Raw genomic sequence first — 142,622 nt, forward strand, 5'->3', positions numbered from 1 at the left:
AGGGCCCTGACCCGGGCACAGCAGAGGGGCCACCACCAGCTGTCCCAGCACCAGAGTCGGCAGGGTCATCCAGGGATGCCATACCAGGTAAGTGCCAGCACTGTCCCCTACCCAGGGGGGAGGCAGAGAGAGAGACCAGGGACTGCGTGTGTAGGCCATGCCTCCCATGGATCACACAGCTGCTTGTGCACATGTGAGCATGTGCCATGCCACCCTTGGGCAGGTGGCTCCAGCTGCGTGACACCCAGGGGCCGTGGCCCAATAGGCACATGCATGTGTGAAGAGACCTGACACGCTGCCGACCCCGGGGTGGGACCCAGCAGGACACTCTCCCTTCACACACCCCCTCTACACAGAGGCAGGGGACATCTCCCTCCCGCCCCCACCTCGGCCACACTATGCACGGTACAGGGGCAGAAAGTGGGGGCACGCCTCCAGGTCGGCCCCTGGCAGGCAGGCCCAGGAGTAGGACTGCCGCAGATCCTTGCTTTTCCAGATCACCTGCTCCCGGCTGCGCTGGTGGCCCCTGGAGGCCAGGCTGGCAGCCATGCTGCCGTAGACTTCTGCGTTCCTGTGGCTAGTGCGGAGATCGTGGACATTGGAGGCTTCCCCCTAAACCTCGATGAGGTCCACGATCTCCGCACTAGACCACGCGGGCGCCTGCCTCTTGTGGCCCCGGGCAGGGTCCTGGGAGCCGCCAGGCTGGTCCCGGGAAGAGGGGGAGGGCTGGGTGTCATCGGGTGGCTGGCTCATGGGGTGTCAGCTGCTGGGTGTGCTGGCATGGATGCTGGCAGCCTTGCAACTGGCACAAACTGTGTAGCCAGCCCATGGCCCTTTAAGGGCTCCGGGGCCGGGAAGGGGGCAGTAGAGTTTGCCTGGTGTTGGCCAGAGTGGCCACCAGGGAAACCCGGGAAGGGCTAACCTCCCACTAGTTCGAATTAAGGGTCTACACAGCCCTTAATTCGAACTAGTAATTTCGAACTAGGCTTAATCCTCGTGGAATGAGGATTACCTAGTTCGAACTAAGCGCTCCGTTAGTTCGAATTAAATTCATACTAACGCAGCGCTAGTGTAGCGCCTATGAAAGTTAGTTTGAACTAACGTCCATTAGTTCGAACTAACTTTGTAGTGTAGACATACCCTAACAGATTTATTAGGGCATTAGCTTTTGTGGTTAAAACCACTTTATCAGATGAACTGGAGTGGAAGGTACAGAAGCAGGGGCATATATTCACCAAATGCTGTGAATGACCCGCTTCTACCCTGATTTGATTAGCTTCATTAACACAAGCAACTTCTTCCTTATATATGCCCCTGCTACTGTAACACCCACTCCAATTCATCTGATGAAGTGGGTTGTAGCCACAAAAGCTTATTCCCTAATAAATCTGTTAGTCTCTAAGGCTATGTCTACACAGCAGAGTTATTTCGGAATAACTGACAATAAATATTGTCGAGCTGGAGGACTGCTTACTCCAACTCCTGTAACCCTCATGGTACGAGGAGTAAGGGTACTTCTACACTAGCCCCCTAGATCTATCTAGGGAGGCTAATGAGGGTGACCAGAATTGCAAATCAAGCCCGGGATTTAAATATCCCGCTCTTGATTTGCGTGTTCCTGGCCGGTCGCCATTTTAGAAATTGACTAGCCTGAAGTAACTGCCCATGTCTATATGTGGCAGTGAAACGGGATTCCGATTTAAAGCCTTAACTCGAATTAGCTGGTATTCCTCCTGCAATGAGGTTTACCAGCTAATTCGAATTAGGGGCTTTAAATCGGAATCCTGTTTCACTGCCGCGTATAGACGCAGGCAGTTACTTCAGGCTAGTCAATTTCTAAAATGGCGACTGGCCAGGAACATGCAAATCAAATCCCGGGCTTGATTTGCAATTCCAGTCACCCTCATTAGCCTCCCTAGATCGATCTAGAGGGCTAGTGTAGACGTACCCTAAGGAAAGTGGAAGGAAAAGTGCTCTCCCTCAGAATAACTGCTGTGTAGACAACATCAAAAGTCAAAATAAGCTGTTTCAACATAAGCTATACAATTAGTGTGGCTCAAGTTGAGTAGCTTATTTTGAGGTTAGCCCTGCTGTGTAAATGTGCGTTAAGGTGCCACAGGACTCATTGTTTTTGCAAATACGGACTAACATGGATACCCCTTTGAGGTTATTTCTTTTTTGTCATTCAATTGGATTTTGGGTCATGGCTGACATCCCAGCCATCTAGTAAAACACTTCCCTGTGGCCTTCTGACATGCACACAGAGCGGTCTCACTGCCACCTCCCTACCCCAGCAGGAGCAGAAGGCTGCAGTGTGATCTCCCACTTTCATGCTGCCAGCAGCCTATGCTGGTCACTGCCAAACTGGAGCCTCCACATTTTTATTTTATTGTATTGACAAATACAATTTACAGAATTTTATAGACTTTCAAGATACTGTGCACAGAATTTTTAATGTTTTGGTGCAGAATCTCCTCTGGAGTATGAGGTGCCGGGCAGTCAGAGGTGTTGGGCTGTGGGTGGGAGGGTGCTGGGCACAGGGATCTGTGGAGGAGGTCTCTGGGAGAGGGGGCACTGAGCAGGGAAGTGGGGTGGTAGGCACATTGGCAGTGTAGGGGTGGGGTTGGAGGCTCAGGAGGGAGGGAAATGCAGGGGTGGGGGTGAAGGAGACACTGCAGATGTAGGGGTAAAGGGGTTGGAGCACAGGGGCACAGTGTAGGGGTTATGGAGTAGGAGGGAGCAGGAGTTAATGGCAAAGAGAGAACAGGATGGGGGTGCAGGGATTGTGGAGCCCATGGGGACCAAGGGAAATAGGGGGTCATCATACCCGGAGTGGGGGCGGATGTATCAAAATACAAGTTCACTCAGACCACCATTTTCCCAAAAGCCGGCCCTGGATTGACTCCTGTTTGAATTCAGACACTAAAGTGCACAGCAGAGGGGCTGAAGTTCTCCTTTAAGTGATTTTCTCAGCGCTCGAGTCCTCCCTAAGTTTACATTAGGACTGCGACGTTCTCTTTGTTCTCTTTCCCACACACAGACCTGCGACTGTATTTGCAAACAAAAGCAACATTTTTCTTCCTTAAGGTTTAAATACAAGACATTTAGAATCTCTTCCTAAAGCTACAACTGATTTAGTTCAATTGAAATACAATGCACTGCAATATGGGCTTACCTTGAGTCTCTGGAGAGACCTGGTTGAGGTTGAATTGGGCTTTCAAAATGCACCCTGAGAAGGAAGCTTGTGGCTCTCAAGTGTTGCAATAGAAAACACGTTCACACGTACAAACGTTCTGCTGTTTCCTGTCCGCTTCCTTGGCTTGAAATAAACAAACTTTGTTCTTATCAATAACCTGTGAGAGAGAAGCAGTGTTTACAGGGCTGTTCCTCTTCTGAGTTTTCTACATGGGCCCCGCCCCCTGCAGAACAATGGTATGGATTTCACTGATAAAAGCCTTTAGGACTGGGAAAGTGCCAGAAAACTATGGGAGGAAGGTGGGTAATTACCTTGCGATACAGGCTGAGTCTGCACTTCAGCTGGGAACATGCTGCAAGCCCTCATCTGCTTTTGCGGAAAAACTTGCCAGCTATCTATACTGGCCGCCTGAATTTCCGGAAAAGCACTGACGATCTCATGTAAGATCGTCAGTGTTTTTCCAGAAATACTATGCTGCTCCCATTCGGGCAAAAGTCTTTTTCCAAAATACTTTTGCGCAAAAGGGCCAGTGTAGACAGCACAGTACTGTTTTCCGCAAAAAGCCCCGATCGCGAAAATGGTGATCTGGGCCTTTTTGCGGAAAACCACGTCTAGATTGGCCACGGACGCTTTTCTGCAAAAAGTGCTTTTGCGGAAAAGCATCCTGCCAATCTAGACGTACTTTTCCGAAAATGCTTTTAGTGGAAAACTTTTCCGTTAAAAGCATTTTCGGAAAATCATGCCAGTGTAGACATAGCCTAAATGAAAACAATAATTGTTCAAAAGATTGCTACAAATTTAACCCTACAACGCTTCTTCCTCATGATCTTGTTCTTTTTGGTGCTGGAAGCTGACTTAGTTCAATTTAAAACCATAGATCATTCATATGTTATATGGGTTCCACAGCTACTTACAAAGTATAAAATTAGAGCACACATGTAAGTCTTTGCAGAACCGGGTCTAAGAGAGCTAAGTTCTACAAGTGCCTCCTAAGATGTTTTTCCAAATTAAGGAGAGTAATTGGATGAGGCATTTAAAAACAAATAACAGAATTATTCAAACCAAAAGGCCTGGTAGTAACAGGAGACTTTACTACTGGGACATCTCTTGGAAAATGGATATGGAAAAACACAAAAGTTCCAGTTAATTTCTTCAGATCTATTGGGGATAACTTTTTATTTCAGAAAGTAACAAATTTGAAAGTGGAAGGCATTTTAGGGAACATGAGCATGAAATGACAAATATTGTGTTCCCAAGGAAAGGAAGGAGCAACAGCTGCAGAATAAAGAGAACAGACTTCCAAAAAGTAACTTTAACCAACTCAGGGAACTGGTAGCTGAGGTCTTATGGGTAGACAATCTAAGGGAAAAAGATTTTTCCAAGAGAGCTGTCAATTTGTCAAAGAGACAATATTAGGGGCAACGAGGAGTCTTGTGGCACCTTATACTCTTAGGGTATGTCTACACTACCCTCCTAGTTCGAACTAGGAGGGTAATGTAGGCATACCGCACTTGCAAATGAAGCCCGGGATTTGAATTTCCCGGGCTTCATTTGCATAAGCGGGGAGCCGCCATTTTTAAATCCCCGCTGCTTCGAACCCCGTGTAGCGCGGCTACACGGGGCTCGAACTAGGTAGTTCGGACTAGGTAGTTCGGATGAGGTGTACCGGTAGTTCGGAATAGGAATCCTAGTCCGAACTACCTAGTTCGAGCCCCGTGTAGCCGCGCTACACGGGGTTCGAACCAGCGGGGATTTAAAAATGGCGGCTCCCCGCTTATGCAAATGAAGCCCGGGAAATTCAAATCCCGGGCTTCATTTGCAAGTGCGGTATGCCTACATTACCCCACTAGTTCGAACTAGCGGGGTAGTGTAGACATACCCTAACAGATTTATTGGAGCATAAGCTTTCATGGGCAAAGACCCACTTTGTCAGATGCCTAATATTAGGAGCATGATTGCATATTATCCCCTTGTGAAGGATAGACAGGAAGATGAGGAAGAACCCAATATGGCTCCATCAGGAGCTGTTTAATAACCTAAAAATCAAAAAGGAATCCTACAAACAGTGGGAAGATGGACACATTTCTACAGAGGAATTCAGACACATAATACACACATTTAGGGTGCATCTAGACTTCATGGCTCCATCGATGGAGCCATGTAAAGTCGTTTAGTCCGCATAGTCAAAGAAGCAGAGATTTAAATAATCCCCGCTTAATTAAAATAAAAATGGCCGCCGTGCTGTGCCGACAATCAGCTGATCCAGGACAGCGCGGCAGTCTAGATGCGCTGTGGTCAACAAAGGAAGCCTTTGTCGACCGCTCCATTATGCCTCGTGAAACGAGGCGGCCATTTTTATTTTTATGAAGCGGGCATTATTTAAATCCTTGCTTCTTTGACTATGCCGACTAAACTACTTTACATGGCTCCTTCAACGGAGCCATGTAGTCTAGACGCACTCTTAGGGACAACATTGGAAAGGCTAAGGCATAAGAGGAATTACACCTAGCAAGGGATATAAAAGACAATAAGAAGTGATTCTATTAAAACATTAGGGCTGTGCCTACACTGGCCCCTTCTTCGGAATAGCCATGCTAATTTAGAACTTTGGAATAGGGAAATGCGCGGGGGATTTAAATATCCGCCGCGGGATTTAAATAAACTCCTACTTGAAAGTAGGAGTAAGAGACCCTCCGGAATAGGGCTTTATTCCGGAGGATTGCGCCAGTCTGGATGCTCTTTTCCGGCTTTTCCCCAAGCCGGAAAAAAAGCGGCGGCCATGTTTATTTAAATCCTGCGGGGGATATTTAAATCCCCCGCGCATTTCCCTATTCCAAAGTTCTAAATTAGCATGGCTATTCCGAAGAAGGGGCCAGTATAGACGAGCCTAGGAGGAAGAGAAAGCTGAAGGAAAGTACAAGAGCTCTACTTAGTGGGGGAAAAGAGCTAATAACCAGCGACACTAAGAAGGCTGAGGTGCTTCATGTCTATTTCGCTTCAGTCTTCACTAAAAAGGTGAACAGTGACCGAATACTCAGCATAATTAATATTAACAACAAAGAGGAAGGAACCCAAACCAAAATAGGAAGAGAACAAGTTCAAGAATGTTTAGATCTCTTAGATGCATTCAAGTGGGCAGGACCTGAGGAAATCCATTGCAGTGTACTTAATGTAAGGGGACTGTTACCCCTTACTAAAACTCTGTGGGAGTTTTTTGGTTTACCAGCTTCAGAAGGGGAAGGGTTCATGAGACTGACAGACCCCAGAGACAATGGAAAGCAGTCAACACTCCAGCTCAGCCTGACTGACAGGTTGTAAGTGGGGATTGTTCTGGCTCTGTCTCTGAGCAAACAGGGAGCTGAAAGAGCAGAGCGAGCTGTGTGCAGGAGAGGTCCTGCAAAGACAGAGATCTGAAAGAGGAGTACAAGAAGAAGTCCTGCAGCGACAGAACCAGACACAGACAGGCCAAGCAGTGCAGACCCTGTGTTGAGCAGCAGACTGGCAGTGCTCAGAAAGCCAAAAGGAACAGAGAAGCAACACAAGGAGCTGGAACAGCCAAGCAGCACAGCCTGCAGCTGGATGTGGTGAGCTACTGGGACCTGCAAAGTGTGGGGAAAGGCTCTGGACTGGGAGAGGGGTCTGGCCACTTAGAGACTGAGGCTGTGTGGTCACTGCCAGTGCAAGCGTGTCCAGCCTGCAGCCCCTTGCAGCACTTCCAGGGCTTCTAAGGAAGAGACTGTGAACTGTCCTTACACTCTGCAGACTGCTGTGTTGATGTCCCTGTGCTACAGAGCAGGGCTGTGTGTTCTCATTTAACCATTCTCATTGTTTCTTATTCTATTCTCTTTAATCAGTTGATGTTTAATAAATTGTATTTGCTTTGAACCTTATGAAGTGATCACTGGGCCAAGAAGGCCTGCAGTGTAAAGAGAGCACCTCGGAGTGGGGACACCCTAACTCCTGCCCCTAGTGACTACAAGGTCAGGGATTAAGCCCCAGGAAACCTGGGCCCAGCCTTGTTGGGGTTTCAAGGGCTCTGCTACTCAGGAGAGTGGAGGGGGAGCCCTCAGGATCAGGGAGCCGTGGGGTAAAGGAAGTGGGAGCGGGGACTCAGATCCTTTCGCTGGTTCATTTCACCGGGGTGTATAGAAGCCAGGAAAGTTCCCCACAAGAGCGGGACCATTCCCCCGCTTACATTAAGCTGCCTGACCCAAACTCAAAACAGCAATTCTCTTCTCATGGAGGACTGGTGAGGTCTCAGAGGATAGAAACAGAACTAAGATGATCCAGGAAATTATAGACCATTCAGCCTAATTTCAGTATCTGAAAAGATACTGGAACAAACTATTGAGCAATCAATATGTAAGCACCTGAATGATAATACCGTAATAACTAGCAAGCATGGGTTTGTCAAGCACAACTATGTCAAGCTAACCCAATTTCCTTCTTTGACTGGCCTAGGAGATGAGGAGAAACAGCCATCATGCTAGAGCTTGAATTCAGTGAGGCTTTGAGCTCAGTCCTACATGACATTCTCATAAGCAAATGACAAAAACATAGTCTAGATGAAATTACTGTAAGGTGGCCACATAACTAATTTAAAGGCTGCATTGAAAGAGTAGTTATCCATGGTTTGTTGTCAAATGGGAAGGTCATTCCGGTCAGGACCCATAGGCATAAGTCCTGAGGTCAGTACTATTTGGTATTTTCAGTCTGATTTTCTAATGGAGTGGAGAATACTGTTATAAAATGCGCAGATGACACCAAGCTAGGTGGGGTTTCCAGCTCACTGGAGCACAGGATTTGGATTCAAAACCACCGTAACAAGTTGGAGAACTGCTCTGAATTGATCAAAATTAAATTCAATAAAGGGACAGCCAAAGGACTTCACTTAGGAAGGAGAAATACCCCAAATGCGCAGCTACAAAATGGGGAATCACTGGCCAGGTGGCAGCACTGCTGAATAGGATCTGGTGGTTGTAGTGTCTCACAAATTGAATATGTGTCAGCAATGGGATGGAGTTATGCAAAAGGTTAATCTCATTCTGGGAGGCATTGACAGCCATATCATAAGCTACACACCAGGGCTGTGTTTAGACTGGCCAGTTTTTCTGGAAAATCAGCCGCTTTTCCGGAAAAACTTGCCAGCTGTCTACACTGGCCACTTGAATTTCCACAAAAGCACTGACTTCCTACTGTAAGAAATCAGTGCTTCTTGCGGAAATACTTTGCTGCTCCCGTGCGGGCAAAAGTCCCTTTTGCGCAAAACTTTTGCGCAAAAGGGCCAGTGTAGACAGCTGAGATTTGTTTTCCGCAAAAAAGCCCCGCTCACGAAAATGGCGATCGGGGCTTTTTTGTGCAAAACCGTGTCTAGATTGGCCATGGATGCTTTTCCGCAAAAAGTGCTTTTACGGAAAAGCGTCCGTGCCAATCTAGACACTCTTTTCCACAAATGCTTTTAACGGAAAACTTTTCCGTTAAAAGCATTTCCGGAAAATCATGCCAGTGTAGACGTAGCCCCAGAGGGAATTGTCCCACTCTACTCAGCACCAGTGAGACATCAGCTAGAGTGTTGGAATGTGATGGGGAGTACCAGCCCCGCATTGGGGAAGCAAGGCTTAACCAGGCTCACCTGGCTGAATAAATCAACCCCTGCAGTCCTGCTGGGCATGCTCAGACTGCAGCCCAGGTATAAATGTCTGCAGAGAGGCTCAGTCCAGACTGGCTGCTGAGGAGGAAGGAGGTATGGCTAGGGCTCCTGGAGGTGAACCACCAGTTGGCCCAGACCTGAAAACCAGCCAGCAAGATACCAAAGACACTGCCGAGGATCTGGGTGAAGGATCCTAGATGTAGTCTGGTAGACACAGGTGTGTAGTAGCCCAGAGCAGGAGATTGGATCCCAAGGAGCTCAGTGTGTTACAGAAAGATTCCCCACCAAGTTTGTGGTGGACCTACCACTGCTGTTAGGACCTGGGGCTGGGATCTGGAACAGTAAGGAGGGCCCGGGTTTCCCCAGCTCCATCCTCAATTCCCAGCCTATGGGACCTGCACCCCCTTATTACTGACTCTGGCTGCTAGGCCACACAGCTCCAGCGAGAGAGGTGTTTGTTACTAACTCTGGCTGCTAGGCCAGGCTGCCTCAGGAAGAGGGGCACCTGTTATGGACTCCAGCTGCTAGGTCACACTTCCTGAGCGGAAGGGCTGTGTGTTTGGTATAGTAGTTGACATACTGCAGGCACAGAGTTGGGATGTGATTTCAAGAGCCTCAGGGACTCGACACCACCCTGCAACGGAAACAGATTGGAGAGAGTCCAGAGGAGAGCAAAAAAAATCACAAAATGTTTAGAAAACTTGAGCTGTGAGGAAAGGTTAAAAGGTTATATTTACAGCAAGATTGCAAGCTGCCTGGTGGCTAACGGCTGATCCCTAGTTTAGTCCTGAGAAAAGAAGATTCCCTGGTTCCTGCGTCTTCTCACATTTTGCTTAGCTCTCCTCTCTAAAGCCTGGTCTACACTAGGACTTTACATCAAATTTAGCCACATAAGGTTGATTTTTTTTGTCAATGCCTCCCAGAATGAGTTCCATACTACCAAGCCCATCACATTGATATTAAGAGCTGCTGAATTTGGTGTTGGTTACTCCTGATTTCACTAGGAGTAATGCTATTCCTGTCCTTGCATGGTCAAACGTACAGTAATGTGGATGCAATGATGAGTGAAATCAAGGCTATTGGCCTTCCCGCTCTGACTGATCTGTCCTGTGTTTGCGCCTCTACTGCTCACCAGGTGAGCAGAAAAAACCCTGGAAAAGTTGAATTGTATTTCCCATGTGGTAAGCATTGTGAGCACATCCCAGCATAAGCTGCACACCACACCACATGTAGACATGACTTTGGCCAAATCGAGTAGCTCTGTGAAGACTTCAAATACTTCTGCTCCCATGGGATCCAGTTCCCAAGGCACAGAAGAGCACCAGCGTGGAGTGTCCAGGAAATCTTGGATGTCATTGAGAGGAATCCATCTTCTCCAAGTTCTGAACCAGCAAGAGGAACACAGACATTTACAGCAAGATTGCAAGCTGGCTAACGGCTGCTCCCTAGATGCCCAGCAGTGCGAAGTCAAAATCAAGGAGTTGAGAAAGTCCTACCATAAGGCAAAGGGGGTGAGCAGATGCTCTGGTGCAGCACCTCACACATGCTACTATCATAAGAAGCTGAACATGCTTTGGAGCAGGACCAGGCCAGTTTCTTTAGTATGACCGTGGAGTCCAGCCAAGACACACCTGGCATCAGCGTGGAGGGCAGCGTGGTGACAGAGGGAGGGAGAGAGGGAGGGAGGAGGAGGAGGAGGATGAGGGGGAGATTAGTCAGCCATTTATGCCTGACAGCCAGGAGTTGGTCATGACACTAGTGCCGCTCCCCTTCCCCCTGGATGTCCCCGAGGTCAGCAACCTGGGGAGGGCACTGCTGGTGATTTCATAAACTTTTTCTAACTACAAGCAGATTAACGAAATGGGGTGTGATGTGAGGTGTGCTCTGTGCCTATACAGCATGGGCGGGGTGCAGAACAACTTGTTAATGAGTCTCCTTATGGAGCAGGAGTCTTGTCTGCACAGCTCCATGAAGCTCTCACATAGGAACTCTTTAATCCTTCTAACAAGGCTTTTACGGAGACCAGTCTTATTCCATCCTCTACAGTAGGATGCTTTCCCATGCCAACCAACCAGTACAAAGCATTGCAGCATAAGGCCGAGGTTTATGGCCACATTCAGTCAGCATAGGCTCCCAATCGCCTGGTGTAATTCAGAGAAGAATGATAACTCTCATGGCAACCTGGTTGAAGGAGGAGAAGAACCTATTAGCACTCTCCACTGGAAGCTGTCTGTACTGGATCCACATCAACCCCTCCCGCATAGGCTGGAAAAAAAGAACTCTTTCTAGGAGGCCACATGTGCTGAATCCAGCATGTGCCAGACACAGTGGGAAGCTGCCCTGCCGTGTACCCCACCTCCCTCCTGAAATTGCCTGCCCTGGCTGGAAAAGAAGCACTATCCTGGGAAGCCACATGTGCTGGATACAGAGGGAAGCTGCCCTCTCCCATCCCCACACTCCTGCTCTGGTTGGCCCTTTACCATGCCTGCCTGCTTCTGAACTGAGTGCATCCCGATGCTTACCTGAGAACTCTGTGCACCTGTTGTAAGGTGCCCATTTTAAAGCAAACATTTGGTGTTGCATGGAACATGTCTCCACTATCTTTAGAAAGCCTTTTGGTGTAGGCTGACTCAGTAGGGTTAGCTTAGCCCAATCTATCTCCTGTAATGTCTGACTTGGTAACTTTTCATTGCAGCTGAGACAGTAGTCACCTTGTAGTGTATTCCCCCTCTGACAGCATCTACCCACCTGGCTCAGATCTGCAGCTGAAAGCAGACAAGGGAGGACATGTTCTGGAAGCAGATGGACTGCATAAACTCCCTCATGAAGGAGATGCAGGCAGAGCACCTGAATTGGATTGCAGAATGCCAGGAGAGAAGAGCTGCTAGGGAGCAGCAGGCCAGATAGCAAGGAGACCATGTTTAGCTCCCTGACTGTTATGGAATGATTGGCTTCATGTCTGGAGAGGGCCTCCTCCCAGCACCCATCCTTCCTGATAACAACCCCAGTTTCTCCTCCTCCATTCCTATTTCTTCCACCTTTAGGCCCCAGAGTCTGTTAGGGCCCCATGACATGGTTGGGGACCTCAAGGGTAGCTATACTCTCCAAGACCTCTGGAGGCAAAAGGAAATCCCACTTTAGGTTCCCAGTTCTTCCATTTCCCATCTCTTTTCCCTCAGCTAAACCTTCTGTTCTTTGAACAACAGATCTCTCTAGTGCTTGAACTCCAGGGGGTGGGTGGGAGATTAACAGCAAACACAGGGAATTCAGGGACAACTTGTTGAGAGCCACATGGCAGAGTCTCAGAACTGCCATGCATTCAAGGCGTCTCTGATTTGTTCTGCCCTGGTGCTGGGCATCCGGCTGCTCAAAGTCTCTGGCCAGGCGTTCTGCCTGGGCTCCTCACCTTGCCAGATAAGTTTCTCCCCCTTGCTCTCACACAGATTATGGAGCACACAATAGGCTGCCCCCACAGGGAATGTTGCATTTGCTGAGGTTCAACCTAGTCAGGAGTCTCCTAAACCTTCCCCTTAAACATCCAAAAGCACATTGAACCACCATTCTACACTTGCTCAGCCTGGTGTTGAACTCCTCCTTGCTGGAGTCCAGGCTGCTCATGTATGGTTTCATCAGCCACAGGAGCAAGGGGTAGACTGGGTCACCAGGGATTACCATGGGTATTTTTACCTCTCTGAGTCTAATTTTCCTGTTTGGTAAAAAAGCCATGGTGTACTTAAACTGCAAGGACACTTCCCCATGGTGCTGCAGGTGCTGGTGGATCATATGGGCTGTTTCACTGACACCAGTATGGGATGGTCAAGAAAGATGCATATGTGCATATTTAGGAACTCCTCCCTCTTCAGAAAGATGCATGCCTGAACTTTTTTACCAAACAGGAAAATTAGACTCAGAGAGGTAAAAATACCCATGGTAATCCCTGGTGACCCAGTCTACCCCTTGCTCCTGTGGCTGATGAAACCATACATGAGCAGCCTGGACTCCAGCAAGGAGGAGTTCAACACCAGTTCATCTCCAGCCCAGGAGCATGGCTGCGTAGGCTGTTCAAAAACCTGACCAAAAGCTCTATTCTCTAACTACGTCTCCTCAGCCTTGCTAGCTAAGCCCACCCCTCCCGCATGGTTTCCTGGGCTGTTTCAGTCCCCTCAGAGACTGGAATTCTGGAGGGGAAAGGGAGGGAAAGCTAAAGTCTGCCCCAGTTTGTGGGGGAAAGGAATCTAGCTCACAGTTTGACTCAGGTGAATTAGCTTGGGACTTGGCATGACCTGGCCCCTGGTCTGCCAGGGTATGTCTACACTACAGCACTAATTCGAACTAACTTAATTCGAATTAGTTAATTCAATCTAAGCTAATTCGAACTAGTGCATCTAGACCTAAAAACTAGTTCGAATTAGCATTTTGCTAATTCAAACTAGCATGTTCACATTGAGTGGAATCTGAACCTAAGTTAAGGATGGCCGGAAGCAGTGCCAGCAGGGCATTAGGTTAGGACTTAGAGCATGGAGCTGCTGTCTCAAGCTTGCCAAGGGCTGTGCTTAAAGGGACCCGACCCCCACCCTGGACAGACAGTTCTCAGGGTTCCCAGCTTGCTTGTCTACCTCAATGAGGGACAGCAAAGCAGTCCTGACTTGGAGTGCCCTGAGTGCCCACACTCGGCACATCATAGCACTCGGCCATCAGCCCGGCTGCACTTGCCACAGGCTGCCATCTGGGGGGGTGTCTTTCGGGGGGCTGCAGGAGATCTTCCACCCCGAGGAGCCCACAGAGCCACCCCAGTCCTTCCCATCAGGGGCTCGTACCCCATTCCTCCCTTACCTCCTTCCACTTACCCCTCCCTAGCCCCCCTTCCTGATGTAAAAAATAAAGGACACGTCTGTTCAAAAATAGAAACTCTCTTTATTTAAGAAAACGGGGAGGGGGGATTAAACTCTGGGGAGACTGGGAAAAGGAGGTGGGAGAGGAGATGAAAGAGGGTGGGAGAGGAGAGGAGGAAACCTAGGAGCAGGGAGCTGGAAGGGGGAAACCAGGGGAAGAAGGAGGAGGGGAAGTATAAAACGATGGTACACCATATCTTCAGTACAGTGTACAGACATGGTCTCATCATCTCAAAAAAGATGTTTTGGCCTTTGAAAACACCAAATGAAATGAATGGGTTTCAGGCTTCAAACTAATAAAAGAAAGTTCTTCTTCACAAAGTAAATAGTCAACCTGTGGAACTCCTTGCCACAGGAGGCTATGAAGGCTAGAACTATAACAGAGTTTAAAGAGAAGTTAGATAAAGTCATGGAGGTTAGGTCCATGGAGTGATATTAGCCAGGGGGTAGGAATGGTGTCCCTGGCCTCTGATTGTGGAAGGCTGGAGATGGATGGCACGAGACAAATGGCTTGGTCATTGTCTTCGGTCCATCCCCTCCGGGGTAGCTGGTGTTGGCTGCTGTCGGCAGACAGGCTACTGGGCTAGATGGATCTTTGGTCTGACCCAGTATGGCCGTTCTTATGTTCTAAGCTCAGGGCTCAGGGTCGGGGGGTCTCACTGGACCACCTTGATTTTCATGCAAACCTGCTCCTGGGTTCGCTTGTGGCCTTTGGTGGCCAGGTTGGCAGCTATCCTGCCCTAAACGGCCACTTTCCTGTGTCTAGTGCGGAGGTCGTGGACGTTGGAGGCCTCCCCCCAAACTTGGATGAGGTCCACGATCTCCGCACTAGACCAGGTGGGCGCCCACCTCTTGTAGCCCAGGGCAGGCTCCTGGGAGCCGCTAGCCGGGTCCCAGGAAGAGGCAGAGGTCTGGGTGGCAGCGGGTGGCTGGTTCATGCTGTGCCAGGTGCAGGGTCTGCTGGCTGGGTGCTGGCAGGCTTGCACCTGGCACGGGTACCGTAGCCAGACCATACCCCTTTAAGGGCTCTGGAGCCGGGAGGGGGGCAAACGAGTTTCCCTGGTTTGGTCCAGAGTGGCCACCAGGGCAAGCTGGGAAGGGCTAGCCTCCAACTAGTTCGAATTAAGTGGCTACACAGCCCTTAATTCGAACTTCTTAATTCGAACTAGGCGTTAGTCCTCGTAGAATGAGGTTTACCTAGTTCGAATTAAGCGCTCCGCTAGTTCGAATTAAATTCGATCTAGTGGTTTGCATGTGTAGCGCCTATTTTATTTACTCTTCAGATCTGCAATGAGGAACTTGTTCTTGGCCTCCAGTGCCTGGTAAAGCTGCTCCTTGCAATTGAAGTCCCAGCTCGGCATGAACTCGTACAGCTTCCGCATCTTCTCTGGATTAGTTTTCTCAGCTCGGATGCTCTGGTATTGCTCTTCATCCAGCACAGTGCCATGCAGCATGTCTATGACACTGTCCACCATGCAGACTCGCTGGATCAGTTCTGCTCGGTGCCGGTTCACAAAATGTTCCTCTGTGGAGGACACAACAAAAGAGAATGAACTGACAGAATCTAGAGCTGCTTGTTTCTAAGTATCTTTGAAGCTCTGACCACTGTTCAATTCCTGTCCTCAAAATCTCCTGCTGTGAATCACAGAAGTTTCCCTATCACCATCTCCAGGTTCCGGTGTTCTCATCTTATCTATTCAGTGTAGATTGTGTAACATTTCATTGGCTACTTAATTTAATTCTTAAATAAAACCCACTAGAGTTACAAAAATTAACAAATACAATTATATTTAAAAAATTACAGTGAAAGCTTTTCAATATATGGTCTCAAATAACCTTAACTCTGCCTTCAGTGGGAATCCCAGCCTACTCTTTCACTATCTTGGCAGGTAATCACTGGGTTGATTATTTGTTTCATGCGTACATGTCTTGGATACTAAGCCAGCTGTGTTGTCATTTTTCCTCCTGACAGTAAGTCGTCTGATATCAGAACCTGGGCATATCAGCGTTGTGCATAAAACATGCTATCTATGGGTATGTCTACACTACCACCCTAGTTTGAACTAGGGTGGTTAATGTAGGCATTCGAACTTGCAAATGAAGCCCAGGATTTGAATTTCCCAGGCTTCATTTGCATGTTGCCAGGCGCCGCCATTTTTAAATGTCCGCTAGTTTGGACTCCGTGCCCGCAGCTACATGCGGCACGAACTACGTAGTTCGGAATAGGCTTCCCATTCCGAAGAGGTTTTTAAGAACAGGTTGGACAAACACCTGTCAAAGATGATCTAGAATTACATGGTCCTGCCTCAGCTCAGACAGCTGGACTTGAGGACTTCCCAAGGCTCCTTCCAGACCTATGTTTCTGTACTTCTAACAGCATGGGTATACATTCTTTTAGTCATTTTAATGAGCTTTCTCCTTTTCCATAAGAATAAACATGCTTGCTAAGAAAGATCTGTGAGGTAACTTAACTGTCGGCAATTATGCTGTTTACTATCTGCAAAGAGAAAAGTGAAGGCCATCTTAGACAAGGTGGGTTTGCCAGGGAATTCACATTATAGTCAGGGAACTATGCAGCCTGGTAAACACTCTTTTTAGGAGACACACACATGCTCACACAAAACCCTGCATAAACACAAATAGTCTGTGTGGTGTTTTCATTACTTTTGCCAAGCATCTCTTAATAATTCAGTTAGGACAGTGTTTCCCAATTTTATTTGGCCACGGAACCCTTTTAAACTTGAAAGAATATAATAAGTCTTTTATACAGAGCTGAAAAAATAGACCACAAATAAATAAGAATAATAATAAGCAACTGGTTAGACAGCTGAAGCTTCGACTTTGTCCAATGTGGTGCTAGTATATTTGTATTCAGTCACCCACATGATCCACGCTACCTGAGAGTGAGTACGGGGATTTACGGTGGTATATAACAGGCAATCACACTACTGACTGATTGCGCACGCAGCGCTGAGTAGTGACATCATCGTCCCCACCCTCTGGCTAAACTGGCATTACACAAGGACACTTATCATGGCAAACACAAATGAAAATTGTTTTCAATAAAATTCATAAATGCTTAAATATTAATTATTTTGGAATTTTCTCGCTGAACCCTTATTTTCACTTTGTGGAATCCTGGGGTTCCATAGAACACCATTGGGGAAACACTGAGTTATGGGAATAAAGTACCCTCTGCCCACATCTCAAAAATAAAGACCTACATTATTCATTGTTTGTTTGCTGGTAAGAGCAAAAGCCCCAGTCAGCAGTCAAGGCCCCATACTAGTCACAAAAAAGACTAGTATCACAAAAAGACTCTTCCTGTCTTATGATCTCACAGCCTAAAACAAATCAATGGCCACTGACTGGTGCTCTGGCTGCAGCCCAAATGTGGATTGTGGCACAGTCCTGGGTGGTCCACAGGCAGAGTCAGGGATTGAAGAGGCATGGGGGCAAAGGCACCATTTCAGGAGAATGGGGCGGCAGCAGTAGAAACTACACAGATGTTGTGAACTACTTCTCTGCCTTCTCCCTTCAGCAGCCAAGAGTGAGAGGAAGGAACAGAAGCCCTGTACTTTCCCCTTGCTCCCTGGTAGGGGAATGGGAAGAAAAGCAAGTAGCATCCTGGTATGCATGGCTGCTGCCCCCCTGTTCTCCCAAAATGGTGCCCTTGTATGGGGCAAGTCAGCAGATTGGTGGCTGGCAATGACCCTCACCCAGGGCTGGAGGAGCCCAGGATACTGGGAAGCAGTGGGTGGAGAGCAAGGGGAAGGGACCAGCCCCGAGAAGCAGCAGTTCTCAGGGTGGCTGGAGGAGACTGTGGGCTTGACTGGCCTTATGGGTGAGCGATTGCCTAGAGCACAGCGATCACAGCAGCAGTGGCGCTTTTGGCTCCCCAGGTTACAAAGCAACTGATGGGGTCTAAGGTGAGGAGTGGCAGATGGGGGCTGTCTTGCCTGGTCTGGCTGCTGGGGCTTCAGGAGGTGCAGGGCTGAGGAGCTGCAGTGAGGCTCCCTGTTCCCTCAACTGCTGCCGCTGCTACCTTAAACTCAGCATGCCTGCAGGAGCTGCATGTGGCTGCACATCCTGGCTCCCCTCCAGGACATGCTGCCTCCCTCAGCCCGACTGTGAATAGGAGCCATGAAACCCAGAGCCCAACATAGCAGACATCCCCTGCCCCGCTCATCTCTCACCTGTTCCACTCCGGATAGGAGTAGGGAAGCTGCCTCTGCCTGAGCTGAGATCTGGGCTCCCATGAGATCCTCTGCTCTGACTTCCCCCGCAGAATGGATCCACGATGTGTTTCTGTGCCCACTTACCTAGGGGAAAGGCAATGTTTAGAGGCAGGGTTAAGGTGACGGTTTGGGCACAGCAGGAACAGGAGAGGGAAGAAGAAATGAGAACTCCACTAGAGAGCTAGCTCTGTCCCAACCTGTGTACAGTGGCCCTGCAAACTACGGTCTGCCCCCATGGGGCTGTTGAAACTGTCCATCAACCTCTTCTGTGGGGCGAAGGTGGGGGTTGCTGGGTGGAAGAGCTCAGCCAGATAGCACTGGAGCAGTGACACTCATTTCACAGACAAAAAAGTTTGACCTCATAGGTATAAAGAAAAGGCTACTTTTAAAATTCAATAAATAAGACAAATACATCACACATGGGGCCAGGTATTTGATCCCCCAGTTTTATAAAGGAAATGAATCCCCCTTTAAATCCTCTTACACCAACAAATTCCTTTAAGGGAGTTGTCATGGCTCCTTCCCCACTCTGGCATGATAAATGCAGAAGTGGGGGCCAGCAAGTGTACCCCAAAGCCTTATCTACCAGGCTTTGGTATAAAAATTCCCCCAAAATCTTAAAAAACAAGATCTTGGGAATAAAACTTCCGCTGCCACCACCCAAATGTTGATAAAGAAATCAGGGAAAAGATCATTTGGCAAATCTTACCCCTAAAATAAAAATCAAGGCATACAATTAACCACTGCCAGGTAAATAAAAAGAAAAGAAAGAACTTTTATTATTACAACAATATTCTTGTTGCAAACATAATGACTAGATAGGGAGGTAACAAAATATACTCATGGGCTACGTCTACACTGGCCCCTTTTTCGGAAGGGGCATGTTAATTTCAGAAGCCGTAATAGGGAAATCTGCGGGGGATTTAAATATCCCCCGCGGCATTTAAATAAAAATGTCCGCCGCTTTTTTCCGGCTTTTAAAAAAGCCGGAAAAGAGCATCTACACTGGCCCCGGAAAAAAAGCCGGAGGATCTTATTCCTACTTTAGATATTTCAGACACCTAAATATCTACTGGCCAATGAAGGCAGTATGTAGCAATGCTTAATAACAGCACAAGTCCAATGCCTCCACAGTGCGTCACAAATATGTTCTGCATCATGTCTGCACTTTGAGCTGTTAGTCTGCAGATGGATGCACGACACTGAGACAGAAGACATGCCATCCTCCTTGTCTTTGTACCTGTATTCTGAGCGCTGGGTTCTGTATCATACACAATCGACAAGCCAGGTTTTATTTTTTGCACAGTATCCAACTCCGTGGCTGTTGTGTCATCGATGTGGCTTTCAGACAAGCTGTGAAAACAAAATGAACCATGATAATAACCGATCAATCTAGTGCCAAGTTTGTAAATATTTAGCAATGACTTTGTGGAAATGTAGCCTAAGACAGCATTGCAATTTTAAAAGCACAGATGACAGGAAAGTCAATGTTATAATGAGAAAGTTGCCCTAAGAAAAGATAGTTTCGGAAAGAATAAAAATGTAGAATTATGGTTCCTCAATAACACTAATCCTGTCGTTCCCTGCTCCCAACTCCTGCCATCCTATGCCCTCCAGGTGAGGCAAATATGTGTCTAAAAGCATCAGAAAGTAACGTGTTAAATCTCAGACAACTTGGCAGTTCAACAAGGAATCTTTCAAACCCCACATTACCGTGGAGCTTTGACTGCAGACAAATCCCATCCTACCTATGTCATGTAGCTAAATGTACTTAACCGACCAGCAAGGGAAGAGGAGATGTACAATGCGGGGAGCTGATCACTGTGGAGAGTGAACGGTCAAACAGAGCACAGAACAAATGGACAGCATAGGGTGTGGTCAAAGGTACGGCTGCCCCTTTTGAATTTTCAGAGCCCTCGCAGGACGCCCGTGTTCCCAGACAGGTGCTGTTCTCGTCACAAGAGACAGGGAACTAATGCAGAAAGTGCAAGTTCATGTCACCACTAGTTATTAGACAAGATGCATTGGAGCACCAAGGACAGAAGTACTAGGCAGCTGTAACAGCCTAGCAGCTGACACAACCTCAGCCACAACATTCCACCTTTTGGCGAACTGCTACAAGAAAAATCAGGTAGAATACAAGAGGTACCCCAGGTGTTCTGAAGACTTCCCTGTTGGGTACTCAATCAGATACTCAATCAAACAATCAACAGAACTGAGTATATGCAATTGAGGGTGGGATGCTGTAAGAGAGTCCACAGATGGAGTAGGTGGCTTTCCTAGACCTCCGTGACTTCTGCAGTGGCAGGGCTGCAGTCAGTAGCTGTCAGCTCCAGGGCCTGCTGGAGCTGCAACTCAGGGCTGAAGCGGTAAATTGGGTCAGCATCCTCAGATATGGCAGAGAGCCATACATGCGCTCTGTATTCATTTAGCAATGATTGATTGGTTTGGCATTGGGAAGGAAACAGCCCTGCTACTGTGCACAGTGCTCATTTGAGAGATGGAAGACAGAAAAATCCAACTGCATCTTTTGTTATTTGGAGACGAGTTTACAAATCTAGATACATAGGTTTTTTAGAAGTTTTGTAAAGGGTTCACTCGTAAAATGTTGACCAAAATTCTACCAATAGGCTGGGAACATTTCAATTAGACCTGGCTGGAAAAAGGTTCCCTCCCTCCATCACCTCATCCTCCAAATGTTCACTTTTTAAGTTGGAAGAATCCCTGTAAAATATTTTGGTTTTCAGCTGAAAGGTTTTGAGATTTGAGCATTCTATTATCTGAAGATTGAGAATTGGAGAGTGAAGAAGAAATTTCATGTGACCCTTTTCATTGATTTCTAAACTCAATTTTCTGCCAAATGGGCTTTTCATTCAGGTCTAAATTTAAACCAACTTTGATGCTGACTTTTACTTGTTAAGCTGGAAACTTGCCCCCTGGGCACAGATGCTTGACTAAAATTAAAAACGAATAAGAAAACAACTTTCACAGCGATCAAGCAATGCTTGTCACTGCAATGTAAAAAAATATCATTTCCACCTTTCAGGAAATTCCACTATTTTGATTTTGTTTAGACTCTAAATTGAAGAGGTTGAAATATTGAAACTTCTCACAAACAAAATATTTAAAGAATGATCTGAGGATGTTTAAAAGTTTTGGCCCTACTTCTTCCATCTAAATGAAACATACCAGCATTGCAGCCTCAAAACATTCTGTGTCGGCTCAGGCTGACATTGCTGAATGTGTCTGCCATAGCTACTGGGGTGTCTCTTGAGATCCTTCCTCCCTAACTTTGCTCCACTGATGTGGGTGCCATAGCCTGGCTCTGCCAGGATGCACCCCAGTCTCTTCCAGTATATACCGCCCAAGATGGACCTGCACTGCAGAGTTCAGTAACAGGAAGAGGACCTAGTGTGGGGACATGAAGGACCCAAACTATCATTTCTATGGGGCACTATGGCATTTGATTTTCCTATGCCCCATTAAAAGTTGAAAAACAATTGAAAGAGCTTAAGAAAAATCGACACTTCCCCATACACAATTTAAATTTTAAAGAAACCATAATTTTCTATTGAAAATTTATATCAGTGAGAAATTCCAGACCAGCTCCACAAACTGCTGGACAAACAGTTGGGGAAACATGGTCCCTCCCCTGAAAATCTTGCATTTCATGAGAAACACACACACGGGAGACAATGTTCCATGTGCAGAATAAATTTTGCAATGTGCACACAGGAACATGCAGATGTGCACCACCAATAGAAACCCATGCTGCTGGCTGTGAGTGGCTGTGGGTGCTCTGCTACTCAGCAGGCCTGCACCTAAATCTCTCCTGGGCAGTTGCCTAAGTGCAGAGAACAGTGACAAGGGACAATTCTCCCTCCTTATGCAGCCCCTACACAGTGCTGCTCCTGCATACAGGGCGGTCACAGCGGCTTAGCTGATGGGGAAAAGGGAAATCCCTCAGCGCTAGCATTGTTCCAGTCACAGCCTGCTTTGTGCGAGTCCCAGTTTAGGAGTTGGGGAGGAGGCAGGGTGTCTAAAATTACACTATTTCGGGTCCTTACCTGCCTGGAGTCAGAATTGTGCAAAGGAGGCTTAAAGGTGCTTTAGTGCCCTCCCCCGGGTTGCCCTTGTCTGTGCAGTGCCTCCTAGACCAGTGGTTTTCATACTATGGGTCGCAAACTAATACTGGGCTGTGGAATGTCGAGCGTTGGATCTCGTTGCTTCGGTGGGATCAGGTGACCAGCAGGTGTGCTAAAAGCGCACCACAGACTGCGCTTCACCCCAGAAGCAGCCAGCAGCAGTCCCTGTGCCTAGATGAAGGCAGGTGGCTGAAGACCACACAGGGCTCCATGCACTGCTCCGTACTCCCATTGGCTAGAACCGGCTGCTGGCTGCTTTTGGGGTGCAGCATGGTCTGCAGTGCCAGGACAGGTAGGAAGCTGCCTTAGCAACCTCGCTGTGTCTGGAAGCCTGGCACACACTGCGACGGATTCCTTGGATACAGAAAAGCAGCAGTCACTTACTCCAGCTTCTCTAACTTGCACTTTGGGTGTCTGAGTCCTTCACACAGAAGCTTCACTCCTGAATCAGTCAGGTTATTACCGCTCAGGTTCAGCTCTCGCAGGGACTGGTTGGAGCTGAGCAGAGAGGAGAGATCTCCACAGCAAGCATCAGTGAGACGGCAATCCCAAACCCTGCAGAGACGGAGACAGGCAGAGAGAACAGAAAGCAGAGTAACTAACGGTCCCGATTTTATAGGGACAGTCCCACAGAAAATGGATTTTCATGTGGTTATTATGAATTTATGTACAACCATGAGACCAAGTGTACAAAACCCACATTTACCTGCCGAAATGTCTCCACTTACAATTTAGTAGCTGTATGTCCATTTGCTCCTGCAAATGCAGGTGATTTCATAAATGAAAATAGGACTTCAAAATATTGCCAGTGCAAAATCAGAGAGCACCTCTGAAAGACTGGTTTAACAAGGGAAGTCTGAAGGAACCCAGCAATGACTTACACTAGTTTCCGCAGTTTACATCTGGGATGTTTCAGTCCTTCACACAGAAGTTTGATTCCTGAATCTCCCAGTTTATTCCCACTCAGGTCCAGCTCTGTCAGGGACTGATTTGTCCTGAGGGCAGCAGAGAGATCCTCACAACAACCAGCTCTGAGACTGCACTGCCACAACCTGCAAAGGGAACAGAGAGAAGAATACCAGTCTCCTTCCAGAAAGGTGTCAGTATTCACTTCACTTCCTTCTTTCTGATAACGTGGGAGTTTCAGTGTCTATAAAGTCTGTGTGCCCACCCAAAGCATTTTAATTATTACAGTTAATTACATGATGAATTTCTGACTCTCATTTGATTTGTACACATGGCAAGAAAATTTTCAGAATATTTCAGATAACAACCCACAAAAAAACCAAAATTGGATAATCATCTGATAACGTGACATTTACATTCTGTGCATGTCCTCTCACCTACAATGCCGTTATTGGCTGCTCTGGACATTGAATGTCCAGTTTGGCATGGCTTGTGAAGAGTTCTCCCTTTTGACCTTGCACAGGATAGAAGGGTGTGAAGAAGTGTAGAAAGTCAGAGGGATAGGTGACACTAACCCTGTAAGTCGAGCTAAATTATCCTATTTCAATAATGAAGCTGAAGTTGACATAACATAGGTCGACTTACAGCAGTGTCTGTACCATGCTATGTCGACGGGAGACACTCTTCTGCTAACTGACCTTATGCCTGTTGAAGAGATAGTGGAGTACAGATTTCTATGGGAGAGTGCTCTGCCATCAACTTAGTTTGACTTTGCCAGACCTGCTAAACAGACACTGCTACATTGATCACAGCAGTGCCAATTTAGCCAGAAGTATAGATTAGCTCAAAATCTCCTTGGGAAAGGCAGTTTCAAGTTATTGAACCTTGGCCATGTCTGAGACACCACATCAACATTGGCTGCCTGTCGCAGGGAGCCATAGCCTGTATCGCCCAAAGGCTGGTATAGGGGGCTCTGTCTGTGAGGCAGAGCACTTCCCATATAGGGGCATGTAAATTAATGATCTCCCCCTGCTCGCTCCACCCATTGCAGTAAAAGATCAGCCAATGGGCTGACTCGTGGTCAGGCCTGCTACTCCACCCACTGCGGCAAAAACCAACCTATGGGGTGATAAGACCACAGGCAATAAAACAGGCAGGCAACCCCTCTCTCACTGGGGAATCACATCGAGTGAACGCCTGGCCTGATCACCCAGTCGCCTTGCGCCCCCCCGCTCTCATGTCTCATTGAGCGTATCTCGAGTGGATTGACCCGAGTGGAGACAGTTGGTAAGCATGTGGCTGGTACGCGTGTTCCTGCTGTCTCCAGAACCGGTATAACACCTCTTCCCCACGATTATCCCTATCTTAATTGATTTTTCAGTTTCCCTTATTGTTTATCAAGCAACAGTAGTTCAAGAGTTATTGTGTTAGTTTTAAATTATAGTTGTTAAGGGTTTTAACTGTTCTTTGTGTAATATAGTGTAAATAGTTAGATTTATGGACAATATCAATGTGAGTTCGACTGTTTCTAACCCCTGGGCAGTTATTGGGAATTATTATGATTTAGAAAAGCCAAAGGGTACGTCTACACTACAGCGCTAGTTCGAACTAACTTAGTTCGAATTAGTTAATTCGAACTAAGCTAATTCGAACTAACGCGTCTAGAACTAAAAACTAGTTCGAATTAGCATTTTGCTAATTCGAACTAGCAAGTCCACATTGAGTGGACTCTGAACAGGGCTTAAGGATGGCCGGAAGCAGTGCCGGCAGGGCATAAGAGGAGGACTTAGAGCATGGAGATGCTGTCTCAGGCTAGCCGAGGGCTGCACTTAAAGGTTCCCGACCCCCACCCCGGACACACAGTTCTAAGGGGTGCCCCGCTTGCAAAGAAGTTCTGGCTTGGAGTGCCCGGAGTACCCACACTGGGCACATCACACCACTCGGCCATCAGCCCGGCTGCACTTGTCGCAGGCTGCCATCTGGGGAGAGGGAGCAATTGGGGGGCTGCAGGAGAGCTTCCACCCCCAGAAGCCCGCAGAGCCAGCCCAGTCCTCCCCATCGGGGGTGAGTACCCCATTCCTCCCTCACCTCCTTCCACTTACCCTTCCCTAGCCCCCCTTCTTATTGATGTACAAAATAAAGATAACGTTTCTTCCAACATTGACTCTGTCTTTATTGAACAAAACTGGGGGAGACTGGGAAAAGGAGGTGGGAGAGGGGAAGAGAAAGGCTGGGAGAAGGGAGGGCAACTAACATGATCAGGGGTTGGGAACAGGTCCCAGATGAAGAAAGGCTACAGAGACTGGGACTGTTCAGCTTAGAAAAGAGGAGACGGAGGGGGGACAGGATAGAGGTCTCTAAAAGCAGGGGTTGGGTGGAGACAGTGCATTCAGAAAAGTTCTTCCTGAGTTCCCATAAAGAAGGACTAGAGGACACCAAAGGAAAGGAATGGGTAGCAGGCTTGAAACTAGTAAGAGAAAGTTGTTCTTCTTGACAAAGCAAATAGTTAACCTGCGGAACTCCTTGCTGCAGGAGGCTGTGAAGGCTACAACTAGAACAGAGTTGAAAGGGAAGTGAGATCAAGTCATGGAGGTTGGGTCCATGGAGTAGTCTTAGCCAGGGGGTAGGAGTGGTGTCCCTGCCCAAAGTTTGTGGAAGGCTGGAGAGGGATGGCACGAGACAAATGGCTTGGTCACTGTCTTCGGTCCATCCCCTCCAGGGTCCCTAGGGTTGGCCGCTGTCGGCAGACAGGCTACTGGGCTAGATGGACCTTTGGTCTGACCCAGGACGGCCATTGTAAGCTCAGGGCTCAGGGTCGGGGGGTCTCAGTGGACCCCCTTGATTTTCATGCACACCTGCTCCTGGGTGGCCAGGCTGGCAGCTCTCCTGCCCTAGACGGCCACTTTCCTGTGCCTAGTGCAGAGATCGTGGACGAGGTCCACGATGTCCGCACTAGCCCAGGAAGGTGCCCGCCTCTTGCGGTCCAGGGCAAGCTCCCGGGAGCCGCCAGCCTGGTCCCGGGAAGAGGGGGTGGGCTGGGGGACATCGGGTGGGTGGCTCTGTGCCGTGCCAGGTGCAGGGTCTGCTGGCTGGGTGCTGGCAGGCTTGCACCTGGCACGGGCACCGTAGCCAGCCCGTGCCCCTTTAAGGGATCCGGGGCCGGGAGGGGGGCATAGAGTTTCCCTGGTGTTGGCCAGAGTGGCCACCAGGGAAACCTGGGGAGGGCTAGCCTCCCACTAGTTCGAATTAAGGGGCTACACACCCCTTAATTCGAACTAGCTAGTTCGAACTAGGCTTAATCCTCGTAAAATGAGGTTTTCCTAGTTCGAACTAAGCGCTCCGCTAGTTCGATTCAAATTCGAACTAGCGGAGCGCTAGTGTAGCGGCTATTAAAGTTAGTTCGAACTAACATGCGAACTAACATACATAAAGGTATGTCTAACTTTGTAGTGTAGACATACCCTAAGGGAATTGTTTTATACTGTTTAGTGATTTGTTTGTTTTTCATTCTGATGATTGTCTGGCGACCGCGCATGTGACTAAGTTTACAGTCATTAGGTGCCAGAGTCCTCATCAAAATAAAATCAGTTTTATTTTTGTAACCCCAAGTCGTGGTCTCATTCTTTCCGGCATCCCTTTGAACCCCATGTATTGCGGGGACAGACAGGACACAAGAAAAGGGATGGAAAATATGGAAAACAGATGCTTTAATGCTTAGCTTGGTACCCTGCATAGAATTAACTAGGAGCATCAGGTATTTCAACCTGTAATTCAATTCTAAACATCTGTCTAGATTTATAATGTTACACTGTGCACTACACAGCAGAGACTACAGACAGAGAAGATGCATATTACACTGTACAGTGACCACGGGTAACACGCTGAATTCTTCTCTGAAAGCTTCACTAGATGTCTGGTTCTCAAACTTTTTGGGCTCTGGAGCCCTTTACATGTGTAAAAATGTATGCGGAGCCCCAGCGGTCCACTGATTGTATGTGTTGTACCTATCGATGTTTCCAGTTTCTCAAACTCATGGAGCCCCTGAAGAGTCTTGCAGAGCCCTAGGAGTTCCGGGGAGCACAGTTTGAGAAACACTGCACTAGACTAATGGAATACTCTACCAGTTCCCATGCAGGTTTCTTGCCTACACCCATGATACCTGATTCACTCTCTTATTTTTAAACAAAAGCAAGTTCAACTGATTTTTTAAAAATTGACAAACACAAAGCCATTGCCTTTTGGCAATGAATGAAGTTTAAAGGATTCAAAAAAATTATCACCATGTTTCTTTTAGGAGTTTTTTCCAGTCCGATGGCCAGTCCTGCCACCACTGGAGTGGGTGTGGGTTGTGCACTTGTCCTCTGCTGGCGTGCACTGCTGTGTGATGTTTTAAACAGGGTTGGAGATCCGTAGCTTGCCTGGATCCAGCCTCTGAGGCTCAGGATTCCAGCTCCCTGCTGCCCCTAGTAGGTGAGGGAAATAGTTCTCTGCTTCTCAGTTGGAGGCCACATAAGTGAGGAGGGTTTTTTTTCTTCTTCTTCTCACTCGTGCATGGCCCTACCTGATTTCTCTGTGGGTCAGCAACCCCCCAACCCAAATAGGGTTCCCCACTCTGAAAGGCTGGGGCTCCTCCTGACTCTCCTCAGTTCCTTCTAACCAGAAAGACTCAATACACAGGGATAGGATGGTGGTATGTGGAATGGATACATGCAACACATCTCAAAGAATAACAGATATGGAACAGGTTAGTAACGGTTTCTATGAAAGAAAGTGGAAATCTGATGCGGGACGCACATGTACTGTCAATCAAAGAACCAGCGCTCGGTGATGGAGCCTACTTCCCGAATACCTGTTCCAGCCCCGAACCTCATCCTGCACCCAGCCTTCTGCCCCTGACGTGAGCCTTCAAGCACCCAAACTCCTTCCCATAGCTTGCACCTTGAAACCCATCCTGGACTCCAGTCCCCTGCCCTGGGTCAAGCCTGGAGCACTTCCCACACTGCAAACCTTTTGGCACAGACCAGAGCCTTAACCCCAACACCCTACCCGAGCCTGGGGAAAGTGAGTCAGAATGGGGGAAGGCAGGAGATGGAGTGAGCAGGGTAAGGCCTTGGAGAAGGGGTGGAGGAGGGACAGAGCCTCAGAGAAGGGGCAGGGAGGAAGCGGGGCAAGGGTATCTGGGTTTGAGGTGGATCCTATATTGCACTTAAATTGAAAAAGTGATCTTGTGGTTAAAAAGTCACCTTTTGGAGACCATTGATCTAGTCTGACCTCCTGCATGTGTCAGGCCACTACATAGCACTAGGCTACACCCATGTTAAACCTAAAGAATTTAAAAACAATGAGCCATCCTGTGGCTTTCAGTTGATGAAGTGGGTTTTACCCACAAAAGCTCATGATATATTTGTTAGTCTCTAAGGTGCCACAGGACTGCTTGTCGTTTTTAAAGTTACAGACTAACACAGCTACCCCTCTGAGACTAAAGACTTTAGTTAGCCACAGATATTCAGTCCTTAGGAAATAAAATGGTTGTGCCCCACAGGCAGAGAACAAGAGAGACTGTGATGACACTGATGGCTAGTTGTAGAAGGGAAGAGCATTAACAGAACAATGAGCAGGAGTCCCCCAAGAATTGATCTGAGAATGAACCAATGGTACATTTTTAATGTGCTTCCATATTTGGGGAGAAATCTCTGCAACACAGAAGTCTGTGCCTTGGGTAAGGAGGATTCCTACATCTCGTGCTTCATCCTAACACCTGGACACTTACTAGGTGGGGGCAGAGAAGAGGGTTTGCCATCCAGTTAGTCAAGTAATTTCATGGAGTTTGATTCTTCATCCCCAAATGATTTGCAGATCAGGGGTAGATTTCAAACAGAATTCAGGGTAATGCCAGGAAATGGGCAGAAATGCAGAGCGCTCCTGGCATAGCAGCAAGGGCAAAAGGGCTGTCAGAGAGGGGTTTGCTTACGATATTGTCTTCACTTTACAGTTGGGATCCTTCAGTCCTTGTAGCAATGAGTATGCAGTTGACATTCTCGAATCTTTCATCAGTGGGTTCCTAGAAGAAAATGCAAGCTTTAAATATCATTTCCACCAGGCAGATTCTCTATCCCCTTTCCTGAAGATGGCAGGGCAGGCTTTATTTCACAGCAGACATTTGTTGTAATCAAAGAGAAGCATCTAAAGACACCACGATCCCTTATTCTGATGCCATGTTAGCTATTCATTCCTAACAGCAGTGTAATCCACACTAACCCCATGTAGTGTTTGTCCCTCTTCAAGGGGCTGGGCCATGGGGGAGCTGCTGCTTTCAGTGAAAATCTGCTTCACCTTTTCAGTTTGGGAGAAAGAATAAATCCCAGTGAATGGAAAAGAGGTGTCTAAATCAACTTTGCTTCGAAAGAACATTTAGATGATTTCAACATCTGGCACACGGTTACACTGCTTCCACTCAGAGAAAGTTTTCTGTCAGGTCATCCTAATTAGAATTAATAAAAAGTGTGAATTTGAACCACCTTAAATCTCTGTGTAGATGTTGTTATTCATAATTAAAATGGCCCCTGAAATGAATAAACTAAAGCCAATTTAATTCTGCATAACACTGTCCATACAGGGATTTAATATAGTTTAACTAATCCACTTCCAATCTATGCCTTTAGTTAATTCAGATTAAATTTCTTGGATGTCCTCATGCAGACAAGCCTTGAAAAGCCAAGGATAGCAGGTTTAGAGAGCTGCAAGCTGTTATTTGGCCAAGTAGAACTTCTGTAGATTGTACAATAAAAATAATAAAAGGTAGCTGAAGTAGTCTTGAATTATATGGGTTTTCAAAAGGCATTCGACTGTGTTGATAGGGAATCATGGTAGCAGAGAAAATCATTCAAGTTATTATAAATTTGTGTCAGAATTCTCCATGCATGATATGGACAAACCAAGAGTCAGCAGACTGGTTTAAATGCTATTGCCGGGGTCAGGCAAGGTTGCACTGTACCTTATCTTGCTTGGAGATGCTAGTGACTGTGACGTAGTGGCAATTGTGATCATTGTTTGCTTTGTTATATGTGATTCCTACTGTCCTGTACTGTTCTATTGTAACTCTCTCTCTCTCTGTGCCTCAGTTTCCCTGGGCAATGTATGGGAATCCAGCTAGGGATAGGAATGTTGGGTGTGGCTCTCACTGAGGGGAAGGCTGCCTCATCTTGGCATGTGCCAACAAGAGCTCAGGCTGCCCTGTGATCTGAGCCTGGGTGAGAGAAGCAATGAAGTGACAGGTTGCCTGGGAGTCTGAACAAAGGAGGGGGCAGAGCTGCCTCTAGGCTGGGGCCAGTGGCTGGGGGTGCGAGTTAGTTTTTTGGCTGACTTAGGGAGAGGGGGTCTAGCTGGATGTAGGGCCAGATAGGACCCCAGAGCCCTGGTCCTGGGCTCCCCTTCCCCAAGATGGATTGTATTGACTGATCCTGGTTCCTGTAACAACAAGTCTGGGCTACGCTGTGTCCCTGTCAACAATTAATCAATTAAAGGCAGAAGTTATCAAAATTAATTTATGTACCAATAATTTTTGAGAGATGAAGCCTTGAAAAACTTAATAAATTCACTTATCTGGGCAACCTCATTCCTTTGATCAGTGACTGTGTTTCTTGTAAAGCCCAGGATAGGTGAGGCAAGTGCTGTATTTCAAACACTAACTACAATATGGAAGTCCAATACAATTTGCATAATTATCAGAACTGGAATCCATGACTATGGAAGTCCATTAAATGCACATAAAAGAGTTCACTGTACTCTATGAAAACACCTGCAAAGTAAAAAGGGTCAACAGAATAGGGAACAGGTCCCAGAATGGGCACAATTATCTACAACATCACAAGTGACAGTAGCACCAGCTGAAAAAAAGGACAGAACTTTCTATGAAAAAATTCACTTTTTGAGACAATTGTCTGCCCCAAATCAGGATGAGACAGCAAAACATCTGCAACATGTCTGACTCCCACAGCTACGTGGGAGGTGGATATGCACTGCAGGTCCTCTGCCTTCTAGGGAGTGGCAGAAGAACCCCACACACTGCAAGGCAGCCCTCTGGGAAAGCTTTCATTAATTGTCTGAACAGAAAATGAAACTGACAAGAGCCTTCTAGGCAGCCAGCCATTTCTATTTTCTCAAAATAAAATCTCATTTTTTGGCAAAACTAAAATCCTCATGGCAAAATTCAGTTTTGCACACAGAACATTTTTAATCCAGGAAAAAAAAACCCAAACTTTTCATCCAGACCTGGTTACCAGGACCCAGAGGGCAGGACACACATTCCCATATGCTATACTGATCCTTGTCTGCTGCTTTCTCCTCTTGGGTCTATCAGCAGCTGGGGTAAGTTAGAGCACAATAGGTTAGACCTTGGATCCTCAGATCTCAGAGCATCCCTGGAAGGGACCCTACAGTTATGCAACAGTGGTAGCAGCTGGTGCATTGCTCATTGCTGCCCTTGATTTAGGATCTGGTTCCAGACAGGAGGAGACTATCCCCAAAATGCCCCTTTTACATTATCCCATAACTGAGATGAGAACGGGGGGTGGTCAGGAAACCTCTGGCGGTTGGGTCCTTCACACATTACTACCCAGTAGAGAAGGAACTAAGGATAGTGCCCAGAAGTGCCCATACACAGATAGAGCAACCTCTCTCCTCTCTGGAGGGACAATGCAGTAGCACTGCTTCCACTGGCAGCTAGGTGGTGCTGTATTGTACCATGCTGACTGCTGGCTGGAGAACATCTGTGACATGACCAGTCATTGGGCAGCACAGGAAACTGCCTGGCTTGGACTGCAGCCGTAGGGAGCTGTGAAGGCTGATGGAGAGGGAATACGGGGCGGTTGCTGAAGGGCTTCAGGCAGCTGGCTGAGCCCCAGTGCAGACTGCAGGAGCAGCAGGAGCTGAGCTACACTCAGCTTTCTTTTGAGAGTCCTCTGAATTCTTTATTGCTAATCCTGCTGGAAAAGACTGGGGCATAGCTTATGGGCACTGGGTGAAGGCCCAGCTGGGGAAGGAAAGCCAAAGCCCAGCCCCTTCTTCCTCAAGCCACACCCCTTCCGCTGTGACCATGTCCCTTCAAGAATTCTCCCCCCCCCCCCCCACACACACACTTTCTGGCCATCTAATCCCACTCGACCATGCGGCACAGCCTCAGCCTTTCCGGGCTGCTGCATGATGTGACCCCAGCCCCTCCCAGGCAGCTGGGCAGTGTAGGCAGTTTGGGGAAGGCAATTCCTTCCCTTGCCTACATTAGCTGCTGCCCATGGCATAGCTGATCTGGCCTCTAAGTCACAGCTCAGCTGAGATCTGCTCACTAGGGACAGTCGTTGCCAGGCAGGCACTGCAGGAATCTCAAGAGCCCAGTTCCCTAGCTAAGGGTCAGAGATCAGGTGACCAAGCAAAGATTTGCACTGCAGCAGACCAATGTCTGTGTGGCTCCCCAGACAACCTCCTGGAGCAACCCAGGGGCTAAATAGGGGGCGTCACCAATCAGAGGGCCACCAGGTACCTCACCCCGGGTCTCTTGGCCAGTACTTCCTGCAGCGCCATCTCTGCACAGTGCTTCCTGCAGTGTCTCTGCATGGCTGCCTGTGGCACTGTGGGAATATCAGCTGTCCCCGGCTTTGCAGACTCAGGTTCTTTTCCTTACACCCTTTGCCTGTGGTGCTGGGGAAGTCTAACACATTTGCTCATTCAAGGAAGTGGTAGGACAGCACAGGTCATTCACACAGAGGTCTCTGGAGCTCGATGTAAACACACACAACATGCCTGTTGATAGGGTGAGATGCAAGGAGCAAGGGCCACACTTGTGATATGGGAGTGTATTTTGGAAGGCAGTGACTCTGAAAAGGACTTAAAGTTAAGATGGAGAACCAGATGTTCATGATTTCCTAGTGCAATTCTATGGCTGAAAGGGCTAATGGGACCCTCCGGTTAATAAACAGGAGTGTATTGAGTAGGAGCAGGGAGGTAACATTTCTCCTCTATGCACAACTGGTGAAACTAAAATGTTTCCTCCAGTTCTGGTGTCCAACTTTTCCAATGCTGACTGGTACTTAGCTAGGCAATCACCCCCCGCCCATAGCAGTTAACTTCCTTATACTTCTGTCTGACCCCAGCTAGTTCCTTAGGAAGCTAATGGGCTCCAGCTGTTCCTTCCGATTAACCCTCACTTTCCTGTTCCTGCTAACCCTGGTATCATGAGCGCTTCTGACCCAGCTGCCTAGACCGGACCAGGCCCAGCAGGAGAGTGGAATCCCATCTTACTGAGAAAGACCCAGACAAATCTGCAAATAGCTTATTATGAACCTCTGAAAAGGGGGCATTATAATGGTGGCATGATGAGATGCCATTCTAAGGATTTACTGATTTGTATTAAACTAGAAGATTTACCCTCCATTGCTTGCGTCCTTAGCTCAGTTCATTTTAGTGGTTTTTTAAAATTTAAATCCTTGCTGTGGGGTGGGGCTGAGGATGAGGGGTTTACTATGCAAGCTTCCCTGGGGGCAAAAGACTATTCCAGCCCACTCACACTGCAGCAGCTTGGGACCAAGTGAGAAGCCCTTCTCCACGGCCACTTCTCCAGTGAGTACAGCTGGGGGAGGCGTGTATGTTCCCTGGTTGGGGCAGATCCAGGTTCTTCTGCCCCTTGCACTCCTCCCACCCCAGTCACAGTGAGGAATGCAGCAAACTGTGCACTTTCCCCTTGCTCCCTGAGAAAGAGGAACAGCCAGAGATGTCTCTGTATGGATCAGGGATGGAGCTTCAGGTCCTCTCCCTAAAGGGCCCCTGGGGAGTGGGAGGCTCAGGGCGGGAGCAGTCCTAGATGGTGAGGGGATGTCCCCAACCAGCCCCTTTCACCTGCCTGGTGCCCATTTTGCTGGCACAAGCAAAAACCCTGACCTTGCTGTAAGTTATGATAAGAAGAAGCTGCATATTAAATTTGGTGGCCCTAGCTCTTATCATATAGGAGTAGTCTTGAATAAACAGACGCATGCACAGAGAGACAGACTCACACAGTCAGACAAACTCTCTCAAATATATAATAGATACACTATGATACTTACAGAGGAAATAACCTTTTCCATCCTTCTTCTTGTTCTCCAATCCCAAGAGTACAATTACATAGGTAGAGCGCCTGCTTCCTATGACAGCTCTTTACACAGAATGAAAGAGCAATTTCTTCCATTGTTGTGAGTTTGAGGTGTTCCAGCCTAATTTCTTGGAAATTATCCATTGCACTTCTCGCAATGTCTTCTTCCTGACTCTCATACAAACAGTGAAACAACTCAAGCTGGTCATATAGTTCCTTACAGCTCATAAAGGACAGAGAGGAGATTTTTTTAGCTTCTTCTTCAAACCACTTCAATAAATCCTCTCTTATTCCAGAAGATGTTTTACAATGTAATATTTTCTCCATGTCATTTAGTCTTTCTTTATTTGAGAGACCAAACAAGAAACGCACTGTTAGCATCAAATAATTATTTGTAGATATTCCATAATTTTTTAGCAAGCTTTTCACATCTTTCTTAGGATACATAGATTTTTTCATTCTCTCTTCATCTTCCTCTAGCACATAGAACAAAGCTGCAAAAAACTCTTGGAAACTCAAGTGAATAAAGCTGTAGACATTTTCATAGTCTGTATCTTTCTGAAAAATGTTGTTATTCAGAAAGAGAGACTGAATGTTAGACAAGGACAAATTGTGTTTCTTCAGATCATCTTCTTCAAACAGTATTTTTCGTTCTAAAATTCCATCTGCAGCCAATGAGCAAAGCGCCCAGAGGTTAGTTTTAGACTGTTCTATTGTGTCAGTTAAATGATCAGTTAGCAGGGTTGAGAGAAAGAGCAAATATACTGATGTGGTTGTTTTTGAAGTTTGTGTGAGATCTTCCTTTTTTTCCATTTGTTGTTTCAGAACCGTGCAGATGATCCAACACACAATGGGGACAAAGCACATGGTGAAGAGCATTTCATTTTCTTTGACAAAGTTAAAGGCTTGTGTTGCTTTCTTTTCATCACAAAAGAATTTATGAAAATATTCTTTCCTCTCATCTGCAGAAAATCCCATGATCTCTGCAAAACGTGGAAGTCCCAGTTTCTTCTTTAGTTTTTCCAGAGCTGTTGGTCTCGTAGTGATCAGCAAAAAAGATTTTTGAAGAACCTTCTTTCTCAACAAACTGCACAAGGTGATTTCCACTGGCCTCTTCTCAAATGGGTCAGTGCACAGGCTAACGTCATCAATATCTAGCAAGGAATTTAATTCATCAAAACCATCTATTATAAACAGGAGTTTTTCTGGCTTCTCAAAGATTTCTTTAATTGGTCCTTCTCTATCAGGACAATTGTTCAAAACCAAATATGCAACACTTTGATTTTCGGCGCCACTTTGATTTTTAAGAATATGTTTTATTTCTCTGCAATTTATATAAAAAACATAATCAAACTTTTTCCAGTAGAGTTTTCCAGCTGCCCAGTCCAACATGATCTTTCTCGCTGTCATTGTTTTCCCAATCCCAGCAGCTCCCTGCAGCACAACAATTCTTGTGCTTTGTTGATTTCCATCAGGATCAAATAAAAGACTAATCTGAGTGGTACCGGTTTGTTGAGCCATCAGTTCTGCGTGTCTCCTTCCTCTGGTGATGATTTCATGCTCTTTCTCCTCCTGCCCCCGATGTTCCTTCACAATAAGCAGCTTTGTGTATCTTTTGTCTAGAATCACATTTTCACCCAGGCGAGCATTTCTGTCTTTCATTACTTGGTATTCTTCTTGTATATGTTCTCTATACTTCCTCTGGTAAGCTAATTCAATGACAATGGCATGAAGCATTAGGCATACTATGTACATTCGTTCAAACAAACGTCATGTGAATTGCCACTCATTAGTTAGATCCAGAAATTGGACCAAAGAACATTTTGGTTGCATTCTACTCTCTCTGTTCTGTCCTCGGCCCCCTCCCCTGCTCCTCCATTTCACCCAGTAGCACCACCATCACGTGACTTGACATTTTACTAGGATTTTACATGTTAAAAATAGTCTTTTGTCTTTTACAGTTTAATTACTTTGTTCATTGATCATCTCTCTCCTTGGTTCTCATTCATCAGTGCACTTAAGCACAGATTTAAGTACCATTACAATGAATGAGATTTGAGATATACTTAAAGTTAAGAATTTCTTTTAGTTTCTATCTTACTTCTCTATTTTCCTCCCTTTCCTCACAGTACCTTTTTACTATTTCTGATTGCTTCTCTTCTTGCTTCTTGGTTATATTTTCTCTTCCCTCTTGTTCATCAGCTCTTTTAATCCCTTTCTGTTTTTCCTACCTCTGGATACTCTTCTTTGCTTCCCCCTTCACTCCTATTTCTTGCTTCTGCCTCTCCACATGCTGCAGGATAGGACTGGACACCAGTATTCAGTCAAGGCTCATCTCTAATCATGAGTAGTGCAGTATGGGAAGTGCCACTGATTTAGTGGACAGCTGACTTGCTTATGAAGGCTTGCTCTCCTCTATGGGCTAAGGTCCCTAACTTGACTACATCTTCCCTGCTGCACCATGGTTTTCTCTCTTGTTGTGCCACAAGGTGCATTGTGGGTGATGTAGTCCAGAAAGAAGAAAGGGCCCACGAGGCAAAAATAGGTCATGGGGAATATGAACTATGAATCCCATCCAGAATTCTAGCAGCACTTTGGAATGTTATATTAAAAGTGTTAAAATATCCTTCAAAATTATTTAAACCATGGGCACCATTAAACCAGTCTACAGGCCATGTGCTAATCATATAAAACAAACAAAAAGTGTGTTCTAGCCTGAGTAGAAGCACACAGAACAACCAAAAGGCATCACATGATTCAGTAATATTCACATGTGAAGCATTTCTACAAATAGTCATCACACAATTCCTAACACAGAGTAAATTTATGCAATAAGTGCACAGGAAATGGCTTCTTCATAGCAAGCACCCCTGCATGTGTCTATGTGAAATTCATACCTCTATAAGATTTTAGCCATAACATTTTAGTATATTTGTTCTTTCTTCACAGGTCAATAGGGCAGTCCTCTATTTGTGTTTATTGTTTTTCTCTGAGTTCCCCTCATTTGATATGCAGCTTTTTGGCATAACTGGGCTCAAAGTGGACACAGTATTCTAAGTGCAGACTTACCAGAGCCTTTCAGAGATGGATTATCAGCTCGCAGCTTTTTAGCATGATGTGTCTCTGCGTATGGTCCCTGATCCCATTGTTTGCCATTCCCTCTTGTTTCTTCTTTAACTTGTGCTGTTTTCTTCTTTTCCTTTGACAAAACTAACAAGGGAGATTAACTGCAACAAAAAATGCTATAGACCAGGGGGAAACAATCAGATCATGTAATCTGACATCCCGTATGTAGCAAATGAACAACACCTTCCAGCACCTGCACATGAAACACAACAATCAAAATGAGACCCAAGTATTACAGCCCACAGGAAATTAGACTATTATGTGCCACAGGTGGGACCGAGATGCCCTCCTGTGGCACATAATAGTCTAATCTCATGTGTGTGAGACACCAACAGTGTCAGAGGAGTAAAATACATCCAGATAATCCTGGCAAGCCACCTGCCCCTGCCCCCACACACTGCAGAGGGAGATGGAAAAACCCAAGTCAGAGCCAGTCTGTCCTGCAGTTTTACATGGACTAGGGATGTAATAGTGTAGTTGATTAACTGATTAACCGATAAGCAAAAGCTTATTCGTTAATACTAGAGACTACGTGTATTCCTATCCCCCACCCTTCCCACCAGGAAATTTTTTAGAAGCCTGGCCAGCATCACACCTCAGTCCCAGCTTGCACTAAGGATGTTAAGGACTACTTGACTGTCTGATAAGCAAAAGCTTATCGGATAGTCGAGGTGACTAGTTGCTTCCCTCCCACTTCCTGCCTATATCAGATAGAGGCAGCAAAGCGGGGGGTAGGGAAGGAGACAGGACAGGGAATACTTCCAAACTTCAAAGTGGCAGTGCTGCACAGCTGAGCTGGGGATCAGCTGTGTGGCTGCCTCTTTGAAACCCCAAGGTGATGTTTCAAACGGGCAGCTGCTGCACAGCTAATCCGCGGCTCAGCTGTGTGGCACTACCCCTTTAAAACGCCGACTTGCTGTGGTGCCTGGGGTCAGCTGGGGACTGCCCAGCTAACCCTGGGTTCCACGTGACATTTCCCCAGAACTCGGGGTCAGATGGGGCATTTCTGTGGAATCCAGGATCAGATGGGAACTCCCCAGCTGACCCCAGGCTCCAGTGCACTACCCCTCTGAAATGCCAAGAGGGTATTTCAATGAGGCAGCCACCACTCAGCTGATCCCTGACTCAGCTGTGCAGTACTGCCTCTTTAAAATGCTGCCTTGGTGGTTCAAAGGGTCAGTACCACACAGCTGAGCCCAGGATCAGCTGTGTGGTGGCTACCCCTTTGAAACGCGGCTTTGGCATTTCAAAGGGGGCAGCACAGCAGAGCCCGGGGTCAGCTGGGGACTCCTCAGCTGATCCTGGGCACCACATGAAACCCATGTTTCCCCAGCTGATTCCAGGTTCCACTGAAATGCTGTGCAGAATCGGGGTCATTTGGCATGCAGCGTAGCATGGAGCCCAGAGTCAGCAGGGGACCCCAGACTCCATGGCTTTCATATGCCTAAGAGCCCCCAGTGGGGACTCTTGTACTTTTCAAAGCTGGCACCTGCATGCAGCCCGGAGTGAGCAGGGCTTCCTGCTGGCCCTGGGCTGCACGTGGAGTTCCGTATTCCTCCTTTGAAATGTACAAGAGCTCCCAGCGGGGCTGCTGTACATTTCAATGGAGGAATGTGGAAGTGCCTATCGACTAGTCAAATAGTCGATGGAAATTCCATCGACTACTCAACTAGTCAATTAACCACAATTGAACATTCTTAGGTCTGAAACCTACCCCCGGTGCAGCTCTTCATTTGAAGAGTATTAGGAGTATTAGGAGCAGGATGGGCAACTTAAGAATTTGCTTAAGTGCTTTTCTAAACAAGGATAACGTGGAGCATTCTTTTTTCCCCTTCTGATCATTTCTGTGGGACGAAAGGTGAGGCAGCTGGGTGGAGCAGCTCAGCCAGATAGCACTGGATCAGTGACACTCATTTCACAGAAAAGAAAGTCTTGACTTCATAGGTGTAAAGAAAAGTCTACTTTTAAAATTCAATAAAGAAAAATATAGAATTGAGTACATGATGCAGCAACAAAAATACATCACACATGGGGCCAGGTGTTTGATACCCCAGCTTTATAAAGGCAAACAATCCCCCTTTAAATCCTCTTAAACCAACAAATTCCTTTCAGGGAATCAGAAATCGCCTCAAGATTTATTCACATCCCATGCAGCCTTGCATTTCAGACACGGAAATATGTACCAGCCAATGAAGGCAGTATGTAGCAATGCTTAACAGCAGCACAAGTCCGATGCCCCAGCAGAGCATCACAGTAATGTTCCACATCATGTCTGTACTTTGAGCTGTTAGTCTGCAGATGGATACATGGCACCGAGCTAGAAGACCTGACATCCTCCTTGTCTTTGTACCTGTATTCTGAGTGCTGGATCTTGCATCATGCACAATCGACAAGCCAGGTTTTATTTTTTGCACAGTGTCCAACTCCGTGGCTGTTGTGTCATCGATGTGGCTTTCAGACAAGCTGTGAAAACAAAAATGAACCATGATAAAAACCGATCAACCTAGTGCCAAGTTTGTAAATATTTAGCAATGACTTTGTGGAAATGAAGCCTAAGACAGCATTGCAATTTTAAAAGCACAGATGACAGGAAAGTCAATGTTACAATGACAAAGTTGCCCTAAGAAAAGATAGTTTTGGAAAGAATAAAAATGTAGAATTATGGTTCCTCAATAACACTAATCCTGTCGTTCCCTGCTCCCAACTCTTGCCATCCTATGCCCTCCAGGTGAGGCAAATGTGTGTCTAAAAGCATCAGAAAGTAACGTGTTAAATCTCAGACAACTTGGCAGTTCAACAAGGAATCTTTCAAACCCCACGTTACCATGGAGATTTGACTGCAGACAAATCCCATCCTACCTATGTCATGTAGCTAAATGTACTTAACCGACCAGCAAGGGAAGAGGAGATGTACAATGCGGGGAGCTGATCACTGTGGAGAGTGAACGGTCAAACAGAGCACAGAACAAATGGACAGCATAGGGTGTGGTCAAAGGTACGGCTGCCCCTTTTGAATTTTCAGAGCCCTCGCAGGGCGCCCGTGTTCCCAGACAGGTGCTGTTCTCGTCACAAGAGACAGGGAACTAATGCAGAAAGTGCAAGTTCACGTCACCACGAGTTATTAGACAAGATGCATTGGAGCACCAAGGACAGAAGTACTAGGCAGCTGTAACAGCCTAGCAGCTGACACAACCTCAGCCACAACATTCCGCCTTTTGGCGAACTTCCACAAGAAAAATCAGGTAGAATACAAGAGGTACCCCAGGCGTTCTGAAGACTTCCCTGTTGGGTACTCAATCAGATACTCAATCAAACAGTCAACAGAACTGAGTACATGCAATCGAGGGTGGGATGCTGTAAGAGAGTCCACAGATGGAGTAGGTGGCTTTCCTAGACCTCCGTGACTTCTGCAGTGGCAGGGCTGCAGTCAGTAGCTGTCAGCTCCAGGGCCTGCTGGAGCTGCAACTCAGGGCTGAAGCGGTAAATTGGGACATCATCCTCAGATATGGCAGAGAGCCATACATGCGCTCTGTATTCATTTAGCAATGATTGATTGGTTTGGCATTGGGAAGGAAACAGCCCTGCTACTGTGCACAGTGCTCATTTGAGAGATGGAAGACAGAAAAATCCAACTGCATCTTTTGTTATTTGGAGACGAGTTTACAAATCTAGATACATAGGTTTTTTAGAAGTTTTGTAAAGGGTTCACTAGTAAAATATTGACCAAAATTCTACCAATTGGCTGGGAACATTTTAATTAGACCTGGCTGGAAAAAGGTTCCCTCCCTCCATCTTCGCATCCCCCAAATGATCACTTTTTAATTTTAAGAATCCCTGTAAAAATATTTTGGTTTTCAGCTGAAAGGTTTTGAGAGTTGAGCATTCTATTAGCTGAAGATTGAGAATCGGAGAGTGAAGAAGAAATTTCATGTGACCCTTTTCATTTATTTCTAAACTCAATTTTCTGCCAAATGGGCTTTTGATACAATTTCATCCGGGTCTAAATTTCAACCAACTTTGATGCTGACTTTTACTTGTTAAGCTGGAAACTTGCCCCCTGGGCACAGATGTTTGACTAAAATTAAAAACAAACAAGCAAACAACTTTCACAGTGATCAACTAACACTTGCCAGTGCAATTTAAAAAATATAATTTCCACTTTTCAGGAAATTCCACTATTTTGATTTTGTTTAGACTCTGAATTGGAGAGGTTGAAATATTGAAACTTCTCACAAACAAAATGTTAAAAAAATGATCTGAGGATGTTTAAAAGTTTTGGCCCTATTTCTTCCATCTAAATGAAACATACCAGCACTGCTGCCTCAAAACATTCTGTGTCGGCTCAGGCTGACGTTGCTGAGTGTGCCTGCCATAGCTATTGGGGTGTCTCCTGGGATCCTTCCTCCCTAACTTTGCTCCACTAATGTGGGTGCCATAGCCTGGCTCTCTGCCAGGATGCACCCCAGTTTCTTCCAGTATATACCGCCCAAGATGGACCTGCATTGCAGAGTTCAGTAACAGGAAGAGGACCTAGTGTGGGGACATGAAGGACCCAAACTATCATTTCCGTGGGGCACTATGGCATTTGATTTTCCTATGCCCCATTAAAAGAGCTTAAGAAAAATCGACACTTCCCCATACCCAATTTAAATTCTAAAGAAACCATAATTTTCTATTGAAAATTTATATCAGTGGGAAATTCCAGACCAGCTCCACAAACTGCTGGACAAACAGTTGGGGAGACATGGTCCCTCCCCTGAAAATCTTGCATTTCATGAGAAACACACACACGGGAGACAATGTTCCCTCTAATTTTTTCCCCTCCATGTGCAGAATAAATTTCACAATGTGCACACAGGAACTTGCAGATGTGCACCACCAGTAGAAACCCATGCTGCTGGCTGTGAGTGGCTGTGGGTGCTCTGCTACTCAGAAGGCCTGCACCTAAATCTCTCCTGGGCAGTTGCCCAAGTGCTCAACTTACAGGGAATAGTGACAAGGGACAATTCTCCCTCCTTCAACAGCCTCTGCGTACTGCTGCTCTTGCATACAGGGCAGTCATGGTCCCTTCCCTGATGGGGAGAAGGGAAATCCCTCAGCACTAGCATTGTTCCAGACAGTCACAGCCTGCTTTGTGCAAGTCCCAGTGTAGGAGTTGAGGTGGAGGCAGGGTGCCTAAATTACACTGTTTTGGGTCCTTACCTGCCTGGAGTCAGAATTGTGCAAAGGAGGGCTTAAAGGTGCTTTAGCGCCCTCCCTGGGTTGCCCTTGTGTGTGCAGTGCCTCCTGGAACAGTGGTTTTCATAATATGGGCCGTGGAATGTTGAGCGCTGGGTCTCGTTGCTTCGGGGGGATCAGGTGCTAAAACAGCTGCCTACCTGTCCTGGCACCACAGACTTTGCTATGCCCCAGAAGCAACTGGCAGCAGTCCCTGTGCCTAGGTGAAGGCAGGTGGCTGAAGAGCACACAGGACTCCATGCACTGCCCCTGCCCTGAGCACTAACTCCGTACTCCCATTGGCTAGAACCTGCTGCTGGCTGCTTTTGGGGTGCAGCATGGTCTGCGGTGCCAGGACAGGTAGGAAGCTGCCTTAGCAACCCTGCCGCACGGCTGGCCTGGAGCTGCTTGAGGGAATCCCCTCTTGCCACAACCCTGACCACCCGCAAAGCTGAAGCTCTCATCCTCAGCCCCTCTCTGGAACCCACACTTTAGTCAAAGTATGTTAGGTCGTGGGCATCCACAATTCTCTTCAGCTGGGTCACAAGAAAAACTGTTTGAAACCCCCTGTCCTAGAGACACAGAACACACTCCTGCCTCAGCCTGTACATCTCAGCCCAACTCCCATCATTGGTTCATGCAGCCCAGACACAGCCAGGTGGCCGGAAGCCCGGCACACACTGCGACGGATTCCTTGGATACAGAAAAACAGCAGTCACTTACTCCAGCTTCTCTAACTTGCACTTTGGGTGTCTGAGTCCTTCACACAGAAACTTCACTCCTGAACCAGTCAGGTTATTACCGCTCAGGTTCAGCTCTCTCAGGGACTGGTTGGTGCTGAGCAGAGAGGAGAGATCTCCGCAGCAAGCATCTGTGAGACGGCAATCCCAAACCCTGCAGAGACGGAGATGGGCAGAGTGAAGAGAGAGCAGAGTACCTAAAGGTCCTGATTTTATAGGGACAGTCCCGCAGAAAATGGATTTTCATGTGGTTATTATGAATTTATGTACAACCATGAGACCAAGTGTACAAAACCCACATTTACCTACCCAAATGTCTCCACTTACAATTTAGTAGCTGTATGTCCATTTGCTCCTACAAACGTAGGTGATTTCATAAATGAAAATAGGACTTCAAAATATTGCCAGTGCAAAATCAGAGAGCACCTCTGAAAAGGCTGGTTTAACAAGGGAAGTCTGAAGGAACCCAGCAATGACTTACACTAGTTTCTGCAGTTTACATGTGGCATGTTTCAGTCCTTCACACAGAAGTTTGATTCCTGAATCTCCCAGTTTATTCCCACTCAGGTCCAGCTCTGTCAGGGACTGGTTTGTCCTGAGGGCAGCAGAGAGATCCTCACAGCAAGCAGCTGTGAGATTGCACTGCCACAACCTGCCAAGGGAACAGAGAGAAGAATAACCATCTCCTTCCAGAAAGGTGTCAGTATTCACGTCACTTCCTTCTTCACGTGGGAGTTTCAGTGTCTATAAAATACATGATGAATTTCTGACTCTCATTTGATTTGTACACATGGCAAGAAAATGTTCAGAATATTTCAGATAACATCCCACAAAAAAAACAAAATTGGATAATCATCTGATACCGTGACATTTACATTCTGTGCATGTCCTCTCACCTACAATGCCGTTATTGGCTGCTCTGGACATTGAATATCCAGTTTGGCGTAGTTTGTGGAGAGCTCTCCTTTTTGACCTTGCACAGGATAGAAGTGTGTGAAGAATTGTAGGAAGTCAGAGGGATAGGTGACACTAACCCTGTAAGTCGAGCTAAATTATCCTATTTCAATAATGTAGCTGAAGTTTACGTAACATAGGTCGACTTACAGCAGTGTCTGTACCATGTTATCTCAACGGAAGACACTTTCCAGCTAATTGACCTTCTGCCTGTTCTAGAGATAGTGGAGTAAAGATTTCCATGGGAGAGTGCTCTGCCATCAACTTAGTTTGTCTTTGCTAGACCCGCTAAACAGACACTGCTGCATTGATCACAGCAGTGCCAATTTAGCCAGAAGTATAGATTAGCTCAAAATACTCTATTAGCAGTTTCAAGTTATTGAACCCCTGCCACAAGAAAAGGGATGCAAAATATGGAAATCAGTTGCTTTAATGCTTAGCTTGGTACCCTGCATAGAATTAACTAGGAGCATAAGGTATTTCAACCCGTAATTCAATTCTAAACATCTGTCTAGCTCTATAATGTTGCACTGTGCACTACACAGCAGAGACTACAGACAGGGAAGATGCATATTACACTGTACAGTGACCATGGTTAAGAAGCTAAATTCTTCTCTGAGAGGTTCACTAGATGAGCGGTTCTCAAACTTTTTGGGCTCTGGAGCCCTTTACATGCATACAAATTTATGCTGAGCCCCAGCGGTCCACTGATTGTATGTGCTGTACCTATCAATGTTTCTAGTTTCTCAAACTCACGGAGCCCCTGGAGATGTCTCGAGGAGTCCCAGGGACTCCGGGGAGCACAGTTTGAGAAACACTGCACTAGACTAATGGAATACTCTACCAGTTCCCGTGCAGGTTTCTTGCCTACACCCATGATACCTGATTCACTCTCTTATTTTTAAACAAAAGCAAGTTCAACTGATTTTTAAAAAATTGACAAACACAAAGCCATTGCCTTTCGGCAATGAATGAAGTTTAAAGGAGTCAAAAAAAAATCACCATATTTCTTTCAGGAGTTTTTTCCAGTCCGATGTCCAGTCCTGCCACCACCGGAGTGGGTGTGGGTTGTGCACTTGTCCCCTGCTGGCATGCACTGCTGTGTGATGGTTTAGACAGGGGTGGAGAACCGTAGCTTGCCTAGATCCAGCCTCTGAGGCTCAGGGTTCCAGCTCCCTGCTGCCCCTAGTAGGTGAGGGAAATAGTTCTCTGCTTCTTAGTTGGGGGCCACGTAAGTGAGGAGAGCCCTGCGTGATTTTTCTGTGGGTCAGCAACCCCCTGACCCAAATAGGGTTCCCCACTCTGAAAGGCTGGGGCTCCTCCTGACCCTCCTCAGTTCCTTCTAACCAGAAAGACTCAATACAGAGGGATAGGATGGTGATATGTGGGGGTATGTCTACACTACAAAGTTAGTTCGAACTAACAGCCGTTAGTTTGAATTAACTTTGATAGGCGCTACCCATGCAAACCGCTAGTTCGAACTTAATTCGAACTAGGTAAACCTCATTCTACAAGGACTAACGCCTAGTTTGAATTAACTAGTTCGAATTAAGGGCTGTGTAGCCACTTAATTCGAACTAGTGGGAGGCTAGCCCTCCCCAGCTTGCCCTGGTGGCCACTCTGGCCAAACCAGGGAAACTTGTCTGCCCCCATCCCAGCCCCGGAGCCCTTAAAGGGGAACGGTCTGGCCACGGTGCCCGTGCCAGGTGGAAGCTTACCAGCACCCAGCCAGCAGACCCTGCACCTGGCACAGCATGAACCAGCCACCCGCTGCCACCCCGCCCTCCGCCTTTTCCCGGGACCAGGCTGGCGGCTCCCAGGAGCCTGCCCGGGGCTGCAAGAGGCGGGCGCCCGCCTGGTCTAGTGCGGAGATCATGGACCTCATCCACGACCCCCGCACTAGGCAAGTGGCCATCTAGGGCAGGAGAGCTGCCAGCCTGGCCACCCAGGAGCAGGTTTGCATGAAAATCAAGGTGGTCGAGTGAGGCCCCGACCCTGAGCCCTGAGCTGTCTGCCGACAGTGGCCAACAGTAGGTACTCTGGAGGGGATGGACTGAAGACAATGACCAAGCAATTTGTCTCATGCCATCCATCTCCAGCCTTCCACAAACAGAGGCCAGGGACACCATTTCTACCCCCTGGCTAATACCACTCCATGGACCCAGCCTCCATGAATTTATCTAATTTCTCTTTAAACTCTTTTCTAGTTCTAGCCTTCACAGCCTCCTGCAGCAAGGAGTTCCACAGGTTGACTATTTGCTTTGTGAAGAAGAACTTTCTCTTATTAGTTTGAAGCCTGCTACCCATTCATTTCATTTGGTGTCCTCTAGTCCTTCAATTATGGGAACTAATGAAGAACTTTTCTTTATGCACCCTCTCCACACTACTCATGATTTTATAGACCTCTATCATATCCCCCCTCAGTCTCCTCTTTTCTAAGCTGAAAAATCCCAGTCTCTTTAGCCTCTCTTCATATGGGACTTGTTCCAAACCCCTGATCATTGTAGTTGACCTTTTCTTAACCTTTTCCAAGGCCAAAATATATTTTCTGGGGTGAGGAGATCACATCTGCACACAGTACTGAAGATATGGCGTACCATAGTTTGATAATTCCCCTCCTCCTTCTTCCCCTGGCTTCCCCCTTCCAGCTCCCTCCTCCCAGGTTTCCTCCTCCCCTCTCCCGCCCTCTCTCTTCCCCTCTCCCACCTCCTTTTCCCAGTCTCCCCGAGTTTTGTTCAATAAAGAGAGTTTCTATTTTTGAACACACGTGTCCTTTATTTTGTACATCAGGAAGGGGGGCTAGGGAGGGCTAAGTGGAAGTAGGTGAGGGAGGAATGGGGTACGAGCCCCCGATGGGGAGGACTGGGCTGGCTCTGCGGGCTCCTCAGGGTGGAAGCTCTCCTAAAGCCCCTTGGTTGACCCCCCCTCCAGATGGCAGCCTGCGGCAATTGCAGCCGGGCTGATGGCTGAGTGCTGTGATGTGCCGAGTGTGGGCACTCAGGACACTTCAAGCCAGGACTGCTTTGCTGTCCCTCATCGAGTTAGACAAGCCAGCGGGGAACCCCTGAGAACTGTCTGTCCGGGGTGGGGGTAGGGTCCCTTTAAGCACAGCCCTCAGCTAGCCTGAGACAGCAGCTCCACACTCTACGTCCTAATCTGATGCCCTGCCGGCACTGCTTCCGGCCATTCTTAACCTCGGTTCAGGGTCCACTCAATGTGGACATGCTAGTTCGAATTAGCAAAATGCTAATTCGAACTAGTTTTTAGGTCTAGATGCACTTGTTCGAATTAGCTTAGTTCGAATTAGCTTAGCCATTAGAACGAGGAGTACAGATAGTTCGGAATGGCTACGTAGTTCGAACTATCTAGCCGGTGCCGCGTGTAGCCGCGCGGCACGGGGTTCGCACTAGCCGGCTTTTAAAAATGGCGGCGCCGGCTTTATGCTAATGAAGGCCGGGAAATTCAAATCCCGGGCTTCATTAGCAAGTTCGGTATGCATACATTACCCCGCTAGTTCGAACTAGCAGGGTAGTGTAGACATACCCTCAAAGAACAACAGGGTATGGAACAGGTTAGTAACTGTTTCTTTGAAAGAAAGTGGAAAACTGATGTGGGACGCACATGAACTGTCATTCAAAGAACCAGCGCTCGGTAATGGATTCCAGTCAGGCACTTTCATTGTTTCATAGAGTTTATGGCCAGAAGGGACCACCAGATCATCTAGTCCAGTGGTCACCAACAAGTAGATCGGGATTACTAGTAGATCTTGGAGACTCTGACAGGTGATCCTGAGAGATTTAGCCAGAAATCTATCAAGCGCTGGCACTTCAGTTGCCCCGCCACCCACTGTCATGCTGCTCCTGCCCTCTGCCTTGGAGCTTCCCCTGGGAGCCTCCTGCCTGCAGTGCAGGGTGCAGGAGAGAGAAGATGGGTGTGCTGATGTCAGGGTGTCCCACCTTCTCCCACTCCTGTACCCTGTCTTCACACAGAGAAAAAGGAATGAAAGGAGCTTGGCAATGCAAATCTCTGTCACTCACACACGGTGTGTGTGTCTGTCATTCTCAGAAACACACTCTGTCCTTCACTCTCATCTCCCGACCCAACAGATACATGGAGGGGTGGTTGTTACTTTTTTACTGCTTGCAAAGTGGGTTATTTTTGGGTTTTAACTGGTCTGTGCATTTCATAATTTCAATTTTTCTCTTACGCTTAAATTTAATTATTTGAGTTGTGAGTTCTAAAATGCCTAACTTGGTGTGGCTGAGTAATTGTCCCTGTGGTAATTGCTACTCCTGGAAGTGGCTGACATGTTGTGACGTAGTGGGGGTACTTGCTGGGCTGTGGTGACCCCTGCTGTCTGGAGCAAGACCCAGCAGGGAAAACCTCACTAGGCAGAGGTAATGCCAAACTTGTTGAACCAGTGGCCAGACACCCCCCATGGAGAGGAACAAAGGAAGGTGGAATGCTGCCCTGGCTGGGGGGCAGGGCTGGAAGAGGGTTAGTTAGTTCCTGTCTGGAAGGCAGGGAATAAGGAGCTGGGGAGGGGGCTGGGACTCCCCTATCTCAAGGGGGGGCACTGAGGCCTCTTAGCCCCAGTTCCTGTAACCAGATTACATCTGTGCTGCGCTGTGCTGGAGGAGCAATAAACCACTCTCAATTCCACTGGCTGGTGCAGTCTGTTTGTGCCATTTCGGGGTGCAGGAGACGGGGAACCCCCAACGCGCTGTCACACATGTCCCTGCAATCCTTGAGAGAGGCAGAGCCAGGTGGTCCCCACATGCTGTCCCTGCCTGCAGACACCGCTCCTGCAGCTCCCATTGATCAGTAATGGGGAACCGTGGCCAGGAGAAGCTGTGAGCTCAGTGCCTGTAGAAGAGGGTCAGCACATGGTACCATGGAGCCATTGCTGTACATGCCAGCTGCTTTCTGGAGTGGTGCAGGCCCAGGGCAGGAGTAAGCTGCCTTAACCGCACAGCTCCACCACCCAGAAGCTGTGTCACTTACATGGTGCCCAGCCAGAGCCTGCTTCCTGAAAACTGTTCCATCCCCGAACCTCATCCTGCACCCAGCCTTCTGCCCCAGACGTGAGCCTTCCAGCACCCATACTCCTTCCCATAGCTTGCACCTTGAAACCCAGTCCCCTACCCTGGATCAAGCCTGGAGCACTTCCCACACTGCAAACCTTTTGGCACAGACCAGAGCCTTCACCCCAACCCTCTACCTGAGCCTGGGGAAAGTGAGTCAGAATGGGGGAAGGCAGGAGATGGAGTGAGCAGGGTAAGGCCTTGGAGAAGGGGTGGAGGAGGGACAGGGCCTCAGAGAAGGGGCGGGGAGGAAGCGGGGCAAGGGTATCTGGGTTTGAGGTGGATCTTACATTGCACTTAAATTGAAAAAGTGAACTCGTGGTTAAAAAGTCACCTTTTGGAGACCATTGATCTAGTCTGACCTCCTGAATGTGTCAGGCCACTACATAGCACTAGGCTACACCCATGTTAAACCTAAAGAATTTAAAAACAACGAGCCATCCTGTGGCTTTCAGCTGATGAAGTGGGTTTTACCCACAAAAGCTCATGATATATTTGTTAGTCTCTAAGGTGCCACAGTACTGCTTGTTGTTTTTAAAGTTACAGACTAACACAGCTACCCCTCTGAGACTAAAGACTTTAGATAGCCACAAATATTCAGTCCTTAGAAAATAAAATGGTTGTGCCCCACAGGCAGAGAACAAGAGAGACTGTGATGACACTGATGGCTAGTTGTAGAGGGGAAGAGCATTAACAGAACAATGAGCAGGAGTCCTCCAAGAATTGATCTGAGAATGAACCAATGGTACATTTTCAATGTGCTTCCATATTTGGGGTGAAATCTTTGCAACACAGAAGTCTGTGCCTTGGGTAAGGAGGATTCCTACATCTCGTGTGTCATCCTAACACCTGGACACTTATTAGGTGGGGGCAGAGAAGAGGGTTTGCCACCCAGTTAGTTAAGTAATTTCATGGAGTTTGATTCTTCATCCCCAAATGATTTGCAGATCAGGGGTAGATTTCAAACGGAATTCAGGGTAATGCCAGGAAATGGGCAGAAATGCAGAGCGCTCCTGGCATAGCAGCAAGGGCAAAAGGGCTGTCAGAGAGGGGTTTGCTTACGATATTGTCTTCACTTTACAGTTGGGATCCTTCAGTCCTTGCAGTAACAAGTATGCAGTTGACATTCTCGGATCTTTCATCAGTGGATTCCTAGAAGAAAATGCAAGCTTTAAATATCATTTCCACCAGGCAGATTCTCTATCCCCTTTCCTGAAGATGGCAGGGCAGGCTTTGTTTCACAGCAGACATTTGTTGTAAACAAAGAGAAGCATCTAAAGACACCACGATCCCTTATTCTGATGCCATGTTAGCTATTCATTCCTAACAGCAGTTTAATCCACACTAACCCCATGTAGTGTTTGTCCCCCTTCAAGGGGCTGGGCCATGGGGGAGCTGCTGCTTTCAGTGAAAATCTGCTTCACCTTTTCAGTTTGGGAGAAAGAATAAATCCCAGTGAATGGAAAAGAGGCGTCTAAATCAACCTTGCTTCGAAAGAACATTTAGATGATTTCAACATCTGGCACACGGTTACACTGCTTCCACTAAGAGAAAGTTTTCTGTCAGGTCATCCTAATTAGAATTAATAAAAAGTGTGAATTTGAACCACCTTAAATCTCTGTGTAGATGTTGTTATTCATAATTAAAATGGCCCCTGAAATGAATAAACTAAAGCCAATTTAATTCTGCATAACACTGTCCATGCAGGGATTTAATTTAGTTTAACAAATCCACTTCCAATTTATGCCTTTAGTTAATTCAGATTAAATTTCTTGGATGTCCTCATGCAGACAAGCCTTGAAAAGCCAAGGATAGCAGGTTTAGAGAGCTGCAAGCTGTTATTTGGCCAAGTAGAACTTCTGTAGATTGTACAACAAAAATAATAAAAGGTAGCTGAAGTAATCTTGAATTGTATGGGTTTTCAAAAGGCATTCGACTGGGTGGATAGGGAATCATGGTAGCAGAGAAAATCATCTACGTCGTTATAAATTTGTGCCAGAATTCTCCATGCACGATATGGACAAACCAAGAGTCAGCAGACTGGTTTAAATGTTATTGCCGGGGTCAGGCAAGGTTGCACTGTACCTTAACTGGCTTGGAGTTGCTAGTGACTGTGACCTAGTGGCAATTGTGATCATTGTTTGCTTTGTTATATGTGATTCCTACTGTCCTGTACTGTTCTATTGTAACTCTCTCTCTCTCTCTCTCTCTCTCTCTCTCTCACTGTGTGCCTCAGTTTCCCTGGGCAATGCATGGGAACCCAGCTAGGGATAGGAATGTTGGGTGTGGCTCTCACTGAGGGGAAGGCTGCCCCATCTTGGCATGTGCCAACAAGAGCTCAGGCTGCCCTGTGATCTGAGCCTGGGTGGGAGAAGCAACCAAGTGACAGGTTGCCTGGGAGTCTGAACAAAGGAGGGGGCAGAGCTGCCTCTAGGCTGGGGCCAGTGGCTGGGGGTGTGAGTTAGTTTTTTGGCTGACTTAGGGAGAGAAGGTCTAACTGGATGGGAGGCCAGGTAGGGCCCCAGAACCCTGGCCCTAGGCCCCCCTTTCACCAAGATGGATTGTATTGACCGACCCTGGTTCCTGTAACAAGAAGTCTGGGCTACACTGTGTCCCTGTCAACAAATAAACCTTCTGTTCTACTTGCTGGCTGAGAGTCACATCTGGCTGAAAAAAGGGCAGAACTTTCTATGAAAAAATTCACTTTTTGAGACAATTGTCTGCCCCAAATCAGGATGAGACAGCAAAACAACTGCAACATGTCTGACTCCCACAGCTACGTGGGAGGTGGATATGCACTGCAGGTCCTCTGCCTTCTAGGGAGTGGCAGAAGAACCCCACACACTGCAAGGCAGCCCTCTGGGAAAGCTTTCGTTAATTGTCGGAACAGAAAATGAAACTGACAAGAGCCTTCTAGGCAGCCAGCCATTTCTATTTTCTCAAAATAAAATCTCATTTTTTGGCAAAACTAAAATCCTCGTGGCAAAATTCAGTTTTGCACACAGAGCATTTTTAATCCAGGAAAAAAAAAAAAAAACTTTTCATCCAGACCTTGTTATCAGGACCCAGAGGCTAGGACACACATTCCCATATGCTACATTGATCCGTGTCTGCTGCTTTGTCCTCTTGGGTCTATCAGCAGCTGGGGTAAGTTAGTGCACAATAGATTGGACCTTTAGATCCTCAAACCTCAGCGCATCCCTGGAAGGGACCCTACAGTTATGCAGCAGTGGCAGCAGCTGGTGCATTGCTCATTGCTGCCTTTGATTTAGGATCTGGTTCCAGACAGGAGAAGACTATCCTCAAAATGCCCCTTTTACATTATCCCATAACTGAGCTGAGGACAGCGGGTGGGCAAGAAACCTCTGGCGGTTGGGTCCTTCACACATTACTACCCAGTAGAGAAGGAACTAAGGATAGTGCCCAGAAGTGCCCATACACAGATAGAGCAACCTCTCTCCTTTCTGGAGGGACAATGCAGTAGCACTGCTTCCACTGGCAGCCAGGTGGTGCTGTATTGTACAATGGTGACTGCTGGCTGGAGAACAGCTGTGACATGACCAGTCACTGGGATGTGCAGGAAACAGCATGGCTTGGACTGCAGCAATAGGGAGCTGTGAAGGCTGATGGAGAGGGAATAAGGGGCAGTTGCTGGAGGGCTTCAGGCAGCTGGCTGAGCCCCAGTGCAGATTGCAGGAGCAGCAGGAGCTGAGCTACACTCAGCTTTCTTTTGAGAGTCTTCTGAATTCTTTATTGCTAATCTTGCTGCGAAAGACTGGGGCATAGCTCATGGGTGGTGAGTGAAGGCCCAGCGGGGGAAGGAAAGCCGAAACCCTGAGCCTTCTACCTCAAGCCACACCCCTTCCTCTTTGACCATGTCCCTTCAAGATTCTCTCCCTCCCCCTCCACTTTCTGGCAAGCTAATCTAACTCAACCCCAGCTAAGGACTGGGACTGCCGTGCGGCACAGCTTCAGTTGGGGGAGGGTTGTATGTTCCCTGGTTGGGACAGATCCAGGTTCTTCTGCCCCTTGCACTCCTCCCACCCCAGTCACAGTGAGGAATGCAGCAAACTGTGCACTTTCCCCTTGCTCCCTGAGAGATAGGAACAGCCAGAAATGTCTCTGTATGAATCAGGGATGAAGCCTCAGGCCCTCTCCCTAAGGGGCCCCTGGGGAGTGGGAGGCTCAGGGCAGGAGCAGTCCCAGATGGTGAGGGGATGTCCCCAACCAGCCCCTTTCACCTGCCTGCTGCCCATTTTGCTGGCACAAGCAAAAACCCTGACCTTGCTGTAAGTTATGATGAGAGGAAGCTGCATATTAAATTTGGTGGCCCTCGCTCTTACCTCTTATAGGAGTAGTCTTGAATAAACAGACACATGCACAGAGAGACAGACTCACACAGTCAGACAAACCCTCTCAAATATATAATGGATAAACTATGATACTTACAGAGGAAAAAACCATTTCCATAGCTTTGCTATCCATCCTTCTTGTTCTCCAATCCCAAGAGTACAATTACATAGGTAGAGCGCCTGCTTCCTATGACAGTTTTTTACACAGAATGAAAGAGCAATTTCATCCATTGTTGTGAGTTTGAGGTGTTCCAGCCTAATTTCTTGGAAATTATCCATTGCACTTCTTGCAATGTCTTCTTCCTGACTCTCATACAAGCAGTGAAACAATTCAAGCTGGTCATCCATAACCTCATAGGTCTTATAGGACAGAGAGGAGATTCTTTTAGCTTCTGCTTCAAACCACGTCAATAAATTATCTTTTATTCCAGACGATGTTTTACAATGTAATTTTTTCTCCATGTCATTTAGTCTTTCTTTATTTGAGAGACCAAACAAGAAACGCACTGTTGGCATCAAATAATTATTTGTAGATATTCCATAATTTTTTAGCAAGCTTTTCACATCTTTCTTAGGATACATAGATTTTTTCATTCTCTCTTCATCTTCCTCTAGCACATAGAACAAAGCTGCAAAAAACTCTTGGAAACTCAAGTGAATAAAGCTGTAGACATTTTCATATTCTGTATCTTTCTGAAAAATGTTTTTATTCAGAAAGAGAGACTGAATGTTAGACAAGGACAAATTGTGTTTCTTCAGATCATCTTCTTCAAACAGTATTTTTCGTTCTAAAATTCCATCTGCAGCCAATGAGCAAAGCTCCCAGAGGTTAGATTTAGAGTGTTCTATTGTGTCACTGAAGTGATCAGTTAGCAGGGTGTAGAGAAAGAGCAAATATACTGATGTGGTTGTTTTTGAAGTTTGTGCAAGGTTTTCTCTCCTTTCCATTTGTTGTTTCAGAACCGTGCAGATGATCCAACACACAATGGGGACAAAGCACATGGTGAAGAGCATTTCATTTTCTTTGACAAAGTTAAAGGCTTGTGTTGCTTTCTTTTCATCACAAAAGAATTTATGAAAATATTCTTTCCTCTCATCTGCAGAAAATCCCATGATCTCTGCATATCTTGGAAATCTCAGATTCATCCTTAGTTTTTCCCGAGCTGTTAGTCTCGTAGTGATCAGCAAAAAAGATTTTTGAAGAACCTTCTTTCTCAACAAACTGCACAGGATGGTTTCCACTGGCATCTTCTCAAATGGGTCAGTGCACAGGCTAACGTCATCAATATCTAGCAAGGAATTTAATTCATCAAAACCATCTATTATAAACAGGAGTTTTTCTGGCTTCTCAAAGATTTCTTTAATTGGTCCTTCTCTATCAGGACAATTGTTCAAAACCAAATCAGCAACACTTCGATATTTGGAACCGCTTTGATTTTCAAGAATATGTTTTATTTCTCTGCAATTTATATAGAAAACATAATCAAACTTTTTCCAGTAGAGTTTTCCAGCTGCCCAGTCCAACATGATCTTTCTCGCTGTCATTGTTTTCCCAATCCCAGCAGCTCCCTGCAGCACAACAGTTCTTGAGCTTTGTTGATTTCTATCAGGATCAAATAAAAGACTAATCTGAGTGAGACTGGTTTGTTGAGCCATCAGTTCTGCATGTCTTCTTCCTCTGGTGGTGATTTCATGTTCTTTTTCCTCCCGCCCCCGATGTTCCTTTACAATAAGCAGTTCCGTGTATCTTTTGTTTAGACACACATGTTCACCTCGGCGAGCATTCCTGTCTTTTATGACTTCGTATTCTACTTGTATATGTTCTCTATACTTCCTCTGGTAAGCTAATTCAATGAAAATGGCATAAAGCATTAGACATACTGTGTACATTTGTTCAAACAATGGTCATGTGAACTGCCACTCATTAGTTAGATCCAGTAATTGGATGAGAAAAAATTTTGGTGGCATTCTACTATTCGTGTTCTGTCCCCACTCCCTCCGTTTCACCCAATAGCACCACCATCACGTGACTTGACAGTTTGCTAGGATTTTACATGTTAAAAATAGTCTTTTGTCTTTTACAGTTTAATTACTTTGTTCATTGATCATCTCTCTCCTTGGTTCTCATTCATCAGTGCACTTAAGCACAGATTTAAGTACCATTACAATGAATGAGATTTGAGATGTGCTTAAAGTTAAGAATTTCTTTTAGTTTCTATCTTATTTCTCTTTTCTCCTCCCTTTCCGCACAGTATCTTTTTACTATTTCTGACTGCTTCTCTTCTTACTTCTTGGTTATATTTTCTCTTCCCTCTTGTTCATCAGCTCTTTTAATCTCTTTCTGTTTTTCCTACCTCTGGATACTCTTCTCTGCTTCCCCCTCCACTCCTATTTCTTGCTTCTGCCTCTCCACACGCTGCAGGATAGGACTGGACACTGATATTCAGTCAAGGCTCATCTCTAATCATGAGTAGTGCAGTATGAGAAGTGCCACTGATTCAGTGGACAGCTGACTTGCTTATGAAGGCTTGCTCTCCTCTATGGGCTAAGGTCCCTAACTTGACTACATCTTCCCTGATGCACCATGGTTTTCTCTCTTGTTGAGCCACAAGGTGCATTGTGGGAGATGTAGTCCAGAAAGAAGAAAGGGCCCACAAGGCAAAAAAAAGGTCATGAGGAATATGAACTATGAATCCCATCCAGAATTCTAGGAGCACTTTGGAATGTTACATTAAAAGTGTTAAAATATCCTTCAAAATGATTTAAACCATGGGCACCATTTAACCAGTCTACATGCCATGTGCTAACCATATGAAACAAACAAAAAGTGTGTTCTAGCCTGAGTAGAAGCACACAGAACAACCAAAAGGCATTACATTATTCAGTAATATTCACATGTGAAGCATTTCTACAAATAGTTATCACACAATTCCTAATACAGGATAAATGGATCCAATATGAGCACAGAAATTTACTTCTTCATAGCAAGCAACTCTGCATGTGTCTATCTGGAATTCGTACAGCTATAAGGGCATGTCTACATTGCATTCCTCCTTCGAGAGATGAATGCAAATTCAGACAAATTAAATTGCAAATGAAGCGTGGATTTGAATTTTCCATGCTTCATTTGCATAATGGCATCCAGCCGCTTTTCCGAAGTACCATATTTCGAGAAAAAAAATGGGGTTACAGTAATTCCTCATTTAACGCTATAGATATGTTTCAGAAAATGATCGTGTTAAGTGAAAACTTGTTATGTGGGGTCAATTTTCCCATTGAAAATAATGGAAAAGGTGGGGATTGCATTTCAAGAGGTGGTGTCTGTTGGGACTGGAACATAAGGTTGGGGGAGAAAGGGGACTGGGTTACAGCAGGGAGGGGAGGTGTTTGGCTCTGGTGAAGGGAAAGGGAGGAGAGGGGAGGGGGATTGGGTTGGGAGTATGCCCCTGTGATGGGTCTGCCAGGACCCGCACTGCGTCCGGCGAGGGGAGGTCGCTAGGGAACCCTCTGCCACTTTGCAAGGAGGGAAGGGAAGCCCCGTGCAGCCACTGGCGATGGGCCAGCTGGGAAAACGCAGCCACCGGTCTGCAAACGGGGGCAGAGGAGAGGGGGCAAAGTGTCCAGCAAGGGGGAGTCAGTGGGGAACGGCGCAGCAAGCGGTGAACCCTGCACCACTTTGTAGGGAGACGGGGGAAGCCCTGCACAGCCACCAGTAATAGGCCAGCTGGGGAAATCATGTTATTTCAGGAATGGTCGTGTAATTCAAAAAACGTTCCCTAAAAAAAAATCGTGATATTGTGAAAACGTGTTAAGCGAGCACGTGTTAAATGAGGAATTACTGTATTTTGAAAAGAAACCCTTCCTTCAAAATAACCCTTAAACCTCTTTTTTTAAGGAGTAAGGGTTATTTCAAAGGAAGGGTTTCTTTTAGAAATAACCCCTTTTTTTCCTCGAAATATGGTATTTTGGAAAAGCATCCGGATGCCATTATGGAAATGAAGCGCAGGAAATTCAAATCTGCACTTCATTTGCAATTTCATTTGTCTGCATTTGCATTCCTCTCTCAAAGGAGGAATGCAATGTAGACATACCCTAAGATTTTGGCCCTAACATTTTAGAATATTTGTTCTTTCTTCACAGGTCAATAGGGCAGTCCTCTATTTGTATTTATTGTTTTTCTCTGAGTTCCCCGCATTTGATATGCAGCTTTTTGGCATAACTGCTCAGAAGTGGACACAGTATGCTAAGCACACTCTTACCAGAGGCTTTCAGAGATGGATTATCAACTTGCAACTCCTTAGCATGATGTGTCTCTGCGTATGGTCCCTGATTCCATTGTCTGTCGTTCCCTCTTGTTTCTTCTTTAACTTGTGCTGTTTTCTTCTTTTCCTTTGACAAAACTAACAAGGGAGATTAACTGCAACAACTACAGACTAAGGGGAAACCATCCGCTATTGTAGTCTTACATCTCGTATGTAACAAGTGATCAACGCTCCCCAGCACCTGCTTATGAAATGCAACAATCAAAATGAGACCCAAGTATTACAGTCCACAGGAAATTAGACTATTATGTGCCACAGGTGGGATTGGGCTGCCTGCCTGTGGCACATAATAGGCTAATTTCCTGTGCCTGAGAAACCAGCAATGCAGGGGAGTAAGATACATGCAGATAATCCTGGAAAGCCACCTGCTCCCACACACTGCAGAGGGAGAGGGAAAAAACCCAGAGTCAATGCCAGTCTGCCCTGAAGTTTTACATGCACTAGGGATGTATTAGTGTAGTTGATAAACTGCTTAATCACACCTTCCCCACCAATATATTTTTTAGCAGGCTAACCGGTCGCCCAGCTCAGTCCTGGGTGATGGGTCCAGGACCTACCCCTGCTGCGACTGCCTTTAAAATAAATTAGGAGCTAGGCAGGCAGGCAGCCCGGCTTAGTGCTGGCTCATGCCAGGTCCAGGAGCTCAGACCCCCACCCCCAGACAGTGGCTACTGCCCCCTGTACTGCTGCTTCTGTATCAGAGGCAACACCGCAGTGCAACAGGCAGCGGGTCTCTGAAGGGAGCTGGTTTTTAAATTGGCTCCCTTCGTGGACCAGCTCTTGCCTGGCACCCCACACTGTTGCCTCTGATATAGAGACAGCAACGTGGAGTGGCAGGGGGTTCTCAGGAGTGGAGTTGGAGTGTGCCCCCACCCCTTGGGACTACAGAATAGTCAAGTAACAGATAAGAATTCATGGGGTTACTCGACTATTCGATTAAGTAATATCTAACGTCCCTAACCAATATCTAGCATTAGAAAATCCTATCCTGGGTTTTAAGATGGCATTGCCACCTCACCCATAACTACAGTGTCATGGACTCTATTGCTAGAATAGAGCTAGATTGGACCCGATGTTTGTGCTGATGTGGAAGGAGAAGGCCTGGTCCTAATCATATGATTAGGGTTGGTGTGGCCCATGAAAGCTCATAACCTATTAAACCATCTTGTTAGTCTTTAAAGTGCTACATAGTTTTTCCTTTTGTTTTAGCAAGATCAGATGAATACGGCTACCTCTGTATTACTGGTCCTAATCATACACCCTTGTAATTCCCACACAAGAACTAGGGGTCATTGCAATACCTGCTCTGTGGGCAGCAAAGGACGTGTATCTTTGGGGGAACCCAGCACCCTGAAGTGACAGTGAGAAGCAAAGAGGAGATAAAGCCCTGACCCTCTTCCCCTCCACCTCCCACAGCTGAGCGGTAGCAGCACATGTGGGAGACTATTGGAGCTGGATAGAATTTATTTCTCTCCTCCCCTCCTTCCCCCTCTCCCTCCATGGAAAATTTTGAGTTTTGGGTAGAAAAGGCAAAACAAGCAAGCAAGCAAACAAACAAAAACCCTTAAAAGCTACAAAGTTTGGGCTGAAAACATCATTCTTGTCATCAGCCTGTTTCTTGTTCTACTCTCTTTGCTGCTGCCCCAGGGAACATTCTTGGATTTTATGATAACTTTGGGTTTCTTACCTTTCTCACTTCCTGCTCTGAGTTGTGCAGCGGACTCTTGGAGGTTGATCTGAGTGAGAACATCTATGGTTACATCTACTGCAGCAGCTCCACCGTAGGATTCCATCAGGAGGTTCTTAGTGTCTGTCCAGTCGGCGTTCTCCAGCCGACCTCGGCGGATGGGACCCTTCCCCTCAAAGTCAGTGTGTGAGAGTTTGTCTTTAAATCTTTTGAAGGCCTCCTGAGGAAGGTCCTCAAGGATACTTAGAAGCAGGTCGCTGATTCCGCTTCGGTTTTCCATCACCAGGTATCAGCAAGCAAAACTCAAATGCAAAGTCCCATCATTAATAGTTAATAAGTTATAGCAACTCTTATTCCTATGCAGAGGGAAGAAGTGTAGCCTAGTGATGAGAGTGATGTTTTTCCGTGCCTCAGTTTCTTCATGTAAAATGGGGACAATTGTGCTCATCTAACTGCCACGGGCGTTATGCCACTTAGTTACTGCTTGTAAAGGCCATTGCAGTTTAGGATGAAAGGTGCTATAATAACGTATTTATCATCAAATGGATTTTCAGAAAAATTAATGGATCATGTAGCCCTGTGGAGCATAGAGAGCAACATATAGCCACAGCCCGGTGCAGCTACCGGTACCTGAAGTTGCAGGAACAGCTATAAAGGAAACATCCAGCAATTATAAAAATAAAAAAAGATCTCCAAGCAAGCAGCAAAATGGGCTCTGTCCAGAAGATTTAACGATCTCAGGACTGTTGGCTGCAAAGAGGAAGGAGCTGTGGAGAGGCAACAAACGAAAGCGGAGGAGAGGTTTTCAGGGCCTCTTTCCCATGAAAATCTGAAATACCACATGCAGGAGTCTGCATTTTAGTTGATTTTAAAGCAATACTGATTTTCACTTCCCCTCTGGACATGTCTGCCCCGCTCATGCTCTCTCCCTCCATCTCACAGGTGCACTGTGGACAGATTCCATCCCCTTTTATAATCCCGATGTGCTGCTCAGATGCTCACCCCCACCAAACAGGAGAGAAAACAAACGGCTTATTGATTACAAGAAACCTGGCTCGGTCAGTGGAGGTGGAACAACACACAAGGCATAGGAAGCACAGGGAAAGTGAGGAGGGGATGGTGCCTGCCTAGGGTTTAAAACAGAGGAAAGGGGCTGGCTGGGTGTCTTCAGAGCAGAGCTGGGGGACAACAGAGAGGGGAAACTCCAGCTCTGTAAATCTTTACACCGCTGGGGAGAAAGTGTTAACTGACACCCTGGATTTCTGGACTGACACTCAAAGCCTTTTAGACAAGCTGTCATGTGAATCACCAGGGAGAGGCAGGTTCAGGCTGTGTCCTTTGCATCTTACCCAGCCGTGTTCATACGAAGCAGCCACATGGGCATAGTTGGGTTCCGAATAACAGTGCTGACCCAGGCACTAAGGACACAATATTACTCTCGGAGGGGTGTGTGACTCTGAGTAGTTTGTTGACAGGGCTACCTGCCAGTGCCCAGACAGGTAAGTCCCGCCATTACTGCCTCGGCAGCACCCAGGGAATGGGCTCATAGTTACTTTATGAGCACTGGTGCAGCTGAGTGCCTCGGTTAAGTTGGAATGAACCCCCGTGTCACAGAGGGGCTGCTGCTGCTGAGAGTTTATCCACCAGCCTGGGTTGGGGGACACATTTTCAGTTATGATCAATAATGGGAAATAAACTTCAAAATTCCTTTTATTTTAAATGTGGGTATTGCCCATGCCTGAGACCTACTGTAAATGGGCATGCAAGTTGGACATTTGCAGTGTCTGCAATTCCTTATCCAGAGTGGAAAACAAAAGTTGGACCAAAACTTTGGAATGCAGCTTTTTAAAATGTTTTCCCTGAACATCTGAAAGCTCATGATCCCGTCGACATGTTTTGTTAGTCTATAAAGTGCTACCAGACCATTAGTTGTTTTTTAAGTTTTTCCTGTGCAGACTAACTCGGCTACCCCCTGAAACTTTTTAATCCCCTGAACATGTTATTAAAGGGTTTAGGGGGAAAATTATCAAACATCCCAATTGCTTATGGAGAGTCTTTGGCCAAACTGGGCGCACGTGCAGGGTGCCATGGCCAGGGGATGCCACACAGGGCTCAGGATTCCCCTCACTGGCTGCTGCATAAACTCCTCTCTGGCCACTTCCTGGTGCTGGGCCTGCAGACTGCTCTCTGCTCCCTCTCCTCCGCCCACTCACTCCCCAGCCGGCCAGCTGAGGATTCCAGATACATCCTGCTCCCCACCCCCAGCCCGGAGTTGTGTGGAATGAGTCCCTCTCTGCTAGCGCTGCTCTAAAGTTTGCAGCATGTGAGTGAGCTGGGGGAGCCAGGCAGGGCTGAGAACAGAAGGGGGGGGGGTACCTGAAGGCTGGGAAGAGAGGAGGGGCGCAGAGGTCTGGGAGCACAGCCGGGCACGGGACTTCAGGAAGGAGGAGGAGGAGGAACTGGGCTGAGGATGGCTGGGAAGGAGAGGCCAGCCAGGGGAGAGAGAGAGAGTGTGTGTGTGTGTATATGTGTGTGTATGGGAGGGGAGTGCATTGTCTGGCTCAGTGAGTGAGCAGCCAACAAACTAGGCCCTCCTGTTATCAGGCTGGTGTCCTTGAGGGACAGTAGCTGTTCTAAGCTGCCCCACAGTGCACCTGCACTTCTCTCCTCTAATGCCCACCTTCCCTAACCTGCTGGTAGTTCCCTGCAGTCTCCCAGTCTCCTTTTCACTCTTCCTCAATCTGCTCTGAAGTTTTAAGCCCAGAAGTTTTAAGGATCCTCATTGGATTTTTTCCTCTCTCCCTCCCCCAGCAGAGATCAGCAGCAGACGTGGGCTGGGAAGCGGGAGAGGCACAGACACTACCTGACTGGGGAGGAGGGAAAGTAAAAGGAAAGTAAAAGAAGGTTCAATGATTAACAATACGCCTGTGTCAACAGGAAACTGACTCTAAAACAGAAAGGGCGGGGGATGTACCTGGAGCCGAAAAGCAGCAGCCCAGGCAGCAGAATTAGCTGGGGCCGTGTGTAAATCAGGGCAGAAAAAAGGGGGGTGCCTGAATAGAATTCCTTTTCTTAGTCACCTGCTCATCCCAAGCACCTCTCTGCTTTTCAGGCTTAGAGGGAAATGCAAAGGCCATTTGGGAGGTGATGACCCAGAGCTGTGGCAGCCAAGGGACTGGAAAAGGGCTGGACTCAGCCACTGGTATCAGCTATTGCTTTTTTACAAAAGGAAGACTCCCATGGCACCTTAGGGTTTAAAACACTAGCCCCCTAATTCGAACTAGGGAGGCTGATGTAGGCATTCCAAGTTGCAAATGAAGCCTGCTATTTAAATATCCCAGGCTTTAATTGCATCTTCCCATCGGGGTGCCATTTTTAAATCCCCCTTGTCCAAACTAACTGCCCGCGGCTACACGCGGCAGTCAAACGTTAACTCGAACTAAGTCCTTAGTTCGAGTTAACTGTTACACCTCACAAGTTACACATCCTCCTGTAATGAGGTTTACCAGCTAATTCGAGTTAGGACTTTATTTTGGAATCCCGTTTCACTGCTGCGTGTAGATGTGGGCAGTTACTTCAGGCTAGTCAATTTCTAAAAGTGGCGACCAGCCAGAACAAACAAATCAAGCGCGGGATATTTAAATCCTGTGCTTCATTTGCAATTTCGGTCACCCTCATTAGCCTCCCTAGATTGATCTAAGGGGCTAGTGTAGACATACCCTGAGTCTCTAAGGGTACGTCTAGACTACCGCGTTTTGTCGACGGAAGTTTTGTCGACAGATACTGTCGACAAAACTTCCGTCGACAAAGAGCGTCCAGACACATTGAGTTCTGTCAACAAAGCAAGCTGCTTTGTCGACAGAACTCTGTAGTCTGGACGCAATGTTACAGGCAATAACACCTTCTGTTGACAGAGTTCTGTCGACAGAAGGTGTTATGCCTCGTAAAATGAGGTATACCAGTATCGACAAAACTGCTGAGTTCTGTCAACGTTATGTCGACAGAACTCAGCGGTAGTGTAGACGCTGGTATAGTTTTGTCGACAAAACTAGGTAGTCTAGACACACCCTAAGGCTATGTCTACACAGCAGAGTTATTTTGAAATAACTGACGTTATTCCGAAATAGCATAGTCAGTGTCTACACACAGGCAGTTATTTTGACATAATGTCAAAATATTGTCGAGCTGGAGGACTGCTTACTCCGACTCCTGTAACCCTCATTGTACGAGGAATAAGGGAAGTCGAAGGAAAAGTGCTCTCTCTCAAAATAACTGCTGTGTAGATAGCACCAAAAGTCAAAATAAGCTATTTCAACTAAGCTACTCTATTAGCATGGCTCAAATTGAGTAGCTTATTATCAGTTTAGCCGTGCTGTGTAGATGTGCCTTAAGGTGCCACAGAACTCCGTGTTTTTGAAAATATGGACTATTACAGACATACTTTTGAGGCTATTTCTTTTTTGTCATTCAATTGGATTTTGGATCATGGCTGACATCCCAGCCATTCAGTAAAACACTTCCCTGTGGCCTTCTGACATACACACAGAGGGGTCTCACTGCCACATCCCTACCCTAGCAGAAGAGGGAAGAGGAGGGGTAGGCAGCAGTGTGATCTCCCACCTCTGTGCTTCCAGCAGCCTATGCTGGCCACTGCCAAGCTGGAGCCTCTGCATTATTTATTGACAAATACAATTTACATAATAGTATATCCTTTGGTATATATGGTTGTGACTACTTTCTTCCACTATTTGATCTGAGGAAGTGGGTCTGGCCCACGAAAGCTCATCATCTAATAAACCATCTTGTTAGTCTTTAAAGTGCTACATTGTCCTGCATTTTGCTTCAACTACCCCAGACTAACACGGCTACATTTCTATCAGAATAGTATAGACTTTCAAAATACTGTGCACTGAATTTTTAATGTTTTGGTGCAGAATGTCCTCTGGCATATGGGGCACCGGGCAGTTGTGTGTGTGTGTGGGGGGGGGGGGCTGTGAGAGGTGCTGGGCAGCTGTGGGTGGGAGGGTGCTGGGCACAGGAATCTGCGAAGGAGATCTCTGGGAGAGGGGCCACTGGGCGTAAGGGGATGGGGGCACTGAGCAGGGAAGTGGTGTGGTAGGCACATTGGCAGTGTAGGGGTGGGGCTGGAGGCTCAGGAGGGAGGGAAATGCAGGGGTGGGAGTGAAGGTGACACTGCAGGTGTTGGAGTGAAGGGGCTGGAGCACAAGGACACAGTGCAGGAGTTAGGGTGTAGGAGGGAGCAGGAGTTAATGGCAAAGGGAGAACAGGATGGGGGTGCAGGGGTTATGGAGCCCATGGGGACCAAGGGAAATAGGGGGGACATCATCATACTTGGGGTGGGGGCAGGTGTATCAAAATACAAGTTCACTCAGAGCACCATTTTCCCAAAGGCCGGCCCTGGATTGACTCCTGTTGGAATTCAGACACTAAAGTGCACAGCAGAGGGGCTTAAGTTCTCCTTCAAGTGATTTTTCAATGCTCGCTTCCTCCCTAAGTTTACATTAGGACTGCGACGTTCTCTTTGTTCTCATTCCCACACACAGACCTGCGACTGTATTTGCAAACAAAAGCAACATTTTTCTCCCTTAAGGTTTAAATACAAGACATTAGAATCTCTTCCTAAAGCTACATCTGATTTAGTTCAGTTGAAATACAATGCACTGCAGTATGGGCTTACCTTGAGTCTCTGGAGAGAGCTGGTTTAGGTTGAATTGGGCTTTCAAAATGCACCTTGAGAAGGAAGCTTGTGGCTCTCAAGTGTTGCAATAGAAAACATGTTCACACGTATAAGCGTCCCGCTGTTTACTGTCTGCCGCCTCAGCTTGAAATAAGCAAACTTTGTTCTGACTGATAACCTGTGAGAGAGAAGCAGTGTTTACAGGGCTATGTTCCTCTTCTGGGTTTTCTACATGGGACCTCCTCTGCAGAGCAACAGGATGGATTTCATTGATAAGAGCCTTTTGAACTGTGAACTATGGGAGGAAGGTGGGTAATTACCTTGCGAAACAGGCTGAGTCTGCACTTCAGCTGGGAACATGCCACCCTGTGCAGATAGACAGACCTGTGCAAACCCTACTTGAGCTAGCACACTAGAAATAGCCATGTGGCCCTGACGGCCTGGGTGGCACCTTGGGTTAGTAGCCACCCAAATCTATATCCAGGGTGTGGGCAGGATTGTACTCGGGTACCTAGGTCAGACAGAGCTAGCACAAAGCTGACTGCTCATGTGGGGATTTACACCTCCCAGCTGCTCTGTAGAGATGCCCAAAGTGTGTTTCTTTGGGGCTGGTTGTTGGATCATTAACGGGAGCTTTTGTGCTTTCAGTCCAGTGAAGCGGTGCAGTCAAACCACGGCAGCTGCTGTGCAAATGGGAAAGGAGCCTAGAAGGTGAAAAAAGAAAGGAGAGAAGCTGCCATGGTTGGCCCTGACTTGACACAGATATGTCTGAAATGATCCAAATGCTGTCTCACACACACACACACACACACACACAGGAAGTGTGTCAAGCACCTTCCTGCACAAGGGCTCAGACTCATAGACTTGAAGGCCAGAAAGGACTATCGTGATCATCCAGTCTGACCACGATAGGCCACAGAACCTCATCCAGCCACTCCTGTCTTAGACATCCCTCTCCCACACACACACACATTCTGGCCAAGTTACTTAGGTTCCCAAATCATGCTTCCAAGATTTCAAGTTACAGAGATCCCCCCCATGTACACTAGTGTAAACCTGCAAGTGACCTGAAGCTGGAATGAATGTTACAAGGCCATGAGTGTGATGTGCCGCAGTGTTTGACAAATTATAGATCAAAGCAACTTGTCATACTTTGTCATAGACACACAATCAGTGACACTATGGCCTTCATTCTGCAAAGTCCATACATTCCTTTACTAAACTCAAAGGCTGAATGGTATCTATACAATTACACTCTCCATATCTCAAACCCCCCAAAATAAGCAAATTGCTACATCCAAATAATAAGCAAACCATTTATAAGCATTTGATTGAGATACTTACAAACAGGCTAAGCCCAAGATGCATGGCTCCAACTTGGTTAGGCAGGAATTAGCAATAAACCCTTTCAGAATTTAGTTTCTTATGCCCATTGATCAGTGATGTCATTGCCAAGTGTCAGACTTTAACTCTGCCCAGATCAAGGAAGTTCTTACCTAACCAATTATTTATTGCACCTAGTTCCCAGTTAACTGCATTTTATTTCCATTACTTCATCAGTCCAAACCATAAATGAAAACACTAATAGTTCAAAAGATTGCTACAAATTTAACCTTACAACTCTTCTTTCTCATGATCTTGTTCTTTTTGGTGCTGAAAGCTAATGACAACTAACTTAGTTCAATTTAAAACCATAGATGATTCATATGTAATATGGGTCTATAGTTCCACACCTACTTGCAAAGTATAAAGTTAAAGTACACATGTAAGTCTTTGCAGAAGTGGACCTAAGAGACCAGGTTCTACAAGTACCTCCTACAATGTTTTTTCCAAATTAAGAAGCATAGCTGGATGAGGCATTTAAAAACCGAGGAACCATCGCCACCAGAGCCGCGGCAGCCACAGACCTGGGAGCAGCCTTGGATGGGCTGACTGGCTTCATGTCTGGAGAGGGCCTCCTCCCAGAACACTGTCCGTCTTGATAACAAACCCAGTCTCTCCTCCCCAGTCCCCATTTCTTCCATCTCCAGGGTACCCAGAGACATGGGGCAGGACCTCAAGGGTAGTTATACCCTCCAAGACCTCTGGAGGCAAAAGGCAATCCCACAGGTGTTCCTGAGTTCCCTCCTCACTTCAGGTTCTCAGTTCTTCCATTTCCCAGCTGTTTTCTCTTAATTACCCTCCTGTTCTTTGAACAACTGGTCTCTCTAGTGCTTGAACTCCAGGGGGAAGGTGGGAGATTAAAAGCAAACACAGGGAATGTTGGGGTAACTTGTTGAGATCCATGTGGCAGAGTCTCAGAACTGCCATGCATTCAAGGCATCTCTGATTTGTTCTGCCCTTTGCTGTGCTCCCCTTATGGTGCTGGCATCCAGCTGCTCAAACTCTCTGGCTAGGCGCTCTGCCTCAGCTCCCCACCTTGCCTGATAAGTTTCCCACCTTGCTCTCACACAGATTATGGAGCACGCAGTAGGCTGCCCCCACAGGGAATGTTGCATTTGCTGAGGTCCAGCTGAGTCAGGAGACTCCTAAACCTTCCCCTTAAACGTCCAAAAGCACATTGAACCACCAGTCTGCACTTGCTCAGCCTGGTGTTGAACTCCTTCTTGCTGGAGTCCAGGCTGCCTGTGTACAACTTCATGAGCCACGGGAGCAAGGGGTAGGTTGGGTCACCCAGGATTACACTGGGTATTTCCATCTCTCCAAATCTAGTTTTCCTGTTTGGAAAAAAAGTCCCAGCGTGCATCTTTCTGAAGAGGGAGGTGTTCCATGTCATGTGCCTTTCCGGACCATCCCACATTGGTATCAGTGAAGCAGCCCTTGTTATCCACCAGCACCTGCAGCACCATACAGAAGTACCCCTAGCAGTTTATGTACTCCATGGAATAGTGGTCAGGGCTTGGATGGGGCTGTTGTTCCATCTATAGCTCCACGACAGCTGGGGAAGCCCATGGCAGCAAAGCCATCCTCTATGTTGTCCATGTTCCCCAGAGTCTCAACCCTCTGTAGGACAATGTTACTGATCTCCCTGGCTACATGCATAACAGCAGCCCACACTGTAGATTTCCCCACTCCAAATTGATTCCCCACTGAAAGGCAGCTATTTGGTGTTGCAAGCCTCCAGAGGGCAACTGCCACACACTTCTCCAGCATCTCATTCAGGGATTATGGCACCTCCGCACAGGGACGAGCCATTCACAAAGTTCCAAGAATGTGGCCTTGTGCATTTGGAAGTTCTGCAGCCACTGCTGATTGTCCCATCTCTGGAGCACATGGAGGTCCCACAATCATGGTTTGAGCTTATACCATGGTGCTAGAATCAGCATGGTAACCCAGGATTGGGTGGCAGCTGCAGTAGCATCAGTGTCAAGCCTTGCATGGGCATTGACTGTGTATCACGTTGAGCTATGTCCTTGTCCTTTTATTGGAGGAGCAACATGCGTACGCTCTCTGAGTATGGCACTTTTAGGCGCACCACAACACACATCAGCATCATGATGATTTGCTATAAACTGAGCTCCATGCTTGCATAGCTCTAGCCTCTGCATGTGCAACCAGGCCAGAAAAAGGCACGAGTGCATTGCCTGCCTTTTATTTCATGTGAATGGGGAGAGACTACACAAGTGCCTAATGGGATGCTGGCGACATGATCCCATTACCACCCGCTGCATAGGCTGGATCCCAGTGGGCACTGTGAGCATGGCTCATACTGCAGAGCTACCCATGGTGCATTACTCTCTGGGGGTATGTTTACACTACCACCCTAGTTCGAACTAGGGTGGTTAATGTAGTCATTCGAAGTTGCAAATGAAGCCTGGGATCTAAATATCCCGGGCTTCATTTGCATCTTGCCAGGCGCCGTCATTTTTAAATCCCCGGTAGTTCGGACTCCGTGCCTGCGGCTACACATGGCACGGAGTAGGTAGTATGAATTAGGCTTTCTAATTTGAACTACTGTTACACGAGGTGTAACGGCAGAGTCAGCTATTGAGGTGGCATGGGGGCAAGGGCACCATTTCAGGAGAACAGGGGGTATGTCTACACTAGAAAGTTAGTTCGAACTAACGTCCGTTAGTTCGAACTAACTTTCCTAGGCGCTACACTAGCGCTTCGTTAGTTCGAACTTAATTCGAACTAACGGAGCGCTTAGTTCGAACTAGGTAAACCTCATTTTACGAGGACTAACGCCTAGTTCGAACTAGCTAGTTCGAACTAAGGGCTGTGTAGCCCTTTAGTTCGAACTAGTGGGAGGCTAAGGCTTCCCAGGTTTCCCTGGTGGCCACTCTGGCCAACACCAGGGAAACTCTATTGCCCCCCTCCCGGCCCCGGAGCCCTTAAAGGGCCACGGGCTGGCTACTCACTTTGTGCCAGTTGCAAGGCTGCAAGCACCCGTGCCTGCACAGCCTGCACCTGCCACACAATGAGCCAGCCATGCGAGGGCTCCCAGCCCTCCACTGCTCCCCACGACCAGCCTGGCGGCTCCCGGGAGCCTGCCCGGGGGCGCAAAAGGTGGGCGCCCGCCTGGTCAAGTGCGGAGATTGTGGACCTCATCGAGGTTTGGGGGGAAGCCTCCAATGTCCACGATCTCCGCACTAGCCACCGGAACGCGGCCGTCTACGGACGCATGGCTGCCAGCCTGGCCGCCAGGGGCCACCAGCGCAGCCGGGAGCAGGTGCGCTGCAAGATTAAAGACTTGCGGCAGTGCTACTCCCGGGCCTGCCTGCCAGGGGCTGACCCGGAGGCCTGCCCCCACTTCCATGCCCTGGACCGCATCCTGGGGCCTCATGCCGTCCCTGCCCCCCGGGACGTGATTGACCCCGGGGCAGAGGGACCGCTCCTGGAGACGGAGGAGGAGGAGGAGGGCTCTGAGAGCCAGGAGCCTGCCGCCAGCCTGCCCAGGACCCGGGACCCCCGAGGCACCCCACAGAGCCGCTCGCCTGCATCATCAGAGGCCGGGGAGGCGTCCACCTGTGAGTACCCTCGTGTTCCCCTTATGTGTACGGGGGGCTGGGGCGAGAGGGAGCCCCGGGACCGTGCGCCTGGGCCTTGCCCACCACGGAGCAGCAGCTGGGGATCCTGCAGGGGCCCTGGCCTTGCAGAGGGGAGCTGGGTTTCACACACCTGGGCCCCTGGGGTAATTGACCGCTGGTCTTCTTGCACCACAGCTGCCGCACCGGGGCCTGCAGGGCGCACCACACCGCCTGCAGCAGCCGCCCGTGCCCGGGCAAGCAGGACAGCCAGGAACCAGGAGGACTACCAGAGGCGGCATCTCCGGTTCCTGGACCGACAGCTCCGTCTCCAGGACCACTGGGTCCAGGAGGACCTCAGGCTGCGCCAGAGGAGTCTGGAGGCCCTGGAGGAGCAGGGCCGTGCCCTGCGAGGCCACCTCCAGAGCCTGCTGGACCGCTTTCCATTTCCTCCTCCCCCTGCTCCCCCTCTTGCTCCCCCTCTTTCTCCCCCTTTTGCTCCCCCTCTTTCTCCCCCTCTTGCTCCCCCTGCTCCTCCTGCTTCCGCTCCTGCTTCCGCTCCTGCTTCCTCCACACCCCCTGTCCTCTCTGCCCCCCCCTCCACAACCATTCCCCACCGACGCCCCCGGACCCGCAGTGTGGCGAGACGGGAGAGGCAGCCGGACTCCCACCCCTGAGCTTTCCTTTCCCTTCCTCCCTTCCCTCCCCTCCCCTTCCAGCTCCCTCGTCCCAGGTTTTCCCCTCCCTTCTCCCACCTTCATTCCTCCCTCCCCCACCCCAGTTCTGTGAAATAAACAGACGTTTTTGTTGGAAAAACAGGTGTCTTTATTTGACAGTAGGTAGGGAGGGGAAAGGGGAAGGGGGGGGGTAGGGTGGAAGAAGGCCCCGGTGGGGCATGCAGGGAGAGGTCAGTCCTCCTCCTCCTCCACCTGGAAGCTCTCCCGCAGGGCTTCCCGGATCCGGATGGCCCCCCGCTGGGCTTCCCGGACAGCGGCGGTGCGGGGCTGACCGTAGTGTCCAGCCATGCGGTCAGCCTCAGCCATCCAGGCTGGCAGGAAAGCCTCCCCCTTCCGCTCACACAAATTGTGGAGCACACAACATGCCGCCACCACGGGAGGGATGTTGTGCTCGGCCAGGTCCAGACGGGTGAGGAGGCATCGAAAGCGGGCTTTCAGTCACCCGAAGGCCCCCTCCACCACGATGCGGGCCCTGCTCAGCCTGTTATTGAAGGCCTGGCGGGAGGGATTGAGGTGCCCCGTGTAGGGCTTCATGAGCCACGGCTGCAGTGGGTAGGCGGCATCCCCCACCAGGCAGACGGGCATGTCCACGTCCCCGACCCTGATGTGGCGGTCGGGGAAGAAGGTCCCGTCCTGCAGCCGCTGGCACACGGAGGAGTTCCGGTACACCCGTGCGTCGTGTGCTTTGCCGGACCAGCCCACATTTATGTCCGTGAACTGTCCCCGGTGGTCACACACGGCCTGCAGGATGACGGAGAAGTACCCCTTGCGGTTCACGTACCGGGACGCCTGGTGTTCCGGGGCACGGATGGGGATGTGCGTCCCGTCGATGGCCCCCCCGCAGTTGGGGAAGCCGAGGGCGCCGAATCCCCGGATGACGGCATCCAGGTCGGCGAGGCGGACCACCCTGCGGAGCAGCACCCGGTTGATGGCCTTGACCACCTGCGGAGAGAGACACAGCAAAGCGTCAATCAGTGGGGCGCCCGGGTGGCTGGGAGCGTGCGTGCCCTGGCAGTGCCCCGCGCCCCACTCCCGGAAGCAACCCCCCTGGCGGCGTGTAGTACGGCCGGGACAGCCCGACCCCTCCGGTGCGGGGCGCTTTCGCCTCCTCCCGCCCCCCCCTTTGTCCCTGGGGCTCGGTGGCCGACGAGCGCCGTACCTGCATGAGCACCGCTCCGACGGTGGATCTCCCCACGCCGAACTGGTTCCCGACGGATCGGTAGCTGTCCGGCGTGGAGAGCTTCCAGAGGGCGATGGCCACCCGCTTCTGGAGGGGGATGGCGGGCCTCATGCGAGTGTCCCTTCTTTGCAGGGCAGGGGCGAGCCACTCGCAGAGCTCCAGGAAGGTGTCCCTCCTCATCCTAAAGTTCTGGGTCCACTGTCGGTCGTCCCAGCGCTCCAGGACGATGCGGTCCCACCAGTCGCTGCTGGTATCCAGACGCCAGATGCGGCGGGGCACGCTGGTGCCGGGGCGCCGCCGCGGCTCCTCCACGGCCCCCAGGGCGGCCAGGCGGAGAGGCAGGGGGCTGACGTTCCCCAGGTGGTGCCAGGCAGCCTCGAGCCATTGCTGGCAGGCTTGCAGCAGCAAGTCCAGAAAGTGCACCAGAAGGTGCAGGGCGAGCCGTGGCTCCATGTTGCCACCTGCGGCGGTCCCCCCCGAAGGGAAGCACCGACACAGACGGGCACAGAGACCGACGCTTTGCTGTCCCTCGGCGAGGTTGGCAAGCAAGCAGGAAAAGCTGAGAACCGGCTGTCCAGGGGGGGTCCCTTTAAGCACAAGCCTCAGATAGCCTCAGACAGCAGCCACACAAAGCAACTGCTGACCTGATGCCCTGCCAGAACCAGTTTCAGCTGCCCTTAAATGCCCCCCTGCGTCCAATCAGTGTGGACGCGCTAGTTCGAACTAGCAAAACGCTAGTTCGAACTAGTTTTTAGTTCTAGATGCGCTAGTTCGAACTAGCTTAGTTCGAATTAACTAATTCGAACTAAGTTAGTTCGAACTAGCGCTGTAGTGTAGACGTACCCAGGGAGAGAGGGGGCAGCAGTAGAAACTACACAGATGTCATGAACTACTTCTCTGCCCCCTCCCCTCACCACCCAGGAGCGAGAGGCAGGCCCAGAAGCCCTGTACTTTCCCCTCACTCCATGATAGGGGAACGGGAGGAAAAGCAAGTAGCATCCTGGTATGCACGGCTTCCCTCCTCCCCCCCCCACACATGCGCTCCTGAAATGGTGCCCTTGAATGGCTGGGGGGAGTCAGCAGATTGATAGCAAGCAATGGCCCTCATCCAGGGCTGGAGGAGCCCAGGATCCTGGGAAGCAGCGGATGGAGAGAAAAGGGAAGGGATCATCCCCAAGAAGCAGCAGCTCTCAGGGTGGCTGGAGGAGACTGTGGGCCTGACTGGCTTTATGGGTGAGCGATTGCCTAGAGCACAGTGATCACAGCAGCAGTGGCGCTTTTGGCTCCCCAGGGCGCAATGCAGCTGATGGGGTCGAAGGTGAGGAGTGGCAGATGGGGGCTGCCTGGCCCGGCCTGGCTGCTGGGGCTTCAGGAGGTGCAGGACTGAGGAACTGCTGTGAGGCTCCCTGTTCCAGCTGCTGCCACTGCTGTCATGCACTCAGCCTGCCTGCAGGAGCTGCATGTGGCTGCACATCCTGGCTCCCCTCCAGGACATGCTGCCTCCCTCAGCCCAACTGTGAGTAGGAGCCATGTAACCCAGAGCCTGAAGTAGCAGGCATCCCCTGCCCCACTCATCTCTCACCTGCTCCACTCCAGATGGGAGTAGGGAAGCTGCCTCTGCCTGAGCTGAGATCTGGGCTCCAACAAGATCTTCTGCTCTGACTTCCCCTGCAGAATTGATCCATGATTTGTTTCTGTGCCCACTCTGTCAGCCGGTGGTTGGGGCAGTGAGTGGTCTGTGAGCCCTATTAAACACCCGAGTCTTCAACTGCTAGGATAGGATCCCTTCGCAGCGGGCAGCCAGGAAGGCTGACAGGTGCCCCACGGGTCTGCCCTGTGGAGGCATCAGAACCCAATGCCCAGCTCTCAGTGAGTCTACCCCGACTGGCTATAGTTTTTTTTTTTTTTTGATTGTGTCTGGTTCTGTTACAGCAACAGAAGGAGTCAGGTTAAAGCTTAAACAGTTACAGGTTTATTAGAGAAAACTTATAATCATACGGTTACAATGGCTATTGCTCAACTTCTTAACTGCTAGCAAATACAGATCTTAAATGGTTACAAAGGAAAAGAGGGAAACAAAACACACCAGTTGTATTAGCGTACAACTTAGCCTTATATAGAGCTCTAATGCTATACATGCACAATTACAAGAAGAAAATGGACACATATAGGTACAATTTTTACCTCCTTCTGCGTCTCTCAATTCCAGCGTGTTAGGCCAGGATCGGTCATTCAATTCCTCGGAAAGACAAATACGAGATTGGGCGTCCCTATGTGGACCTTGGGAGTCAATCACCTAGCCCGACCAGCAGGCAGCTGATGGACTTATATTCCAAGTGAGTGTGCTGCTGGGCCCATCTTTATACCCATGCGGTCACGTACTCTCTTTCTTATCTAAGGTGCCAAATTGTGACGCCAGTTCTTACAAGGGAGTTGTGAACGTAATTTACACCTGTGAGAGAGAGATAACTAAATTGGGAGTACTGGGACATTCTTTACTCAGCAGGAGATTCCTCTCCCGGGATAGTTTTGTGATCATCTCAATATTGGTGCTAGCCAAGGGCAGTTTCTGCAGCCTCTTGGTCGGCGACTGGCTTGATGGCTCTCTTATCTATGTTTACAGTTGTCCAGGGTCACGATGAGCCAGCATATACGGGCCTTCTGTCAAGGCATCAAAGATTATGCTGATTTTATTGCTCTCTCTGCCCTGTGTGCTTCTGAGGCATCTTAGAGAGGCAAGCAAGATGGATGTGGCAGGGGGTTCCTGTCTGGCTACACAATCACCTAGGGGAAGGGTGATGTTTAGAGCAAGGGTTAAAGTGAGGGTTAAGGCAGAGCAGGAACAGGAGAGGAAAGGAGAAAGGCAAGAACCCCACTAGAGAGCTAGCTCTGTCCCACACCTGCGTAGAATGGCCCTGCAAATTACCATCTGCCTCCATGGGGCTGCTGAAATTGCCCATCTGCCTCTTTTGTGGGATGAAGGTGGGGGCTGCTGGGAAGAAAGGCTCAGGCAGATAGCACTGGAGCAGTGACACTCATTTCACAGACAGGAGAGCCTTCACCTCATAGGTATAAAGAAAAGGCTACTTTTAAAAGTCAATACAGAAAAACAGAGAGTTTGAGTATGTGATGCAGCAACAAAAATACATCACACATGGGGCCAGGTGTTTGATACCCCAGCTTTATAAAGGCAATCAATCCCCCCATTATACCCTCTTACACCAACAAATTCCTTTAAGGGAGTCAGAAACTGCCTCAAGATTTACTGATATCCCACACAGCCTTGCATTTCTAGCCAATGAAGGCAGTATGTAGCAATGCTAAACAGCAGCACAAGTCCGATGTCCCAACAGTGCATCACAAAAACGTTCCGCACCACGTCTGCACTTTGAGCTGTTAGTCTGCAGATGAATGCACAGCACTGAAACAGAAGACATGCCATCCTCCTTGTCTTTGTACCTGGCTTCTGAGAGCTGTACCTCCATAATGCACAATTGATAAGCCATTTTTTATGTTGTGCCCAGAGTCCAACTCCGTGGCTGTTGTTTCATCGATGTGATTTTCGGACAAGCTATGAAAAAAAAATGAACCATGACAAAAACCAATCAACCTGGTGGCAAATTTGTAAATATTTATCAACTATTTATTTGTGGAAATGAAGCCTAAGACAGCATTGCAAGTTTAAAACCAGAGATGACAGGAAAGTCAATGTTATAATAAGAAAGTTGCACTAAGAAAAGACTGTTTTAGAAAGAATAGAAATGTAGAATTATGGTTCCTCAATAACACTAATCCTGTCGTCCTCCCCGCCCCAAATCCTGCCATTCTATACCCTTCAGGTGAGGGAAATGTGTGTCTAAAAGCATCAGAAAGTAACGTGTTAAATCGCAGATAGCTTAGCAGTTCAACAAGGAATCTCTCAAACCCCACGTTAGTGTGGAGATTTGACTGCAGGCTTCTTAAATCCCATCCCACCTATGTCATGTAGCTGAATGTACCTAACCGACCAGCAAAGGAAGAGGAGATGTGCAATGCGGAGAGCTGATCACTGTGGAGAGTGAACGGTCAAACAGAGCATGGAACAAATGGACAGCACAAGGTGTGATCAAAGGTATGTCTGCCCCTTTTGAATTTTCAGAGCCCTAGCAGGGCGCCTGTGTTCCCAGAAAGGTGCTGTTCTCATCACAAGAGATAGGGAACGAATGCAGAAAGTGCAAGTTCACATCCCCATTAGTTATTAGACAGACAAGATGCATTGGAGCACCCAGGACAGAAGAACTGGGCAGCGGTAACAGCCTAGCAGCTAACAGCACCTTAGCCAGAACATTCCACCCTTTGACACACAACTACAAGAAACATCAGGTAGAATAGAAGAGGCACCCCAGGCCTTTAGAAAACTTCTTCACTGGATACTCAGTCAGGGTATGTCTACACTAGCCACCCTAGTTTGAACTAGGGTGGCTAATGTAGTCAATCGAACTTGCAAATGAAGCCTGGGATTTAAATATCCCAGGCTTCATTTGCATGTTCCCGGGCACTGCCATTTTTAAATGCCCTGTAGCTCTAACTACCTGCCCACGGCTACACGCGGCACGGGCTAGATAGTTCGAATTAACACTCTTAATTCGAACTACCATTACTCCTCCTGTAACTCAGCAACTTTGCTTTATAAGTTCAGAAACTTACTGTAAGCTGCAACTTTGTAATCTTTGTAACTCTCCGCCACCTTCCTTGTAACTTGCTCTAAATTTCATTCTCCCCTGAGTGATGAAGGTGTGTCTTCATGTGTCTGTGTGTGTGGTAGGAGTTACAAGGCCAAGGCACATGGAGAACATGGTGATGAGTCATCAGAGCCTGCTGCTTTGCTGGATAAAGTGAAGTCTGGGCATGCTCCCTGGTGATGAGGTGGATGAGTCAGAGGAGCCATACAGACATAGTAAAAGGAGGGCGAGCACACAGCAGAAGCCTCTCTTTTTTTCCTCCTCCTGAGAAACTCTTCTTTCTACAGCCAGTCTCTTTTCTGACCAGCTCCCCAGCCATGATCAGCAGACAGACCCTCCAGAATATACATGCCTTGGCTCCTTCTGCAACCCATATGCCTGTGTAAGTTTGTGAGTGCCGGAGGGCAGGAATGAATGTGTATGAATGATTGAATGAATGGAGGTGTGTGTGTTGGTGTGTATGTGAGAGAGATAACTGTTTCCCCTTTAGTTTAAACCTTTGGTGGCAGTTCTATCTTTAGTTTAACTTTGTAGTGCATATAGTGGAGTGTTAATTCCTCAAGCAATAAACCCATAATAGTGTAACCTTGGGGAGTCTCCAGTGGGAATTTTTGAGGGTAACACCTGCTGCAAAAGCAGATGGCACAGCTGGTAACCAGCCCCCCTGCAGCAGTGGGATGGTGCCCAGTCTCTCCCAGCACCTGGCCAGCAACCAGCCCTGGGGCCACCAGAGAAGCTGGCCAGTGGCTGGCCCTGGAGTTCTCTGGAATAGCAGCCCCCAATGGCTCTCCCCATAGCACTCCTGCTGTTAGTCCAACCAACCAGCCGGGTCCAGGGTATTTTTGGTAAAATTGAAGGGACAGCTTCCAGGCTTCTGTGAATTTCTGCTTGTTGCCCATGACCTCTCCCTCACTGTTACTAAAAATACCCACGGAACCTTCTTATCCTTATCCATAATGCAGCTGCGACAGCCTCCTTTCATAGGGGTGTGAAACATGGACAGCTTACTACAGACACAGTAAGCCACTTCAAAACTTCCATGTGTGCTCTCCCCACTTCATTCCGATGGTCAATGGCAAGACAAAGTCCCCAGTATTAACGTCCTTGAAGGAGCAGAGCCAAGGGCAGACATGACTGGAGAGCTACGGTCAGTGATGGTTGTGAACAGTTTGAGGAAGACAAACAAGAAAAATTGATCATTGTCTTCGGTCCACCCCCTCTGGGGCACCTGCTGCTGGCCACTGTCAGCAGACAGGCTACTAGGCTAGATGGACCTTTGGTCTGACCCAGTACGGCCATTCTTATGTTCTTATGCTTCAGCTAAACTCCCCCTCCCCTTTCACTCGCTGCTGGGTCACAACAGCCTTTTCCCTGCCCTATCCTGTGCCCCCCCCCCCCCCCATGGACAAGCACCCCTCACTCCTGACCTACAAGGGGAGCAGGGTGCAAGGTCAGCGCAGAGCCAGAGAGGCATGGGGAACAGCGTTCACCGTGTGGAATGGGAAGCACAGAGCCAGAGGGGTGCACGGGTGCTGCAGAGAACGGGAGGCGCAGAGCCAGAGGGATGCAGGGATTGGGAGGAGCAGGGTGCGGAGTGCAAGGGTGGTGCAGAGGAAGATAGTCGCAAGGAACAGGGAGAGGAGGGGAACCGGGGTGCAAGGGAGCAGGGTGGAGGGTGGAGGGGCGGTGCAGGGAATGAGCGACAAGGAGCCAGAGGGGTGCGGGGCAGGGCGCGTGCAGTGAGCCGGGTGGCTGGCAGGGAGTGGTCTCTCGCCGGCGAAGGCGGCTGGGGCTGGAGCTGGGGCTGGGGCTGTGGCAGGACTGGAACCAGTGGGGTGGGACGGGGTGGAGCATGGCCACGCCGCACTCCGCAGCCAGCTCCTGGGGACACACAGCCAGAGCCGAGCTCCCGTGGCCCTTTAAAATCGGTGGGGTGGGGCAGGGCAGGGCCGGGCATTGCCAGGGGTGGCTGTTTACCTGGAAATGCTGTCTCTGGAAATGTGCCACCCCAAGCACATGCTTGATTTGCTGGTACCTAGAGCCATCCTTGGGTGGTGGTGAGGGGGCACACATACTTGATGCACTGCCCCACCTCCACCCTTCCCAGAGTGGTAGCAAGGCCTCAGAGGGGGCGAGGATGTGGGTGGGGCTAAGGTCCTGCCTCCCCTATCTCCAGCTGTACAACTGGCCAAGCCTCAGTGTTAGCATTGTTCCAGACAGTCACAGGCTGCTTTGTGCAACCTGTGCTGTAGGAGTTTGGGAGGAGGCAGGGTGCCTCAATTATATTGTTTCAGGTCCTTTCCAACCTGAAGTCAGAATTGTGCAAAGTAGAGTTACCAGATACACTTGATCTCAGATGTGGGGGGGACCGGCCAGGAGGGGAGCAGCGTTGGCCAGGAGGAGGTGGGGGGGGGACTGGCTGGCAGGAAGCAGGGCTGGTAGGGTGTGTGTGTCAGGGGCAGCAGGGCTGGCCAGGGGAGATCGGGGGTGTGGGAGGACTGGCTGGAGGGAGGCAGGGCTGGCGGGGGAGGGGTTGGGAGTAGTGGGGCTGGCCAGGGGAGATAGGGAGGAGGAGGAGTGGGGGAGAACTGGCTGGCAGGAAGCAGGGCTGGTAGGGTGTGTGTGTCGGGGGCAGCAGGGCCGGCCAGGGGAGATCGGGGGTGTGGGAGGACTGGCTGGAGGGAGGCAGGGCTGGCGGGGGAGGGGTTGGGAGTAGTGGGGCTGGCCAGGGGAGATAGGGAGGAGGAGGAGTGGGGGAGAACTGGCTGGCAGGAAGCAGGGCTGGTTGGGGGCAGTGGGGCTGGCTGGAGGAGATCAGCTGGTGGGAAGTGGGGCTGGCCGCGAAGGGAGCGGGGGGAGAGAATTGGCCAGACGGGAGTGGAACTGACCTGGGCGCACGCAGATCCCGGGGCACTGCCCGTCCCATGCACGGTCCTGGCGCAGCACAAACGAGTCCAGCCCCAAAGATTCCCTCCTGCCCCTGGCCTCACCCCCTCCCTCACATAGTTGTGTAATGCTTGGCTGGCAACGTGAGCGTGTCTACCAGCCAGGCAGTTCGCAACTATGTACTGATACTCCTAATTATAATAAAACGTACCTAATTAGAAAATACTCATTATTGTCCGGTATTTTATGTGTCTGGTATGTTCTCAATTTGTTTCCCGGGCAGAAAGCTGAAATACTGGACTGTCTGGTTCAAAACCGGACAGCTGGCAACCCTAGCGCAAAGGTGGCTTAAAGCTGCTTTGGCCCTCTCCCTTTGGTTGCCCTTGTGTGTGCAGTGCCTTGAGCAGTTGGTTTTCAGACTGTGGATTGTGACCCAATACTGGGTCATGGAATTTCAGAGTCTGGATCTCATTCCTGCAGGGGCATTAGTGGGGGTGCTAAGGCAGCTACTTGCAGGCTGAGCTGTGCCCTAGAAGCAGCTAGTAACAGTCCCAGCTCCTAAGCAAGGGTGCAGAGCAGAAGAGTGCACAGGACTTCACACACTGCCCATACCCTGAGCACTAGCTCTGCACTCCCATTGGCTGGGAACCTGCTGCTAGGTGCTACTGGGGCTCAGCATAGTCTGCAGTGCCAGGACAGGCAGGAAGCTGCCTTAGTACCCTCTCTGCACTGCTGACTGGGAGCTGCTCAAGGTAAGCCTCTCCTGCCCCAGCCCTGACCCACCCTCACAGCTGAAGCTCTCATGCTCAACTCCACTCCTGAACACACACTTTAGTGGAAATATGTTAGGTCGTGGGCACCAACAATTTTCTTCAGCAGGGTCATGAGAAAAAGAGTTTGAAAACCCCTGTCCTCGATACACGGAACAAACAGCCGCCCTCAGCCTGTACATCTCAGCCCAACTCCCATCCTTGGTTCATGCAGCCCTGACACAGCCAGGTAGCCGGAAGCCCGGCACACACTGCGACGGATTCCTTGGATACAGAAAAGCAGCAGTCACTTACTCCAGCTTCTCTAACTTGCACTTTGGGTGTCTGAGTCCTTCACACAGAAGCGTCACTCCTGAACCAGTCAGGTTATTACCGCTCAGGTTCAGCTCTCGCAGGGACTGGTTGGTGCTGAGCAGAGAGGAGAGATCTCCACAGCAGGCATCAGTGAGACGGCAATCCCAAACCCTGCAGAGACGGAGATGGGCAGAGTGAAGAGAGAGCAGAGTACCTAAAGGTCCCAATTTTATAGGGACAGTCCCGCAGAAAATGGATTTTCATGCGGCTTTTATGAATTTATGTATATAAGACCAAGTGTACAAAACCTACATTTACCTGCCCAGATGTCTACACTTATAATTCAGTAACTGTATATCCATTTGCTCCTGCAAATGCAGGTGATTTCATAAATGAAAATAGGACTTCGAAATATTGCCAACACGAAATCAGAGAGCATCTTTGAAAAGGCTGGTTTAACAAGGGAAGTCTCAAGGAACCCAGCAGTGACTTACACTAGTTTCTGCAGTTTACATGTGGGATGTTTCAGTCCTTCACACAGAAGTTTGATTCCTGAATCTCCCAGTTTATTTCCACTGAGTTCCAGCTCCGTCAGGGACTGGTTTGTCTCAAAGGCAGCAGAGAGATCTCCACAGCAAGCAGCTGTGAGACTGCACTGCCACAGCCTGCCAAGGGAACAGAGAGAAGAATAACATCTCCTTCCAGAAAGGTGTCAGTATTCACTTCACTTAGTGGTCCAATGTCTGTAAAATATCTATGCCTGTCACCAAAGCATTTTAATTATTATAATTAATCACAGCAGTGCCAGTTTAGCCAGAATTGTAGACAAGCTAAAAAAACTCCTTTGAAAAGGCAGTTTCAAGTTCTTCAACCTCTGCCATGAGAAAAAAATATAGAAAATAGGGAAAACAGACCCTTTAATGCTCATCTTGGTGCACTGGAAATAATTAACTGGGAGCATCGGGTATGTCAACCTGTAACTGATTTTTAAACTTCTGTCTATAACTGGGGTGGAGAACCTTTTTCTGGGTTGGGGGCTGCTAAGTAGATTTTGTGGGCTCCAACCCCACAGTGGGAGGGCAGGGGGGCTGGAATGCCAGCTCCCCAATACCAGGGCCAGATCCAGGCAAGCCAGGGGCTGCAGGTTCCCTACCCCGGTCTATAATGTTGCACCATGTACCACATAGCAGAGACCACAGACAGGGAAGATGCGCATTACAGTGTACAGTGGCCATGGTTAACAAGCTGAATTCTCCAAGGGCTTTGGTCATTTACTAGACTAGTGGAATGCCCTACCCGTTCCCCTGCAGGTTTCTTGCCTACACCCATGATTCTTGATTCACTCTTATTTTTAAATGAAGACATGATCAACTGATATTTTTTTAAAGTGACAAACACAAAGCCATTGCCTTTTGGAAACAAAGTTAAAATTATTCAAAAAATTCATCATGTTTCTTTCAGGTGTTTCAACAAGTTTCACTACCAGTCCTGCCCCCCTGCTGCCACCTGGGTCAAAGGGGGAATTGGGCTCTATCCTGCTTAGCTGCATCACTAGCTACCCTGACTCAGCTGAGCGCTGTGACAAGGGCAGGAAATCTGTAAGTGTGAACCTTAGACCTAAAACACCTCACTGGGCCAGACACTAGAGATTGTGAGTCAACAGAAAGGAGCAGAGAATAAGAACTTGCCAGTCCTCTTCTTTCTGCACTTGCAAACCTCAATGTCATAGGGTATATCTATACTTGCTTCCTCTTTCGAGAGAGGAATGCAAATATAGACATTTGAAATTGCAAATGAAGCTGGGATTTAAATATCCTGCGCTTCATTTGCATATTCACAAATGAGTGCTATTTCGAAATACCCTATTTCAAAACACAAAACGCTGTTTAGACGTCGTTATTTTGGGAGAAAACCCTTCTTCTGAAATAACTCTTACTCCTTATAAAAATGAGGTTTACCGGTTATTTTAGAAGAAGGGGTTTCTCCCAAAATAACCACGTCTAAACAGCGTTTTGTATTTCAAAATAGGGTATGTTGAAATAGCGTCCGTCTGCGAATATGCAAATGAAGCACAGGATATTTAAATCCCAGCTTCATTTGCAATTTCGAATGTCTACATTTGCATTCCTCTCTCGAAAGAGGAAGCAAGTGTAGACATACCCATATAGAATCCCTCATATAATGGGTCATTTTCACTCCATACAAATCTGAAAATGTGAATTTTTAGTAGCCCTGTTCCCAACATGGTATCTCCCTCCCAACCAGAATTAGCTGGGGTCAGGGACTGCGAACTAGGGAGTTATTTTGTTCACACACTTGGGTTTATTTAGGACAGAAGAGCCAGAGTCCAGTAGTTTTGGGAGGGAAAGTATCCTGGTGGTGGGAAATGGGGTAGATCAGTGGTTCCCAACCTTGTTTGAGCATATGGACCCCTTTTCAATCTATTAAAATGTTATTGACCTCCCCTCCCCTCAGGGGAGAAGAAAAAGAAAAGTAAGGAAAAAGGGAAAAAGAAAAAGAGAAAAGAAAAGTAAGGATCGGGCCCACCACAGTGGATCCGATCTTTACATTTAAAAAAAGAACAACAAATAGTCTAGTACAGGGGTGGCCAACCTGTAAGTGGTGAATAGAGTGCGAAGAGCCATGTACTGGGGGGGATGGGAGGGGAGAGTTGTTGAGAAAAAAAAAGCTGCGCTGGGGAAAACGGGGGAAAACAGAAAGCAGGTGCCGGTAAACTGTCCTAGGGCATACCGTCACAAAAAAAGGGGAAGGGATGAGAGGGGCAAGCCCTGGGAGGGAACTTTGGAGCAGGAGGAAGTAGAGAAGGGGATGCAGGCTCAGAGAGGGGGCTCCAGGCTGGGGAGTGCTGGGCTCAGGTGGAGGGCTGGGGTACTGAGCAAGCCACAGGCTTGTGGCTGTGAGGGTGCAGGATTTGGGGCTGGGGTGCATGAGGGGCTCAGGGCAGGGAGGCTGGGAATATGATGGGCTCAGAACACAGATTTTCCATGTGTGGATGGTGCATGAGTGTTGTGGCAGAAGACTGGGGATGTGGGGATGCAGGAGTTTGGGGATGTGAGAGGCTCAGGACAGGGGGTTCCAGTGTATGATAAGCTCAGGTTTGGGGTTGGGGTGGTGGTGCAGGAGTGTTATGTTGCTGCAGCCAGATGGGGGTTTAGCCCCAACTGAGGGCATTTTGGCCACGCTTCATTTTTAAATAAAAATATTATGTCAAACACAAAATGTTTCAGCACTGTCTTTATTTATGAGAGGGGCGGGGAACCTGTTTTGAGTCAGGGGTCACTGACCCACAGAAAAGTCAATTGGGACCACACAAGTGAAATGCAAAAAACAACCCCTCCAAAAAACCCCAAACATCACTAATGTGGCCCCAACTGTGCTGGTGAGGGCAGGGGACAAAGTGCTGGAGCAAGGTGCTGGTGGGTGCTGGGGCAGGTGGCAGGGTGCTGGGGCAGGTGGCAGGGGACAAGGTGCTGGTGTAGGGAGGGGTCTGGCCAGGGGGAGGGGACAGGGACAGATTGGCTGGTTCCTGGGGATCCTGGATCTAAGGAAGCGGGTGGGCTGCTCTTCCCCTCCCCTCTCTTCTCTTCCCCTCCTATAAACAGCTGGCACACTTCCCCTCCCTGGGTCTGTCATTGGGCCAGGAACTTCCTCCCCCCCCGCTGCCTGCCTGTGCACGGAGTGTGTGTGTGTAGGAGTCCCAGGACTGCATGCCAACTCCAACTTCTCAGGAAGCACGTGCTTTTCCTCTGCTCCCCATGACAGCCGCGTGCTTCCTGAGAAGTTGGAGCGGGCGTGCAGTACGGGATTCCTACTCTCCCCCACACTCTAACCCAATCTCCCTCCCCTTCCTTTTCCGAGAGCCAAGCACACTCCACCCCCTGCTCTAACCCAACCCCTCTCTTCCCCCAACCTAATGCCCGGATCCTGGAACTACCGCTGCTATCACCATGTGCATCTTCCTCCAGGCGCTGGGGCGCATATGCTGAGCGGCCAGCTTTGAGGAGCATGTGCTGGCTGGGACACTATGTGCACCTCTTCCCAACCCAATCGCCCTCCCCTCCCCCAGAGCCAGGCACCCCCTGGCTCTAACCCAATCCTCCTTCCCCTCCCCCGATACAGGCACCCACTGCTCTATTCTAATACCCGTCCCTTCCCTCCCCAGAGCCAGGCACCCCACTGCTCTAACCCGTGTCCCAGAGCTGGAGCCACTGCCACCACCACCGCTACCACCATATGCCTCTCCCTCCAAGCATGGGGTGCATAAGTTGAGCAGCCGGCTTTGAGGAGTATGTGCTGGCTGGGATGCCATGCACACCCCCTTCCAAGTCAATCCCCCTCCGCTCCCCCAGAGCCAGACACCCCCCCACTCTAACCCAATTCCCCCTCCCCCATCGTTCCCCTGGGCTGCAAAGACAAAATGGAGCCAATGGGAGCCATGAGGCTCCGTGGCCACGGTGCTGGTAAATAAACAAACCAGGACAGCCAGTTAATGTGTTTCTGAGAGTGATTCCACGGAACACTTTTCAGAAACACTGTAGTTGACTATTTGTTGTTTTTTAAGATTTTTCTGTTACAGACTAGCTCGGCTACCTCTCTTAAGTGTCTTTACATTTAAATCTTTCCATGGACCCCCTGCAGTACCATCGCAGACCACCAGGAGTCTGCTGACCACAGGTTGAGAACCACTGGGGTAGACTGAAGGGATGGAGGAGAGCAGCAAAGCAGGAGATCTCGAGCTTGGTCTATATGCAGTTTTTATCCTGATGTCACTATATCATTGAGAGGGTGTATTAAATTTATTCTGGTAGAACGCCTATCCTGAAATAAAGGTTCCTTATAGCCATGTAGCTGATTGCTTTCCCATACAGGAATAAGCTGTATTACTATCAAACATATTGACACCTGTATGGCTTCTTGGTCGAGTGGAGAGTGAGCTGGGGACTGACAAGGAGAAAGAAGAGGCAGGTCAGACAGGGTTTTAAGGAAGGGTTATAAGCCATCTAGTTTGTATTTATTGGATTAAATGAGAGTGGGGAGCTGGAGCGGCTTGGCTAATACAATGGCAGAACTGCAGGAAGACTGCACAGCACCTGGACTCTCACTGCTGATGCTCAGTGAAGGATCCATCAACACCACTTCTTGGCCTGCGTAGGTGGACACATCCTACTGCTGCTGAGTTTGCCAGACTAGATGGATCTCAGCACAGGGAGTATTTATTATTGAGTAATAAATATTTGCATTGCGGTGACACCTAGATGCTTCAACGAGGTCTTGGCCCAGGTGCTATACAGAAGTCTGACAAACTCTGCTGAAAGCTAGGACAAGGCTGGTGTGTGAAACAACACGGTGATTAGTGTTGGGCTACTTACAGCAGCGTCTGCAGCGTACAGTCTGGCTGTTTCAGTCCCTCACACAGATGTTTCAGTCCTAGGTCTCCCAGTGCATTAGCGCTCAGGTCCAGCTTTTCCAGGGCCTGGTTTGTAAAGAGGGTCTGAGGGGAGAGGTCCTTAGGGAAAGCAGATGAGAGTTTGCAGCTGGACAACCTGAAGGGAAGAAGTGGACAGGTCAAAGTTAGTTCTGCACTGTATGAAATGGCCACTAATCATGAGTGAACCCCCCCTTGCCACTTCCAAAGCCTGATCCTACTCCACCCCTACTGGAGTCAGAGTAGCCCCAAGCTCCCCATTGTTACTTGATTCTCTCCCAGTCTCCTATTGCAGCCAAATCCCCCACACATGCCAGGACCTGAGCCACTGGTCATCCTGGGCCCAGTGTTGCAGGTCACTGGCTTAAGCTGAGCACCAACTGGCTTTGTGGGGAGAGGTGAATTGGGGCGGGGCTTTAGGACAGAGTGTGGGCGGAGCCACAGCCTGGGTTTCCCTGGCCGATTATACCTGCTGCCCACGCTACTGACTGTTCTGTAACTGTTGTTCCTCGAGATGTGTTGCACACGCCCTTCCCACTCTAGAAACATCTGCATGCCCAGCGCACAGCTGTCAGAGATTTTTTTCTCCAACGGGGTGGTGCATGTGTTCCCTGCTGGCATGTGCTGCTGTGTGACTGTTCTGTGAATATAGGCTGGAGCTGCCCCCCTCCCCCGCCCCCCAGGCTCCGACCCTCCTCAGTTCCTTCTAACCAGAAAGACTCAATATAGAGGGAAAAGAGGGTGATATGCAGAATGGATACGTGCAACACATCTCGAAGAGCAACTGGTATGGAACAGGCTAGTAACTGTTTCTTCTTTGAAACAAAGTGGAAACCTGATGCAGGACACACGTGTTGTCACTCAAACAACCACTGCTTGAGGATGGTTTCCAGTCAGGGACATTCATCATTTCATAAAGTTTAAGGCCAGAAGGGACCACCAGATTATCTAGTCTGACTTGTACATTTCAGGCCACTACACAGCACCAGCTTACACCCATATTAAACCTAAAATTTTAAAAACAGTGAGCAATTCTGTGGCACCTTAGAGACTACCAAATATATTATATCATGAGCGTTCGTGGGTAAAACTTACTTCAGATCATGAAGTTTGTTTTATCCGCAAAAGCTCATGATATAATACATTTGATAATCTCTAATAGCATGTCTACACAGCAGGGCTAAAACTGAAATAAGCTACACAACTCGAGCTATGTCAATTGCATAGCTTATGTCGAGATAGCTTAATTTGGCTTTTGGTGCTGTCTACACAGAAGGAAGTCGAGATCCCTTTTGTGCAAGAAGTTTTTGCGCAAAAAAGCACTGTGTAGACAGCTCCTTTTTGCACAAAAACCTGAGGAAGAACGGCTCTTGTGCAAAAGGGTTTTTTTACGCAAAAAGGAGCTATCTACACAGTGCTTTATTGCGCAAAAACCTATTGTAAAAAAGGGATCAGAGGAGGAAATGCAAATGAGAGTATGACATATGCAAATGAGTGCTCCATTTGCATTTCCTCTTACAGAAGAGGCTCGTAGTATAGATGTAGCCTAAGATTAGTAATTTCATGAAGCTTAATCCTTAAGATGTTTATTATGATTTGCAGCTCAGAGAGAGATTTCGAAGGGTGTGTCTACACAGCAAAGTTATTTCAAAATAACAGCCATTATTTTGAAATAATTTTACTAGAGTCTACACAGCCAAACCGATATTTCAAAATTAATTCGAAATAGCAGAATGCTCATTTTGAATTTGGTAAACATCATTCCATGAGGAATAACACCAAATTTGAAATAGCTATTTAAAAATAAGTGCTCTGTAGACACTTATATTGAAATAGGGGGCCTCCAGCCTTCCCAGGGTACCCTGGTGGCCACTCCAGCCTCAACCAAGAACACTTCTCTCCCCCCGCCCACTCCTGAGCCCTTAAAGGGGTTGACTTTGGCCACAGTGCCTGTGCCAGCTTCAAGCCTGCCAGCCCAGAGCCAACAGTCACTGCCCTGACCCAGTGGCCCCAAAACATGAGCCAGCAAGCCACTGGCAGCCAGCCCTCCACCACTCCCCAGGAGCAGTCTGCCAGCTTCCAGGAGCCTGCCAGGGCTTGGAGAAGGCAGGTGCCTTCCTGGTCCAGGGTGGAGATCCTGGATCTTACTCAGGTTTGGGGTGGATGACCCCAATGTCCATGATCTCCGCACTAGATGGAGGAACGCGGCCGTCTATGACAGGATAGCTGCCAGCCTGGCCACCAAAGTCCCCATGCGAACCCTGAAGCAGGTTTGCTTGAAAATCAAGTTGGTCCAGCAAGACCCCCAACTCTGAGCTTCCCTTCCCCCTTCTTCCCCTTGCTTCCTCCTTCCAGCTCCCTCCTCTCAGGTTTCCCCCTCATCTTTCCCACCCTCTCTCTTCCCCTCTCCCACCTCCTTTCCCCAGTCTCACCAGAGGTTCATCCCTCTCCCCCCAGTTTTGTTAAATAAAGAGAGTTTTTGATCATGAAAATACATGTATTTTATTTGACATCAGGAAGGGGGGTTAGGGAGGGGTACGTGGAAGGACGTGAGGGAGAAATGAGGCACAAGCCCCCAGTGGGGCAGGCCAAGGAGGTTCTTAGTGTTCCTCAGGGTGGAAGCTCTCCTGCAGGGCCTCCTGTATACTGACAGTCCCCCGATGGACCTCCCAGATGGTAGCCTGCAGAAAGTGCAGCCAGGCTCACAGCAACACGTCCACGAGAAGCACCAGAGTGCACAGGGGCAGCTCTGGCTCCATGTTGCAGAGTGCTGTGGTGTCCGGAGTGAGGCAACTAGAGCATGCAGAGACTAAATGCTTTGCTGTCCCTCATCGAGGTAGGCAAGCAAGCAGGGAAACCTGAGAACTGGCTGTCTGGGGTTGGGGGGAGAGGGTGTCCCTTTAAGCACAGGCCTCAGATAGCCTCAGGTAGCAGCCACATAAAATAACTCCTGATCTGATGCCCTGCTGGACCTGATTCCAGCTGGCCTTAAATGTGATTCAGCGTCCACTCAGTGTGGACGCGCTATTTCGGAATAGCAAAAAGCTATTTCAAAATGCATTTTGTGTGTAGACGCATTATTTCAAAATATTCTGTTTGGGTAATACCAGGCAATGGGTAGACATGCATAACACAAGAACAAGAAGACTGTCCAAGAAGGACTTGCTTACGATACTGTCTTCAGTTTACAGTTGGGATCCTTCAGTCCTTGCAACAATGAGTATGCAGTTGACATTCTCGGATCTTTCATCAATGGGTTCCTAGGAAAAAATGCAAACTTTAAATATCATTTCCACCAGGCAGATTTTCCATTCTCTTTCCTGAAGATGGTGGTGTAGGTTTTAATCCACCTCAGACATTTGTTATAAACAATGAGAAGCATCTAAAGATGCCACAGTCCGTTGTTCTGATGTCACGTTAGACATTCATTTCTAACAGCAGTGTAACCCACACTAACCCCATGAAGCATTTGTCCTTCTTCTAGGGGCTGGGCCATGGGTGAAATGCTGATTTCAGTGAAAATCCTGCTTTGCCTTTTCAGTTTGGTGTGGGAGAAGGAACATATTCCAGAAAAATGGAAGAGACGGTTCTGAATCAAGCTCTCTTAAAAAGAGGATTTAAAAGATTCCAACCATTGGTGCAAGATTACACTGCTTTCACTCTCAAGGAAAGTTTTCTGAGAGAACATTAGAATGAATAAAAAGTGTGAATTGGAAGTGGATTAGTTGAAGCACATTAAATCCCTGTGTAGATGTTATTATTCATAATTAAAATGGACTTTGAAATGAATAAACGTAACCTAATTAAAGCCAATTTAATTCTGCATAATGGTGTCCATGCAGGGATTTAATATAGTTTAACGATTCCTGTTCAAATTTATGCCTTTAGGCAAAAGGAGACTATCTTAGAAATGCCCCTTTTTCATTATCCCATAACTGAGCTGAGGGAAGGGGGTGACAGGAAACATCCGGCAATTGGGTGCTTCTCACATTACCATCCAGAAGAGAAGAAACTGATGATGGTGCCCAGCAGAGTCCATATACAGACAGAGCTCTCTCCTCTCTGGCAGGAACAATGCAGTAGTATTGCTTCTATCGGCAGCAAGGTGGTGCTGCATTGTAAGATGGTGACTACTGTCTGGGTAACCCTTGTGATATGGCCTGTAACTGCATGGCTTGGACTGCAGCCTTAGGAAGCTGCAAAGGCTGATGGAGAGGGAATAAGAGGCGGTTGCCGGAGGGCTTCAGGCAGCTGGCTGAGCCCCAGAGCAGATTCCAGGAGCAGCAGGAACTGAACTACAATCAGCTTCTATTTGAGAGTCCTCTGAATTGTTTGTTGCTAAACCTGCTGCGAGGGACTGGAGCGAGGCTGGTTGGGCCTCACAGTCACAGCTGGTCTGAGATCTGCTCACTAGAGACAGTAGTTGCCAGGCAGGCGCTGCAGGAATCACAAGAGCCCAGTTCCCTAGATCAGGGTCAGGCTGGAGTCAGAGATCAGGAAACCAAGCAAAGTCTGGCACTGCAGCAGGCCAGAGTCTGTATGGCTCCCCAGACAACTTCCTAAGGCAACCTAAGGGTTAAAATAGGACGCTTGACTTGGCCAATCAGAGCACGTTTACATAGCAGTGTTATGTCAGAATAATTTACATTATTCCAAAATAACATAGTGCGTGTCTCCACTATAAGCTGTTATTTTGACATATGTCAAAATAATGTCAATCTGGAGAACTTCTTACTCTGATTCCTGTAACCCTTATTTTACGAGTAAGAAAAGTCAAAGCTGTGTAGACAGATCCAAAAACTGAATAAAACTATTTCAACTTAAGCTACACTATTGGGCTGTGTCTACACTGGCCGCGAGTTCTTGCACAAGAACACTGACGTTCTAATGTATGAAATCAGTGCTTCTTGCACAAGAACTATGATGCTCCCACTCAGGAATAAACCCTCTTGCTCAACTGTTCTTGCGCAAGAGGCCAGGCAGACAGGCAACATGAATTTCTTGCACAAGAAAGCCCAATGGCTATAATGGCCATCAGAACTTTCTTGCGCAAGAGAGCGTCTACACTGGCATGGATGCTTTTGCGCAAAAGCACATCTCTTGCGCAAAGGCACATGCCAGTGTAGACGCTCTCTTTTGGAAGAGTTTTTGCACATGAACTCTTCCGCAAAAGAGTTCTTGCACACAATCATGCCGGTGTAGACGTAGCCTTGATGTAACTGAAGTTGCATAGCTTATATCAGCTTTAGCCCTCCTGTGTAGACATGCCCTCAGAAGGCTACAGAGTACCTCACTCTGGGTCTCCTGGGCAGTACTTTCTGCAGCGCCTACTTTCCACAGTGTTATCTGACCGTGCCTCTGCATAGCCTTCTGTGGTGCTCTGGAAATATCAGCTGTCCCAGGCTCTGCAGATTCAGGTTTGTGTCCTTACACCTTTTCCTTTTGCTGTTTAGCTGCTCATGGCACTGGGCAGTTCTATCACATTTGCTTCTGTGAGTAGGCAGTAGGACAGAACAGGTCACTAACACAGAGTTCTCTGGATCTCTAGGCAAACTGGTCCCCACACACAACATTCCTTTTGATAGGGTCAGATGCAAGAACAAAGAATATGGACCATACTTACAATATGGGGCTGTATTTTGGTAGGCAGTGACTCTGAAAAGGACTTGGAGTTGCTCATGATTTCCCAGGGTAATACTGTGGCTGAAATGACTAATGGGACTCTTGGATGTATAACAGGAACATAGTAAGTAGGAACAGGGAGGTGTCTCCTGTATAATGAAACTCATCCCGTTCTGGTGTCCTGCTCTTTCAATGTTGATTGGTACTTAGCTAGGCAATAACTCCCAGTCCAGAGCAGTTCACTTCCTTATCCTTCTATGTGACCCAAGCTAGGTTCCTAGGAAGCTAACTGGCCGTAGCTGTTCCTTCTGATTAACCCTGCTTTCCTGTTCTCGCCTACCTTGGAATCATGAGGTTTTCTGACCCAACTGCCTTGACCTCACCAGGCTCATATGATTAGCATAAACCCATCTTACTGGCAAAGACCCAAAAAAAATCTACAAATAGTTTATTATAACTCTCTGAAAAGGGGGCATTACAATGGTGACATGATGAGATGCCACTTTAAGGATTTACTGGTTTATAATAAATTAGAAGATGTACCCTGCATTGCTCGGTTCTTAACTCAATTAATGTTTGTTTTTCTTCATTTGAATCATTGCTCTGGGGTGGGTCTAGGTCTGAGGGGTTCAGTAGGCAGGCTGTCCCAGGGAGAGAGGACTACCCCAGCCCTCTTTCACTACAGCAGCATCAGGTCAGATGAGAAGTGCCCATCCATGGCTGCTGCAGCTCCAGCGGGCACAGTTGGGGGAGGGGTTTATGTCTCCTAGCTGGGACAGGTCCAGGTTCATCTGCTTCTTGCACACACCCTTCCCCCACAGCCAGAGCAAGGAATGCAGCAAACTGTGCACTTTCCCCTTGCTCCCTGATGATCGGAAACAGCCAGAAATATTCCCATACCAATCAGGGAGGGAGCTTCAGGGCCTCCCCCTACTCTCCCTAAAGGGCACTTGGGGAGTTGGAGGCTCAGGGCTGGGGCAGTCTTGGATGCTGAGGGGCATGCCCCCAGCCAGTCCCTTTCACCAGTCTGGTGATCCCATCTCTTTTCTATATGGTTTAATGAGAAGCAATCCCATTCCAGGCACATCCCATTTTCCTGGCACAACCAAACCCTGACCTTGCTTTAAGTAATGATAAGAGGAAGCTGCCTACCAAATTTGGTGGCCCTAGCTCTTACTGTTTAAGAGGAGTTCTTGAGCAAACAGACAGATGCACAGACAGACAGACTCATGCACAGACACAGTCAGACAAATATAGAATAGATAAACTACAATACTTACAGAGGAAATAAGTGTTTTCGTAGCTTTGCTTTCCATCCTTCTTCTCGTTCTCCAATCCCAAGGGTACAATTACATAGGTAAAGTGACTGCTTACTACAACAGTTCTTTACACAGAATGAAAGAGCAATTTCATCCATTGTTGTGAGCCTGAGGTGTTCTAGCCTAATTTCTTGGAAATTATCCATTGCATTTTTCGCAAACTCTTCCTCCTGCTTCTCATACAAACAGTGAAACAACTCAAGCTGGTCACGCTGTTCCTCATAGGGCTTATAGGAGAGAGAGGAGATTTTTTTAGCTTCTTCTTTAAACCAATTCAATAAATCTCGCTCTATTCCAGGTGATGTTTTACAGTGTATCTTTTTCTCTATGTCATTCAATCTCTCTTTATTTAAGAGACCAAACAAGAAACGTACTGTTAGCATCAAATAATTATTTTTTGATGCTCCGTAAATCTTTAGCAAATGATTCACATCTTTCTTATAAATCAATGATTTTTTCTTTGTCTCTTCATCTTCCTCTAGCACATAGTACATTGCTGCAAAAAACTCTTGGAAACTCAAGTGAATGAAGCTGTAGAAAATTTCACATTCTGTATCTTTTTGAAAAATGCTTGAATTCAGAAAGAGAGAGTGAATGTTAGACACGGATAAATTGTGTTTCTTCAGGTCTTCTTCTTCAAACAATATTTTCTGTTCTAAAATTCCATCTGCAGCCAATGAGCAAAGCTCCCAAAGGATAGTGTTAGATTGCTGTATTGGAATTTGAGAATCAGGCAAATTATGAGTTAGCAGGTTGGACAGAAAGAGCAAATATACTGATGTGGTTGTTTTTGAAGTTTGTGCAAGGTCTTCCCCTCTTTCCATCTGTTGTTTCAAAACCGTGCAGATGATCCAACACACAATGGGGACAAAGCACATGGTGAAGAGCATTTCATTTTCTTTGACAAAATTAAAGGCTTCTGTTGCTTTCTTTTCATCACAAAAAAATTTATGAAAATATTCTTTCCTCTCATCTGCAGAAAATCCCATTATCTCTGCAAAACGTGGAAGTCTCAGATTCTCCTTTAGTTTTTCCAGAGCTGTTGGTCTCGTAGTGATCAGCAAAAAAGATTTTTGAAGAACCTTCTTTCTCAATAAACTGCACAGGGTGGTTTCCACTGGCCTCTTCTCAAATGGGTCCATGTACAGGCTAACATCATCAAAGTCTAGCAAGGAATTTAATTCATCAAAACCATCTATTATAAACAGGAGTTTTTCTGGCTTCTCAAAGATTTCTTTAATTGGTCCTTCTCTATCAGGACAATTGTTCAAAACCAAATCGGCAACACTTCGATTTTTGGCACCGCTTTGATTTTTAATAATATGTTTTATTTCTCTGCAATTTATATAAAAAACATAATCAAACTTTTTCCGATAGAGTTTTCCAGCTGCCCAGTCCAACATGATCTTTCTCGCTGTCATTGTTTTCCCAATCCCAGCAGCTCCTTGCAGCACAACAGTTCTTGGGCTTTGTCGATTTCCATCAGGATCAAATAAAAGACTAATCTGAGTGAGATTGGTTTGTTGAGCCATCAGTTCTGCGTGTCTCCTTCCTCTGGTGATGATTTCATGTTCTTTTTCCTCCCGCCCCCAACGTTCCTTTACAATAAGCAGTTCTGTGTATCTTTTGTCTAAAGTGACATGTTCACCCAGGAGAACATTCCTATCTTCTACTACTTGGTATTCATCTTGTACATGTTCTCTATATTTCTTCTGGTAATCTAATTCAATGACAATGGTGTGAAGCATTAGACAGCCTGAGTACAGTTGTTACAACAAAGGTCATGTGAACTGCCATTCATTGGTTATATCCAGAAGTTGAACCAGAGAAAATGCAACCTACTCTTTCTATTCTGTACCACCTCCTTCCCTTTTCACCCAGCATTGCCACCATCATGCAACTTGACATTTTGCTAGAATTTTACATGTTAAAAAAAGTATCTTGATTTTTACAGTTTAATTATTTTCTCCATGATCATCTCTCTCCTTGTTTCTGATTCGGCAGTGCACTTAAGCACAGATTTAAGTCCTATTACAATAAGTGAGATTTGAGCATGTGCTTAAAGTTAAGAATTTTCTTAAACACTTTTCTAAATAAGGATAATTTCCATCTTTTCCTTCAGTTTCTATCTTATTTTTCTGTTTTTTCTCCCTTTCCCCGCAGTACCTTATGTCTTCATTTTTATTATTTTTAACTACTTCTCTTCTTGCTTCCTGGTTATGTTTTTCTCTCCTTTCTCATTCATCAGCTCTTTTAACCCTTTTCTGTTTTTCTCATCTGTGGATACTCTTCTCTGTTTCTTCCCCCCTGCTTCTTCAAACACTGGAGGATAGAACTGGACACCAGTATTTAGTCAGGGCCCATCTCTAATCCTGGAAGTGGAGTGCTACTGTTTCAGTGGACAGCCCACTTGCTTATGAAGGATTTGTCTCCTGAGTGGGCCAAGATCCCTATGTTTACTACACCTCCCATGATGCACCACAGTATTCTCTGTTGCTGAGCCTCATGGTGCATTGTGGGAGAGAGAGTCCAAAAAGGAGGCTTGGTCCATACAAAAGAGGTCCTGAGGCACATGAACAGTTGCTCCCATACAGTACTCCAGCAGCATTTCAGAATGCTATGTTAGGAATTTTAAAACGTCTTTTAAAATGTTTTAAACAATCGCCACCATTAAACCAGTCTGCAGGCCACGTGCACAGGGACAAACCATATGAGCACGTTTTAAACAAACAAAAAAGTGTTTTAGCCTGAGTGGAAGCTCACAGACCAAGCAAAAGGCATTAAATGATTCAGCAGTATTCACATGTGAAGCATTTCTACAAATAGTCATCACACAATTCCTAATACAGGGTAAATTGACCCAATAAATGTGCAGAAATGGCTTCTTCATAGGAAGCAGCTCTGCAATGTGTCCATGTGGCATTCATCCCTCTAAAAGATTTTGGTCATAACAATTTAGTATATTTGTTCTTTCTTTGTCGGTCAATAGTGCAGTCCTTGAATTGTATTTATTGTTGTTCTCTGAGCTCTCCTCATCTAAGATGCTTCTTTCTAGCATAACTGGGCTAAAAAACAGATGCAGTATGCTAAGAACAGTCTTACCAGAGCCTTTCAGAGAGGGATTATTAAATCCCTGCTCCTTGGCATGATGTATCTCTGCACATGGTTCCTGATCCCATTGTCGGTCGGTCCCTCTTCCTTCTTCAATCTTTGCTGTTTTCTTCTTCGCCTTTGAAAAAACTATCAAGGGAGATCAACTGTGAGAATACTACAGACCATGTAGTCTGACATCCCACATGTAATAGGGCACCAACACCTTCCTAACACCTGCACATGAAATCCAAAAACTAAAATGAGCCCAGAGTATTACAGCCCACAGGAGAAGAGACTATTATGTGCTACAGTGGGGACCAAGGTGCCCCAGTATCTAAGACACCAGCAATGGCAGGGAAATGAGAGCTATCCAGATAATCCTGGCAAGCCACCAACCCCACTCACTGCAGAGTGTTGTATCATGCAAGCAAGGTACTAACAAACTTCAACAGGCCTTTATTTAACAAAGGTGAAACCTCTTTGCAAAGCTGCAGCTGCACCCCTCTGTAGCTCTCACTCAGCCCTGGCTCATCTCCACCCCCCTCCTTCCTGTTCCTGGTGCTTCCAGACTCCCAACAGCCGGAGCTCCCAGTTCTAATAATCACAAGCAGCATCTAAAACACCACACAGAGGGAGGTGGAAAAACCCCAGAGTCTCTGCCAGTCTGGCCTGCCATTTTACATGCACATGTTAGAAAATCCTAACCTGGCTAGAATAAACAAATAAAAAACACGAAAGTCAAAAAGTTATGACTGAAAACCAACGTTTCAATTAAAAATGCCATTCCTGTCATCAGCCTGTTTCTCATTCTACTGTTGCTGCTGCCCCAGGGCACATTCCTGGATTTTACGGTAACTTTGGGTTTCTTACCTTTCTCACTTTCTGCTCTGAGTTTTGTAGCAGACTCTCGGAGGTTGATCTGAGTGAGAACATTGATGGTCACCTCTACGGCAGCAGCTCCACCATAGAATTCCATCAGGAGGTTCTTAGTGTCTGTTCTGTCAGCTTTCTCCAGCCGACCTCTGGGGATGGCACCCTTCCCCTCAAAGGCAGAATGTGAGAGTTTCTCTCTAAATCTTCTGAAAACTTCCTGAGGAAGGTCGTCAAGGGCAGTTTGAAGCAAGCCACGGATTCTGCTTTGGTTTTCCATCATCAGATATCAGAAAGCAAAACTAAAATGCAAAGTCCCACCATTCATAGTTAATATGTGCGAGAAACCCAGGGCAGCTGGCTACTAGTATGGTAGAGGGCAGACATACTGTAAACTGGGTGAATGGTTTTCCAAATAGTCTGAATAAACTGCCAGAGACTGCTGCCATATAATCAAGGCAGGCAGGATCTGAGTCTAATTAAGAGATTGCCTGAAGTAGCAGGTTAATCAGATACCTGCAGCCAATTAAGGTCTGCTGGGCTACTTTAAAAGGTTTCCCCTCAGCTAAGGAGGAGAAGAGTGAAGGATTGAGAGGAGGAAGGAAGTTTGTTTCTGGAGAGTGGAGGACTAAACAATGGAAAGAGTGTATGTACTGAAGCAGGAAAGATTTGCTCAGATAACAGACAGAAAGTACAAGGGAGTGTTTGAGGTAGTGGCACAGGGAAAAGGCTGCTGCATTAGGGTTAGGGGGAAAACCCTGTTAGTTGCCACTACCTAGGGGCTCTCTAGTAGTGGGGCAGGCCTGGGTTCCCCCACCCCAGCCCTCCCACACTACTAAAAAGTGCTCCTGGAATACCACATGCAGGAGGAGCCTGCCATTTAGTTGATGTTAAGGCAATACTGATTTTCACTTCCCTTCTGGACATGTCTGCCCTGCTCATGCTCTCTCTCTCCATCTCACAGATGCACTGTGGATAGATTCCATCCCCTTTTACAATCCCAATGTGCTGCTCAGATGCTCACCCCCACCAAACAGGAGAGAAAACAAACGGCTTATTGATCACAAGAAACCTGGCTCTGTCAGTGGAGGGGGAACAATAGACAAGAGATAAGAGCTATGGGGAAAATGGGAAGGGGGTGGTGCCTGCCTAGGGCTTATACCAGTGGCAAGGGACTAGCTGAGTATCTTGAGAGCAGAGCTGGCAGACAACAGAGCTGGGAAACTCCAAGGCTGGTGAAAATCATCTCAGCTCTGTGTAAATCTTTACACCCCTATGGAAAAAGCATTTACTGATGCCCAGGCTTTCTGGGATGGCACTCAAAGCCTTGTAGCCAAGCTTTCATGTGAATCACCAGGGAGAGGTTGTGTCCTTTCCACCTTACCCAGCTGTGTTCATATGAAGCAGCCCCATGGGCACAGTCGGATTCTAAATAACAGTGCTGACCCAGGGGCTAACTACAAAATGTTACTCTTGGAGGGGTGCATGCAGAGGTGAAAGGAAGCAGCTGTGTCCAGGTGCACAGGTCTGGCAGGGGCTGGCTGAGCTGCAGCAAAAGCCAGCAGGGAGCTATTCAAAGAGTTGCCAGGGACCCAGGTTTGCAATAGGACAGTACTTGTAAGAAATTTTAAGTTACTTTTACTGCTGGGCATGTCACTGTGAGTAGTTTATTGACAGGGCTACCTGCCAGTGACCAGTCAGGTAAGTCCTGCCATTACTGCCTCAGCAACCCCCAGGAAACTGGCTCACTGTTGTCATTATGAACGCTGGTACAGGCGAGTGCCTTGACTGAGTTGGAATGAACCCCTGTATTTCAAAAGGGCGTCTGCTGTTGAGAGCTTATTAGCCAGCCTGGGCTAGGACACACATTTTCAGTTATGATCGCTAATGGGAAATAAACTTTAAAATTCCTTTATTTTAAATGTGGACATAGCCCAGGCCTGAGACCTACTGTAAATGTGTGTGAAAGTTGGGCGTTTGTCGTGTCTGCAATTCCTTATCCAGAGAGGTAAAACAAAAGTTGGATCAAAGCTTCCAAACAGAGAGTTTTAAAATGTTTCCTCTGAACACACTATTAAATGGTTTAGAGGGGAATTATAGAAAATTACAATTGCTTAGGGAGAGCCTTACGGCCAGGCAAAGTGGGGCCATGCTCAGGGGGCCATAGCCAGGGGGTGCCACAAAAGGCTAGTGCTGTCACCTCAGTGGCTGCGATACAGATTCCTCTCTGGCCCTTTCTTGTACTGGGATGGCAGTCTTTGTCCTTCCCCCATGCTGGTTCCACATGCTTCTCCCCACAAACTCCCCTCCAGCACCTTCCCCATGCTGGGCCCAGCAGACTTTTCCCTGATTCTTTCCCTCTAGCTCCTCACTCCTTAGCTGGCTGGCTAAGGACTCCAGGTACACCCAGCCAGGGCTGGAATTTATGAGGGGCCTAAGACTAGAGGGAGAGAAGGGCCTAAGTATGAATTACATATTGCAAAAGAATGATGAAATCCTATTCATATTCACAGAAAATTGTATCTATATTCATATTTACATAAAATGAACACATTTATTCTATTCACTACACTCAAACAATTTTTTCCCACTTTAGCTGTGGCAAAGTCATGAATGATGTCATCAAGTTCAAAGACCCGACAATTTCATTCTCAGTGCTCAAGAGGGACAAAGCACCAAGATGCTCTTGAGTTGTGATGGATCAGCGGACATTTTTGACCCTGGTTATAAGAGAAAATACAAATACATCTGTCATCTAATTTCAACATCTGGGAAACATTCTGAAACTTTGCATTCAGTGACAACTCAGTACATCCAAGGAGATAAGCTTTCTGCATTTTTTCTCTATATATCTTAGAGCAGTGTTTCTGAAAGTGTATTGTGGACACACTTTCAGAAACACCTTAACTGGCCACCCCAGTTTGTTTATGTACCAATGCTGCGGTCATGGAGCCTCACGGCTGCCATTGGCTCCGTTTCATCCTTTGCAGCCAAGGGGAGCTGCAGGAAGCAGTGGCCTGGCCCATGCCGCTTCTCGTGGTTCCCCTTGGCTGCAAAGGATGAAACAGAGCCAATGGGAGCTGCGAGGTTTTCTGGCCATGGCACTGGTACATAAACAAACCGGGGCAGACAGTTAAAGTGTTTCTGCGGTACACTTTTAGAAACACTGTCTTAGAGTTAAATGAATCCAACAAATTGAATAAATGTTATAGTAAAATCTAACTGGGTTCTTCTGACAAAGATATTCCATAAGACCCTGGGCCTAGTGTGGGGTTTTGGTTAATGTGGGACCTAGAGAGCCAGGGGAATATACTACAGCCAGGCTACTCAACATGCTGCCTGTGGGCTGCATACGGCCTGCAGGCCATTTGTTTGCAGCCTGCGGTGCAGTTTGGTTTTATGTGGGGCTCAACATGTGGCCCACAGGTGGGATCCTTTGAACTTGGCTTCCACTGGGAACACACTCCACAACAGTGAACCAATATAATGGTCTTCTCTTGATATGTGTTATAATAGTTAAATTCCTGGACTGTCACTGCTCATTAAAAGTGCTGTCGTATGGGGGGTAAATCAGGTAAATATTGCATTTTATTAATATCAGCAGAATTCACTTAAATGGGGCCTGAATATTGTGCAGTCTTGCCTTAAACTTTATATTCGTGCCCGTCAGTGTGAAAGATGCTATTTGCATATATATTTGTATGTATATGCAACCACACTTAAGTTGTGGCCCTCGGCATGTGCTGTGAGTATCATTGTGGCCCTCGGAGCTTCCAAAGTTGAGTAGTCTTGTACTACAGTGTCCTTTTTGCAGCCAGCAGCCTAAATGAATTTCCTCTGTATTTATTAGGTCTTCCACAATTAGAATCATAGACTCACGGGACTGGACGAGACCTTTAGAGGTCATCGAGTCCAATTCCTTGCCTTTTCAGCTTTTGAATAAGATAAAACAGAATTATTCCCTGTTGTGTTCTCTGCTCCCATTAACAAAAAAACTTCATGAAAAATCAACATCTCAAAAGACCACCAAGTTTTGATGGAGTTTGTTTACTAGGCTGATATACAATGAAGAATCAAGCAGCCTGCAGATAAACCTTGTTTCTCCCACCCTCTTTAAAAAGTTAACTGGGGAGGAAAGTGAATGAGATTCTGCTTATTCAGGTGTGAAAAATCAGGAGGGACCTAAATCTATTCACGTGCAAAAGTCTGTTCTCCCGGGCCCTGGGAGCAGCATTAGGAGTAGCTCTGTGAGCTCTTTGTGCTGAGGAAAGTCAAAACAGCAAAGCAATCTCTCCAGCATTCCTCCTGCAGCAGCTGTCTGCCTGCCACTGTGTTCCTAGCAGGACAGAACAGAAGCAGTCCAATGATTTGCTCTTTTCTTGTTTGTTCCCCAAACAGAGCAGCTCCCTCAGCTGTAAGATACTTCCATGAGCTTTGAGGGCGGGAGTGGCACGTGTCAGCACAGGTCCTAGAATCATAGGGTATGTCTAGATTACATCCCTCTGTCGACAGAGGGATGTAAATGAAGCACTTTGAAGTGCAAATGAAACTGGGATTTAAATATCCCGTGCTTCATTTGCATAAAGATGGCTGCCGCTTTTTTTCAAAACGAGGCTTTTTCGAAAAAAAAGTGGCAGTCTAGATGGGGATCTTTCAAAAATAAAACCCTTTTTCAAAAGATCCTGTATGCCTCATAAAATGAAGTTTACAGGATCTTTCAAAAAAGGGTTTTATTTTCAAAAGATCCCCATCTAGACTGCTGCTTTTTTTTTTCAAAAAAGCCCAATTTCGAAAAAAGTGGCAGCCATCTTTATGCACATGAAGCGTGGGATATTTAAATCCAGGCTTCAATTGCACTTTTGAAGTACCTAATCTACATCCCTCTGGCAACAGAGGGGTGTAGTTTAGACACACCCACAGAATCATAGAATACTAGGACTGGAAGGGACCTCAAGAGGTCATCGAGTCCAGTCCCCTGCCCTCATGGCAGGACCCAGTACTGTCTAGACCATCCGTGATAGACATTTATCCAACCTACTCTTAAATATCTCCACAGATGAACATAAGAACATAAGAATGGCCGTGTTGGGTCAGACCAAAGGTCCATGTAGCCCAGTAGCCTGTCTGCCGAGAGTGGCCAGCACCAAGTGCCCCAGAAGAGGTGAACCGAAGACAATGATCAAGCAATTTGTCTCCTGCCATCCATCTCCAGCCTCTGACAAACAGAGGCCAGGGACACCATTCCTACCCCCGGTTAATAGCCTTTTATGGACCTAACCTCCATGAAATTATCTAGCTTCTCTTTAAACTCTGTTATAGTTCTAGCCTTCACAGCCTCCTCTGGCTAGGAGTTCCACAGGTTGACTATGCGCTGTGTGAAGAACTTTCGCTTATTAGTTTTAAACCTGCTACCCATTAATTTCATTTGGTGGCCTCTAGTCCTTATATTATGGGAACTAATGAATAACTTTTCTTTATTCACCCTCTCCACATAACTCATGATTTTATAGACCTTTATCATATCTCTCTCAGTCTCCTCTTTTCTAAACTGAAAATGGCAATTCTACAACCTCCTTACGCAATTTATTCCACTGTTTAACCACCCTGACAGTTAGGAACTTTTTCCTAATGTCCAACCTAAACCTCCCTTGCTGCATTTTAAGCCCATTGCTTCTTGTTCTATCCTCAGAGGCCAGGAAGAACAAGTTTTCTCCCTCCTCCTTGTGACACCTTTTTACAGATCACAGAACTCTGAGCACGGCCATCAGGACAGGCATTGTGAGACACTGGCTGAAGCCAGTTCTCTTGACAAACCAAACAGCAGAGTCCACACTGACTCTTTGTCAACAATAAAGGGAGGGGAAAAGACAAAAGTCTCTCACCGAGGTGGAAGTTTTTTGTTGCCAAAACTGGGTGTTTTCCCCCCATCAAAAATCGCATTGCAGTGTCAATGCTCTCACTGATCACCAAAAGGCAGTTTTTGGTGACAAAAACTTGGCCCAAAGTCGAGGCAGACAAGGGCGTGGATGAGGGCTGCACTCAGTCATTAGTATCAGCTATTCCTTTTTTCATTCAAATGAATTTGGGGTCATGGCTGACATCCCAGCCATCCTGTAAAATGGTTCCCTGTGGACTTTTGAGATGAACACAGAGATATCTTACTGCCACGTACCTATCCTAGCAAGGCAAGGAAGAGGAGAGGAAGGCTGCAGTGTGATCACCCACCTCGGTGCTGCCAGTACCCTATGTTTACAACTGACCAAAAAATGTTACAGAATTTTAAAATAAGCACATAAGAATGGCCATACTGAGTCAGACACATGGTCAATCCAGCCCAGCATCTTGTCTGCCAACAGTGGCCAACACCAGATGCCCCAGAGGGAGGGATCACAACAGGTAATCCTCACCTGATCCGTCCCCTGTCACCCACCTCCAGAGAAACAGAGGTTAGGGACGCCATTCCTACCCATCCTGGCTAATAGTCATTGATGGACCTAACCTCCATGAATCTATCTAGCCCTTTTTTGAACCCTGTTAGTGTTCTAGCCTTCACCACATTCTCTGGCAAGGAGTTCCACAGGTTGACTATGCGCAGAGTGAGGAAAAACTTCCTTTTGTTTTTTTTCAACCTGCTACCTATTAATTTCATTTGGTGGCCCCTAGTTCTTATATTGTCTACTGTACAGAACTTTTAATGTTTTGGTGCAGAATGTCCTCCGGAATATGGGGTGCAGCGCAGTTGTAGGGGGACTGTGAGAGGAGCACTGGGCAATGTGGGGAGGTCTGTGTGGTGGGGAGGGTGCTGGGCAGGGAAGCAGTGTGGTAGGGACATTTGCAGTGCTAGGCTGATGCTGGAGGCACAGGAGGGAGGGAAGTACACAGGTTGGGCTGAAGGTGGCAAAATGCAGGTGTTGGAGTGCAGGCGGCAGAGTATAGGAGTTAGAGTGCAGAAGAAGAGAGGAGTTAATGGCAAAGTGGGCACTGGATTGGGGTGGAGCCTATGGAGGCCAAGGGAAATGAAAGGTACCATTCCAGAGAAGGGGAAGCAGAAGCAACAAAATAAAAGTTTGCTCCAGTACCATTTTCCCTCGGGCCAGAACTGTAGGAAGAGCTAATTCCCTACTTACCCATACAGAGCGTCCCTGCTTTAAGTCACACCGGTATGGCAGTTCTGCATTAAAGTCGTCGACACTTTTAGGAACTGATACATTATGGCTACGTCTAGACTGGCATGATTTTCCGCAAATGCTTTTAACGGAAAAGTTTTTCCGTTAAAAGCATTTGCAGAAAAGAGCGTCTAGATTGGCACGGACGCTTTTCCGCAATAGCACTTTTTGCAGAAAAGAGTCCGTGCCAATCTAGACGCGGTTTTGCGCAAGAAAGCCCCGATCACCATTTTTGCCATCGGGGCTTTTTTGCGCAAAACACTTTTTAGCTGTCTACACTGGCCCTCTTGCGCAAAAACATTTCCGGAAAAGGGCTTTTGCCCGAACGGGAACATCAAAGCATTTGCACAAGAAGCACTGAATTCGGACAGTAGAACGTCAATGCTTTTGCGCAAAATCAAGCAGCCATTGTAGACAGCTGGCAAGTTTTTGCGCAAAAGTGGCTGCTTTTGTGGAAAAACTTGCCAGTCTAGATGCAGCCTATAAATCCTCCCATTCCCCACTCTTACATCACGAAAAAAAACCTCACCCCAATTTGCGCAAATGGAAGTCAGACATGGGGGAAAAAATTCCTTGCTTTAGGTTGTTTCACTATGAGTTTTTTGGAACAGATTTTGGACTTATAGCAAGGATGGCCGGTACAAAGCGGCCCTGAGCTGAGTCACAGAACCTGAGGCACTTGTTAGTCTTTAAAGTGCTACATAGTTCTGTCTTTTGTTTCTGAGGCACTTACTGTGAGACAGGGGCATCCAGACAGTGGGATCCGGCTTCCTTTCTGTGCCTCCGTTTTCTCAGTACTTTGGGCCTAAGAGAGAGAGACAAGAGCCCAGGACCCAGGACGAGCAGCCCCGGCTTCCATGCACCCCCCCTGCAGAGTCTGCCCTGAATGAGGAAAAACTCAGAAGTGAAAGTGAAACAGAAATGCAGTTACTGCGTTAACCCTTCACTCACCTCAGTGCTGCAACTGAGCCGGGCTACTACACAGGAACACAGGGGTGGGGGGGAACATAGTTGCGCAATGTGCCAGAGAGTCTCCATCTGCTTGCTTGGGGGGCTATTTTTGAGGGGGTTCCACTTGTCTGTTGTTGTTGTGGGGCGTGGCCATGAAGTGCTGGCTTGAGGAGACCAGACCCCTACCCTACCCGAGACCCCACCCCTGCCTCAGACACCTGAGGTCAACTCTCCACTGCACTGCCCTGTATCCCAGCTGGACACTGGCCCCTACTGCATGCTAGCTCCCTTCCTGTGAGTACCAGGGGTTTGTGCAGTGAGCTCCCTTCCCTTCCCAGAGCACAAGGACATATGTATAACAAATTGTGTATCTTATTTCAATGCTATTTTGAAATAGCTTATTTTCTCATTTGGCGCTGTCTATTTCAAAATATAACTCCTGAATTTACGAGGAATAATGCCTATTTCAAAACTGCTGTTTCAAAATAGGGTTAATGTGAATGCTCAGTTGCTGTTGTTTTATTATATTACTAATTACTATATTATATTATAGTATTATACTATTTTACTATTTTAAATTATTTATTGTATTGTATTGTATTATATGGTATTGTATATTGTAAGGCTACGTCTACACTGGAGGCTGTTTACGCAAGAACTTGCCAGGTGTCTTCACTGCACGCACATTCTTGTGCAAGTAAATTTACAGTCTAGCATTGGAAAACAGGGCTTCTCCCAGAAGAGTTGTTCCTCTCCCCATGAGGAATAAGCCCTCTTGCGCAAGAGGGCAGTGTAGACAGGCAACATGAATTTCTTGCGCAAGAAATCCCTGTGGCTAAAATGGCCATCAGAGCTTTCTTGCACAAGAGAGTGTCCATACTGCCATAGATGCTCTTGTGCAAAAGCACATCTCTTGCACAAAAACACATGCACAAGAACTCTTCCACAAAACAGTTCTTGCACAAGAAGCTGCCAGTGTAGACGTAGCCTAAGAGTATAACAAAGCTTCACCTACTGTCACAATATGTGTACTTTAGGAATCACCCTAAGGCCACATACCAGTCATGGAGTGGGGTTCTGCGGCAGTTGCGGAACAGCTGAGTTTTAAAAATGTTGTTATTTGCTGATTAGCAAGGTATCCAGGTGGGATTTTTTTAAAAATCAGATTTATCAGCAGACGCTAGGTGAAGCTGAGATGTTGTTCTTCATGTCTGAGTATCCATCTATTCCCCTTGTCCCTGAGCCAGTTGTAAATTAGGGCATAGTGTGACATGAGGAAAAAGAGCCAGAGTTCAAACGAGGAAGATGAAGAATAAGGCATTAATACAGTGTAATAAGTCTGCTTATCAGACCTTCCACCAAAAAGAAGGAGAAATATTTGAAAGAAATCTTGGCTTCCCCTTTTGTTGGCACGCACGTACCATTGTGCTGGGAGAATAAACAGATTAAATGTACACTGTGATGAACACCCCCTCTCCCATGCTATATGAAATGGGCTTATGCATACAAATATACATAACTCAAAGGTGCGTGGGGATATGTCTACACTAGCCACCCTAGTTCGAACTAGGGTGGCTAATGCAGGCATTCGAACTTGCAAATGAAGCCCAGGATTTAAATATCCCAGGCTTCAGTTGCATGTTCCCGGGCACCGCCATTTTTAAATGCCCCATAGTTCGAACTACCTGCCCGTGGCTACACGCAGCATGGACTAGGTAGTTCAAATTAAAGCTCCTAATTTGAACTACCATTACTCCTCATTGCAGGTATTAGGGAGATTCCTAAAGTACACACTAAAGTACCGTTACTCCTCATTGCAGGAGGAGTAACGGTAGTTCTAATTAGTCAGCGTGGAGGGCAGCGTGGTGATAGAGGAGGGAGAGAAGGTGAAGCAGGAGGACGGGGAAAGAAGCACTTGCCCCTGGAGGCCACGTGTGCTGAACCTAGCAGGAAGCTGCCCCGCCCCATCCCCCCTCCTGCCTGTAAGCTCTTGCCTTGCCTAGAAAAGAAGCACTGTCCCAGGAATCTATGTGTTCCAGTCACAGAGGGAAGCCACCCTCTCCCATCCCAGCCTTCTGAACACCTGGAAGCTCCTGCCCTGGCTGGCTCTTTACCATTCCTGCCTGCCTCTGATCTAAATGCATCCTGATGCTCCCCTGAGAACTCTGTGCACCTGCTGTAAAGTGCCCACTTTAAAGCAAACATTTGGCCTTGCACAGAACACATCTCCATTGACTTTACAGTGCTAACAGATTAGGGTTAGGTTTAACATAATCATGATTGTTTGCTGTATACCAGGCTTCATGCTTCCACTGCTCTTGCATCTCCATGGGCAACCAGGGCAGAAAAAGGCCTTACTTTTATCTCCAGTGAGGGGAGAGAGACTAGATGCGTGCCTAATGGAATGCTGGTGACATGAACCCATAACCACCCGCTGCAGAGACTGGATCCCAGCAGACACTGTGAGCATAGCCCAGACAGTAAAGCCACCCATGGTGAACTCACTGTCTGAGTCGATAGTACATTCCCTAATGGGGACGCGCTATTTGGACTATATTCAATTCTTCCCGTAGTGAAGACATGGACCTTTGATTTCACAAAATTGGATAACCAGATTAAACATAGTAGATTCGACTTTATCTCATAGCGTAGACATTTCCTAAATGTCCATTCCTCACAAGTAAAGGGAATCCATAAGCATCAATTTCCCAACCCCTACATGTTTCCAGGACACCATCCTTAGGCATAACCCATGAAACCTTCCCCTCCTCAAGTCATCTAGCTCAGGAGCGTGGATGGATAGGCTCTCCAAAACCTGACCAAAAACTCTGTTCTCCAACTACTACTCCTCAGACATGCTAGCCAAGCCTGCATGGTTTCCTGGGATGTTCCAGTCCCCTAAGAGACTGGAATTCTGGAGGGGAAAGGGAGGGAAAGCTAAAGTCTGCCCCAGTTTGTGGGGGAAAGGAATCTAGCTCAGGGTTTGATTCAAGTGAATTAGCTTGGGACTTGGCATGACCTGGCCCCTGGTCTGCCAGTGTCTCATCCGTATCCCAGAGAAAAGACTTGAGGTGCAGACCCATGGGTATAAGGGGAGCTCATTTTATTGACTGTATTTATTTCCTCTCCAGCTCTGCAATGAGGAACTTGTGCTTGGCCTTCAGTGCCTGGTAAAGCCGCTCTTTGCCATCCCAGTTCCAGCTTGGCATGAACTCGTACAGCTTCCGCATCTTCTCTGGATTCGTTTTCTCAGCTCGGATGCTCTCGTATTGCTCTTCATCCAGCACAGTGCCACGCAGCATGTCTACGATACTGTCCACCATGCAGACTCGCTGGATCAGTTCTACTCGGTGCCGGCTCACAAAATGTTCCCCTGAGCAGGACAAAACAAAAGAGGATGAACGGACAGAATGTAGAGCTGCCAATTTCTAAGCAACCTTGAAGCTCCGATCATTTGTCCAATTCCTGTCCTCAAAATCTCCTACCTTGAATGTCAGAATTTTCCCTATCACCATCTCCAGGTTCTAGTGTTCTCATCTATCTCTTTACTGTAGATAATATGAGTCTTAAAACAGCACTAGTGTTACAAAAATAAACAAATACAATTATATTTTAAAAAATTAGAGTGAAAGCTTTTCAATCCATGGTTCCAAATAACCTTAACTCTGCCTGCAGTGGGAATCTCAGCCTACTCTTTCACTATCTTGGCAGGTAATCACTGGGTTGATTATTTGTTTCTTGTGTACATGTCTTGGATACTAAGCCAGCTGTGTTGTCACCTTTTCTCCTCTCAGGACCCTGGCATATCAGCATTGTGCATAAAACATGCTACCTATGTACTTAATGACACTTGGACATAGGGTCTTCCCTGCAATGTAGAATCACTAAAATTAATTCTGAGGAGTGGATGATCACTGTTATTGAATCACCCTCAGCAGATGGCGGTATCATACTGTAGTGAGTCACTATTTGAAATACGGCATCCATCCACTTTTAAAGGCCTCTCTCCTAGCCTTGTGGGAGGGACAACTAGATCTGGAATTCAATTGATTACGGGGGACAAATGATGAAAAACTGGGTCAAGGGGTGTGGGTCATAGGTTTAAAATGAGGAAATCAGAAGGGGACCCAGAACAGAGAACCCCAGATAGCATCCACTGCTCCCCGAAGCTGTCCAGAGAGCCAGTGGACGCTGCCCAGAGGAACTCTGCCCCGATGTGTGAGACTAGAGAGGAGCAGAAATAGGCCCCACAGTCACAGAGCCCCCCTGTTCCAGCATCCTCCTCCTGGTGTGATAGATGACGGCTTTCGCCATGGCCTGGAGGAGGTTGACGAGGAGGTCTCTGAATTTGTGGAGCCATGGATGGGGTATGCATAAAGGAAAAGGTGAGGGGGAAAGTGCATCCAGAACCCTTAGCAAGAGGTTCCGGAAGAGTCAGAAAAGGGGGCTGCAATCTAGCGCATTCTAGGTAGGCGTGTGCCAGATTTTCCCTCACGCCGCAGAAGGGGCACTCAGAGCTGGAGGAGCCCAGCAACCTGGCAAGCAGCAGGTGAAGAGCAAGACGGGACCATCCCCGAGAAGCAGCAGCTCTCAGGGTGGCTGGAGGAGACTGTGGGCCTGACTGGCCTTATGGGAGAGCGATTGCCTAGAGCACAGCAATCACAGCAGCAGTGGTTCTTTTGGCTCCCCAGGGCGCAATGCAGCTGATGGGGTCGAAGGTGAGGAGTGGCAGATGGGGGCTGCCTTGCCCGGCCTGGCTGCTGGGGCTTCAGGAGGTGCAGGGCTGAGGATCTGTTGTGTTCCAGGCACTCAGCCTGTCTGCAGGAGCTGCATGTGGCGGAACATCCCGGCTCCCCTCCAGGACATGCTGCCTCCCTTAGCCCGACTGTGAGTCGGAGCTATGAAACCCAGAACCCGACGTAGCAGGCATCCTCTGCCCCGCTCATCTCTCACCTGCTCCACTCCAGATGGGAGTAGGGAAGCCGCCTCCGCCTGAGCTGAGATCTGGGCTTCCACAAGATCTTCCGCTCTGCCTTCCCCCGCAGAATGGATCCACGATTTGTTTCCGTGCCCTCTCACCTACGGGAAGGGTGATGTGTAGGATGAGGGTTAGGGCACAGCAGGAGCAGGAGAGGGAAGGAGAAAGGCGAGAACCCCACTAGAGAGCTAGCTCTGTCCCAAACCTGTGTACAGTGGCCCTGCAAACTATGGTCTGCCCCCGTGGGGCTGCTGAAACAGCCCATCTGCCTCTTCTGTGGGATGAAGGTAGGGGCTTGAGGCACCCTGGATAGATGCAGCTGGCAGAACAACATCAAAATAAAAATTCTCCCAAGTCACCATTTCCCCTAAAGCCTCGTGCTGGCCCTAGTCCCTGCTGAGGTGAGGGGCCACCCATGCCCTAGAGTGTCCCTCTCCCTGTCAGTAGTGGGCCATAGAGCTTACTGAAGCTGCACAGGAGGGCCTCAAAGGCAAAAAGTGCAGATACCCTGGGGGATGGTCCAGGGAAGTGAATTCTAAAGACCGCTGGGAGAACCACACTGCCAGCCCTAGAGCGTTCCATCCCAGGAACTCCAGGGAAAACCAATCCAGCTGAGTGTCCCAGGGACAGTGGGATAGTGGGGAGAGGAATGGGAATGACCAATGACATTTGGATTTGGCACCATCATAGAGCACATGCTCCAACACTTGAGTGGATCCCCACAGACACTGACTCTCACACTTGGGTGGGACACTAAAAAGCAGCCTGGGACTTTAGAGACTGCAGCTCTCCAGGTTTGCTGGCTATTTAATCACTCCGTTATGGGAAGAAAGTGCCCTCTCTCTCCCGTCTCAAATATAGACACAGAAAAATTGCTGGTGGTTTGAATCGCACTGATTGTGTTTCATTTTTGAAAATGGCCTCGATGATAAAATTCTTCCTTGGAATCCCAGAAGGGTTTTATGGGGCCTGTTAGCTGTTTGTTGATAACATACTGGGCCAGGCTCTCCTCTGTGATCAGCTTCTAGTTACAGATCCTTGGTTCTCTGTCCCAGCCCGAGCATAAGTTATAGCAGCCTAGAGGCTGTTCTAACTTGTGCCTGCTGCTACTGGTCCCCATCAAACTGTGCTGCAGCTGGGGATGCACCCTGGTTACTTCTACCCCTCCGCTCCCCCGAGATACTTGGCTCTGGGCTGCTCTTGGCTCTACAGCCATTGAGGACTCCCCCACACTGGGGATTTCCTCAGACAGAGAGTTACAGGCTGTCCCTGCTCCCCTTGTGCCAGCTGAGTGGTAAAAGGGAGTGGAACATTTCAGAGACTCTGGCCCACTCTGAGCATCTCTGCTCTGTATCCTCTGGCTTCCTGCTGGGACTCAGAGCTTGTCACTCCTGCCACCAGCCTCTTTCTGCTCCTGTTGCTGCTGCCCTGGGGGAGATTCTGGGAGACTCGCAGGTTCTCTTGCAACTTTAGGTTTCTTACCTTTCTCACTTTCTGCTCTGAGTTTTGCAGCAGACTCTCGGAGGTTGATCTGAGTGAGAACATTGATGGTCACCTCTACGGCAGCAGCTCCACCATAGAATTCCATCAGGAGGTTCTTGGTATCTATCCTGTCGGCGTTCTCCAGCCGCCCTCGGGGGATGGGACGCTTCCCCTCAAAGGCAGAGTGTGAGAGTTTGTCTTTAAATCTTTTCAAGTCTGCCTGGCAAAGGTCGTCAAGGGCACTTACAAGCAGGTCACTGATTCTACTTTTGTTTTCCATGACCAGGTATCAGGAATCAAAACTAAAATATAATGTAAATTGCTATTAATAATTAATATGGAATAATTGCAATATTTTCTACATAGGAGAAAGAAATACAATGTCCAGGTTCATAATTTCTCAGTGATTTGCCTCACAAAGGACTCTCAGGAGTGAATGTCTGCAAAATCTGTTGAAGAGGTAGGAGGTGATATGATAGTAATACTATGTATCATCCCAATGGATTTGAGAACACAAAAGCAGGCCTCTTTTCCCAATTAAAATATTTCAGAAAACAACCAAATACAGACCAGAATCTGTACATCACCGTCCTGGAGCACGAGGGCCTGTGTGCTGAGACCCACTGTTAGCTTTGCACATTCTCAGCGGATTTTGGGTATCAGAGCTGCAAGATGAAGGGCAGCAACTGTAACTTCTGAAATACTGACTCAGGCCAATTCTGGCAGGTCTCACAACTGTATAAGCTGTAACCTGTTCCGATTACAAGTAGCTTCTCCCCAGGTAATGATGCATTTACCGTGAGCCAGACAGCTATGGGAAACAACCGCTGGTAAAATCCTCAGTTAAATGGTTCTCCCCGTCTTCTCAGTGCTCACACACAGGCACCCAGAGCATCTAGAAAGCCAAAACACTTTGCTCAAAGGTCATTTCTACAGTAAAGAAAATGTAAAACATTTCTGGTTAAAGCTGAACTTCAGAGCGCTCTGAATTTCGGTAGTAGCCCTCATGTTTTTTTCATTCGTCTTAGTACTAACACACACACACTTTTCGTCTGGTTTTTATTCCTGCTTGCAGCTTGCCTTGTGGGTATACTCAATAGCTCGATGGCTATTTGGCAGCCAGTATCAAGCAGAATACCCCATATTGTGCTTAAAAGAAACACCCGGGATCTTTTTCAGGGGGATAAGGCAACATGCCACATTTATTGAACATACATAGATCAATCAATACTTATCATATGCATATGACACATTACACTCATGCACTCACACACACACAAGCACACTCTGTCTTCTTGTTACCAAAAGTTGTTCCCCCTAACTGCACTGGCCAGGTGAGTTAGATGGGGGAGGGCTGGAGCTGGGCTTCTGCCGATCCAGATCGATGGTCCCATGTTGACAAGACGAAAACCCCGGGTCCCTCTGCAAGATGCCTCATATTTATCCCTCTCATGCAGCCAATTAGTACTGCTGCTTCAAAGAGAGTTCTTCCAAGGGCAGGCACTTGCTGCTGGACTCCCAAGGGGTCTGTATGTCCAGTCTTCTTAATGAGTTCACTTTACAGGTATTGTCTTGGATCTGGCTCCCAGCCCCTCTCCACCCTTGCAACTGCTGCTGGAGGTGCTCACCTTTCATTCTCCATTCATACCTCATTCATTTCAACAGGGCAATCAAGGAAAGGGGAGAGTTCAAAAGACATTTTTTTCTTACAAGATCTATATATGTAAAAAGGAAAGTTTCTCTTAATACAAAGTTATAGGAGAAATGTTAGAGAGATTCTATAAGAACACTTAACAGAGATATGTCTAAAAGGACAAGATCTTAATACAAAGTTACATGAGAATGATAATATTATAGAGATTTATCCACACCCAGAGGCTGGTCCGGGGGCCACTTTTGTTCAACATCTTCATTAATGGTCTGGATAATGGATTGGGGAGGATAACACTAAACCGAGGGAGAGGTAGATACCTTGTAGGGCAGGGATAGGGTCCAGAGTGACTTACACAAATTGGAGGATTGAGCCAAAAGAAATCTGATGAGGTTCAACAAGGACAAGTGCAGTGTCCTGCACATGGTATTGGTTAATGGTGGTGTCCTGCTTTTTACTTTAGGGGTGAGATTTTCCCTAATGGTCTCTCCCCTGGGTTTTTTTTTAATTAATTTGGGTGGTGGCAGTGGAAGTTTTATTCCCAAAATCTAGGTTTTAAGATTTTGGGGGGAAGTTTTATACCAAAGCCTGGTAGATAAGGTTTTGAGGTACACTTGCTGGCCCCTACTTCTGCATTTATCATGCCAGAGTGGAGAAGGAGCCATGACAGAAGCAATGCAAAAAATTATATTCATCAATATCCCTGTTCACAGCAGATTCAGCATCCCAATTCTGCTCTTATTTCTGCCCTGCTGCTGCCATCCTGGGGCTCACAGCAAAGACTCCACTGCCTACAGCTGAGGGACTATGGTGGAGAGGAGGAAGGTCTGAGCCCAGCTGCTTCCTGGTGAGGGATTGAGATGGGGGTGGGGTGGGGAAGGAGAGTCCCAGCCTAGGCAGTGAGGCTCCAGCTGTCTGCTTTATAACTACTTTCCAAGTTTGCACAGCCCTTCTGCACCAGCCACAGCCACCTGGGGCTGATAGACAGAGCTCTTAAAAAACACACCAGCTCCCCTCCCCGCTCTACCCCACAGCTCACGCCTCCCTTCGCACATTCCCACGCCTCCCATGGAAGTTCTGCCCATAGTTCAAGAACCGCTGCACAAGAGAGCTGCGCCTTCCCCATGTTCTTCACTCCTCACAGGAGAGAGGACTGTAAGTCTCAGAGGGGCAGCCATGTTAGCCTGTAACTGAAAAAAACCCTGAAAAAACAACGAATGGTCCTGCGGCACCTTAGAGATTAACAAAAATATAGACAGTAACATGAGCTTCCGTGAGCACAACCCAATTCTGTCCTTTAAAAGGCAAAACCCAATTGGACCAGGAAGTAACCAAGTAAAACATTCCCCGTTTAACTTACCAGGCAGTACCAGGCAGCACTGAAGAGAGTTTGTTCAATTTGAATTATGATAAATTTCTCTTCATCTCGGAACGAGCAAACAATTTGCACAAGGTGGCAAAAGTCAAGAAGTTTTGTTTCACTTTCTAAAAATAATTGAAAGTCGCTTCCTGTCTTTCTCTCCACACTGAATTCGCCTTAATTCTCTTCCTTTTTTCTGGTTATAGAAAATACTGTCTTCCAATCTTACTCCTCACACAAAACAGTGCAATAAGAGACAGGACAGCCACAAAACAGCCTTAAGAAACATCTAGGAATTCACGGCTTCAGTAGCAATATCGATGGACATATTTAAAAGAGATCAACTAGTTCCATAAAATACTCTGATCTACGTCAGCCACAGATTTACCATCCTCACACACGTCATCTCAAGTCTTAAAACTTGGACGCCAGGGTTTGCCTAGAGCCGTGGTTGTCTAACTTTTTTTTCTCGTGACCCAGCTGAAGGAAATTGTTGGTGCCTAATGTAATTTGACTAGAGTGCGGGCTCCAGGGTGGGGTGGAGGATGAGAGCTTTGGAGTGTAGGAGGAAGGTTCTGACTTTGTGCAGAGGAAGTTAGGGCTGGAGCAGAGGGGATTTAATTTGAGCAGCTCCTGGTCAGACATGCAAAGGGAGAGCTAAAGCAGATTTCCTGCCTCTCCTGCCCCAAAAGCAGCCAGCAGCATGTTCCCAGCCAATGGAAGTACAGAGCTAGTGTGCAGGGCAGGGGCAGTGCACAGAACGCTGTGTGCTCTCTCCCCTCTCCTTTAACACACCGAGGAGCCAGGCCTTCTGTTGGCCACTTCCAGGGCGCAGCACAGTCTTCAGTGCCAGGACAGGCCTTAGCACCCACACTGGTCACCTGATTCCCCTGCAGCAATGAGACCCAAAGCCCGACATCCCACTACCCAGTACTGGGTTGCAACCTGTAGTTTGAAAACCACTGGCCTAGGTGACCAGTCAGTATGTGATAAGCAAAGGTGTAAATCTACCTGGAGCTAGCCTACCAGGCACTACCTGTCCAGGTGGACCTTGCCACTGCAGACTGAAAGTACCCTAATGCCTTTTGATCTACTCTTGTTGCAAAGTGGAGTAGATCAAAGTGCACTAGGAAACTTCAAAGCCCAGTAGCTGGATATACACGGAGGCCTTGTCTACACTAGGAGATAAGATTGAATTTTGCACCCAGTTTTGTAAAGTCGAAGGTGCATGTCTCTACTGTGCACAATAGTTCGATGTAGTGTGTCCCCAGTAGGGTGGTTAACACTGACTTTGACAGCAATGCACTGTAGGTAGCTATCCCACAGTTCCCGTCACCACTTTGCACTCTGGGTAAGGCTCCCAGTGCCCATGGGGACCCAAGCATTGCAGCAGGTGGTTCTGGGTACATGTCGTCAGCATCCCATAATGCACTCATCTCCTCCTCCCCTGCCCCTGCTTGAACGCAACAGCAAAATATTTTTGCATCTTTTTTCCCCTGGTTTTCCCTGCAGATGCCATAGCAGGATACCCATGGAAACCAGCACGGAACCTGTTCAGCAGCAAAGTCCGATGGCAATTATAGCCAACAGCTTGTGCTTTATGCTGCAGTATGTCTGGAGCCTGTCCAGGGTCTGCAGAAACAAGGAAGAATCTGAAGAGGCCTTGAACAGAATCTTCGGTGAGCACTGAGGTGAGCAATTGGAGGATGCTGCCAACATTAGATCCTCTTGATACAGTGGAAAGCCAGTTCTGGTGCCATGAAACAAGCACAGACTGACGGGCATCATCAGCTCCATCATGGACAGCAAGACTTTCTCCTGCATCTTCAATTGGCATTCACTGCTCCCTTTTCTGTCCTCACACTCTGTTTGCATCTCCCGCAGCAGCGTTTTCCTTCCCTCACTTAATTGCTCCCTGTCCAAGTGGGTGAATTGCATTTGCTCCTGGAACATGTCACATCTGCCACATTTTCACCTTTGGATCTGTGATAGATGAACAGCCAGAGGAGCCGGACCCAAAGGAGTGTGCAGCAGGCTCACAATTGCACCCACTCTAATGAAAAGTGAAGGGCAGACTCTACAGAAGATACATTGTGAAGTGTAAAACCTAATCTCTTTAGCATACAGGGTTATCTGTCCAAGACAAGAGACATGTTAAGCACAAGGCCAAAACTAGGCTTGTAAGTGCCCACTGTGCAAGAGGTGCAATACAGAGATCTGGGAGCAGCTGGACTCAGTTTGGTGGCAGGCAAGGTAAGGGACAGGTTGGGGCTCACACTTGTGCTTTCTCTTTGGAAGCAAGTACAGCATAGTGCTCACACATAGCAGCTCCCACAGCTAGGCAAGCATCTGCATTGGCAAAGGGGGGGCGGGGCGTGATGGCATGGTGGCAGGACAGGGGCTCATACAGTGGCCCTGTATCCAGCACTCCCAGTTTGCTGGGAAGTGCACTTTTTTCTTCCCAGCCCAAAGCAGCCTGCAGGTGGGAGGGGTTCCTGGCATGGCCACTGGACCGGGGCTCAAACTATGCTTTGATGGGGATGAGCAAATATTAACACAGTGAAATAAGTCTGCTTATCAGACCTCCCACCAAAAAGGAGGAGAAACTTTTCAGAGTAATCTTGGCTTCCTCTTCTGTTGGTGCTCACCTGCCATGGTGCTGGGAGAGCGCTGAACACACAGGTTAGATGGACACAACATAACGGATTCCTTTCTTCTAAATATGCCTTTGGTGATAACTCCCTGTAGTCCCCTGAGGCTTGGTCCGAGGGTCACATTTTGCTCCCAGCGACTCCCAATTCACACTAGGTGAACTGCACTGATTTCAGTGACTCCAGAGTTCCGCAGGTGCAACAGAGAGGAAAATGAGGCCCCATAACAGGTGCACGATCACCAGAGAGACTCGATTAGTCCAGACATAAAGGCCTACTGACATGGCTCCACGACTATGTTGAGACTGCACTTATTATATAGCACGAAATGTAGGAACAAGCTTACGGATGCCCAGTTTAGTCTTGCAGAAATGGATTTAATTGAAGAGACAGCACCCCACGATGCTCCCAACTGCATTCCCCTGCCCTCTCACTTGGATGTGGCACCACTGTTCCATCCGCCAGGGTCTTGTGTTCTGCTTCCCCTCTCTCCCTCAATCTGCATGGATTTGTTAAAGTCAGGGGTAGGGGTTGCTATAAGAATAACTTCACTGCAGTGTTTCTTCTCCTGCTGCAGTCCCCTGAGGAAGAGATCACAGATCCCTTCCCCGCCCCACCCTTTCTCCACTTACATCTCTTCAATCCCAGGGATGTGAGCAGCTCCACTCTGGTTCCTCTCCCTTCTCTCCCATTCTTAAAAGAGACTTTGAAAAGTCATCACATCATCTCAGCTCAACTAATCTTTCCCCCAGCTCATCTGTCAAACTCCAAGGCAGAAGAAGCCGACTAGACTCTTTCCCAAGAGAAAGGTCGTCAGGCTTTGTTCTTGTTTACAGGGACTTTGTTTTTCATCTGAGAAGCCTAAAATCAGCACAACGTCTAGGCCTCAGCCCACCTAATTGTCAGAGTGATACTGGCACCCAGGAGCTAGCTCATGCCCAAGTCCCCAGGCCTGCAATGAATACTGACAAATCCGTGGGTGTATTTGCCTAGCTCATTTCTGTGTCAGTTGTTGTTACAAGCGTAGAATTATAACATGTTTAGACTTTAATGAGAAAAACGCCAAGGTGTCCACTTAGGCCATGTCTACATTACCAAGAAGATCGAAGAAGCCATAGTTGATCTTCTGGGGTTCAAATTAGTGGGACTAGTGAGGACATGCTAATTAGAAATGAGAGAGCGCTCCCGTCAATACTGGAAGTCCTATTTCTACAAGGAGTAAGGGAAGTTGAAGGGAGAGTGCGCTCCCTTTGACTTCCTGAAGTGTGGACAGCACCAAAATTCACATTAAGATACTTTGACTTAAGCTACATAATTAACATAGCCAAAGTTGAGTATCTTAATTTAAACTTATCCCCTCGTGTAGACTATGCCTAAGGGTATGTCTAGACTACATGGCTCCATCGACGGAGTCATGTAGATGAGCTTTGTAGACATAGCAAAATGAAGCAGCGATTTAAATAATTGTCGCTTCATTTACATCAAAATGGCTGCCGGGCTGTGCCGATCAGCTGTTTCTCAGCTCAGAGTGGTAGTCTGGACACTCGGCGGTTGACATCAAAAGCCTTTGTCGACCGCCCTGGTAAACCTCATTCCATGACATGGGGGCCAGAGGGAGACAAACTGGCTTCCTCCGCTGCTGGGGAGACCGCGGCAGCAGCATGAGCACACTGTGTGGCCGGCAAGTTGTCAGGGGAGACTGCGGTAGCAGCGGGTGCGTGCCGTGGTCAGCAGCTTGGCCAGTGCTCCAGCTGATTCGCCGGGTGAGGCTCAACCACAAGCAGACGCCGGCACCGGAGAGGGCGTTGCGGGTAGAGCCTGCAGGGGCGGGGGAGGAACAGATTCAAAAGATGCTGGCGCAGGTGTACTGGGGGAGGGCGCGTTCGAGCCCCGGGGGGAAAAGAGAGGCGCCCTTGGTCTCATAAGGGTGGCAGGGACCTTCGGATGGAGGTCAGTGGGAGACATGGATGAGGAGTGCCCAGGCCTCAGGCAAGAAACATACGGAATGCTTGGGTGCATGGGGGTGAGGAAGTAGCCCAGGGCAGGAGTAATTAGGAGGCCTGAGGGCTGATGAGTTGTGGCACGTAGCCCCATCAGCCAGGTGAGGGGAAAGCGGATATTTTCCGTGTTTGTTCTCCTTTCCTATAGTTCTTTCTATTCTTCAAAAAACATCACCAGCTGAGGTTCAGGAACGAGAAAGTCTGTGTAGAAAGGAACCCCAACCTCCTTCTTTGTCAAGATGTACATTTTCACCCACATCCTCTTTCTTGCTGAAGAGTGGCCATTTAACAAAGTGATGATGCATTTGATTTCATTGGCATCTGGCTGAAGCATCAGCATTCTTTGGTCTTCAAGAAACTGGCTTGTGGCTCTTCCTAGGACTTGGAACTTATGTTAGTAATATCATACAAAGGAATCTTATAACTTTATATGACATATTGCCACACATATTTTATCAGGGCAAATTATGAGTTTTCAAAGGATATCGCACAAGGAATACTCTGTAGAAAAATCATCATATTCCTTCAGAGGAATGAATACAGGGATATAGACGGTCACAAGCTCTCAGTGTCTGGGAGGAAAAAGAGCCCTGAATTTGTACAAGAGAGAATATGACACACTTCTTGGGGAGTTCCCAGGTTCTGTAAGAGAATCTGAGATATTTTGGAGTCCCTGGTATTTTTGTAAATGGGTGAACATCAGGGTAACAGACTATCACACTGAGGGTACGTCTAGACTATGCTAGACTTTCAAAAGAGGACATGCAAATTCCATAGGAATTTGCATATCTTCTTTTGAGCTCACTTTTGAAAGCAGCACTTTCAAAAATGAAAGTAATCTAGACACAGTTTTGTTGGCAAACCCTCCTGTTTGTCGACAAGCCACTTTTCCTTAAAAAATTAGGTTTATGCGGCTTCCGGCAAATGGGAGGGAGGTGGTTTGCCAACAAATCCGCATCTAGATTGCTTTTAACTTTCAAAAGTGCCGCTTTCAAAAGTGAGCTCGAAAGAAGATATGCAAATTCCCGCTGAATTTGCATATCCTCTTTTGAAAGTCTAGCATAGTCTAGACATAGCCTATCAGTCTAAGAAAGGAACTTTTCAAAAGTTAATTAAGAAAGCTTAAACTGTAGAATCTGATTATGTGATGCCAAAACAGAAATACATCATACGGGCCAGATGTTTGACACCGTGCTTTAAAGGAAAATCAATTTACACTTAACACCTGTTACATTATTAAGGTTCCTTTCAGAGGTTACATCTAGACTACAAGCCTCTTTTGAAAGAAGCTTTTCTGAAAGATACTTTCGAAAAAGCTCTGTCAAAAAAGAGCGTCTAGACTACAACCAGTACTTTCGAAAAAGCAAGCCGCTTTTTCGAAAGAGAGCACCCAGGCAGTCTGAATGCTCTCTTTCGAGAAAAGCACAGTTTGCATTATATAGCACCTTTTTTCAAAAGAGCACTTTCAAAAAAAGGTGTTCTTCCTCGTAAAACGAGGTTTTCCATGGTCGAAAAAACTGCTGCGTTCTTTTGATTTTCTTTCAAAAGAATGAGGCAGCAGTCTAGATGCAGGGGAAGTTTTTTTGAAAAAAGGCCACTTTTTTTTTCAAAAAACCCTATAGTCTAGACACACCCAGAGTGTCAAAAACTGCCTCCAGATTAGTTAATCTTCCATAAGCTTTGCATTTCAGGCGTTTAATTATTTTAACAGAAAATATGCAGCAATGCCTAATGAAAGAATGAGTCCAGCCTGCCAGTACAACACAAAAACATACCACACACATTCTGCAGTCCCAGTCCGTACTCTGGAGAGGAGCGTATGGCGCTGAGATACAACCAATGCAACCATGCTTTGCTTGGCTGGGCTCCAAGGGCTGAATGCAATTGACAAACCAGGTTTTATCTTCTGCAAAATTTCCAACTCCTTGACTGTTCTTTCATCCATGTGGTTTTCATACAAGCTGTGAAAACAAAAATGACTATGAACAAAATCCTATCGACCTAAAGCCAAACTTGTAAATATTTATTAACGATATAATTCAATGACTCTTAATAAATAGGGTGACCAAAGGGAAAAGGAGACACGGCATGGGGCGGGAATGGCTTGATCCACTCACTTGAGCCATCCCCCACCATCTGCACAGGGCCAGCATCCCTCATTGCTCAAACCTCCACCTCCATCTGCCCTACACTCATGGCTGAGGCTGGTGGTGCTGCTCACCCAAACGCTGCCTGCCCCCCCCCCCCCCCCACATAAGGCTGGATCTGTTTTCATTGCTTGCTCAAGACCCGCCTGCTCCCTGCATTGCTGTTCACCCCTCTGCCCATTGCTCTGCATTGATCAAACTGGCAAGAGCAAATGGGGGAAAAGCTGAGGCTTTAAAAAGGGACTGTCCCAGCCAAACAGGATATAGGGTCACCCTATTAAGAGTACTTGTAATTTTAAAACCACAGATGCAAGGGAAATCAGTGCTTGCGTTACAGCAAGAAAAGACAATTTTGGAAAGTACAGAAAGGCAGAATCAATAACTCTGCCATTTTGTGCACACGCCGTGTCAGGTAGATGTGTGTATGCAATGAGCATCAGAGAGTACCACAGTAAATATTAGACAACTTGGCAGCTCAATCAGGAATATCTCACACCCCATGTTACTTGCGGCATTCTATTTGTAGACATCTTAAACCCCGTCCAACACATGTATGCAGTTGAATGTACCTAACTGACCAGCTAATGAAGAGATGTCAGATGTTCACTGCAGAGGGGAGCTGGATCACTGTGGGGGGTGAATGATCAAAATGGTTGTCGAATATCCAGTGGCTGAGAGGAGGAACTTCTGTACAAACACAAATGAATTTAGCCTCACAATACACCTGTGAGGCAGTTCAATGGTAACCTCATTTGACAAACAAGATTGAAGCACTGGAGGTATGTCTACACTGCCAGCCTAGTTCGAACTAGGGTGGCTAATGTAGGCATTCGAAGTTGCAAATGAAGCCCGGGATTTAAATATCCCGGGCTACATTTGCATCTTGCCGGGCTCCGCCATTTTTAAATCCCCGTTAGTGCGGACTCCGTGCCCGCGGCTACACGCAGCATGGAGTAGGTAGTTTGAATTAGGCTCTCTAATTCGGTTCCATGAGGAGTAACGGTAGTTCGAATTAGAGAGCCTAATTCAAACTACCTACTCCGTGCCGCGTGTAGCCGCGGGCATGGAGTCCGCACTAACGAGAATTTAAAAATGGCGGTGTCTGGCAAGATGGAAATGAAGCCCGGAGTTCAGGCTGGCAGTGTAGACATACCCTAAGGATACGTCTACACTGGCATGATTTTCTGGATATGCTTTTAACAGAAAAGGTTTTCCATTAAAAGTATTTCCGGAAAAGCGCATCTAGATTGGCAGGACGCTTTTCCGGAAAAGCACTTTTTCCGGAAAAGTGTCCGTGGCCAATCTAGACGCGCTTTTTTGCAAAAAAGCCCCGACCATCATTTTCGTGATCGGGGCTTTTTTGTGGAAAACACTACCGTGCTGTCTACACTGGCCCTTTTCTGGAACAGTTTTCTGGAAAAATACTTTTGCCCAAACAGGAACAGCATAGTTTTTCCAGAAAAGCACTGATGATTTTACATTAGATCGTCAGTGCTTTTCCAGAAATTCAAGCGGCCAGTGTAGACAGCTGGCAAGCTTTTCCGGAAAAGCGGCTGATTTTCTGGAATAACTTGCCAGTGTAGACACAGCCTAAGAGATTATGTTTTCCAAAGTCTGTGCTGCCAAATCTGGCAGGCTGGGCAGCTACAAGGATTTCCTTTGTGCTCCTCTGGAAGCTCAGAGTGTTATTTAAAGAATGAAGGTGGGTGGATGTTAGTCGTACATCAGGGGTCTGGAGGAGAATGAAACCAAAGGAGAGAAGAGGGTGTGGTTAAGTGTACAGCAGCTCATTCTGAAAGTTCTAGCCGGGCTCCCATGTTCCCAGAAACATGCTGTTCCTATCCCAAGAGACAGGGAACTAACTCACAAGGTGCCAGTTCACACCCTCGGCTAGATGCTCCACATCCAGAGACCCAATTGCACAAGGCCCAAACTACACAGGACAATGCCAGATGCATAAGGACTCAGGGCTCTATAGCGAATGACACAGACAGAACAAGGATGGATTCATGAAAGAGAACTAGATAAAATAGAGGGGAGAGGAACCAGAGAGGAGCAGTACAAATCCCTGGGGTTGAAGGGACATGGCAGGAGGAGGAGAGAGGGAGGGAGAGGCGGGTGGATATGAGGAAAGTATCGTTCCTAGGGACTGCAGCAGAGGCAAGCTACATTGCAGCTGAAGCCACTCATATAGCAGCCCTTGGCTTTAACAAACCCATGCAGATTGAGCGAGGGAGGAAGGGAGGGAAGGGAAGGGAAGTAGAACACTAAACCCTGGCAGATCATACTGGTTGAACATCCAGGATGACAAGAATTTTTGGGGGATTGCAGCTCATGGGGTGTCATCTCCAATCCTGAGTCCAGACATGGGCCCTGGAGAGTAGCTGGGATTGGGGGGCAAACAAGGAAGCAAAGAAGGCCCCTGAAGCAGCTCATGATGTTGCTAAAAGTGACCAGAGCAGGAACAAGGGGATCCAGCAAAAGGAGTAGCAGAGATGGAGAGTTGGAGTGCAGTGACGCAGCAGCAGACACAAGTTAAACTTTGCCCACAACAGCAGAAGCAAAGTGGCTCCGCATTTTACCAGTGGCAGTGGGCATGGCTGGGATAAGCCCACAACATGGCTCTTGTGTGATTTCTCATCAATAGCAGAAACGCAACCTGGTGCATGTTCAGTTGGAGGTCCTGGAAGCCCATCAGCAACCAGAGGCAGATTGAGAGATGCTGACCAAGGGCTTCCAGCAACAGTCTGAGAGCCAGAACCTACTTCAGCACCACTGCCTAGTAACCAGTACTAAGCGTAATTATATGTTCCACATAGATGCCATGGGCACAGACCAAAGACTTTAATGGCAGCTAGGCTTTCTGTGCTGAAACCCAGAAAGTGCAAGAGGGATGATCAAAGAGATGTTTTGAAGACCCCCTTAAACAGAATCTGACCTTATGCGCCATAACTATTGGCAACTTTGTAGACTTAGACTAGAACAAACCTGAAAAGAGAGCTGCTACCAATAATGGTTGTAAACATTTGAGGAAGACAGATGAGAAAAACATTGAAAAAACTGCTATGATGTGCAGTACACAATGGGAGTGATTAATCCACCTGCAACTTGTATTATTTTATGAATGTTATGAAAATCAAATTTGTTTTTTGAAATAGATGTTTTGTAAAGATTTCATGAGTCAAAACAAAATTCTTCTAATTGGCTGAAAATATTTCAACTAAAGATGTTTAGAAAAAGTTTCCCACTCCCCTTTCTCAAAAAAAAAAAATCCTCACATTTGCTAGAAAAGCATTCACAAAAAGCAAAAAAAATGTTTTGGTTTTCAGATGAAGAGTTTTGCATTTTGAGTGTTCTGTCTTCTGAAAAGTGAGATTTTAGAGGAAAGTATTTTATATGCACAATTTTATTTAGTTCTAAACTCTATTTTCTGTCTTTGGGAAATTTTTACTATTTTGATATGCTTTTATATCACAAATTGCAGAGGATAAAATAGTAAAGATTTTCACATACAAAAATATTCAGGAAAAAATTGATTTGAGAATGTTGAAAAGTTTTGGTCCTGCATTTTTCATGTAAATGAAACATCAATATTACTGCATCGAAACAGCAGTGTTCCAGCTCATCTTGACATTACTGAATGTTTCTTTTAGAGCTCCTGTTGTGTCTCTTGGCATCCCACCTGCCTCCTGTGGGGTATGTCTAGACTACAGGGTTTTGTGGTCTTCGACTAAACTATACCTGCATCTACACTACTGCCAAGTTCTGTCGACAATGTTGACAGAACTTGGCAGTTTTGTCGACGACAGTAAACCTCATTCTACAAGGAATAACGCCTTTTGTCGACAGATTTCTGTCGACAGAAGGCGTTATTGCATCTACACTGTCCTTTGCGTCTACACTCTCATGTTGACAAAGTGGCTTGCTTTGTCGACAGAACTGGATATAGTCTAGACGTTCTTTGTTGACAGAAGCTTTGTCGACAGTATCTGTCAACAAAGCCTCTCCCAACAAAAGACTGTAGTCTAGACATACCCATGGTGCCAATTGCATGAATACCATCACCTGACTGTCTCCCATGATGCACTGGTCTATTCTTGTGACTGAGCTCTGCAGTGCAGGCTCATCATGGATGACGTACACTGGAAGTGGAATGCAGCCTATAAATGAGAATTGGAGAAATGACAGACCCAAACTACAACTACATAGGGAATTGCAGCCGTTCAGACAGACACAATGATTAACATTGATCTGACCTGAAATAAAATGTTTTCATTTGATTTTTCTGATGACAACAATACAGTCAAAAGAGCTTTGCAAAAATTAACCTTTTCCTGTGGAAAGTTTCAATTTGGAGAAAACCAAATATTCCAATGAAAATATATATCACTGGGAAAATCCAGATCACCTCTTCCAGGGGTGAAACTTCTTACAAGTACTGTCTGATCACAACCCAGTCTGCCTTGAAGGTTCCTTTAGGTGGGGGTGGGGAGTTGGTCATACAACAGTACCTGTAAGAAATGTAGATGTGGGGTGGAGTGCAGGGGACTCAGGGCAGAAGGTTGGGAAATGCAGGGGGTGCAGGAGTTTGGGCAGGAGATGGGAATACAGGAGTCAAGAGTTAGGGTATATGAGAGGCTCAGGAAAGTGGGTAGGAGGAGGGGCTCAGGACAAAGAACTGGGGGTGGCTCAGGACATTGGGGATGTAGGAAGTGCAGGATTTAGGGCAAAGGGCACAAGGCAGGGAGATAGGAGAGAGTCAGAGCAGGAGGTGAGAGTGCAGGGGTGAGTGTATGTGGCCAAGAGGAGCATTTTGGAGGAAGAGGGCTGTAGCCACATTTACCTGGCCAGTCAATGTGTTTTTTCCTTGTTTGCTGTCACTAGAGTTTGAGGGCAAAGTATAAAACCTAGCGTTCCTCTGCCTTCCCCTGGGTAGAATCATAGAATCATAGAATAATTTATTACCTTCCAAGTGTTTGCATATGATTTCCTTAATTACCTGCTCCGTTATCTTCCCTGGGACAGACGTTAAACTGACCGGTCTGTAGTTTCCTGGGTTGTTCTTATTCCCCTTTTTATAGATGGGCACATTATTTGCCCTTTTCCAATCTTCTGGAATCTCCCCTGTCTGCCATGATTTTTCAAAAATCATAGCTAAAGGCTCAGATACCTCCTCTATCAGCTCCTTGAGTATCCTGGGATGCATTTCATCAGGACCTGGTGACTTGCTGACATCTAACTTTCCTAAGTGATTTTTAACTTGTTCTTTGTGTATCCTATCTTCTAAACTTACCCTCTCTCTGCTTGTATTCACTACGTTAGGCACACCTCCAGACTTCTCGGTGAAGACCGAAACAAAGAAGTCATTGAGCATCTCTGCTATTTCCAAGTTTCCTGTTACTGCTTCTCCCTCCTCACTAAGCAGTGGGCCTACCCTGTCCTTGGTCTTCCTCTTGCTTTTAATGTATTTATAAAAGGTCTTCTTGTTTCCCTTTATGCCTGTAGCTAGTTTGATCTCATTTTGTGCCTTTGCCTTCCTAATCTTGCCCCTGCATTCCCGTGTTGCTTGCCTATATTCATCCTTTGTTATTTGTCCTAGTTTCCATTTTTTATATGACTCCTTTTTTATTTTGAGATCATGCAAGATCTCCTTGTTAAGCCAAGCTGGTCTTTTGCCGTACCCTTCCATACCAACATTCCAATCGTGCGTCCCATCCCACCAGGTTTCTGTAATACCAATGATATCATAGTTGTATTTATTTGTTAGCAATTCCAGTTCTTCCTGCTTATTACCCATACTTCTTGCATTTGTATATAGGCATCTAAGATACTGATTTGATCTTGCCTCCCTGTTGTGCCCTGACCCTCCTTTCAGCCACCTCAAAGCTTGGTTCGGGTCGGGGAGCACAACATCCCCAAGGTGGTATCAGCGTATTGTGTCCTGCACAACATTGTGGAAAGGAAGGGAGAGGCCTTCCTACTGGAGTGGGGGGGCAGAGGCCACCTGCAAAGGGGGGGCCTTTGAGCAGTTGTGGACAGCTGCCATCCACCAGGCCCATCAGTTGGGGGTGTGCATCTGGGAAGATCTGAGGAAGAGTTTCTCTCAAGGACCCCAGTAACTCTCCCCAGGGCCTCCACACTAGGGGTCTGGGCCTTGCTCCAATATCCCTTTCCCACCACAACCCCTCCCTTCCCCCCCTTCCCTGAGTGCTGAATAAACACACCTGTTTTGATTTCAACAAAACTAACTTTGTATTTTTCTTTCAATAAAATAAACTGGGGAGGAGGGGGCTGAGAACCTGGAGAGGGGAGGGATGTTGAGAACCTAGAGGGAGGAAGGGAAGAGGAGGGTTCAGGGCTGGGAGTGGTGTGGGGGATGGCTGGATATGCCACCTCAGGTCCAGGGACCTCAGTGAACTTGGGGCCGGGTGGGACCTGGGACAACAGAGGGGTGGGCAGGAGGGGGGAATGAAGCGGGGTCAGGGATGGTGGGGAGGCAGAGGGAGGGAGCTTAGGCATCACTTGCGGAGGACACAGAGACATAGCCGGGGGGAGCAGAGGCATCGCTTGGGGGGCAGGGAGAAGGGGAATGGCCATAGCAGGAGGGTGGGAGGCAGGAGCAGGGATAGCAGCCACGTGTGCCATCGTTTCCCACATGACGTCACACATGTTGCCACCGTGCCGCATGAGATGCTCCCACTTGCAGCTCTGCCACTCAGCGTCCTCCTGGACCTTCTGCACCAGGGTCTGCTGCATGTCATGCAGGATACCCACAGGCTGCCTCATCAGGTCCTCATGGACCCTTGTGCATTTTTGGGTCCCCCGGGGTTGGGCTGCTGCCTTGGATGGTGGTGATCGCCCCTCAGCAATGGCTGGTCCAGCTGTGGAGAGGTGGTCAGTCCTTCATGCAGACAGTGTCCCTGAGGCTGTGAGCAGCAAGCAACAGTCATCAATCTAGAGGATGGGGAGGTCCCAGGAACAAGGCCATGTGAGGTGTACACAGCAGGCCCTGCCTCACAGGGGCTCCGAGGTGCCCAGGGGACCATGCTGCCTGCTTTCCCCACCCATGAACAAGCAGGCAAGGGAAGTGTCCGGCCACTGTGGGATCCCAGGGGTGCAAGAGGAGCCTGGAGCAGCCTTGCCCTCCCTTGGATCCGCACACACACCTGCACCTGGCAGCGCTGTCTGCGGGAGCGGGTGGTGCCTCGTACGGACAAGCATGCCTGTGTGCTGTGTGCGGTGCTCCTTGGTGTGTATGGTCGTGCATGAACCTTTGTGCCCAGCCTGCTTCCAGCGGTGAGTGGTGGTGGGAGGTTGTCCCCGCCATCCCCTGGGGTCAGACATGTGTGTGGCCTCCCCTGAGCCTGTGAGCAGGATCCCAGGGGTGCTCTGGGGCTGCCTCCTGAGGCCGCATGGCACAGACTAGTGCTGCACGTGCTGCCACATGCACCGACTGCAGTACGATGTCCAGGCCAAGAAGGCCAAGCGACAACCTCACCCAATCCCTCCTTCTCCCGCCTCCCCCACCCTGTGCGTTTGGAAAATTGAGAGCACTCACCTGATGATCCCTTCTTGCCATCAGAGGATGCCTGAGACACGTCCAAGACCAGAGTACTGGCTCCAGGGTCATAGAATCATAGAATCATAGGACTGGAAGGGACCTCGAGAGGTCATCGAGTCCAGCCCCCCGCCCTCAAGGCAGGATCAAGCTCCGTCTACACCATCCCTGACAGATGTCTATCTAACCTGTTCTTAAATATCTCCAGAGAGGGAGATTCCACCACCTCCCTTGGCAATTTATTCCAATATTTGACCACCCTGACAGTTAGGAATTTTTTCCTAATGTCCAATCTAAACCTCCCCTGCTGCACTTTAAGCCCATTACTCCTTGTCCTGTCCTCAGAAACCAAGAGGAACAAATTTTCGCCTTCCTCCTTGTGACACCCTTTTAGATATTTGAAAACCGCTATCATGTCCCCCCTTAATCTTCTTTTTTCCAAACTAAACAAGCCCAGTTCATGAAGCCTGGCTTCATAGGTCATGTTCTCTAAACCTTTAATCATTCTTGTCGCTCTTCTCTGTACCCTTTCCAATTTCTCCACTTCTTTCTTGAAATGTGGTGCCCAGAACCGGACACAGTACTCCAGCTGAGGCCTAACTAGTGCAGAGTAGAGCGGCAGAATGACTTCACGAGTTTTGCTTACAACACACCTGTTGATACAACCTAGAATCATATTTGCTTTTTTTGCAACAGCATCACACTGTTGGCTCATATTCAACTTGTGGTCCACTATGACCCCTAGATCCCTTTCTGCCATGCTCCTTCCTAGACAGTCGCTTCCCATCTTGTATGTATGGAACTGATTGTTCCTTCCTAAGTGGAGCACTTTGCATTTCTCTTTATTAAACCTCATCCTGTTTACCTCTGACCATTTCTCTAACTTGCTAAGGTCATTTTGAATTATGTCCCTATCCTCCAAAGAAGTTGCAACCCCACTCAGTTTGGTATCATCTGCAAACTTAATAAGCGTACTCTCTATCCCAATATCTACATCATTGATGAAGATATTGAACAGTACGGGTCCCAAAACAGACCCTTGAGGAACTCCACTTGTTATCCTTTCCAGCAGGATTTAGAACCGTTAACAACAACTCTCTGACTATGGTTATCCAGCCAATTATGCACCCACCTTATCGTGGCCCTATCTAAGTTATATTCGCCTAGTTTATCAATAAGAATATCATGCGAGACCGTATCAAATGCCTTACTAAAGTCTAGGTATATGACATCCACCGCTTCTCCCTTATCCACAAGGCTCGTTATCTTATCAAAGAAAGCTATCAGATTAGTTTGGCATGACTTGTTCTTCACAAACCCATGCTGGCTATTCCCTATCACGGTGCTGGCTGTATCCTCCTCGTCCTACCTCTGCTGTCGCTTGTCCTCTTCCTCCTCCTCCTCAGTGAGCTGCGAGTGGGTGATGACGGGTGTTTCAAGCCCTGAGTCCACCATCACGGGTGGGGAAAGGGCTTGCCCACCCCCCAGGATCTGATGGAGCTCCTGGTAATAGGGGCAGGAGTGGGGTCCTGCCCTGGAGGTAGAGCTCCACTCCCTGGCCCTGGCATAGCCCTGGTGGAGGTCTTTGACTTTACTCCATACCTCAGTGGTCCCCAACATGGTGCCTGCGGGTGCCAAGATGCCCGCTGGGCCATTTCTGTGCGCCCACTGAGTGAACAGGGCCGGCCCCACCCCTGGGCACATGGCGCATGGGCAGTGCCGGCCTCCTGGGTGCACGGCGTATAGGCAGCATTGGCCCCGGGCACACAGCACATGGGCAGCCCTGACCCTGGGTGCGCAGCGTTTGGGTGGCCCTGCCCCTGGGTGTGCGGTGCAAGGGCTGTGCCGGCCCCTGGGCACGCAGCACAAGGGTGGCACCGGCCCTGGGCGCGCAGCACAGGAGTGGCGCTGGCCCCAGGCATGCAGCATGTGGGCGGTGGCAGCCCCGCCCCTAGGCGTGCGGCACATGGGCTGTTCTGGCCCCGGTGCACGGTGTATGGGCAGCCCCACCCCTGGGCGCGCGGCACAGGAGCAGCGCCAGCCCTGGGAGTGTGGCGCATGGCTGGCGCCAGCACCAGGCACACACCATATGGGTGGCCCCGCCCCCGGATGCGTGAGTGGCCCCTCCCCCAGGTGCCTGGCATGTGAGTAGCCCCTCCCCCGGGTGCCCGGCAGCCCCAAAAGGTTGGGGACCACTGCCGTACCTGTTCTAAGGTCTGGGGGAAGGGGTCCCCACTGCACCAGGGCCTTGGCCAGGTGCCCATAAATATCGGCATTTCGGTGCCAGGAGCAGAGATCCTGCAGGGTCTTCTCCTTCCCCCACTGCTCAAGGAGGGACAGGATCTCCACTCTGAACCAGGAGGGTGCACACCACTCGCTACCCCTGGCAGGGTCCTGGGAGCCCTGGTGGTGCTCCCTGTGACGGCCAGGGAGGACTCGGGGACTTGTGGCTGGGCTGTAGGTGTTGTCAATGTCTGTGGCAGGGAGAGCCATGTGGTCAGATGCTGCTCCCAAGGCCACTGTTCTTTCCTGCCACAAGGCTTGTCCAGGGTGCCTGCAGCTTTAAGAGCTGGTAGGAGACAGGAACTATAGAGTTGTGATTAGTTTGGATGGAGTGTCCACCAGGGCACCTGTGTTAGTTCCTGGAGGCCTCTCCTTTCGGAAAAAAAAAAAAAAAAAAAAAAAGCCCGTTCCGTATCCACATACTCCTTTTTCTGAAAGAGCTCTTTCAGAAAAAGGCTTCTTCCTTGAAAAGAGGTTTACCGCTGTCAGAAAAACCCCTCCGTTCTTTTGCCTTTCTTATCGAAAGAACACAATAGCAGTGTGGACGTAAGTAGTTTTTCCGGAAAAACAGCCATATACCCTGAGAGATCTGGGAACTTAAGAAAAGAGTAGAACACTCCTCTCCTTTTTGTGTTAGATATTTGTGTGTATAGATACAGATTATCAGACAGTCTTTGGATCAGATCTTCTCCATATCAGTAGATAGTATAGAATTCTCTAGCGTATCAGTTCTCAAACTTATTTCATCAGACCCACCCTTCTTTGTGTCTGTAATCACTTATCCCTTCCCTCTCATGAGTACATATACTGCCACCTAGCTCTGAAGAAAGTACTATGCCAGCAGCAGCACAGAAAAGAGGCAATGTGAAACTCACTTTTCACAGCATGGTGAAAAGTCTCAGAGGGGAATCTATGTTAGCCTGTATCCACAAAAACAAGGAGAAATCCTGGGACACATTAAAGACTAATGGATTTATTAGGGCATAAGCACTCATGTGTAAAACACACCTCATCAGATGAATTGAAATGGAAGTAACAAAAGCAGGGGTCTTTATAAGGAAAAAGTTTCTTGTGTTAATGAGGCTAAACAAGTCAGGGTGGAAGCGCCTCATTCACAGTATTTGGTGTGGAGATGTGAATATCCAGAGGGAGGAAATTGCCTTTGTAGTGTATTAACGAGTTGAGATCCTTTTTCAATCCTAAATTGATAGTGCTGATTTTGCAAATGAATTCCAGTTCAGCTGTATCCCTTTGTAATCAGGTTTTGAAATTTTTTGTAGAAGGATGGCTACTTTCAAATCCATTACTGAATGCCCAGGGAAGTTAAAATGTTCCCCAGGTTTATGTGTGACCATTCCTGACATCTGGTTTGTATCCATTTATCCTTTGGCACAGAAACTGTCCAGTTTGGCCAATATACATGGCAGAGGGGCATCGCTGGCACTTGATGGCATAGATCACATTAGTGGATGTGCAGGTGGATGAGCCCATGATGATGTGTCTAATGAGTTTAGATCCTGTGATGGTGTCTCTTGTATAGATGTGTGGACAGAGTTGGCAATGAGGTTTGCTGCAGGGATAGGTTCCTGGGTAAGCTGTTTACTGATCTTGTAGATATTAAAAATCCCAGGATGCGTGGCAACAAGTTGATGTTTGAGTAACATTTTAAATTGTTATATACAAGAGCTAGCCTACAGTAGGAATTTATTTCAGTCTAGCTACATCTCACAGGAATGTTAAAAAATCTATGCCTCTGAGGCTATGTCTAGACTACATGGCATAGGCAAAGAATTTAAATAATCCCCACTTAATTAAAATAAAAATGGCCGCTGCGCTGTGCCGACGATCAGCTGATCCGGCACAGCGGGGCAGTCTAGACACGTTCCGGTATGCCTCGTGAAACGAGGTTTACAGGAGTGGTCAACAAAGGCTTCCCTTGTTGACCACGGCACGTCTAGACTGCCCCACTGTGTCGGATCAGCTGATCGTTGGCACAGCGCGGCGGCCATTTTTATCTTAACGAAGCGAGGATTATTTAAATCCCCACTTCTTTGCCGAATAAACTATTTTACATGGCTCCGTCGATGGAGCCATGTAGTCTAGACATAGCCTGAGAGACGTAGTTAAATCAACCTAATCCTGGCTGTGGATCAGCTAGCACTAAAATCAAGAGATCTGCCAAAATACAGATTTCTCATTCATAAACACCCCCTTTTCATAGAATCATAGAAGGTCATCAAGTCCAGGCCCCTGCCCAAAGCAGGACCAACTAAATCATCCCAGCCAGGACAAAGAATGGCCATTTGACCAGGTGATAGTCCATTTGATTTTGTTGATACCTGGCTGTGGAATCATTTTGCCCTTTGTCTCTGAAGAACCAGTTTGTGGCTGCTTTTGTAAACATGGAACATGTCTTAGTAATGTCCTACTTTACATACAATGTGACAACACATTTTACCAGGATAATAGCAAAGAGCAAATTATAAGTTTTCAAATGATACCTCACAAGATGTACTTTGTACAAAATACATCATAGACTTGTAAAAAGGGTGAATATGGGAACATAGTGTCAAAATACTGACCACAGCTCTTCATTTTAGGGATGTAATAAAGCAGTCAATTAATCAATTAACCAATAAGCAAAAGCTTATCGGTTAATACTATCAACTACATGCATTTAAATGCAGGGCCGCAGCAGGAGACCTATCCCCGCTGCGGCTCTGCAGTTTAAATGTAGTTAAGAGCTGGGCAGGCAGGCAGCCCGGCTCAGTCCCAACTCATGCCGGTCCAGGACCAAACCCTGCTGTGGCTCTGCAATTTAAAATGCAGTAGGAGCTGGGTTGCCTGCCCCTCATGTCAGTGGTGGAGTATCCTACCGCTAACTCAGCAGGGAATCCATCCAAAACATGCCAAGATCTTAGGGATCTAACTCCCCACCCTGAGCTACTTCCTACCTGATTCACCAAAGCCACCTTCTTTCCCACTTTCCACCAGACTGAGGGCTTCTCCAACCATCCCCACTGACTGGCTTCCATAGTTTGGTCCACCTGCAGCTCTTTCTCCAGAGGTCTAGCAGCACCTCCTTCCAGAGCAGCAGTAAGCCCAGCAGGTCTGTGGAAATGCCCAGCAAAGCTGTAGGGTGTGGGGCTCTTTCGGCTAAGTAATCCTGGTTAACCCTCGCAGGTCCAGTGCAGATTTGCTACACCCTGTCACAGGATGTCTAAAAATGAGATCTTCACACAAAACAAAACAGAGATGGTAAAAGCATTAGTTCAATGGCTTAGGTGAATGTTAAGCTACTCTATGAATATGGATGTTTTCTTAGTGTGGGTTCAGATGAAAAAATTCGGAGTTCTGTTACTGCCATAATTCAATGAACCCCATTATTTCTTGTCTTTATTTTCTATTATCTTGAGAAGGGAGAAACAGATGGTTTTTGCTTTGGCAAGTGATCTAATAAGCAAATGAATGTTGAACTTAAATAGATTTTTAAAGCTAGGAGGGACGTCTGCTCATCTATTCCAATTTGCTGCATTACACAGGTCATAAAATGTCAGCCCATCTCTGCACTGAGACCAATAACTTGTGATTGAACTACAGCACATCCTTTACAAAGGCACCCAGCTCTGATTTAAGGAGTCCAGATGCTGCTGAATTTACTCACCCCATGGCAAACTGTTCCAGTGACTTTTGAGTTCAGCAGGTGTAAAAGACACTCCGAATTCAGGATAATAAATACTAACTCATTGACGGAATGTTGCATTTTTTGTAAGTTATTCATTCACATGCTATTGTCACTTATTAGAGGTTTTTCTGTCCCCATTCATATTTATCTTTGACCACACATCATAGTACTGACTGTAATAAAATCACTACACTCTTAAGATGGCAGCATATTGTTTGTAAACTATGAAAAACAACCAGCCCTAGGATATTTATAGAGACTAGAGAACCCTGTGTCACAGGATTGCTGCTTATTGAAGGCGCCCTTGTGGCCCAGGAATGTTTTGCAGACGCCCTGCATCTATTAGCCTCCTCTTTCAGGACCCCTCACCCAGCACCAGTTTAACAAATGATACAAATAATCCTCAGTTCTAGCCCATGAAATCTTATGCCCAAATAAATGTGTTTGTCTTTAAGATGCCACAGGACTCCTTGTTGTTTTAGCTGAAAGGCAAACAGAGCTACCCCTCTGAAATAATCCTCAGGTTCCCCAAATAAACTCTATAAGCACAACACAAACATTCCTATTTAACCACAGTTCTTCTACCAGTGTTGTCTTCAAGTCGTCATTGTCAAGTCCAAGTCGAGTTTCAAGTCACTACAGTTCAAGTCTCAAGTCGAGTCTCAAGTCCCTAAAGTCACTTTCGAGTCAAGTCCCAAGTTGAGTCTCAAGTCTTAATTTAAAAAATGTCAAGTCACTTTTATACAAGCCATCAATATCGGCATTTTTGGACAATTTTTTCACCAAGTCAATTTAACAAAATTAGCAAGTCTCAAGTCGAGTCTCAAGTCACAAACAATGAACCTGAGACGAGTCTCAAGTCAAGTCACCTAGGCGACTTAAGTCAGACTTGAGTTCAAGTCGTGGGACTCGAATCAACAACTCTGTCTTCTACCATATATCCGCCCCAAACCACTGGTACCCCGGAGAGCCAACAAGGTTGCCAAGTCCTGGAGCAATGTGGAGATGGGGCCCCTCTGGCTCCACAATCCCAGAAGGGGCAGGGCCTTGGGCAGAAAGGGCAGAACTAGGGCAGCCAGCCCCCTGCACTGCCCCGTTGGTGCAGATTCCCCTACCAGCACTCAAAACCAGCTGCTAGAGCCTACAGCACAGGGCTTTGGAGTGCACCACCTGGTGCTTCAGTGGCAGTTCTAATGGGCCGAAGTCTCCAGCTACCACCACTGCTGTAGTAGTGGCAGCAACTATCAGAAGCCCCTGGGCCTTTAGACTCACAGGACCCTGGTCCAGCTGCCCCATTTGCCTCTCTCCTCTCCCCCATCAGGGGGCCTGCTGGTCCCAGATCTTTTTGGCAAAATCTCAATTCTTTGGCCCTGGCTTTCTTCTTTCAGCCATACCCAATACCCAGGCCTTAGGCTGAGGGTGGGCAAAATAGGCTCCACAGGCCAGATCCAGCCCACCAAGCTGTTTGATCAGGTCCACAGCCACCCTCCACTCCCTGGCCAATTGAGACCTAGGGACAGGGAAGCACATGAAGTCTCCTCCCCCCACCAGGGGCATGTGGCACCAGCTGTTCAAAATGGGAAACCATTGAAAGATTTGCCTGAAACAGACAGGAGTGAAGGAGCTTCACCACTGCCCTAAATGCCAGAGGCATAACGGGAACATGATTAGGATGATGCGAATGAATCTAAAGTCCAGTGAAGTCCATGGAAAGACAATTGATTTCCATGGACTCTGGCTCAGACCCTCAGGTGTATTAGCTCACCCACCAGAGACACTTCAGTCTAAACAGACTAGACTGAAAGCCTCTGTGTTCCATTCAGATTCTTCCTCTGATCCATTAGCAGGAAGGACTTGGACTCTTGGCTGCTCTTCTGGGAACTCTCCCTCAAGTGGCTGAGCTGCTGCTGGTAACAAAACCCACAGACAAATCCATGCATTTCTGAGAGCCCAAAACATTCCCACCTGCAAGGGCCCAGGGCTGTGAGATGCTGAGTATCCTCAGCTCCTAATTAAGTCAATGGAAGTAGAGAGGATTCCATATGCTTCAAGGCCAAAAATGCACATTATAGAATATGTGAGCGAATCAAATCTACAGCACCCCATGAAATAAACACGATTATTTATGAACTTTTTTTTTGATGTACTGTATTGAGTGATATGTAGGAGTTGTGCATGTCCAGGGAAGGAGGCTGGCTAGGAATAGATTAGACAATGGTGCTGGCAGGCCAGAATGGAGATGATTGATCAGTGCGGGTGGATATACAGAGGTTAATTGCAGGTCGGAATGAAGAGTGAGAATTCAGATCAGCTCTCTGTGAATGGAAAAGCCAGCATTGGAATCTTACCCTAAGTAGCAGAGTAGGTTAGCAGGGTATTTCTGTTTAAATAAAACATTTGAGCTCATCTATGTCTATTTTCACATATATGGCTGTTGGAAGTTCAAATATAATTACCTTACTCCAGTGGCTCCATGATGGTACTGTAGGGAGTCCATGGAAAGTTTAGGAAGGGAAAGGAATAGAAAAGTAAGTCCCACCATGGGAGTGAAACTTTCCACCAGGCGATTCTCGCCCGTGGCTTGCTATTCACGACCAGCTGCACTCATGCTGCCTCCCACCCTCAGGTTGGGATCTTGATACTCCAGGAGACACCTTCGGTCCTGCTGCAAGCTGAGCTGTTGTTTACGCTCCAGCCCTCTTCCCGCTCCATGTCCCATGGTGGGCCTGACCCTTTCCTTTCCTTTCCTTTCCTTTCCTTTCCTTTCCTTTCCTTTCCTTTCCTTTCCTTTCCTTTTTTTTTTCTCCCCAGGGCTCCATACTCAGCTAAGAGCTGCCTTTGGCCAAAAGAGCCCCCTCACCATACCCTCTGTGGATGGGCGGAGGATGGAGGGGTGGGAGCTGAAGAAGCAGTGCGGGCCAAGGGACAGGCTGGCTGCCACTTCCCATCACTCCCCTTTGGGGGGGCCGCAAAATTTTAACAGATTGAAAAGGGGTCTGTATGCTCAAAAAGGTTGGGAACTACTGCCTTAGCCACTATTAGTAACGCTATTTTTCTTCCCCTCTCACACACACATGCAGAGTCATGGTAAATGAGTAACACAACCAGTGTTATTTCAGGTAACCAAAGAAACCAATCATCAGACTAATTGATCAGCTGGGCTGTGCCCACCTACCCACAATTCTGGTTCATAGCCAAGCACCAGCTACCCCTCACCCTTAATCCATCCCCATCTAATTCAACTGGAAGCCACAGGTCCCCGCTGCTGCAGACTTACTCCCTCCTGCTGTTAGCTCCCCCAGTTTGCTGTTGTACAAATCTCAGTTGTCAGCTCCTCCACCATCAGTCCAACAGCCTAGACTACACACCATATAGGCCACGAATGACTCTTGACCAGAATCAAGATCATTAGACTTTAATTAGGACATGCTTGTCTACTTTGGGCCTGGTTACGTAGTCCGGGTCCACTAACTTCTAGATTGGGAGGGGGCTCACTTTCCACAACACCCATCAAATCTCCCTCTTGCACCTCCTTTTACTCCTCCACAACTCCCTTTTGCTCCCATAGCTTCTAGGGGAGGTGTGCTTGAATCCACCACTTTGCGCTCCCCAGTCAAATGATTTAGCCTCTACTCCTCTCAAGAACCCACACCACCTCCCTACTTTCAGAAGGTCCTCTATTGGCTGTCTGCTCACTCCCAGGTTTGGGGGGGGGGTTGGAGGGGGGACTCATTCCCCCAGCCCTGTACTCCCCAGGGAAATGCCATATACTCTAGGCCACTCCAAAGCCCACCCCACCAGAAGAGCATTCTGTGCTGCTGTTTTATGAGTATGGCACACAGGGACACTCTGGATGGTACGGCTTCCGGGAATCTCTGGAACTCCTGTCAAACTAGGGATGTTAAAATGCGGGTATTTAACTAATCAAGTAGTCGATAGAATTTTTATTGACTACTCAATGAGTTGATAGGCAGCCTCGCTCAGTTCTGGCTCACACCGGCTGCGGAGCCAAACTCCACTGTGGCTCTGCAATTTAAAAGGCAGTAGGAGCCGGGCAGCCTAATCCCTGGCTCCACCTTCATATTAAATTGCAAAGCCACAGTGGGTTTTGTCCTGCACCTGGTGTGAGCCAGAATCCCTATTCATGGGGGGTCCCCAACTTCCTGCTGGGACCTGTTGTGAGGCAGCACCTACTCCTCACCCACCCCAGCCTCTGATGGAGGCAGTGGGGGGGACAAGCAGCACTGGTGCTGGGGAGGACTGGCTTTTAAGCTCACGCTCCCCCTCCTGCTGTCTCTGATACAGAGGCAGCAAGGGGAGGGAGGATGTCAAACATGCAAATTATATCTGCCAGGAGATAGGAACAAAGCCTCACACTAAGTCCACAATATTTTATATGTGTTCACTTTTTTTGATTGTATCCCTTTGGTATATATGGTCATGCCTATTTTCTTCCACAATTTGATCTGAGGAAGTGGGTCTGGCCCACGAAAGCTCATCACCTAATAAACCATCTTGTTAGTCTTTAAAGTGCTACATAGTCCTGTTTTTTGTTTCTTGTATAACCCAAACATTGCCCAGGAGCTAGGCTTGGGCATGGGGAGTTTCCTTCCCTCGCAGCGACATCTGCAGGCAGGCTGGGGAGCAGTGTGGGATGGATTGTGCAATTGCTAGCACCACCTGGCTAAATGTGATTAACAAGCCGGGCTTTTCCAAGTAGGCAGCCAGAGTTCCGTTCCAGTCTGAGCTGGATGGTGACAGCATGGGCCCAGACATACAGTGATCCATGCCCCATACACACAGGGAGTCTTCACTGCGTGTCAAGCCTGAATAACGCACATAAGGGGAGGAACCCGATACCTGGAATGGCTACTGGTGGCCAGTGTTATAGCTCATGGGACACATCCCTGCTCAGAAGCAATTTAGGGAAAGATGCACCTGAAAGAGACAAAAACCTCTAAGTCACTAATGACCAGGAGCTGTTACCAGCCAGTGGTTGGTTTTTGGCCAATAGCAATGAGTTAACAGGCTCCATTTTTCCTAATGGAGAGGCATTCACATCGGTCAGTAACATCCAACACAGGTGTCACTCACACGCTCCCTTGTTATAAGTCTTAGGCAGACACAACCTGGAAACAAAACTAACCTCTCAGCCCACGACATGGTTCTGCAGGTCAGTGGCGAGGAACATTAGCAGAGCAGGAAGTGACACAAGCCCCGCCTCATTACTGTATGAAAATTGGCTTATGGATACAAATATGCATAACTCAAAGATGCTTTCTGCAAAACAGATCATGTAACACAGCAATTTTACAGTTACAATCTGCTGAATCTGTATATCCTATTGTTGTGCACATCTTATTCTTGTATGTGAAGTGAGAAATACGAGGTGTGGATCTGTTTATAATTCTAAATGTGCTAATCAGAGCCATTGCTGATGTTCCAGTACTTAATGACTGAGTACTCAAACCCAGTGGCCTATGAATGGTTGAATTTGTCCTATAAACACAAACAGTGATTGGTCCTAGAAAGACATATGCCCATGCCACCTCCACATTTTACGTGGTTCCTAGTACCGGAATCCACCTTGAATCTGGAATTTTTCCATGGAGATGCAGGGTGCCAAACAAAAGGTTCCCGCCCTGGGGATTGACTATTTTAGCAATGAGAAGCAAAAAAGCCTTTGTCTTCAGCTAGCCTTTGAAACTGCCTGGCACACACTAAGAGGATACTTAACAACAAAAAAACTCTGAAAAGGCTGTAGCTTCAAATCAAAGTAAAGATCAGCTCTGACTTGTTTTCACCTAAGAACAGCTGTTTAGGGTAAGAATTTGTATGTAACAAGTTTCTTAGTGGATTAGAACTAGCTGGCATTTTTGTTCATTTCAATTCAGTAATTTATGTTGATCTGTAATAGAGATGTAGCCGTGTTAGTCTGGTCTAGCTGAAACGAAAGACAGGGCTATGCAGCACTTTAAAGACTAACAAGATGGTTTATTAGGTTAAGAGCTAGTGGGTCTGGCCCACGAAAGCTCATCACCTAATAAACCATCTTGCTAGTCTTTTAAGTGCTGCATAGTCCTGTATTTTGTTTATGTTGATCTGTCTGTTTGCAACCACCTAAATCTTATTCTTAGTGGCTACGTCTACACTGGCCCCTCTTCCGGAAGGGGCATGTAAATTTCACTAGTCGTCGTAGGGAAATCCGCGGGGGATTTAAATATCCCCCGCGGCATTTAAATAAAAATGTCCGCCGCTTTTTTCCGGCTTTTAAAAAAGCCGGAAAAGAGCGTCTAGACTGGCCCCGATCCTCCGGAAAAAGTGCCCTTTTTGAAGTAAGAATAAGAGCCTCCGGAAAAGGGCACTTTTTCCGGAGGATCGGGGCCAGTCTAGACGCTCTTTTCCGGCTTTTTTAAAAGCCGGAAAAAAGCGGCGGACATTTTTATTTAAATGCCGCGGGGGATATTTAAATCCCCCGCGGATTTCCCTACGACGACTAGTGAAATTTACATGCCCCTTCCGGAAGAGGGGCCAGTGTAGACGTAGCCTATATGTAATAAAAACACTTTTGTCTATTACCAAGCCCAGCGTAAATAATTGTTATGCCAGGGGGTGGGAGGAGGCAGTTTGCATTTCTCTGTGCAACCACTGCGCATCTTTCTCTTTCATTGAGAAAGGGGGTTGACCTGTAAATGTTTTACATATAGTAAGATGTATTTATTTGGGATTTTGGTTCCTCTTGGAGGTTGGTTTCCTGCAAGGTTCAGGTAAGTGAGCGGTCTTCTCCCTGGAACTTTTATCTTCTTTCTTTTGCTCTTGACATGCCATCCTGAGTGTGGTATGCAGACCCTAAAAGAAATGGATAGTGTGCATGCATGTAAGACACTCCCCACTGCAGACCCTATACTAATAAACCAAGCCCTATGCTACCAGTCATTGCGCTGTCTATCTTTTATCCAAGTGGTCTATAAGGTCTATAAGGTCAAACAGCCTGCCTGGCTGCAACTCTAGCTGGCTCACTTCTCTGTCTCAATGGCCAACAAGGCCAAACAGTTGCCACCTGTGACCTTAGCACCACTGGGTTGTACTGATGACATGGATACAGAGAGCCCAGAGGGGCAGGTGAGCGCCCCCTATAAACTCCCTGGTTGCTGGGCGGATTAGAGTCACGTGCCTGTTGCTGGGCGGATTAGAGTCTCATGCCTAACTTTCCCGCCACTGTTTTCCTCCTGATAGGAGATGGTGACCAGGGGACTGGCCGCCATCTTAGAGGGAGAGAAAACAAGATGGAGGACAAAGGAAACAAAATGGAGACCATAGAAAGGAAAACCTCAGCACTCCTCCCCATCCGCATGATCAGCACACTAGGAGACAATGCCAAGGGGATATCTGTGATCCAGCCACTCCCAGGAAGAAGCTCAGATGGCCATTGCCTCTCTGCCGTGCCCTCTCCCTGAGCACAGGGTTTCCCCAGTCCAG

General features: G+C 47.6%; 3 protein-coding genes across 6 annotated transcripts; all 3 read right to left on the bottom strand.

Annotated features, from left to right (window-relative positions):
- Nucleotides 1-15,006: 15,006 nt before the first annotated feature.
- Nucleotides 15,007-62,848, bottom strand: LOC102455214 (NACHT, LRR and PYD domains-containing protein 3-like). The gene is made up of 10 exons (XM_089778838.1): nucleotides 59,629-62,848; nucleotides 53,729-55,463; nucleotides 50,330-50,419; nucleotides 43,711-43,881; nucleotides 43,213-43,383; nucleotides 39,623-39,735; nucleotides 37,216-37,356; nucleotides 34,992-35,855; nucleotides 34,216-34,811; nucleotides 15,007-15,318 (listed from the first exon to the last, which is right to left on the bottom strand). Exons 1-10 carry the CDS (start codon nucleotides 59,906-59,908, stop codon nucleotides 15,007-15,009), a joined length of 4,473 nt encoding a protein of 1,490 aa, XP_089634964.1. The 5' UTR covers nucleotides 59,909-62,848.
- Nucleotides 62,849-74,157: 11,309 nt separating this feature from the next.
- LOC102456823 (NACHT, LRR and PYD domains-containing protein 3-like) lies at nucleotides 74,158-105,296 on the bottom strand. 2 transcript variants are annotated; one of them, XM_089778716.1, is made up of 9 exons: nucleotides 105,131-105,296; nucleotides 97,232-97,533; nucleotides 96,371-96,508; nucleotides 93,230-94,988; nucleotides 89,498-89,587; nucleotides 86,272-86,445; nucleotides 81,376-81,546; nucleotides 80,882-81,052; nucleotides 74,159-75,781 (listed from the first exon to the last, which is right to left on the bottom strand). In XM_089778716.1, exons 2-9 carry the CDS (start codon nucleotides 97,512-97,514, stop codon nucleotides 75,607-75,609), a joined length of 2,961 nt encoding a protein of 986 aa, XP_089634842.1. In that variant the 5' UTR covers nucleotides 97,515-97,533; nucleotides 105,131-105,296; the 3' UTR covers nucleotides 74,159-75,606. The 2 variants fall into 2 exon arrangements, with proteins under 2 accessions (XP_089634843.1, XP_089634842.1); XM_089778717.1 differs by lacking the exon at nucleotides 105,131-105,296 and having other exon boundaries at nucleotides 74,158-75,781; nucleotides 97,232-97,526.
- Nucleotides 105,297-108,228: 2,932 nt separating this feature from the next.
- On the bottom strand, nucleotides 108,229-115,317 carry LOC149524377 (apoptosis-associated speck-like protein containing a CARD). Of its 3 annotated transcripts, XM_089778720.1 has the most exons (6): nucleotides 114,820-115,317; nucleotides 112,606-112,703; nucleotides 112,379-112,473; nucleotides 111,809-112,110; nucleotides 110,302-110,427; nucleotides 108,229-108,721 (listed from the first exon to the last, which is right to left on the bottom strand). In XM_089778720.1, the coding sequence occupies exons 4-6, from the start codon at nucleotides 112,086-112,088 to the stop codon at nucleotides 108,465-108,467; spliced, it is 663 nt and encodes a 220-aa protein (XP_089634846.1). In that variant the 5' UTR covers nucleotides 112,089-112,110; nucleotides 112,379-112,473; nucleotides 112,606-112,703; nucleotides 114,820-115,317; the 3' UTR covers nucleotides 108,229-108,464. The 3 variants fall into 3 exon arrangements, with proteins under 3 accessions (XP_089634846.1, XP_089634844.1, XP_089634845.1); XM_089778718.1 differs by lacking the exon at nucleotides 112,379-112,473 and having other exon boundaries at nucleotides 108,231-108,721; nucleotides 114,820-115,313; XM_089778719.1 differs by lacking the exons at nucleotides 112,379-112,473; nucleotides 112,606-112,703 and having other exon boundaries at nucleotides 108,231-108,721; nucleotides 114,820-115,314.
- Between the last annotated feature and the right edge of the window lie 27,305 nt (nucleotides 115,318-142,622).

This window comes from Pelodiscus sinensis, chromosome 5, assembly GCF_052426305.1.
Source record: "Pelodiscus sinensis isolate ZL-2025 chromosome 5, ASM5242630v1, whole genome shotgun sequence".
NCBI classification, from domain to species: Eukaryota; Metazoa; Chordata; order Testudines; family Trionychidae; genus Pelodiscus; species Pelodiscus sinensis.

Coding starts and splice junctions, on each gene's coding strand:
- LOC149524377 (XM_089778720.1), bottom strand. CDS start 112,088: ATGGAAAACAAAAGTAGAATCAGTGACCTGCTTGTAAGTGCCCTTGAC. Junction 110,428..111,808: donor CAGAGCAGAAAGTGAGAAAG/GTAAGAAACCTA, acceptor CCCTTCCCGTAG/GTGAGAGGGCACGGAAACAA. Junction 108,722..110,301: donor TCCCATCTGGAGTGGAGCAG/GTGAGAGATGAG, acceptor TGTCCTGCTCAG/GGGAACATTTTGTGAGCCGG.
- LOC102456823 (XM_089778717.1), bottom strand. CDS start 97,514: ATGATGGAAAACCAAAGCAGAATCCGTGGCTTGCTTCAAACTGCCCTT. Junction 96,509..97,231: donor CAGAGCAGAAAGTGAGAAAG/GTAAGAAACCCA, acceptor CTCCCTTGATAG/TTTTTTCAAAGGCGAAGAAG. Junction 89,588..93,229: donor CGAAAACACTTATTTCCTCT/GTAAGTATTGTA, acceptor ATTTTTTCCTAG/GAACCCATTGATGAAAGATC.
- LOC102455214 (XM_089778838.1), bottom strand. CDS start 59,908: ATGGAAAACCGAAGCGGAATCAGCGACCTGCTTCTAAGTATCCTTGAG. Junction 43,882..50,329: donor TGTAAAGTGAAGACAATATC/GTAAGCAAACCC, acceptor TTCCCTTGGCAG/GTTGTGGCAGTGCAATCTCA. Junction 34,812..34,991: donor GTGCTTTGTCCCCATTGTGT/GTTGGATCATCT, acceptor CATTGGCTGCAG/ATGGAATTTTAGAACGAAAA.